General features: G+C 38.2%; 1 protein-coding gene across 4 annotated transcripts; it reads left to right on the top strand.

The window, feature by feature from the left end:
- The first annotated feature begins 86741 nt into the window (after positions 1–86741).
- On the top strand, positions 86742–121056 carry ZBTB10 (zinc finger and BTB domain containing 10). 4 transcript variants are annotated; one of them, XM_032869133.1, is made up of 6 exons: positions 86742–86858; positions 98404–99289; positions 112919–113017; positions 117606–117782; positions 117987–118159; positions 118433–121056. In XM_032869133.1, exons 1-6 carry the CDS (start codon positions 86760–86762, stop codon positions 118736–118738), a joined length of 1740 nt encoding a protein of 579 aa, XP_032725024.1. In that variant the 5' UTR covers positions 86742–86759; the 3' UTR covers positions 118739–121056. The 4 variants fall into 4 exon arrangements, with proteins under 4 accessions (XP_032725024.1, XP_032725023.1, XP_032725022.1 ...); XM_032869131.1 differs by lacking the exon at positions 86742–86858 and adding an exon at positions 87718–88764 and having other exon boundaries at positions 117678–117782; XM_032869130.1 differs by lacking the exon at positions 86742–86858 and adding an exon at positions 87720–88764.
- Positions 121057–144179: the final 23123 nt, after the last annotated feature.

Raw genomic sequence — 144179 nt, 5'->3', positions numbered from 1 at the left:
GGTACTTTGATCTTGCCATCATAGATCTGCTTGTCTAGGCATTTAGGAGAGGCAAATAATTTTGACCATGTGCAGCTAGCTGCAGATAACAGAAAAATAAGGAAGAAGAAATTCCAAGCTAGGTAAGAAGGGAGAAAACAATTTCCGTGGCCACCTACCCATCCAAATACCATTTTGGGTGACTATATCTATAGAAATTGAGGCTCATTGGAGATTTAATTTTTTTTTTTTTTTTTAATTTTTAAAGTAGGCTCCATGCCCAGCCCGGAGCCCAACACAGGGCTTGAACTCACAATCTTGAGATTAAGACCTGAACTGAGATCAAGAGTTGTACAGTTAACCATCTGAGTCACCCAGGTGCCCTGGAGATTTTTTTTTTAGCACAATGTTTAACAATATTTGTAGTCACCTTTCTTTTACTATGATTCCAGTCTATCCCTCCCTATTATTCTTGATCTTTCTTCCTTTGCTTATAAAACTAGAGGAGAACACACATGAAAACACACACACACACACACACACTCACTCTAGGCCAGTGCCTTGTGTTACAACCCACTTTATCTATCATGAATTGTCAGTTGTCATAATTGAACCTTGAATTGTCCTTTTTCGAGTCAGAACTTGGCAATACACATTGTCTGGAACCTAGATGTGTGTGGTGGCAGCTGTGATAGAATTGCTGTGGAAGACAGAGGGCTTGCCCATCAATGTAAGAAATTCCATTTAGCTGTCTTTCCCTATTTTTTCATCCTTCCATCCAGTCCTTTAGTTCTCTCTTCCAAAGATATTAAGCCTATGCTACTACTTACTGGGTACACAAAGAGAGTTAGAAGTAAGACATGGCTCCAGTTATTAAAGAGTTAAGTGGTGGAGTTGTGATTCCAACCCAGTTGTGGCTTGCTGTAGTACTGGGAGGCAGAAATGCAAGGGCGCCTGGGTGGCTCAGTGAGTTAAAGCCTCAGCCTTCTGCTCCAGTTATAATCTTGGGTGCTGGGATCGGCCAGCATCCGGCTCTCTGCTCAGCAGGGAGCCTGCTTCCCACCCCCCACCCTGCCTGCCTCTCTGCCTACTTGTGATCTCTGTCTGTCAAATACATAAAATCTTAAAAAAGAATAAATAAATAGAATAAAAAAGGAAATGCAAAGGAGAGTATTCATGTTTTGAAAGTAGTTTGCCCAATCCACATATATGGTAATGATGGAGGCACCGAGACGATAACATTCTGGCAGGGAGATGGGTGAAGTGAGATCAGGGAAGGCTTCAGGAGGGAAGCACCACGTGATTTAATTTAACTTTATTACTTCAGCTAGAACTCAGTCTTGTTCCCTTTTTGAGGATGTGAGGTGCTTTTTTTTCTTTTCTTTTTTAACTTTTGGCCAAATAATTCTGCTTCCTCTCATGGATACTATGAGATCCCTTTTAGTGCCCCTTGGCATAATAATAATAATCTTGGTCCTTCTAATTTCCTGGTTCTTCATTCTATAGCATGAGAGATGTAGGATCTGTTGACAGTCCAAGAACTAGCTTCTTCCAACACAACAAAAACTTTAACTCTGGTTCTTTGCAAACCTCTCTATTTTACAGCCTGCCCTAAATCTGTGACAAAATTAGTTTATAACATAAGGAGGGTTCTTAAAGGAAATGATCCTCTTTTCTTTCTACATGCTTTTAAAACATTCCAATAAAGCTAAATAACTTTGAAAGTTATACATTACTCACAGAAATGGAAGTAGAATCACACAGAGATCTAACTCTTAGATAAAGATGATATTGGTGTAAGAAAATCTACGTAGATTTAGTACTCAGAAGCTGAAGTTTGTGTGTGGTAGTGCACATATGTTTTTACCAGTTTGCTCTTAAAATCAAACATTTTCAGAGGAGAAAAGAGAGAAGAAATCTAGTTTTATTACCAGCCTTCTTTATGCTTAGAATGTTCATTCTCTATTTTATTTAATCCTCATCACAATCTTTTGGTGTAAATGATGTTCTGCTGTACTTTCTCTCTGATCCTGAAAACTTCCAATCCCTCTCAGGACAATTTCTAGCTAATCACTTAAAAGCAAAACAAAACAACATGTTGTTTTTATGTGATTCAGGAAAGAGTGAAGTAACAGATTTGCAGGCTTTTATATATTTTTTCTGGACTCAGCTCTGCAATAGCAAAATCGCACAAAGTACAGCTACTGAACCACAAAACATCCAGCAGGTGACAACTTAGCAGCATCTTAGAAAATGACATCAGGAAGATATAAAGAGGAGGAGCATTCCACTGGGAAAGATTCAGTATGCGCAAAGGCACAGCAGCATGGAATGATGGGGGGAAAAGATAAGGAAGAGTGTAAGTGATTCAGGATTACTATAGAGCAGGGGTTGGCAAAATACGACCCACAGGCCAAATAGTGCCAATGGCCTGTGAACTAAAACCAATTTTTACAACACTTGGAAGAGTTTGAAAGATAATCAAAGGAAGAATAGTTTGTAACACACAAAAACTATATGAGATTCAAATTTCCGTATTCACAAATCAAGTCTTATTGGAACACAGACACACTCGTTTGTTTGCATATTGTATATGGCTGCTTTTTAAAAAAATTTTTTTTTAAGATTTTATTTATTTATTTGACAGAGAGAGATCACAAGTAGATGGAGAGGCAGGCAGAGAGAGAGAGAGAGAGGGAAGCAGGCTCCCTGCTGAGCAGAGAGCCCGATGTGGGACTCGATCCCAGGACCCTGAGATCATGACCTGAGCCGAAGGCAGCGGCTTAACCCACTGAGCCACCCAGGCGCCCTATGGCTGCTTTTGTGCCTCAGCTGCAGAGCTGAGTACTTGAAACAGAGAATGTACGTGGCCTTCTCACTGCTTCTTCATGTACAATAAATCACATGGATGCAATTTTAACTGTAGCTTTTTGAGTACAACACACACCACTATACCAAAGCATTTAGGTTTATTACCAGTGCATATCTATCATGTCAAAACAAGAAAAGAAGAGAAAAGTAGGTTTCAAATGTTATGTTTTAAAGCAAAATGGAGTGCAGATTATTCTGTTACTATGTGGCAAAGCACTGCATTTATCGTGGGACCACACAATGAAAGAATACAATATACGTTGATGTCATCAGGCTAAACCCTCCTCTCAGCATTCCAACTTGTAGGAAAGTAACAGGAAAAAGAATAGATAATTTTAATTTAAAACAGAATATCTCATCACAGCAAAATTTCTGCACAAAATAAAAAATGAAAATGAGACTGGAATCAAAGTAACTTTCCAAGTGATTTGTTATTCAAGCAGAAAGCCATTTACCAATACCAGTTAATTAAATTGTGCTTGATTCCAACATTTGAAGAAATGTGTACATACAAAAAAAAAAAACGTGTTTAAGATGGCATTTCTGTGAGAGCAGTTGCTTGTGGAGTTGAGGACTTGGAGAGCAAGGTCAGTAATCAATTTAAAAATAAGGCAAATGATTTTGAATTGTTTCCCTTGGCTCTTGATGAGTTGACAGATGTTACTCATACTCCTTCATGATTGGTTATTCGAGGAGCCAGGCCAAGTTTGAAGTGACTGAAGAATTAGCTTCTCTGAAAAGTATGCATAGAAAAAGGATAGGCAAGGTAGAAGTTGAGAAAATGCTAATTTAGTACAACCTGAAGTGGAATCTACCATGATGTGTTACAGCTGAGGGTGGTAAAAATATGTGTGCAGCATGAAAAGGTTTAGTTGGAAAAATTTACGAAGTTTGTAAAAACGGTAAGGCTCTTCACTGTATTGTTCATCGGCAGCAGCTTCGCAGAAATTCTGTGAATCTATCTTGTGTCATTGAAGCAGTAATGTCAGTGGTGAACTTCATTTGCTTTCAAGGACTTAACAATTGTCGGTTTCATGAATTTTTGCCAGAAAAAGAAGCCGAACATCTTGACTTGCTTAATTACAAAGCAGTTCAACAGCTTAAAAGTGAAGTTTTATTGGGATTTTTTAAAGTTTAGGGCTAAGACTGATTTTTTTTTCTTTTTTTCTGAATGAGAACCACCATCAACTACTATTATTGAATACCAAATGGCTTTGGAATAGCTTTTGCTTCAAATCCGATAATGTTGCTTAATAAACTGAACCAAAGCTACTAGTTAAAACAGTTATCTTATGTGAAACTTATACTGTGGAAGAATCATTTTGAAGACAATGTTGTTTAAATCATGAATAATGTCAAGTTGCTTTATATACTTCCCATGTTATAAAAAATGAAACAAGAAGGAAGATCTCCATTTCTACAGAAATTTGCATAGAGTATATCTTCCAAGTTCTAAAACCAGCATCATTCTTTGCATCTCAATGCAAGTTCCAAAGGAAATTTTCATATTTCAAAAATCAATTTTACTGTGCAATTGAGGAGCTTCTACCTAGCTTTCAATTAGAAGTGATTAATTTGCAAAGTAATGGCATGTTAAAAGGCAAATATTAAAAAAGGAATCTAATAGAACTCTGTAAATGCCTTCTAAGCATTCACTGTATTGTTCAACTGAAGTTTTGTGCTAATAGATTAATAACAGTATTTGGCAGTATCCATCTCTGTAAGAAGACATTTCAAAGATAAAATCCATAAAATCTCATTACAGAGTAGCATCAACAGATGAAAAAATTATAATCAACTTTAATAATAGGGAATGCTAATATTGAACCCCATTCAAGCAAAATGTTAGTAGCCCCCCAAATTCCATTCTTTTCATTAGTAGACAAAATTGTACTCAATTAGTACTATATTTTAAAATTTCATTGAAAAATTGGGTGGAAATTTGTTTTATCTTTCATAAATATGTATATAATATCTTCAATTTTTGTCTCTTGGATTACAGAGCCTAAAATAGTTATTAACCTGCCTTTTACAAAAAAAAAAGTTTGCTGACACCTACTATAGAGTAGTAAGTGAATGGTAAGTTCCTCTAATGGCAAAGTAGCTTGTATTAAACTAGTCTTCCCATAGATAACATTTATAAACTCTCCACAAAATGTTATTTTTTAAAAATATTATTTATTTTTTTTTTATTTGAGAGACACAGGGAGAGAGAAGATGAGTGAGGGGGAAGGGCAGAAGGAGAGAGAAAAGCAGACTCCTTGCTGGGCAGGGAGCCCGATGTGGTGCTCCATCCCAGGACGTTGAGATCATGACCTGAGCCAAAGGCGGATGCTTAACTGAATGAACAACACAGGCGCCCCTCCGCAAAATATTAAAACCAACTATTAGAAGACACTGGAGAACAACTGAAAGTGGGCAGACCCTGAAAGGGATTAAACCATTGAAAGGTGGGACGTACTGGGTGAGACTCAAGTTTATACAGCATTTCTGTTAGGATATTTCCCAAGTCTACTTGACTTGAGGTGTCAGCTGACAGAATTCAAAGGTGCTGGAATATTTGGAAACTGTAGAGGTTATCTCAGGGATGAGGGAGCTACAGAGGAAAGAAGTCCCCACATCTGTTTCATCTGTTTGTGGAAAATGTATTAAACATATTAAAATTTACTAAAATGTAAAATGTAAATTTTAAATGTAAAATTTTTGTAAAGTGTACTAAAAAATGTCTAAAAACACAGGTTGAAAGTAAAGGTAGAAAAATATACTTCATTAACCTGGGAACATAAGAAATGGTATGGCTATATTAATACCAGACAAAGTAGACTATAAGACAAGGAGTAACACTAGGAATGAGGAAGGACATTTCAAAATGATAAAAGGATCAATTTATTAAGAACACATAACAACCATAGGTATGGATTACCTAATGGTAAACCTTCAGTATATATAAACTAAAAGAAGAAACAGACAAATAATGACAGTTGGAAATTCAGCATCACGCTCTTAGTAATTGACAAAGCAATAAACAAAAATATTAGTAAGGATATAGAAAAGCTTAACAACAGCATCCCCACCTTAGCCTGATTGCCATTTGTAGATCACTGTCTCCAACAAGCCCTGGACACATGCTTTGTCTGGAGAGTACATACACACAGAGCACACACTGGAACAGACCATATGCTAGGCCATAAAACAAGTCTCAGTTAATTTCAAAAGACCGAAATCTTACATAGTATCTTATGACCCCCCCCCCCGAAAACTAATTAGAAATCAGTGACGATAAGAAGTCCAAGAGAATCCCAAATATGTGGAAATTAAACAGCACACTTCTGAATAACACCTGGGTCAGAAAAGGAATCACAGAGAATGTTAAAAACTATTCTGAATGATGAAGACACAAACTAACAAAATGTATTACATAGTTAAAACAGTGTTTAGAACAAAATCTGTAGCTTCAAATGCTTATATTAGATGATAATAGATGATAATAAAAATTTTAAATTGGTGATCTGAGTTTCTACCTTAAGAAATAAGGAAAACCAAAGGAAATTCAATTTATGATAGAAAAAAGAGGAAATAATTGATATTAAAGCAGAAATTTAAAAAATGATAAACAAAAATAATATTACAAAAGCCAAAGTTGATTCTTTGAAAAAATTAACAAAATTGATAAATACCTAGAAAATTTGACCATGAAAGAAAATAAAAATTTCTAATGTCAGATACAAGAGAGGGAATATTACTGTAGTTCCAACAAATTAACAATTTATATGAAAGGAACAAATTTATTAAAAAACACAATTTATTAAAAGTGATACAAGGAGGAATTTTGAAAAGCAGCATAATTCTATATCAAGGATATTTAATATATTATTAAAAACCTTCCCACAGGAATTTCAATAAAATTTTTATAAAGAAACCCCCCTTCCTCAAAAAAAAAAAAAAAACCACTCCAGGTCCCAGTGATTTCTGGTTAATTTTATCAAGTATTTGGGAAAAAACCAATCCCAAACCACACAAACTCAGAACATAGAGAATGAGGGATCACTTCCCAACTCCATTTCTGAGGCCACTATTAACCTATAAAGCCAAAGACTTTACGAAAGAAAAGAAAATCACAAGCAAATACTCCCCAGGAATCCAGATGCAACAATTCTTAAGAAAAAACACACAAATCACATCTAGAAATATACTGAAAAGATAAGACATGATGACCAACTTAGCTGGGTTTGCTATAGGAAAATGCATTTTAAAAATCAATATAATCTATGTTAGCAGAATAAAAGAGAAAAACTACATGCATATCTCAGTAAGTGCAGAAAAGTGTTTTATAAAATCAAACATCGATTCATGATAAAAATTCCTAGCAAACTAATAGAAAGGAATTTCCTGAGTTTGATCAAGGGTATCTTTCGTTACTATTATACTTATTACTGAAACCCTGAATTCTTTTCCCTTAAGATGGAGAGCAAAGCAAAGAAGGATGTTCAGTCTTATTGCTTTTATTCAACGTTCCATGAGAGAGCCTCGTCAGTAAAATAATATAAGAAAAAGAAATAAGAGACATATAGATAGAAATGAAAGAAAAAAAAACTGTCTTTATTCATATATAACATAATCATGCACATAGAAAAACCTAAGGAGTTTACCAAAAGCTACTAGAACTAGTAAATAAATTAATAGGATACTACATGGTCAATATGTAAAAATCAATTGTGCGTTTCTATGCACTATGTGGTTAACTGGATATTTAAAATATTATTTATAGTAGCATTAACTTATGTAATAGCATCAAAGTATATTAAATACTTAAGGATAAAATTAACAAAGTATATATAAGACTCATACAATGAAAACCATAAAACACTGCTGAAAGAAGTTAAAGAACGAAATACATAGATACATTTTATTATTGAATTAAATGACTCAATATGGTTAAAAATGTCAATTCTCCCCAAACTGCTCTATAAAATCTATGCATTCCCAGTCAGAATTCCAAAAGGTTTTATCGTAAAATTGACAGGTTTGTTCTACAGTTTAAATGGATATGCAAAAGATCTAAAAAGCTAAAATAATCTTGAAAGAACAGTGTTGGAAGACTCACACAATTGTATTTCAAGACTTCAATATAAGAATATAATATACGGCAGAAATCAAGACAGTGTGGTATTGGCATAGACAAGGACAGTTCGACAGATCAGCAAAACAGAATAGAGTCCAGAAATAGACTCAAACTTACATGGTCAAAAGATTTTTATAAATGCACTTTTTCAATGGGAAATACTATCTTCTTAACAAATGATGCTGGGGCTAACTGAATAAATATGTAAAAAAAAAATTGGGCTATGGTCCCTATGTCACACTATATACTATAATGCAAGGTGAATCTTAGACCTAAATGTTGAAACTATAGAGTTTCCAGAAGAAAATATAGGAGAATATTTTTAGAAACTTCAGCAGGCAGATTTTTAAAGAAAAAGTAGCAAAAAAGCACTAAACATAAAAGTAAATGGATTTTTACACAAAATTTAAATTTTAAAATTTTGCTTATCATAAAATGCCATTAGTAAATGAAAAGGCAACCAGCTAAAGACTAACAAAAGTCTTGTATCCAGAACATATGAAGAATTACAAATCAATAATAAGACAACCAACCCTATTAACACTCAATACTTGAACAGGCATTTCACAGAAGAAGGTTACAAACCATTAGGCAAATGAAGATGCTCAAATTATTAGTCACCAGAGAAAGGCAAAATAAAACACGAACAGGTTCCATTGAATCCTTTAGGGTAAATAAAATTTTAAAAACTGATACCACCAAGTACGGGTGAGGATATAGACTAACTAGAACTCTCACATGTTGTGGATAAGCATTAAAATGGTACTAACATTTTGAAAAACTATTTGGCAATTCCTTATAAAAGAAACCCAGGAATTCTACTCCTAGGTGTTTGTTTATCCAAGGGAAGTAAAAACAAATGTCCACTAAAAGACTTGCGTAAGAATGTCCCTAGTAGCTGTGTCCATGAGAGCCAAAACATGGTAACAACTCCAATGCCCATCTAAAGAAGAAAGGATAAACACATTGTGATACATTTATACAACATGACAGTTACTTCTGAACAACTTAAAAAAAAATGAACTATTGATACCCAGAAGAAAATGGAAGTGAGGTACAAGAGAGTACACAGTGTATGATTCCACTGAAAGGAAGTGGAAGAAGAGGTAAAACTAATCTATGGAGACGGAAACCAGAGAATGTGGAGTGGACACCAACCAGAAGGTTACACAAGGGAAACTTGTGGTGTGATGGAATATTCTACGTTTTGACAGGGAGTCTGGTTACTCAGGTATGTATGTTTTTCAGAACTCTTTGTACACTTAAGTTATCATTATGCATAAGTGTTGGCTCAGCTAGATAAGTGCAGATAAATAAGAATAACAAAGATGAGACTGGGAAGATACTTATACATAAAGGGCCTTGAACACTGTGCTGATGAGGTCAGACTCAGCTCTGTAAAGCAACGGGGAGCTGTAGATGGGCAACTATGGACAGGCAACAAGTGGGACAGTGCCTTAAAGACTGCATTTCAGAAAGTTTACTAGTTTCAGAAAGTTTCAGAAAGTTTACCATTTCAGAAAGGTGCTTTATATTTAGAAAGAAGGTAACTTTCCTAATAGCCATTTTTAAAAAAACATTCTATTGATTTATTTCAGAGAGAGAGAGAGAGCTGAGGTGGGGAGGGTCAGAGGAAGAAGCAGGCTTCCTGCCAAGCAGAGAGTCCGATGCGGGGCTCGATCCCAGGACCCTGGGATCATGACCTGAGCTGAAGACAGACACTTAACCAACTGAGCCACCCAGGCTCCCCTTAATAGCTTTTTTTTTTTTTTTTTAAATATCATCAGTGGAAATGTTTGAGTTCCTTGGCTATTAAGCTTAGGAAAATACACACATGAGGACTTTGCTTACCCTCCCTCCACTACTCTACCTCCAAGAGATCCCTTCTATATTTTATTTTGGTTTCCAGAAAATGAAAAAGTATAATTCCTGTATCAGAAGTATTTTCCTAAGTGTATTCTATAGGCTGATATGGAAGAGACCCAGAATTTCATTTAATTACAAAATGGAGGAGACTCTGGACTCCAGAAGGCGAAGGCTTTGGCTTTAGAAATGTAGCTTTACTTGAAGTCCAGGAGCCTTGGGGTGGGGGTGGGGGGCGGCGGGAAGAGTCAAAAACATGAGGATTTTACATAAAAATGCAGACCTGTGGTAAGTTATGGCCTGTACTCTCCGTTTTGTAGCAGCTCCCTCTCTGCTCCACTCTGTCCTTGTTCTGCCTAGACGCTGCAGCTTTTAACGGTTACGGCATTGCCTGGAGCAGTCTCCACAAAGTCTCTGAGGAGTTATTTTATTTTTGTTGGTATCCTCTCTCTCATTTATGTTTGTAGAGAATGTAAATTAGGATTAAAGTTGAGAGGGAGGAGGCCTTGGGCACATATGGCTCACAGAGCATGGCCTGGTTAGGTCTGCTTTGTTTTATAAATAAGTCATCAAACTGGATTTCTGGTCACTGGTGTGCTTCCTCCAGAATTTTCTTGAGCCGCCCATTACCTTTCCATCCTCTCCTCTGATAATTTTTCAGAAGCCAAGCCCAGCAGGCCACCAGTTCTCAATGAAGCAGTTATTTCTAAGAGGCTAAGCAAAATTTCTGGTTAAAATGAAACACTTAAGTCTGCTCACTCAGCTGTATCACTTCAAAGAGAAAAAACAAATAAAACCCAGCTTCCTGTCATCTCCCAGCATTAAAGGAAGACAAAGTACAATTGCTTTCCATTTTGACTAGAAGCAAACTACAGATGAGTAACATGATAGATCAAAAAGCCAAACAAACTGAAGTAACCTCTTCATCAGCGAAAGTCAACTAGCTGAAGAGTGAAAACCTCCCACATGGATACCTTCTCCATCTCCCAAAAAGGTAAGCACAAAAAAGGAAGAGAAACTCCTTTCTAAACATAACGTAAATGAAAACTTGTAAATTATAACACAGTACTATACCTATACTACTGAAATCCGCATATACTTTTCAACTATCTATGAGGAATAAAAAGGAAACAACTAAAAGAATAGAATTGTACTCATCATGGAAACTTTTCCTTTTCTAGAGGTGAAGCCTCCTCCTGCCACCTGACAGAGGTTTTGACTATTAGTGACCAAAATGGGGACTTTTCAGGTACCCTGTGACAGTCATCACTCTACTGAACCTTTTCCATCCTGTTTTTGGGCAGGACTCATTGGCTCACTCATTCATTAATTCACCATGTACTCATTCATTCATGCAGTGTCTACACTCTGTCCACAACTATTGTTAAAGGGCCACATGAAAACATTAGACATTACGGCTTTTATGGCTGTTGCTTTAAAAAGAAAAAATCTTATTTATTTATTTGACAGAGAGAGAACACAAGTAGACACAGAGGCAGGCAGAGAGAGAGAGGGAAGCAGGCTCCCTGCTGAGCAGAGAGCCTGATGTGGGACTCGATCCCAGGACCCTGAGATCATGACCTGAGCCGAAGGCAGTGGCTTAACCCACTGAGCCACCCAGGCGCCCTGGTCGTTGCTTTAAAAAGAAAAAATCTGATTTATTTATTTGAGTGAGAGCATGTAAGAGCAGGGGGAGGGGCAAAGGGAGGGAGAGACTCGCCACTGAGCAGGGAGCCTGATGTGAGGCTGGATCCCAGGACCCTGAGATCATGACCTGAACCAAAGGCAGATGCTTAACCTACTGAGCCACCCAAGTGCCCCATATGGTTGTTGCTTTTTGACGATGCCAACATTTGATCATTTTGTAGAGCAATAGCATTCTTTCAAAAATTTCCAACCCCACCCTCACTCCTTAAGGCAAGAATAGAAGCTTTTCATAAGAAGGCAACCACGTTCTGATTCCTGTTCTTTTAGAATATAAGTAGAAGGATGTCTACAAGAGCTGTGGAAACACTGTGATGACAATTATGTTAATTAGATCACCAAAGATTGTGGGCAAGCCATACCTTCTACCCTCAGTGTCCTTACATATAGAAGAGTTTGGAGTAGAGGTGTTTGGGTGGCTCAGTCAGTTAAACACCTGCCTTTGGCTCAGGTCATGACTGTGGGGTCCTGGGATCAAGCCCCTTGTCAGGTTCCCTGCTCTGTGGGGAATCTGCTTCTCTCTCTCCCTCTGCACTACCCCTCTTCTCATGTTCGTGCACACACACACACACACACACACACACTCCCTCTAATACATAAATAATTTTAAAAAGAAGAAAAGAAGAGTTTAGAATAGTTGAATGTTTTTAAATGTGTGATCTATGGGCTCGAAACTATTTGGGGTACTTTTTAATAAACTGTACATTCCTGTACTCTATCACTAGAGCTGCTCAATAAGAATTTCTGGAACTGAAAGTCTGCTCTTAAAACTGGCACCCCAAGGAGATTTTCATATGTTGCAAAGTTGATAACCATTGAAACAATGATCTCTAAGGTCACTTCCAGTTCTGAAGGTCATGATCAGGTCCGCCATGTAGCAGAAACACTGCCACTGAGAAGATGAGATTTTTTTTTTTTTTTTTTGTAATTGAGATGGGGGTATGTTGGGGTAGGGAGAAAAGTTTGGAAAACAGAAGTTTAGAAATTATACAGTTGAGTATACATAGGAAAACTACAAAAACTACAAAAAGTAGTGTGATATTTACCCCTCTGATTTTGAAATGAATACTTCTAGTATGGTTTGTAATGGCAAAGGCTACTAAGAATAACCATTATAAAAATGTGCGGTTGATAAATTAAGCTATAATTAGAACGAGAATAAGAGAATAAATTCCAGATGCCTCTATTTCATGAAGCAGCACAATGACACTTAAGCAAGGGCTGTTCAACTTAAGTTGGAGATGACAAGTGTTTGCCGCAGAATGGAGTAAATATTTCTGGTAGAATGCCTTTAATCATCGTTCGGTGGTGGATTATACTTCATTGGTGAGAGAAGAAAAACAAACTGAAGAATCTTAGCATAACTGAGGAAACATAACATTTGGATTTACAGTTAACGGTGATTGTTTGGAAACTGTCATTTATTCAGCTGTTTTTGAAAGCTACTGAAATAAAAAGCATATTTCTGGGTCAGAAAAATCACAAAAAGGAAAACATTTTCGAATCCAATAAATCCTGTCAGTAAGTAAACCAACCTCTCCAGGCTGGAAGTAGCCGTACGCATTCACTGGAGTTTTCAGTCTCTCCCAGGAATATGATTAATTATTGAAGGAGCCGGGTTGGATGGGTTGGATGATGTCCTTAAAACAGACACAGGGAATTCCGGCCATAGTGACACTTCGGGCCACGCCCATTATCTCTAGCTGTGACCCAAAAATTAATTTTGAAAATGTAGGTGTCCTTCCAAGTTTCTGGGAGGGGTCTAATGTCATTATATCTGCAAATTTGTGAGTCTCTAGAAGCTCCCAGGGCCTCCTGACAAATGCAGAGTTTATATAAGTATTGTCCACCTACATATAGCTCAGGGAACACTGCAGCCTATTTCAGGGCACAACAGCTATAGCCTGTGGGATGCGCTGTATGGGACTTTGGTAAATAATGCTATCATCCCAATCTGTATTGTTCCAGAAAAACCATGTGCAGCCCAGATTTCAAACACTTTGTCTCACTGTCTGCTTAAGAATTACATCATCCGCTTGTAGCACCATTAAAAGTAACAAGAAGAAAAAAAAAATAACAAGAAGAATACAGGTCTCATTCAGTTATTTCAAACTGATCTTTAGGCAACTTCCTCGCCATTTCCCCTTTGCATAGGTCATTCTGCATTTCCGCTGCTCTCCTCAATCTCATCCCCTCCTTGAATCAGATCAGCAGCTATCTTCAACCAGTTGGGGGTAATAAAAAAGACTACTAATTATAAACACCTTTTTAAAGCTTGTCTACCTTTCCTTCTCTTGCCTATAAACTTAGGTATGGCCCCAATATCCTTTTGTTTCTTCTCAGAACACTTAAGTTTTCCACCTAGTGTTTAAGAGAATTGGAAATGATGTCTTTAAATTTGTATATAAATTTGTATATCTGTATAAAGATATATATTTTATTACACATTCACCATAGAAAAATAAGAAAATCAGACAGTATAGGTACTCAGGAAAGGACTTTCATCTTCTCACTCTACTTTGACTCTAATCCATCTGACCCTTTCACTTATTGATTCCGTACTATCACTGGCTCCCAAATGCACACCCAGACTTCTGAGCTCCAGACCCACATATCCCTATAACTACAGACTATCCACACGTGGATGTCCCACAGACACCTTAATTCACTATCACCTTAAATGCAAACTCTATCTTTTCTCCAAAATCAATTCTTCCTTCCAGTTATCTCTTCACTGGGGTCATGATTAAAGTCATCCCTGATCCCACCTGCTTATCATGTCTTCATATAATCAGGGATCAAGATCTGCCAATGCTATGTAAATAACATTGAATACCACCCCCAGCCCACCATTTCCCCATCTCCTTATACCATCATTATATCCTGCCGGGATGACGGTGCTAACCTCCCATTTGGTCTTCTTGTATCCAGTCTGGCCTACCCTGCAATCTCTCCTCCTTATTATACTCCCAGGCACACATTTCTGTTCACATCTGTCTCTCTCCTTAAAATTACTCTCTGGAACCCCATCCTAGTTTAGAGCATCATGTCCAACGTCCCTAAAACAAAGCCCCTAATGATCTGACCCCCATCTGTCTTTTTCCGTCACCTTCCACACTATCCATCCCTTCATTCAAATTCTGACTATGAGCTACAGTTCCAGCATGTGCTGGTCTCATTCTCATCTTTGGGCATTTGACATTCCTTCTCTCTGTCAGACATGCCCTCAACTCCCTTTGTTCTGCTGGGGACCACACAGGCACCTTTCAGTTCTAATTCTCTCTCTTCTTGGCACCCTTCCCTGACATTTTGGGCATAGTTAAGGGCAACTTCTGTGTTCTCATAATAGCTGTATCTGCCCCTCCTTTCACATGCTCTGTCCAGCCATACCTGGCTTTTGTCAGGTCCTCAGATATGCCACACTCTTTATGGCTCCTGGTCCCTCCCACACACTATTACCTCTGCCTGGAACTTTCTTTCCCACTCTCTCTTTCTCTGCTTGCCTAACTGCTACCTGTCTTCCAGTTCACAGCTTAAACCTCACTTCTTTCAGGACATCTGCTTTATTATACATTACACACTAGCTTAGTCCCTTTTGAAATCACTCACAGATCTCCATACTTCCCCTATTAGAACGCTTTATGGTTACCACGTGAGTAATTGTCTCTCTTCCCCAATAAATTACAAACTCGAGGTGCCTGGATGGCCCAGCTGGTTAAGCCTCTGCCTTTGGCTCAGGTCATGATCTCTGGATCTTGGGATTGAACCCTGTGTAGGGCTCCCGGCTCAGCAAGAAGTCTGCTTCTCCCTCTCCCTCTGCTCATGTGCGCTCTCCCTCTGTATCTCTGTCTCAGATGAATTAATAAAATCTTTAAAAATCAATCAATCAATCCATCAATCAATCATAAACTCGATGGAGTCAAGGACTCAATCTCTCTTCTTTCCTATTGTATCCAAGGCACTTAGAAGGGTGCCCAGTATTCCATGGGAACTCAACAAATACTTCTTAAATAAATAAATGGATTATACTACATATCACATTGCTATAATAATATGTCTAATAGGCCTTTCTTGGAGAGGACTGTTCTATTCACAGTTGCATGACTAGCCCTTAGTACCATGCCTATACGTAGTAGGGAGTTAATACAAGTTGAAAGAATGAGCTGCAATCAGCAAATCAGAACAGCTGTATCTTTTTACTGAGCTCATCTTTGACTCATTCACATTACAGTCCTCAGTCCATCTGCCTAGGACTGTAGACCCACAGGTAATACAGATATGTTACCATCAATATAAATATATTTCTCCCACTGGAAACATAAGCAAGAACCTAAATTGGTCTAAGTTTGGTTTCCTCACTTTCTTCAAACATTATGAGAGTGATATTAAATTATATGTTGGTCTCTGTCCAAAAAGGAGTGGGCAGAGAATATGCTATAAAAAGAGTAGTAAAAGAGAAGGAAGAAAAAGGGAACTAAGATCTATTATATACCACACCTTGAGCCTAACTATACTACAATAGCTCCATGAGGCAGTATAATCATGCCAATTTTCACAGAAAAGAAAAATAGTGCTCAGTGGATTGGGAAATCTGATGAAGACTGGTTGGGCATTAAGTCCCATACTTTTCCAATCATAACATACTACATAGGTGCAAAAGGTGCTTTATTACTTCAATATTCTCTTTTGTGTTGTACTTCCTTCACTTATAATTATTTTTTAAAAAAATTAGCTGACATTTATTCAGAGCCTATTATGAGTCAGGTATTAAAGCTTTAGATATATTTCTCTTTGAAAAATTGTATGAGCTTAGTATCGTCCCCCTACTATAGCTGTTACAACCGAGTCTCGGCGTTACTCTGAATATAGTTCATAAACAGTAAGCAGCAGAACAGGAATTCAAACCCTGATTAGTAGGACTATAAAACCCATGGTCTTTCCATCTTACCATGGTGAGCATTATATTTTTGTTGAACTAAGTAAGGATGAAACTTCACATAATCACTGAGAATGTCTCTGGATCTTGCCCTTGTTTTAGAAGAGAAGGGAAAGTTGGGAAAAACATTCTAGCCCATCATCTGGCACCTTCAACCTCTTTAGTATACGTATATAACATGTGATTGTAATAAGCCCCCGGCCTTTAGGGAAGAAAAAGGATAAATGGAATGGAGAAACTTTGTGCAAGTCAGTTTATGTAGAATAAGTAGGAAAAGCTAAACTATTCAGGCCACCTTCCCATAATTTGTAAGAATGGAATTTACTTTTCTTAGGATAATTTTTAAAATTAATGCAATATTTTTAAAAACAACTTCTTTGATCCTGGAAAATATTAAATGTACCTAAAAACAAGAGTGGACTTTTAAAGATATATTTTAAAGACATATTGTCCAAACCTGAATGCAGTTTGATAAAGAGGAGTGTAATTAAAGGATAACAAGATAGAATCTTTGCAACTGGGATTGTTCCGAAAAATCTTGGACACAGAGTGACCATGACAATCATATGGCACTTTTCACCTTTCATTATCCTTTAAACAAGGAGTCTGCAGTTCCTAAATGTTGGCAATGCAGTGTTATAAATTTAAACAGATTGCAGTAAATCATCAAAATCTGTTCTGTATGTCTGAAAAAGAATTAAGTCATGCAGGAAATGCCTTATGGTGTCTTTTGAGTACTCATGCATCAGTACACTCTATTGCCCTGAAAAACTTCTTGGACAAGAAGCAGTGACAGATTCATATGTGCTTCTTAGGAGAGTCATAAATGTGCATCCTCTCCTTTCAAGTTTATTTCCATTTGCTCAATCGATGATTCTGCTTCATTCATGAGAATCTGAGTGTTAGGAAATCAGAAGAGATGAATCTATAAGCTGTTTGCTGCCACTTACTGGATAACCACTCTGCTCGCCTCAACAAATGGAGAAGAATTTTTAACTATTTGCTGACAATCATAAATACGAACCATCTAATTTCTACAAGTGTCAGAAAAATGTTAGGAACAAAACTGATAAGAAAATTACTTTTCAAAGGCTACATGTCTTCTTAATAAAATCCACACTCCTTCCTACTACCTGGCTTATTTTTATTCTTATTTATTTATTTATTTGCCCAGGAGAAGAAAAGTATAGTTTTATATCTAAAGCAGAATATCCTGGAAAAAAAGAGAGGACGAGTGTAAGACCACATAGCGTGAGTAAGGAATTGAGAAGAACATTAGTAGTTAATTATAACTCATAAAAGTGTTCCACTAGTGCAAAGCTACAAGATGGAAAGCTTTACTCAGAATGAGTATCATCTGTTGCCTCCACAAATGTTTGCACAGTTTACTTGCTTTAGTGCAGAATATTCCAATTGGGTAGTCATGTCATCTAATGCAGCTCATTTCCCCCATTCATGTAGTACCACAAATCTATTAGAAAGAAGCCTTTGAACACTGTCACAGTCAAACAGGTGTCTAATCTTTCTACTACTACATTGTTCACTCTTGATTGTGTCTCAGCTGTTACTGGAGTTTGCATCCTTCAAGCTAGAAATATCAGCTCATCCAAACATCCTCCTTGGGGGGTGATTTTGGCTTGTGAAATAACTGTAGCCTTCTGTGGACCTCTGTATAAATGTAGTCAGAATGTCTACAGTTCTAATCCCAAGTAAAGTTCTGTCAAACAATACTACCAGAAAAAATATAACTGAGTTAAATTAGCCGTCTGTGACAGAATGTTATGTATTTGAGCTGGAACCACCATTAAAGGCAATTCATAGCCCGTAGATAATGGAGTAGGCTAGTCGTTTCTTTCTCTGTTTTAGAAGTAAAGGGGCACGTGATATTGATGATAACTTTGGACTCGGCATGTGCCAAACATCTTGTGTAGACTGCTGCATTTATTCTGTAGGTAGAAGAGCATTTGACAGGTAAAGAAACTGACACCCCAAAAGGCAGAGCAACTTTCAGAGGGCATATGGCCAAGTAGCGTGGAGCTGGGACTCGGACTGACTTTGACAACAGAGCACACCTCTTACCCACGATGCTTTCTTACATCCCCAGTTAACTGAGATAGGTATTCATATTCTTGGCATAATATTCTTTTGGCTGCCATTTGTTGATTTACAATTAATAAAAATTTTAGTTTAGGTATTTTAGAAGATGTGTCTAGAATAAGCATCTATAGCTCTAAGCCAGATATATCTGGGGGGGTGGATTCTGGCTCTCAGTGGGCTACCTCCACTCTCCCCTCTCTCCTCACTCTCAGTACATCCCAAGAAGACTGCACCGACCCAAGAGTGCTCCTCATTCTGTGTCTCCACGGCAGCAAAGGCAACATCATCCATCCACTCAGTTGCCCAAACCAGAATCCTGGGCACCATCTGGATTTTTCCTTCTCCCTTTCTCTCTACATAAAATCACTAAGTCTGTGATGCAGTATGCTAAATATCTCTTAAACCCATCTACCTCTCTCCACCCTCAGTGCTCAGTGACTAGTTCATATTGCCACCATTCCCAGCTTAGGGTACCTTGGTAGTACCCTGATGTGTCTCCCCTCTCTTGCGACCCTCCAAACTTCTTCACTCTTCAAACTGTTCTGCTCCAGAGGTACTGAGAGTATAATTTTCATTCTTCATTCTCTCCCTTGTTTAAAACTTTTGACTGGTTCTGCATTTCTCTTGGGGGTCAAGTCTCTTCTCAATATGACCTTTATGCAAGGAGTCCTGTTTACCACTCTAGTAGGGAAGACAGATAAAAGCAACCCAATGAACACATACAGGTATTTACAAGTTGCTCTAAATGGTGTGAAGGAGGGATGCCTTGTGGTTTAGTCGGTCAGGCGTCAGACTCTTGATTTCCGCTCAGGTCGTGATCTCAGGGTCATGGGATTGAGCCCTGTGTCAGGCTCCATGCTCAATGAGGGAGTCTGCTGGAGATTCTCTCTCTCCTTTTGCACCCCCCCCCCCCCCCCCCGCTGCTCACACATTCTTTCTAAAATAAATAAATAAACCTTTAAAGAAAATGAATGGTGTGAAAGAAATAGGTAACTGAGAAAGACACAAGAGGTGGCTGGAGGCTATGGCCACGGGGGCTCGTTTTAGTAAAGGGAAACTGATCAAATAAAGGCTATAGTTAGGAGAGAATAAAGTACCATCAAGAACTTAAAAAGTGTCTGCATGGCTGGGGCATGATCATCAGAGGAATAGCGGCATGAGCTGAGGTTCACAGCCTTGGACGCTGGGATGGAGTCTGGATTCTATCCAAAGAGAAATGACAAACCTTTGCCAATTAAGCAGATATCCCTGTCTGCTTTGTGGAGGGTGGGGCGCTGAGCATACAATACCAGGAGCCAGTAAGGAAGAGACTGCAGAGGTTTAACAAAAAGAAATGGAACCAGACTAGAGTGGTGGCAGAGGAAGGGAAGGCTGCTGAGAGATCTGCCACATTTTTCAGCAGGGACTGGAGGGACCTGCCAATGATTTGAACATGGATGTTATGGAAAGGAAGGAATAAAGGCTGTCTCTAGGTTCTTGGCCAAAAGTCCTAAGTGGGCCATGTCATGGAAAGGGAAGCTTGGGTGAAGAGCAAACTAGAATCAGAAGACTTTTTCTTGAACATGTTAAGTTTGAGATGCTCCTGAAACACTGAAGTGGAACAGTCAAAGAGGCTATTGGTTTGGGGCATGAATCAGAAGATAGGTCTGGATCAGAAATGAAGAGTGGGACTACGTACCCTTATGGATAGCACATGTAAACGCCTCCAGCAAACTTCTCCTGACTTCCAATCTGGGTCGGGACCCCGTTGTGTCTAGCATCACATCCTCAACTTCCTCCTCTACTGTAAGGATGATTTCGTCCTTTGCTGTACTGATACCACCCCACAACTAACACGTGTTCTCCATCCAATGTTGAGCTAGTTTCATGCGGCCAGTGACTGGTCTCTGTTCACTACTGTGTTCCCAGTCTGGTCCTGTGAATGCTCTCCACCCAAAAAGAAAGTGGATATTCAATACTGACCCACACTCAATGGAAGAGGAATAAGCTCCACCTCTTGAAGGGAGGAATTTCAAAGAATCTCTAGACACGTCTTTTAAGATTTTATTTATTTCAGAGAGAGATCATGAGCAGGGGGAGGAGTAGAGGGAAAAGGAGAAAGAGAATCTGAGGCAGACTCTGTGCTAAGCATGTGACACGATATGGGGCTTGATCCCATGACCCTGAGATCACAACCTGAGCCAAAATCAAGAGTTGGATATTCAACCAACTGAGCCATCCAGACACCCCTAGACAGGTCTTTAAACCACCAGACTTAGCAAAATATACTTTTTATTTTTATTTATTTATTTTTAAAGACTTTTCTTTATTTATTTGACAGACAGAGATCACAAGTAGGCAGAGAGGCAGTCAGAGAGAGAGGGGGAAGCAGGCTCCCTGCTGTGTAGAGAGCCCAATGCAGGGCTCGATCCCAGAACCCTGAGATCATGACCTGAGCTGAAGGCAGACGGTTAACCAACAACTGAGCCACCCAGGTGCCCTTTCACAAAATATATTTTTTAAAGATTTTATTTATTTGACAGAGAAAGAGAGAGAAAGAGAGATTGTGTGCACAATCAGGGGAAGTGGTAGGCAGAGGGAGAGGGAGGCTCCTTGCTGAGCAGGGAGCCCAGTGTGGGGCTTGATCCCAGAACCCTGGGATGATGACCTGAGCCAAAGGCAGATGGTTAACCAACAACTGAGCCACCCAGGTGCCCTTTCACAAAATATTCTTTGGTTTATTGTTTGTTTTGAGTTTATAAAAGCAATCTCTGAGTGTGTTGAACTATGAAATTTCATTCTTAGAAAATTTTAAGATGACTAGTTACAAACTAAATTCTCACTCTTCTCATATCTGACTGCAAGGTTATCTTTGCTTTGAGCCCAAACTTGGAATTACAAAAAACTTTATAACAGAACTGTTCTTACTTCTAAGTGAATATATACAAAAGAATACTCGAGTGATTAATTTCATTATTAGTTTACATTGATAAAATAATACTACCTGTCTGCTGTCAGACTTCTAGGATAATGAAAAAAGAACTCTACCACTTAAAAAAAGAATGCTTGTCAACCCTGCAATGGATAATTCTGAGTTTTAATTGCTCATTTACTTTTGTTAATTTACAATGGGCAGTAAAGTGGTTAAGTGCTCTTCTTATCAATATCTATTCTCTCAAGAAAGTTTGGTGAGAAGTGGAAATACTACCTCTAGTCATGAGGTTTTTATTTGCTCTGGGATTAGTAAGGTAAAGAGAGCCAAAGGCCACCTGTAGAATCAGTGTGACATTACAGGTTATCCTAATACATCATTAAATGAAGGCTCTGCTAAATCTTTTCAAGAAAAGCTGGGAGAAGTCCCCTATTTAACTTTGCTTTTAAGAAACTCTTTTACAGGGCACCTGGGTGGCTCAGTGGGTTAAGCAACTGCCTTCAGCTCAGGTCATGATCCCGGAGTTTCAGGATCAAGTCCTGCACTGGGCTCCCAGCTCCACCGGGAGTCTGCTTCTCCCTCTGACCTTCTCTCCTTTCATGCTCTCTCTCACTGTTACTCTCTCAAGTAAATAAAAACTTAAAATAAAAGAAAGAAACTATTTTACAATGTCACACAACAAATTTGTTATGTTTTAATCAAGGCATTTTTATCGAATCAACAATGAAGATATAAGAACTTCATTTCAATGCTATAAATCAGGTGTTGACTTCCAGTTTTCTTCTGAAAAGAAATTATTCTTTGCTCTCCATTTTCTCTGCCATCACTGAATTTTCCTATACTCAACTATTACTAGGATTTCCTGCTGCTGAAGACCTGACCTGAGCTGTTCTCTTCACTGGATAAAGTGCCACATTACAGAATATTGTCACGTAGACATATTTTCATGTTTAAAAAAAAAAACGATGCTCTGTGAAGGCCACAGAAAAGAGCAAATGCAGACCCTCAGCTGCTTTTGTATTGAGGGTCCGGGGGCCTCTTTCCCATTAGATGACTGCTTGCTTCCTGCTGGAGGCCCTAGGAGATGGGTTCTCGGTGCCTCAGAAGGCAGCCTGGTCCATTTTTAGACACCCATAATTATTTTATATAGAAAATTCCTCTTTAGATAGACCGATTCACCTCCCTGTTCTTTCACATCGCGCTTCTGTTCCGTCTCCCGGGGTCCGGATGCATGACCTCCCCCCTCTTCTCTGACTCCAGTACCTCACCTGTTTCTCTGTTTCTCACTGCGCCCTGTTTGTTCTTCTAGCCTTTTCCCACGTGTTAGATTTCCTAGATCCTCCCAACCCAGCTTCAGGCCGGCTGTTTTTCAGATGAGATAGGAAGCATTCGGGGGTGGTACGGCCGAAGACTTGCTGCTGTTTTTCAATAGTGCGCTTTCAAGAATCTGCTCCCGGCTGAGTTTGGGCGGACAGACCTGAATCTGCCGCAAGCCTGGTCACATATGGGCCCGACTCCGTGGAGGGATGATGTCCTTATCTACACACATGCTGGGTGGGAGGGAGGCAGCAACCGGACGTGACCCAAGGCTTGTTGTGTGTAGTAAGAGGGTCACGCGAAACATTTAGCCCATAACCTGATAGACGGGAAGCACTGAGTACATGTTAGCCATGTATGTAATTTTAAACATAGAATTCCACTTTCATCAACCTACTGTGGGAAAGAACTGTCACCTCCTGAATTCTGAACACCAGAACCCTCTGAATGGAGCTCGAATCTGTACTATCTTTCTCAGCACCCTCGCTGCACACGGCTGACTCATACTGAGATCATCAAAACTCCTCAGTCTTTCTTACATGCGATTCTAGTTGACCACATCTTTCTCATCGGCCCTTGCACAGTTTTTTGTTTTGCTGTTGTTTTTTGTAGTGTGGTTTTTAAAAATGACGTCATCAGTTCTACTATGCTAAGTGCGACCGATCGTCCCAAGCCACAGGAATCATGTGGGACTCTGCGTCATCACTGTGCTTCCCAGCCGAGCGGAACTAGTAGAGAGTCCAGTCGCTGTCTGCATCCCTGCCACTGAGACTTGACAAGATACAGTGTATTCTTTGCCGAAAAGAAGAGCTTTATTCCTCACAGCTCTCTGCCCTGCTGACCTCGGAGCAGCAGCGAGTTCCCAGTTAGCTTCAGGTTTTCTGTGGTGATCTAGGCTTCGGTGAATCCTCTGATGGTTCTTCTTCCTTATGAATGCCAAACAGCAGCCCATGTGTGTTCTGGCCACTTTTCACATATTATTAGCTCAGTAAAACTGTGGGTCACGTCAATGCCAATGAACTCTCATGCTCGAGGTTACAATATCAGTTACCACGTCCTGCACGCTAGGCTCATGGGAGGTCATGGGATTGCTAGGGAAAATCTGTATGGGTTTACACAAACCCCCACACCCCCACCCAGCATTAAACTTAGACTTTCAAAACACATGCTTTCTCCCTTTTGAGAGGACAAAATACTTACAAGTCTAAGTTTCTATCTAATTGGGTTATCTTGGACAAATTAGTGAACATTTCTGGCCACAAAAAAAAAATGAGGGGTTTAAATTGCCCAAGGTGCAGAATTCTATAGTTCATTTTAATGCTATTTTCATTGAAAAATTAGTCTTGTACTAGGGTCTGCCTAGATCATATGGGATTATAGTATAGTATCAGTATTTTCCAGCTTTATTGTTTGTCCATAGCATTGAACCAAGGATGCGAAGTGGTCCACGATAATCATAATTTCCAACACGGGCCTGCAGCAGAAGTATCTTGGGTGTCTTGACATTTTCAATTTTCTGATGCTCGGTGTCATTGAGTGCTGCTGAAACACGTTACCCTACATCAGTCAAAACTGCCTCTTCCTCCTCTCTCCCCTGCCATTGCCTGAGTTTATGCCTCTCTCTGTAATAGCCTCCTGGCTCACAGTCGTCCTGTCTGTCCTCCACAGTGCTGCCGATGCAGTCAATGAAAAATACAAATCTGGTCGCGAGGTTCCCCAGACCCTCCAAACCTCCTTTTGCACTTGACAAAGACACTGAAGGTGTATGGATTATCCTAATTAAATCGTAAAGTACCCTCCACTTAGGGACACAAGGTGGAAAATTGGGGGTTATACATTTGTATAACAAACTTCTGTTTGTTTATTCTGTTAATTCTCTTAACCTCTTCCTGCCTCCACCATCCACACTGAAGTATGTAATTGGATTATTTTAATAGCTACCAGGTCTTTCTATTCCTAAATCCATGTAATCCAGAGCCCGCAGCCCCATGTCCTGAAGTTCTACCACCTTGAAAGTACAGGTTGAACTGTAGGAAGAGAGGCTGGGACAGTGCACAAGGGCTGACTACCTCACGTTAGAACTTAGAAGATGATCAAAACCATTACCAACCTGGGAGATGTAAATTGAAACTATAAGGAGGTGTCACTACACATCCATCACAATGGCTAAAATAAAAAATAGTGACAACTCTAAATGTCAGCGAGGATGTGGAGAAACTAGATCCCCCATCCACTGTTGAAGGGTATGTGCAATGGCACAGCCACTCCGGAAAAGAGTTCGGCAGCTTTTAAAAAAACGATACCTGCAACCATATGACAGCAATTTTCGTCTTGGGCATTTATCCCAGAGAAATGAAAACTGAGGCTCACATAAAACCTATGCAGGAATGTTCATAGCAGCTTCGTCTGTAGTAGCCCCAAACTGGAAACACCTCAGATGTTCTTGAGTGGGATACTGGTTAAGCAAATTGGGGTACATCCATCATAACTACATAATATCACTCAACAGTGAAGAGGAATAAACTACAGACAGACACCAAAACTTGGATGAATCTTTGGAGAATTATGCCAAGGAAAAAAAGCCAAAAGGTTCCATGTTATATGATTCTCTTTATGTAATATTCTTGAAATAAAAAAATTTTGGGAATAAAGAGCAGACTAGTGGTTGCCCTGAGTTAGGGAAGAAGGATGGAGGGAAGAAGGGAGGTGGGTGTGGTTAATAAAAGGGCAACGAGGGATCCTTGTGATGGAATCTTCTCGATCTTGACTGTGATGGTGGACACATGTAAGATGAAATTATATAGAACTACACACACACACACACACGCACACACATGCACACACACGTGAATACAAGTAAAACTGGGGAAATCTGAATAAGGCTGGAAGATTATATCAATGTCAATATCCTGGTTGTAATATCACACTATAATTTTGTATGATGCTACCACTGGATGAAATTGGGCAAAAAGTATATAGGATCTCTTTGTATTCTTTCTTCCAACTGCATGTGAATCTACAATTATCTCAATAAAAATTTCAATTAAAAAACAAAGATCTCTGAAGAGAATGGACTGGAATTGAGGGCAGGAGCTGTTAGAGTGGATGCAGGGAGACTGGTTATGAGGTGACTAGCACGAAGATAATGACGATTTGGGCTGTGTTCATTGCTGGGAGAGTGGCAATGGATAGGAAGATAACTGGGTTTGATGTGGAATCCAGAGTCTAGACCTCTGACTTTTGAAAGGAATTTTCCCAGAAAGCTTCCCGAATCCCCAAACTTATAAAAACCATAAATGTATAACAATGATATCAATTTCAATAACATATACTTAAAATTCATTAATATTCTTTACTTCTCTTGGCTGCAATAATTCAAAAACAAGAACAAAGCCAAATTATGAGTGGAGACGGGGCACCTCACCCCAACTCCTTGTGAGTGGAATCTGGTGCCAAGCCTTCCTGCTGTCCCTACCCTCACCAACGTAAACATCTACAAACCTAGAGTTGGCCTCAGAACCCCACCCCGCTCTATCTTTATCTTGAACAACAAAGGGATAAGGAAGATGGCAAGGTCAAGTTTGCTTCCTATTTCCCCAGGCATCCCCAAAATGCACCATCTCACATACCAAACCTTTTTCTCGTTATGTCTTCTTCCCATCCTGTGACTCAGATTAAACTCGGAGATTAAACTCCATTCCTTCAAATTTATATGCTTTCTCTACAGGCCTCTGAGGTACTTTTACAAGAAATGTTAAATTTCTGAATATCAAAGGCCTACTCTGCTATTGTTTCCACGTGGAGGGAACAGTGTTTTTCCTCTGGTGAGATAAAATGACTTTTTTTTTTTTTTTTTAAGATTTTATGTATTCATTTGACAGAGTGAGATCACAAGTATGCAGAGAGGCAGGCAGAGAGAGAGACAGGAGGAATCGGCCTCCCTGCCAAGCTGAGAGCCCGACTCAGGACTTGATTCCAGGACCCCCAAGACCATGACCCCAGATGAAGGCAGAGGTCCAACCCACTGAGCCACCCAGGCGCCCGATAAAATGACTTTTATCCAAAAAAGTCTTCAGAGCCATGAATAATAATTTAAGATCTAAACAAGATCCTGGCCCCAGGGCTCCTGGGTGGCTCAGTGGGTTAAAGCCTCTGCCTTCAGCTTCGGTCATGGTCCCAGGGTCCTGAGATCGAGCCCCACATCGGGCTCTCTGCTCCGTGGGGAGCCTGCTTCCTCCTTTCTCTCTCTGCCTACTTATGATCTTTGTCTGTCAAATGAATAAATAAAATCTTAAAAAAAAAAAAAAAAGAACCTGGCCCCAAAAGAGAGAAAACAACTCAAAGAAAGTGAAGTACAATTCTAAACCAAATGTTTAAGAAAAAAATAAATAAAATAAAAAATAAAAAATCATTTTAGAAAAGCACTAGACATCTGGCCCTTGGTAACTCCACTGTGGCTTTCAACTATCAGGCCAGAGGGGAAGGAAGTGATGAAGTCCAGAATGTTCCTGGGGAAACTAAAGAGGACAGTTCCAACTACTGGAGAGTCCAAGAGGCCCCTAGTCCACTGTACTCCCAAGTGGTCAGGCACGGAGAACATCAGCGATAGGATGGCTGAGTCCCTAGGAAATCACTGGGAAAGTTTCAAGGGTGTCGAACGATCCATGTCCACAGGCTGACAGCTGAGTTACAGCTTTGGGAGATTTGAAACTGAAAAGAAAGTTTAGAAATGAGTCAAGTGCCTGGGTTCTTCAGAATGGCATTGAATATCACCTCTGAAATGGAGCGGGAGGTGACAGAGCTACCAGGAATGAGAATCCCGTGCAGAACGATTAGAGCTAAAAAATAAAAATAAAAATAAACAAAATCATACTTGGGAACCTGAGAACACAAGATAAAGCTCTAAACGATTACACCTATTTGTTTTATGACAACTCACTATTTTATTTACTTCTTTACCTCTTGAAAGATGTACTTTTAAATTTTATTTTATTTTAGAGAGCACAAACGCCCCAGTGGTGTGGAGTGGGTTGGGGGGATGCAGAGGGAGAGGGAGAGATAATTCCAAGCACAGAGCCCAATGCAGGCGGCTCCATTTCACTACCCTGAGATCATGACCTACGCCAAAACCAAAAGTCAGATGCCCAACCGATGAGCCATGCAGGTCCCCCCAAAATGTGCTTTTAAAAAGATTTATTTTGTAGCATAAAGTAGGTGAAGATACATACATAATGTTTTCACTGTTGAGGTATTTTCCTTAAAACTGCTGTTTCTTTCCCATCTCCCTCCTGACCCCCTTTTTTCTTTTATATTTTTGTCCACATACAAAAAGTCATTTAAATATCACTTAAATTTCTAAACATTTGGTAAAATTTGAAGTAAGCTTATCCTTTAACTTCAAGCTCATAGTCTTTTTGGTGAAGCCTTCCTAAGAGACAGTCATTAGAGACATTAGATAGTAAAGATTTGCTTCCTCATCTGACCCCCTCTTTTGTTCATATGGAAACTGCAAGGGCCTTTTTTTCACCTTTGTGTTTCTCAGATTACTACAGGACCTGTAAAATAGTAGGGCTCAATAAAAATCTGTTGAATAAAAGAGAAACCAAACAAAAGAGGACCTGGTAGGACTGATATTAAATCATTAAAATCATTAGTTCTTCTGATCACATGATTTGCAAGGCCTGTGACAAAGTTCCAGAGGAAGAAGGCATCACTGGTGTCTCTCATCATATCATCATTTGCATACCTAGAAGCTTCTAGAAAATGCTGTAGAATGGCCTTTAATGAGGGCGACAGTGCTGAGCCTCTGTGTGACTAGGGCATGGTGACCTGCCAAAGATAACCATCCCATCAAGCTTCTTGAGCAGTTGTATGCATTGTTCTAAAAAGAAAAATAAGCTCTTCTCATTGTAGCATGGCAAAAATCATCACCTACCCCAAGGTCACTGCTTATAGCTGATAAGTCCCACTAAAATCTGCTTTGGGGAAACTTGGCTGGGTATGGATATTCAAAACACAAAACACACAAAAGCAATGAAATACATAAATAAATATACATATAAACAATCTCAAACTCAGAGAAAATGTACACATACAGTATAAAAAACCATTTTCCCTACCCATTTGAGAGTAGATGGCTGACATTATGCTCCATTACTCTCTAACACTTTTTTGTGTGTATTTCCTATAAATGAAAACATTCTCCTATATAACCACAATATAACCACTAAAATCAGGAAATTAATATTGATACTTTACTATAATTCTCAGGCTCTAGTCAAGTTCCTCCAATTATCCTCAAGCATGCACTTTGTAAGAAAAAGAGGCAGTCCTAAATCCAGATCTTGCAAAACAGGTACCACCTTATCATGTCTCCTTAGTTTCATTCTATCTGGAATAGTTCTTGGTCTTTCTCTAGCATAAGCATGACACTTTCAATGTTTATAGGCCATTTATTTTGCATAATATTCTTCAGTTTAGGTTTGTGTGATGCTTCTTCATGATTAAGTACCCATTATACATCTTAGGCAGGAATATCACAGAAGTGATGATGCATTCTCATTTTATCCTATTCAAGGGACACATGATTTGTATTTGTGCCATTACTGGTGATGCTAACTTCAAACACTTGTTTAAGTTCCTGTCTGCTTGACTTCCGTACTGTGAAATTACTTTTAATAAATATTTTCTGAGGAGGCTCCGAGATAATGTATCACTCCTCATCAAACTATTAATTTATTCAACACTTTTTAAAATACCTGCTTGAACTCATGGTTTCCTACTTTATTGAATACCTTACAGTCTACACTTCATTTTCTTGCTGAAATTGCCCCACTTTTTTCCAGTAGGAGCTGCAACAAGGTGGTGTCTGTGTCCCCATCATTCTTTGAGCACTTCTTTATTTCAGGCTCTATAAGAGGTTCTGGGCTCATCTTGTATTTTCCCTACCTCACTACTGAAGTCAACCAATTCTCCAAGGACCTCAGAAGAAGGGTACTTAGAAACTAAGATCTGAATGCTAGATGTACTCAGTGTTTTTGGGATGCCACTGCTCCCAGACCCTCTCAGCGGACAAAACTAGTAATATATGTATTTGAGTATCTCTCCTTCCCTTTTTCTCTTTCATCCGTTCATTGAAAATCTTGAGTTCACACTCCAATCTTCGATTCCAGCCCAACACCATCATCCTTAGTATTTTCTTCCTTGATCAATCAATGTAATGATTCCTCCACAGCTGACATAACTACCTCCATCTGTGTGGATGCCCTCGTCACCACACCCATCTGTGTGGATGCCTTCCTCACCACCCCCATGCCAGACAGCTCCTTCACATGAACATACTCCTCACCTCGTGGAGGCTCTGACACCCCACCAGGCCACCGCGAATCTACTCATGCACCCACGCCATGCACAGCCTTGCTCAATCCCACCTAATAGCTTTTGGAAACCATTTGAACAGGGCTCAATTCCTCATCTCTGGCCCGTGTCTGTGACCTCTTGCTTTCTAGGTGTACATCTTAATATAAACTGGGGCTCCATGCTACAGATTTTGTCAGCCTCTTCTAAAGCACAATGAGCTCTATTACAGCCATGCATTTAAAAGCTGTGAATCTAACACTCTCCCACTACCTCAGATGGGGCACCCTTATTCTCTGTTACCATGTAAGAACCACAGGCTTGGCCTAGTCAGCTTCCTAGCAGACCTAGAGCATGTCAGACGACAGCTTCATCATACCCACTGCTCTAAGTTTCTTTTCTTTCTGGCCCATGGACATTTAAAGCCTGTTTGGGGCATTGTTATATCCTCACAGATTTCTCTTTTTGTGCTGTATGTAACATTGCTATCTCTTTGGAATATAGAAAACAAGACAGAATCTGGGAAGAGTTTCTATATCTTTGAACAGGATAGTAATCTAGGTAGAAAGGGTCATAAAAAAGGTAAAGTGCCAAAATCCTTTTAAGAAGCAGTATAGAGGGGTGCCTGGGTGGCTCAGTGGGTTAAGCCTCTGCCTTTGGCTCAAGTCATGATCTCAGGGTCCTGGGATAGAGCTCTGCATTGGGCTCTCTGCACAGCAGGAAGCCTGTTACCCTCTCTCTCTCTCTCTATGCCTGCCTCTCTGCCTACTTGTGATCTCTCTGTCAAATAAATAAGTAAAATCTTTAAAGAAAAAAAAAGAAAAAGAAGCAGTATGGAATTTGACTCCTTTGTGGTAATTTTTATTATTAAGATTATAGGGTCTGGGCACCTGGGTGGCTCATTAGGTTAAGCGACTGTTTTTGGCTCAGGTCATGATCCCAGGGTCCTGGGATCAAGCCCTGCATCTGGCTCCCAGCTCAGTGGGAAGCCTGCTTCTCCCTCTCCCACTCTCTTACTTGTGTTCTGTCTCTCTCTCTGTCAAATAAATAAATGAAATCTTAAAAAAAAAAAAAAGATTATAGGGTCAATGGGAGAGAGAGAGTTACTGCTGAGGGTCTGGCCCTCACCTTTGCAGGGTGGTGCACCCAGAGCTGATGGGCTCTCAGGACCTGCACTGATTCAACTTCAACAGCTTCACTGTGATGCTAAGGTAAAGCTTCAGGCCCGCTTGCCTGTGCTTGTCTACCCTAGCAGCAATTTCATATTTGCCATTTTGTATTCTTTTTCTCAAAGAGAATCCCCCTAATTCTAAAAAAATGTTTACAATTCTGGATCTGTCCCTCACAAATTCTGGTTCTGTCCCTGCAAGGAACTTATGGTTAAATCACAATGCAAATCTCCAAGAAAGGAAGATAATTTTCTAGAGAGCATTCTAGTTATCAGTGGAGAGAGGTGTCAGGAGGCTGAATAAATCTTCAGAAGGTTGCTTAGGTTGCTTAGGGAGCCAAGAGAGATGGGTGGTCTAGGAGGTTAATTTATGTAGACCACGTAAATTTCAAAGCCATTCTCACCCACCTACTGAGTGTGTCTGTAATTCCTTCGTGGTCAGGGGTGCCTGGGCGGCTCAGTCGGTTAAGCATCAGACTCTTGATGTCAGCTCAGGTTATGATGTCAAAGTGGTGAGACAGAGTCTTGCATCAGGCTCCGTACTGGGCCCAGTGGAGCCTGCTTGAAATTCTCTCTTTCCCTTTCCCCCAGCTCTGCTCTCTTCTCTCGCACACGCACTTTCTCTTTCTCTCTCTTATTTATTAATAAATAAATAAAAATAAAATGAAAAAAATAAAATTTCTGTGTGGTTAGTTCAGTATCTCTTGGCTATCTCTTTCCAAAAAGAATATTTGATTAACTCTGTCCAAAATCTTACTTAATGACTTTTTCTTTCTTGAGGAGTTCATATCTGCCACCTCCTGCCAGTTCTTAATTAACATATTCTTTCTTTGTTAGGGTGTAATATAATTGATTCAGTAACAGCTTTCAAGACTCCTCTACACTGCTTGCCCCTTGAAAAAAACCTGACTATTCCTAATCCTTTCCACTTCGTATAATATCATCTCCAGGGTGGATTAATTCTACCACCCACTCTATGGACACTCTGCTTCCAGTTTAGTTCTCTGAAGGCACCTTGTTTCCAGGTCATAGGGTCATTTATCATCCTCATGCATTAAGTCTTGAAACTCTAATTCCAATTTGAAATTAAAAATAGTAAATGATTTAAAAATTGGGGAAGAGTCGTATAGGAAGTGGACATGTAAAAAGTTTCTCCCTTTATTATCTTTAAAGTTCACAAATCTAGAAGAAGCACCTAAATTGTATTATCCAGGCAGCAAAAGCAGAATATCCACAAATAAGCAGAAGATACATTTTATACTTTCTTTAGGTGCAATATCAAATGTTGTGGATTAATTCCATTGGCGACAACCATTGGTTTAGTTCCACAGCACACAGAGCAGTGTACATCAAGCAGTTAACAGTAGATTTCCTTTCAAAGAGCTTAAATCTAACTCAAGAGTAAAACATACATATAATTCTGAAGTTATTTTCAAATTATCAGTAATGATAAACAACGACTGAAGAGAAGCTAAAGAAGTGAAGCCTGAAGGACATTAACAATAAAAACAACAATGATGATGATGATGGTTGTCATTTGCTGAAGTCTTACCATGAGACACCACTTACGGTGGAACTCTTAATATCTACATTTTACAGATGAAGAAACTGAGGTTCAGAGAGGTCTGTCCAAGATCACCTGGCTAATCAAAAGGAAAATTATGGTTCAAATCTTTCTTCCACATGGGCTGAGCAAGGGTTGGGGTGGAAAGCAATTCAGAGGAAATGAAGTGAACAGAGGCACTCAAGGAACACCAGGGTGATTTAGTTAGCAGGCAGTGAAAGGGAAAGGGAAGGAGTCAGCTGGCAGCTGAGAGGAAGATGGGGCTGAAAGGTTCTCATAAATTTAGCCCTTTGGAGCTGATGTGAGAAGCACACAAGGATCAACCTAGGGAATCTCATACATCATTTGACATACATCAGACTCTCATACAGCCATTTTGTAGACCTGGAATCTAAAGGCCTAGTGGGAAATGGAACAGTCTTTGCAACCAGCAGTGTCATTAAAGAACAGTTGACACTGATTTACCCATCATCTAGGAGGTGCCTAGACAAACAATAAACAAACATATGAGCAAGATAGTAACAGTTTGGTGTAAGTGCTATGAATGCAGCAGACAGGGTGACAAGAGAGTAGCTGTGGTAGGGGAACCAGCTTTAGATAGGGAGATGTTGGCCAATGTACCTTTCAGATGTCCTTCCTCACATAAATAGCAAATATTAATGAATCTCAGTAACTTTTTCCGAAATGTTTGAGTAAAATACATACATATGAAATGTATTTCATATGTACACAAATATTTTTAATAACATGAAACTACAAAGGTGTCTCATATTTTTATAAGAAGTGTCCCTTCTTGTAAAACTAGCTAAAAGAAATGTACCCTTGAAAGGCATCAAAAAGAATATAAACTGAATTCAAAGTCTGTGATTTCAAAGGGAAGTTTCCAATTAGAAGGAAATATTTGGAACACATTTTGAAAGACTTAGAGAATGGTGGTGTTACAAGGCAATGTTTTCATTTCAAAATATAAACAGAGTCTGAAAACTGGCTTCATTAGAACATTTGTTAGTGAAGGTTGTGCTGTTGAAGAATAATGATCCCAGGGGTATCTGAAATTCCTAAAAACACCAGGAAATACAAGTGCCCTTGCAGGAGGTTGGTTTCCTAGAAGTGGAACACCCTCAGATGCCACCTGCCCCACACTCAGAGAGGAGGACATGAAAGGTCACGGATGTGAAAATTACAACCGAATCAGTAAGACTCACTCAATATTTATAGTCAGACACCCAGCACTCCAAGACGGTGTCATACCATTGAAGGAGAAGCAGCTCGTGGTGGTCAGAGTAGGAGAGCTGCCAAGCTGGATACTGATGCGGGATTTCATCCTAAAGGCACTGCTGGAGCATTTCAAAGAGGTTACTACTGGTATTACATTAAGTATTTCAGTGTAAAGGAAGGGCAGGTGTCACTGGGACCTCTACGATGCTGGCAGCTTATGTGAGTTTTCAAGTACTGTCGTTGTTACAAGGAACTCAAACATGAGTGGCTGGGCAAGTGCCCCGAAGAGGGCCCAGTGTGAAGGCACATTCTGCATTCCTGTCCGTGACCTTTGCCTGGCACCTTTGAGTCCTTTCATAGTCTATTTTAGAATTAACACTCGATAAAAGATGACTTGTACACTGAGTGGGGGTAAGAGTCACTCAATCTTTCTTTCATTAAAATAATAATAATAACTCAACAGCAACAGAAAAAAATTAAGGATCAGAGGAAGCTATACCACTGGGTTAAAGAAGTTTAAACTTTGGGATCTACTGCCCTGTCCCCAATCCCCACATTTGCATGGCCCCTTTCCAAGATCCTACAAGGGGCCCTAGCAATGTGTTTTCTCAAGGTCATAAGTTTTTGAAAATTTAGAGAAAATTTCCAATTCTATTTCTAAAGAGGGGCTCCTATATTGTATAAATGTCAGGCTCTAAACCCTGGATCCTCCTGACTGAATGCCTGTCTTGTACCACACACTACACTCAATGCTGGAGGTACAAGACATGAACAAGGCACACTCCCTCCTGGGGAGAAGTTGGGTATATAACAGAAACAAGGAAAATAATTGCAATGGGATACCTGTTTGGTTGTTGACTGTGCAATGGGGAACAGAAGCCCAAGGGATGCTCTTTTGTTGTTGTTATTAATCTATTCATTAAAAATTTAGACTTACTGAATTTCTTTTTTTAATGACAAATGTCCATTAAGTAAGTCCAACAATACAGAAATGTAGAAAGAAACAGTTAATCTATCTCTGTAGAAATCCTTATTACCCTCAAGGCTGAGGCCCAATGAAATGCCACTTGGGTCATAAAGCTGTTCACACCAGGCTCTTTTAGGTGCTTATGATATCTTGTGGCATGCTTGTGACACTTAAAGTAACACAGGAACATGGGACAGTCGGGAGAACTGAAAGCCCCCAATGTATTCAGGTAATCCATAAGGTTTGTATGTAAGAACATACAGAAGATGATAAGGATGGAAAAAAAGAGGCAGAAAGTGGGGCCTGGAGTCCAGGTAAGGTCCTCCAAACTCTCTCCAGATGGTTTTCAGCAGAATATTACTATAAATAAGCATTGCTTTTTAGAATGGCAGTTGTGAAGGGAGAAGAGTTGGCCAAGTGGAGATGGGAAGAGCTGGCAGAGCAGTTAGGAATGAGAGGTCCTAGAGTCTGACCCAGTAATAGCGGCAGAACGAAAAGTAAGGAATGGGCTTAATAGACAGGGAGGAAGAATCAGAACTTCAAAACTGACTTGGATGTGATAGTGGGAGGCCAAAGGAGGAGGTTGGCATTACTCTGAGGTTTGGCAGAGAATTAGTAATGGTAAAAATCAGTAAGAACTCAAGAGGAAGACTGGTTTTGGGAGGAAGAAGGTGAGTTTGAGCTTGGTCTCATTACCTCTGAGATACGAGTAGGTCAAAAAAGTAGAAACATCTCGTTCTTTGCTACTCAGAGTAAAGTGTGGTCCATTGAGCAACAGTATCAGGACCCCTGTGAATTTCTTACACATACAACGCTCCAGGCCACAGACCTGCTGCATCTAATCTGCATTGTAAATCTGCACCTGCCAAGTCCTGGGATCTGACTTGGCTCCAAACTACTGAGGAAATCACCACACTTCCTCGCCTCGGTAGGTTAAAACGTCTAAACTGTAGGGCCTGTTCTGTAGATGCGGTTGGTACAAAGAAACTGCAGAAAATATAGATTTGTAAAGCGGTGTGGGACCTTTTAAAAAACTTCTGCCCATAAAGTATACCAAAGCCAAGGGAACACCTGTGGGCCATGTGCACGGCTGTCATGGCCAGCTGACTCATTGACCCATCTGCCTGTGGCATCACATGTTTTCCTCTGTATTTGAGAGCATGGATGGCAACACAAAGGAGGAAATAATGTACAGGGGTTTTAGTAAACTTGTCAAATTATAAGAATTTGGGTATAGACAATAAATGAGAATTGGAGTATAACACCATAATTACAAAATCAGTATCTCACTCTTCAAAACTCTTCATAAATGGTGACGTTTCCTTGTTAATCACATAAGTCAATTCCTCAAGTTCACCACAGGACATCTGTGTGTAAGAAATCACCTCCCAGTCTCACCAGAAAAAAAAATCAATGTAACTATGACATTTCCTAATATCCACTTTATACAAATGCATTAAAAATCCTTTTCAACTTCTCTGCTAACTAGAACAGTATTTATATAATAATGCGATACTGCCTTTTAAACCTGGAATATGATTTGACATGTCAGATGAATGTGTTAGAAGTTGACTCTGAGTAAAATAATGCTTGTAATAATAGCATTGTGTAACCAGTAAAGACATATCACAGTATGCTACTATATTACCACTAGATATACTCAGACTAGTGACCTAAAGACTCAATTATTCTGAGCACCTATCACATGCCAGAAATTTGGTTAGACACTTTACATGTATAAATCCTTTAGAAACACCTTAAAATCTCAATTGCACAGATTTCTTGGATGTTTGTATTTGTCTGAAATCCTCAACAAAAGGGGAAGAAAATTAAAAGTGACCCTCATTTGTCAAATGGGCAAAGGCGGTATGTTTACCAATGGTGTGAATTTTACAAGAGGCTGTAAATGAATGGCACTGTTCCATGGGCATGGACTGCTTCAGTCAGTATCGGAACTATTGGGACAAACCATATGACATTGCTGTCTGATGTCAAATCGAAATTTGGAAATCAATAATTGGCCAAATATTGGACTTCCATATGGTTCAGCTTATACAATAATTAGGTAATTTCTTTTGGTCCAACCCATACTGTAAGTAGACAACAAAGTAGAGTGAAGTACAGACCATACATCTAAGATTATTTTCTTTCCTGTGGTTGATTTTCGAAGTAGAGACATCTCTCCAATGCTGTTGCTACAAGGACTCTTACTGACAACTCTGAAACTTGATTGCCAAGAAAGAACTGAAATTTCGTGATGAGCCACTGGTTAGAGTGTCCTTTGTCTGATAACTGTTCCATCATCAGAGAAAAACTGACAGATCGTGTGACAGGGTAGAAATCATCCCCACAGGAAAAATATGTTTTTGTTTCTTTAGCTGACTGAAAATGTACATGGGATTTTTCAGCTTACTGATTATACCTTCTTTGAACTGAAAATCTAAAAACCTGAAATGCAAAGACCTGAGGGTAAATGGTTATCTCATGGTTTAAAATCTGTTGCCAAAAATGCTGACCTGACACAAATAAGAAGCTAACTATGTTTATTTTCAAGATGTCTTATTTCATGTAATCAAATCCTGAATGCATGGCCAATTCATGCCTCTGGCCTCAGGGCTAATTTTGTATCATGGCAGGATAATGGGATGAACACGTTCTTCAATAGTTGTAAGCAAAAAATATATTGTTATCTGGCAGGTTTGTGTGGGTTTTTGTTTTGTTTTGGAGATATGTTCTACATCACATTTTAAGTGATTTTATAAAACTTTAAATGGTCAGACAAGGACCAGCAGTCAGGTAAAATTTATTTAACTCACCAATTACAAAATCCTCCAAGTGGATTATTTCTAAGTTTAAAAAAAATGAAAGAAAAACAGGAAATAAAAAATGGGTGATATGGGGGGAAGGGAATGGGCAAAATAGGTAAAAGGGAGTGAGAGATACAGGTTTCCACTTATAGAATGAGTAAGTTATGAGAATAAAAGGTGCAGCATAGGGAAAACAGTCAATGATACTGTAATAGCGTTGTATGGCGACAGATGCAGCTACACTTGGGGAGAGCATAGCGTAACACACCTGAAACTAACATAACATTGTGTGTCAACTATATTCAAATTAAAAAAAAAAAGGTGACATAGATTAGTGGTTTTATTAGTACAAGACATGAAAACAGCATAGTACTAGACATTATATAAACATTCAAAAATTTTAACAACTATTGCTATTACTACTAATATCACCATTACGATTACTATAACTATTATTATATGTGCACAATTGTCCTGGAAATAATAGTTCATTTTATTTTATTTTTATACATAAGGCCTTAATTTGGTTTCAGATTTCGTTACTCAGGTCCAGAGACTAAATAAGGATTTTTTTTTTCTAAAAGCAAGGAATTATCAAATTAATTAGGTATGCAACACATCACCACCTACGTTGGGATAGTTTTCATAGCAGAATTTGTACCAAACTGGAATCTGAGAACTTGGATTTGAGTGTGGGCTCTGTCACTAGTGCCAACCAGGGAAAATTTGCTTATTAAAGACCATGAGCCTTAGTTTCCTTATCCACAAAACAGTGCCTGGCTGTAGCAACAATAGCTAACTTCCTGAGTACGATGCTGCTTCATTGTCAGTGACTTTTCTAAGAATTTTACATACATTAACTCAGCTACTAATCCATCATCTAACGTCTAACATTAACTTAGTAGAAAGGGAGATTGTGTTGGTCAGTCTCCATTTGGCCTCTGCCACTTGCCCTGCCCTGCCAGGAAGCTGACCCCTGCAGATGGGTCACTGGGGCTCCACTGACACCAGATTTTCAGTTCAGACAGGGGGAGGCAGCAGGAAGAGATCAGAGGCTGGGAGGACAGAATGGCTGGGGTATGTCTTCTCCATTTCCCTCTTGATTTAGCAGCCCTATCCTAATTCGTGTATGTGGGGTATGAGGGTGGGGGTGGGGATGGGGCGTTCCCTAGGACTAAATCTTCTGCCTGACAGCCTCTTTTCCATGGCTCTTCTCATTGGGTTCAGTAAAGGCCATGTTCTTCTTCAGGTTCTGAGACCCCCCTGGTAATGACTTTCTGCTGTTGCCAGTCTTCTTCCCCAACATCTCTTTTTTGTTTCTTTAAATCCCTTCCCCCATCACTGTAAGGAGTTCCTTCATTAAAGTGTCTTGATTTGAACCTGATGAGTGGACTGTTCTTTCTAGCTGGGACCCAGACTCTTAGAGGGATTTACTATTTTAGTATTTCAATCAACTACTTGTTACTTAGTATAGGGGTATCTTTTTTTTTTTTTTAAAGATTTTATTTATTTATTTGACACAGAGAGACTGCAAGTAGGCAGAGAGGTAGGTGGTGAGAGAGAGGGAAGCAGGCTCCCCGCTGAGCAGAGAGCCCAATGTAGGGCTTGATCCCAGGACCCCGAGATCATGACCTGTGCCGGAGGCAGGGGCTTAACCCACTGAGTCACCCAGGCACCCCAGTACAGGGGTATCTTAAACAGCATTTTGTTTCATTTCACTTTTAATGAATTAGTATGATAGGAAATATGATCTTAGATTTCAATTGTTTTAAAAAACTAAAAGGTTTGTTTTTAATTTGAACTAGTTCACTTTTTTTTTTTTAAACATCTCTTTCATTTGGCTCACACTTGAGGGAAAGGGCATAAGGGTATCTGGGATTTAATTAACGAATTCATTTATTTTTAAAGATTATAACTTTTTTTGTCAGAGAGAGAGAGAGCAAGCACAAGTGTGCGGGGTGCAGCAGGCAGAGGGAGAAGCAGGCTCATCACTGAGCAAAGAGTCGCATGTGGGTCTTGATCCCAGCACTCTGGGATCATAACCTGAGCTGAAGGCAAACACTTAACCAACTGACTGAGCCACCCGGCGTCTCTGGGATTTAATTGAGTTCTGGAGTTCAACAAATTAGGTTGGTATACCAAGTTAATTGTTCATGGTTTGGTCTGGTTCGGGTTCAGCATAAAACCCTGAAATACTGGAAAAGGTAAGCTGAATTAATTGGTGTCTCTGAGTGGGGATAATGCACGCTCTTTGGGGATCCATTCCTACAATGGTAGAAACTCAAGGTCATCCTAGTAATAAAACAAAGTTAGTGATTCTCACTTAAACGAATGGTTCATCAGCCACTGGATTTCCCAGCATCTACGGTCTAGCTTCCTAAACAAAATCGTGACAGACTGCCTACTCACGCTTTCTAAGTACTATTATGCCTCTCTTCCTTTTTTCTGAAGAACTCCCTTTTCAATTACATCAATATTTCTCAAAGTACGGGCCCCAGACCATCACCTGGAACTTGTTAGATGTACAAATACTTGATCCCCACCCTAGACTTAGTAAATTAGAACACCGTGGATGTGTGCCCAGCAAACTGTGTCTTAACAAGCACTCTAGGTGATTCTAATGCACAATAACGTTTGAGAACCACTGAATTAGATCATTTATTTCTTGAAGTCCTATTATTTCTATGTTGGCATTGGGCTCTACCCAAAGATTATGTTGGTATTATTCATTTCGTGTGTGTGTGTGTGTGTGTGTGTGACAAGATAACAGGGGCAAGTGATGAAGTGCCCAAAGGCAGAAGTGACAGAGCCCGTGTCTGACTGGGGTCAATCTAACTCCCGAGCTTAGCTTCCCAACCACGACGCCAGAGTGCCTCCCTAATGGCCACACAGAGGCAAGATATGGAGCAGTAGGACACTCTGAGTAAATTCTGAGAAATAACAGTCCTCTAAACTTTTTAACCCTCTAACATCCTTAATATGAGAATGCAATACCTATTTAGAATAACATATATTTGCATCATTATTTTTATCCAGTAGGAAAAGTCAAGACAGAATTTGGTTAATATACATCTAAACCTTTAAACACAAGTCTCTGGTTATCCTGTAACTTGATAAGTTTTTACATTTTTGCCTTTGAAAGCCACTGTCTCTGCTTAATGAAAACCAGGCAGAGCTGTATATGCACGGCACAGCTACAGTCTGTGATAAAGCCATGGACACTTAGTTCTAAGCATTCCAAATCTGTTTAATTGTATCTTCTGGCTTTCATATTTCTTTCTCTAGGACAATAGGTCTGTTTTAGTTATACGTGTTTTTTGTTTTTGTTTTTCCCCTGGAGCCAGAGCTCATAGCTTCCTGAGAAAAGCACAAAATGGACAGGAAAAGCCTGGATGGGAGTAGGTGGGGTTGATTTCTAATCTAGGGATTCCCTTAGTCGGAAATGAATGATGTTTCACTACACAGGCTCATCTTCAATCTCACAATGAATAATGTATAATGGTTTAGAGAAAGATAAAATAAAACATCCCTATGTTCCAAAGCCAGTAATTTGGGCGTTATGCTAGTTCCTCCCTCTCTCGCCCCCAAACACAATCTGTCACAAAGCCCTACTGATACTAGCTGCCAAACCATTCTCAAACCTGCTTTTTCTTTTTCAGCCTCATTACAACTGCCTTAACTAGGACCTACACTCTTCGCTGGTCTTCCTCTCTGCTGCTCACCTTTGCCTTTTTGTCACGATAGCTATACTTTTCTCAATGTCATGTTGTTTCCCTATTTTTAGTGTCACCAACAACCTCTCCAACACCCACTTGATTAAGCCATTAACAGGGATGCCTTCTACCTCTTCCCATTGCCTGGATAATATTCCAGCAATGTGCTATATAAAACAAACTGTTTCGTACTTTCCAGGCTTTGCTTCCCAGCCATTTCCTCTACCTGGAATTCCCTTTCTTCTCCTTGGCCAAGAGAGCAATACATGGCATTTCTTTTAAACCATGGCTGAGGGAGTTGTCTTAGCCCAAAGAGCAGGGACTTCTCTGCCCTTTGCCATCACTACGCCTTGTACATGATCTCACAATCCATCACTGATTATTTTAGTTATTTATTTGTATGCCCTGTTCAGTTAGGATTTCAAGACATTGTATACAGTGCCTAAAGCAGAATAGGACATATAATTTAAGGATTGGTTGCTTTCCTCAATATTGTACAACAGTCTTTAGCTATGTTAAATGATATTGGACATGCATACAACTTGAAGAATTTTTAACTCTCATGCAGAAGTTTTCAAAAGACAGATGCTTGGAGTTGAAACAGTGTTAACTGCCTCTGTCACCTGTAGCATCTACTTATTCTTTGTCTTCAGTCATAAAGTGCAAAAAATAATTTTATCTACCACAACAATCTTCTTCCTATTGTGGGAGTTACAGTAGTGTGGCATAACGTAATAATAGAGAAAAGCTCACTGGCCAAATTATTTGGCTTATTCTGTTTTCATCATGTGTTTTAGGTTTTAGTCCAGATATGTCGAGGCATGTCCAAGAAATTTGACTTTGAAAATGAACTTCAACTGACTCAATTATTAGGTGTAGCTATTAACCTCAACAGTCATAAAAGCTTGAGATATAAAACAAAATGCAAATGTATTAGTTAATAATAAAAGATACAGACATGTTTGCAATCTTGCTATTCCTATCCATTCCTACCTTAAATAGGTGGTAAAATTAGAAATCAGAGGGCCACTTGTTGAGTATGGACTCATAGCAAAGGGAAATTGGCCAGTCTTATGAGACATTTCTTCCAGACTAAGGGGAAAAAAAAAAAAAAAGCCTGATGAGGTATCTCTGACTTCACTGGAACAGAGGACACTTATTCTCCAGGACGTGGACACACTGTCTGGTACAGTAAATGACTTTCTTCTGATGAGAGCAGGAGAAACACTAACAACTCTTCTGTTTGGGGAGGTTGGTTTGGTCTTTCGCACCGCCTAGTTTCTGCAGTCTGCTAGCAATTTTGACTTGTTTTGTTTGTTTTAATAGGGCATAATAAACAGAGACCTCAGAACTGTCCCCTCTCATCCTTGATGTTCCCTAGTTGGCCTTTTGTCCTGGCCTGGCCTTGTTACCCTCGTCATGATTTTTCACTTTGCTTCAATGACCTTACAGGTAGATCGTGGAATGAGGCAGTCACCCTGATAAAACGTGGATGGTCGCAGTTTTCTCAGGCATTCAGTTACAACCTGTCTTATCTATAGAAGACAAGTCTTACCCTCCATATTCTTACGCTTTCTGATTTTCACTCTTAGGCAATAGCATTCTAGAAGTACCTAACAGTAGTTCCCTAGATAGTGACAATACTTGACACATGATGGTCTTGGCAACTATAGTCCCAATGTAATGTTTTGAAAAGGAAGAGGCAAAATTAAACACAAAGAGCTGAATCTTTCTCATACTGAGCCTACAAAATATTTCTCTTTCTGCCTCGACTCAAAAGCAGAAGATGGGAGGTGACCTTCATAAAGTTATATTGGGTAGAAGAATTACTCACTGCCAGAGGCTGGAGAGAGAGGCTCTCTGTTCACACCATCTCCCCCGTGGTTTTCCGCAGTCGCAGAGGCTCAGAAGAGTGTGTGTGCGTACAGGTATTCTCTGTGTAGCTCAGGAGTTGACTTCACTTTTTTTTTTTTTTTTTAAATTCCACTCTCTTGACCAAGGTTGGCCACAATTATTCATGGCCTTGAAGGGCATAACCTGTGCCTTATCTGCATTACAGTTCGCACCTGTATAACAGAGATTAAAAAAAAAAATACTTGGTTTTGATATACTATATAGATAGAAGCCAGTGTCAGCTTGTAAGAAAAAAAATTTATTCAATGTATTTTTTTTTTAAAGGTTTTAATCCTAGTTGCTCTATTTTGGGCACTTTTCTGAAATGTGATTCCAATTATTTATATAATACAAAAAAGAAAAAGCTAAGCCTCTTTCAGTATATGACTCACAACTCACTACCCACACACAACTTTTAAAATTATCTTTACACAATATTAGCATATTTTGGTGCTTAACTCTACTACAGCTGACCACTTAAGAATATGAACGCTCTCCGCTGTTTCTGTGAGGAGCATTTGCTTTGTGGACCCTTTTCAGAAGATTCATTCACCCTCCCCCAGCCCAGATTCTTGATTCTTCCTCCTTCTCCTCATAAAATACTTAGAAAGGTTGCTGATACGTCTGCGTTAAGAACCATATAAAGAACACTAGAGAAAATGGGCCTTAAGGAAGTTTATGGATTTTACAGAGCACATGGACATGTAACACGTGAACAGCAAAATAAGTAGAATAAGTCATTATAAAATTAGAAGATTGGGGGGCGCCTGGGTGGCTCAGTGGGTTAAAGCCTCTGCCTTCGGCTCAGGTCATGATCCCAGGGTCCTGGGATCGAGCCCCGTGTCAGGCTCTCTACTCGGCAGGAAGCCTGCTTCCTCCTCTCTCTCTGCCTGCCTCTCTGCCTACTTGTGATCTCTGTCTGTCAAATTAAAAAAAAAAAAAAATCTTTAGAAGATTGGGTTGAGAATGTACGTTTTAGGGATAATAATCCAGGTGAAGGGACAGAAGGGAGTGGGACCCAGGTAGGCCTGGGCTCGCAGTCCGGCTCTCCCACCCACGTTCCATTGGACGAGAGAGCTGACCACATCCTTTGGACTGTTGGCATTTAACCAGTCTAAGCCTCCATTTCCTCCTCTGCAAAATGGGGTTACTAATACCTTCTTGTTTGTTGATTAAATGATATAGAGCACAAAGAAGTACTGGGCACAGTGCCTGGACATAGTGAGAGCTCAACAAATAGCTGTGTTTTAAAATACAGTGCTTTCTATTTATTCAAAGAGTTTTCAGATAAATCATCTCACTTGAGTGGGACATCAGTTTGGTAGAGAAGATGAGCAAGTATTATAGATCCCCTTACAGCCCCCTGTACACACAGATCCCATCTTCCAGTTAGATGAGGAAACAGACACATAAAATGGAAATGACTTGCTGAAGCTTAGTGACAGCATCCTCACAAAACCTGATCTAGAACTCTTTTCTACCCTCTCAGGAGGCATAGACATAGGTGTTCTCAGCTCCAGGCAAAGGGGCACCATCTATGCAATTATTGTTCTCTGACAAGCCTAGGAAAACATGAAAGATTTCAAGAACTATTTGAGTGGAGGGGAAAAGGTGAATCTTGGAGGAGTGAAGGATTAGTACACAGCCCTGCTTGGGGGGAAACCTCACCAGTGGTATAGTCTAAAGGGATGGATCCTTGATACTGGGTTGAGAAGAGTGAGATATATTGATTTCTTCTGCAACTAGGACATTACCCACTCAGAGAACTGTAGTAAAAACTAACTCAGTTAAAATGCATGCAGGAATTTGCACATGGAGCTGTTACAGAAGCTGACACTCTGGAAGTAAAGAAAGTAGGAAAAATTACACAGCTCCATTCTTTTCCCCTTTAATATATGCTATCCCAGATTGTGTAAAAGCCCTTTTACTTTATTAGGTTACCTGAATTTAGGTTAGGGATTCACTCAAGTTAATAGGCATCCATTTTTAAGGTATACATAGTTCTGAAGTTTACTTACTGACCAGATATTTATAGATTAATATGTTGTTTAGTCAGATTGCTTTCCTAACTTTTAAATGACACTGAAGGAAAACCAGAATAATTTTGGCAAGGAGAGGGAGCAGATAATTGGAGGGTAAAGAGCAATTTGGGGAGTATACAAAATTGGGTTTAATTAACTAGTAGGTGCCCAGGTAACCTAAGAGCCAGGACTTTTAGGGCAGGGAGCTGTACAGAAGGAGACAGTAGAATCTCAAAATTATTGTACAGCAAAATAATTTTCCAGAGTTATGCCTATATCTAGAGAAAGCATGAAAATACTTTTATTCTTTATATTTCTCTTGCATAAAAGGGCCCTTATGTTTCCTATAACCTTAAGGTATGGTACCACTCACTAATATTTGACTATATAATATTGACTATATATAATAAACAGGTATTTTCGGGCTGGCCTGGAAGGTTATATTATTTCTAAGGAAAAATTCTTCCCAAGTTTTAAGTGCACAGCCTACAAATGACAATTTTTAATTAACTTCCTAAAACATAGGAAGTATCTATGTTTACATTATACATATTGATATAGAATGCTAGTATCGTTAAATAAGAAACAGGCGATTATAACACCCTTTATTCCTTAGCGCTCTCTGAATTGAGTACATGTCTTGATTTTCTATTGTTATTGGCCAGTGTATTTTTCTATATTGCCTTATAAATGTAATGAAACCGCAGTAGAAACTGGCATGTTTTACATTTTTTTAAGGATAGTTCCAATTGTTTAATTGTGCCAAATTGGTTTAGAGGAATTGTTCACAGTAAGGAGACCATCCTTTGAAAGTATCTACTCTAATGTTTCACAAAATAGATAACTGAATAAATTAATGTATTTTTAAAAATATAATTAGACAGGAGTATCTATTGGAATCCATGCCCGGTCATCAAACTATTGTAAAGATACATGGTTTCTTTTTATAAATACCCCATTTTTCCTTATTTGCAAACCTGAGTGAAAATCCCCAAATATGCATGGCACCAAATTCAGTACAGAAATTTTCAGAGCAAATGACATTTATTTGGCATTACTCTCATCCTCGCTGACCTTCTTCATTTTTCATTGAATTTAAATCAAGGTTATAAAATTTATGATTTAATCTGAGCCAGCTTCTAAAGTATCACATTAACACCAAAGACATTTAAATACAAGGATTTAGACCAATACATCACTACTCAGCACGTTTCAGGCCTCTCCCTGTTCATCTTAGTCCAAGTTACCATTATGTCTTATCCGGCACTTTACAATAGCCTCTGAAATTGGTTTCTTTGCTTTCCCTGTGCCATCTGCAATCAAGCTCCAACACAGTGGCCAAAGCAATATTTTTAAATAAATTAGATCATGTCAATTTCCAGCTTAAATTCCTCCTGGTGCTGCCCATTACACTTAAAATAAAATTCAAACTTCCTACCACAGCCTATCAGGATCTACGTGACTTAATTGTCCTTTTTTCTTGTCCTTCCTCCACTCATTTGTATATTCCAACTCCACTGGTTTCTCTGTGGTTCTCAGGGAAGTCTAGCGTGTTCCCTACCCAGGCCTTTGGCCCTATGACTTCCATCAGGAATGTCTTGGCTCTTGGATTTCACAAATCTGGATTCTTTTCTTTCTTTAGGTCTTAGCCATTCCCTGCTTGTCTCTGTACTGTTGCGCCAGACCACCCAGTTCCTCTTTAGAATACGATCCTGTCTTATTTTCTTCATAGTTCCTGCTACTGGCTACGATTATATTTTATTTATAGCTCTTTCTCTGTTTGTCTTTCCTCCCCACTAGAATTTAAGCTCTATGAGAACCGGGATCTTGCCTAGTTCTTAGACACTGTCACTGAGAACTGTTCCTGGTGCATATAGTAGTTATTTAACAGTAGTTGAACTCATGGTATTTTAAACTATTTTAAACTAGGAGACCTTAAATACTACAAAGTATCACCTTTTCATGGTACGGATAATAAATTAGAGCACAGAGAGAGGAAAAGACCTATTTGATAAGTTATAAGACCCATACTAGAATCCAGTTCTCCTGACTCCATGACAGCACGTGGCCTCTCCATTATAGCCAGGTGCCCTGAATTCTCCTAGTTGCCTACTTCTTCAACTAGTTTGATCATATTTCTTCCTCTTCCTTTCTTAGACAATTTTTTTCTAAGCTATTGTTTTGTCTATTCATCACTGCTAACATAATTCATTTGTTTCTGAGGCTTACTAGCTTTATTATTAACTCCATGAAGTCCTTTGTGATGCTAGTTATGTGAAATATCTTATGAAAATAAACCATAATGTGAAAAGAGCCACAGTCTATAGCAGTACTGTACACAGTGCCTATAACAAAGGCTCGGTTGTGTTGTTGCAGGAAAGAGTCAATAATTAGTAACACATTTCTAAAGGTCTCTCTTGCATAATTTTTGTGTCCAGATGTCTATGACATTTGGGTTCTAAAATAGAGTTCCAAATACCACACATTCATGCACATTTTCCAAGAATAATTGGATGATTTTTGAATCTTTCTATTTAATAAACATCAGGACTAAAGATAGACTACTTCACAATATCAAATTTATTCATTTTAAACATCCGTTTTGATGTGGAAAGTGTTTGGAATAAACACAATTAAGAGTGCCCAATTGTAAATCTTTTGAAGTTTTTGTTCATGATATGTCTCTTCCAACTGCTAGTAGTGTAAAAATGGAAAGTAATTTACATAAAATTTTTCAATTCACATGTTCTTGGAGATTAACTATTTTTTCCCCAGTCTTATTGAGAAATAATTGATATACATCACTGTATACATTTAAGGCACACAATATGATAGTCTGATTTACATGCATTTGAAATGATTAGCAGAATACACGTTCAGATAACATAAATATATATCTGATATATATTTATATAATATATATCTCATGTAAATACAGTAAAAAGAAAGAAAAATAAGAAAACTCTTGGGATTTACTCTCTTAGCAACTTGTCTATCTATCACATGACAGTGTTAGCTATAGTCATCAGGTTGTACATTACATCCCTCGTACCTATTTATCTTATAACTGTAAGTTCATACCTTTTGACCATCTTTCTCCAATTCTCTCTTTCTCCTCTATCCTCCTCCTCCTCTGATAACCACAGTCTAATTTCTTTCTATGAGTTTTTTAAAATTTTTAGATTCTACATATAAGTGAGTATACAGTATTTGTCTTTCTAGGTCTTATTATTTTTTTTTAAAGATTTTATTTATTTATTTGAGAGAGAGACGGTGAGAGAGAACATGAGTGAGGAGAAGGTCAGAGGGAGAAGCAGACTCCCCATGGAGCTGGGCGCCCGATGCGGGACTCGATGCCGGGACTCCGGGATCATGACCTGAGCTGAAGGCAGTCGTCCAACCAACTGAGCCACCCAGGCGTCCCTCTAGGTCTTATTTTACTTAGTATATAGTGCCTTCAAATTCTATCCATGTTGTCACAAATGGTAGAATTTCGTTTTTTTAATAGCTGCATAATATTCCATTGTGTGTGTCTGTATATCTGTCTGTACATATATATAGATACATATACATGATACAATATCTGTATCCATTCATCTATTGGTAGACACTTAGGCTGTCTCCATGCCTTGGCTATTGTAAATAATATCACTGTGAACATGGGGGTGCAGATATCTTTTCGAGTTAGTGTTTTCACTTCCATTGGATATATTCCCAGAGAGATTAACTATTAACAATTCCCATGAAACCCTTTGGTGGATCCCCATGGCCTGGAGTATAAAGTCCAAGCACCCTAATACGCTATGAGCTCCCTTTCTTGCACCTGGCCCTGACTACCTCTCAAGCTTCAACAGTTTCCATCCCTCCAAATTTTAATGCTCTAGGAACACTGAGCTGCTTATAATGCCTGGAACACAGTGAAATACTTCTTGTTTCAATGCTTCTCGTCTTTCTGCATGCTGTGCTCTGTCTCTCCACTTCTCCCAGTGTAGCTCTATGCACCCTTTAAGTTCCAGTTCGTGTGCCACCTCCTATAGGAAACTGTCTCTGATGCCCACTTGAGAGCATAAGTTCCTCACTGCACTACACTGAATTATAACTAACTTTATTCGTGTTTCATGTTGGGTCATGGACTACGACGGGGAGCTCATCTTTGCCTCTTCAGCATTTAGTAGGAGTTAAAGAGAGTTAAATAAGGCTTTTACGTAAGTACAGAAAAGCAATGGCTAGACTTCAGTGATAGGTGCATGAAAAACCTCAGTTAATTAGAACCAACTAACTACTTGAATTTACTGGACTTTTTGAAGAGAAAAGATTTACACTGCTTGTGGCGCCTGGGTGGCTCAGTGGGTTGGTTAAGCCCCTGTCTTCGGCTCAGGTCGTGATCCCAGGGTCCTGGGATCAAGTCCTGACATCGGACTCTCTGCTCAGTGGGGAGCCTGCTTCCCCACCTTCCCCACCCCACATCCCCGCCTGCCTCTCTGCCTACTTGTGATCTCTCTGTCAAATAAATAAATAAAATCTAAAAAAAAAAAAAAAAAGATTCACACCACTTATGCTTTAAAGAAGCCTCACGAAGATGTTTTTACCAAGGATCTCTTAAAAATGAAGGAAAGAATGAAAAGATAATTTCCAGGGTACATCCTAGCATAAGCAAGATTTAGCACAATCTTCTCAACCTCCCACATCTGTTCCAGTGGCCACCAGTCCTTGGAGAACTGGTGTTTCTCAAAACTATTTAAAATAATCTTTAATCCACTACTGTAATCTGACTATCTTTGTAGGTATGATTCAATAGTGATGCTATATGAATATTTCTAAAAGTGTGTTGAGATTAATAAAATATAAACCCATGCAAAGCAATACCTAATTCACAGAGCCAACATTGTATATATTTTTCTAAACCAGTATTCACACATTCATTCAATAAATACATATTGAGAGCCTGGTATGTGCCAGGCCATGTACAAGGGATTCAATAAGGAACAAGTTAGATGTGGCTCCTGCCCTCAAGGAGTTTACCGTCTAGCAGGAAAGAGACAACACACAAACAAATAATAAACTGGGTGAGCCTTATGAAAGGAAGAACTAGGGGCTATGTTAGAGAAAAACAGGAGAAAAGGAAACAGATATTCAAAGAAGGCTTTTCTAGAAAAGTGACTTTTAGACTAAGATCTAAGGTCTCTGAAGCAGCCTGCCAGGAAAGAGGTGAGAGAACAGCATTCCAGACGGATCAGCATGTGCGAAGGCCCAGCCAACTAAGATTCTCCAGTGTCTGACCACCTGAAGTAAGGCCAGTGTGGATACAACATACTGGGCAAGGTGGAGCTGGAGAAGTAGGCAAGACCAGGTCGTGCAGTATGGGACATTTTAAGCATGGAATTTCCTTCTTCTTCTTCTTTTTTTTTTTTTTTAGATTTTATTTATTTATTTGACAGAGAGAGAGATCCCAAGTAGGCAGAGAGGCAGGCAGAGAGAGAGGGAAGCAGGCTCCCTGCTGAGCAGAGAGCCTGACTCGGGCGGGGCTCCATCCCAGGACCCAGAGATCATAACCTGAGCTGAAGGCAGAGGCTTTAACCCACTGAGCCACCCAGGCACCCCAGCATGGGATTTCCTTCTAATCGCAGTAGGAAAAAGGTGGATGGGGTAGGTTACTCACTGTCTATCTAAATTACTAGATACAATGAGTGCTAACTTACGCTGCATGTAAATAAGCACTCAGTGGCTCAGTCGGTTAAGTACTTGCCTTTGGCTCAGGTAGTGATCCCAGGGTCCTGGGATCAAGCCCCACATTGGGTTCCCCGCTCAGCAGGGAGTCTGCTTCTCCCTTTGCCCCTCCCTCTGCTCCTTTTCCCAATCTCTCTCTCCCACAAATAAATAAATAATACAGAAAGAATACTGGCATCCTAAACAGTTTCCTAAAATATGCTCAATTTATTCTAACAGATCTAGTCCATAATGTATTCATAGAAGCTTGGACCATCACAGCACCCTTCTCAACCAACCTTAAATAAATATCCACAGAAAAAAGGAGTTATTGAAATTAGGATCGAAAGGAAAAAAAAATTTTCCCCTTTAACTCTGGGCACACTGGTTCCAAATAGCAACATTTTATTCAGTTTGTTACTATCTGGCCATGAGATTTCAAAAGGGGTATGACCTGAGACAGAGCTCATAGAGGAAGGGGATGCGTTTAGCCAGGGATGGATGCTGCTGTCTTTCTACGTGAATTCCGAAGATCACCATACTGTTTGCTCTAAGCTTATCCTTGTTGTTTATTTTCACATAGCTGAAATTGTGTTTCCAAGGTATTCACCCAAATGAGGGGGAGGCTATGCTTCTACATCTTTTTGTGTTTGAAGGACAGTCTTAAATGTGAGATAAGAATACAGTGATCGTAAACATATCTTAATGAGTCTCTATATAGTATTTCATGATTTTTAAGCACCTTCACCAATCCCTGAAAGCACAGATCCTGAAACTGGAGGCATTTACCCTCTACAGTACTTTGAGGAGAGATTGAGAAATCAGCTGTCAGTGACTTCCCTGGGGGTCTCTCAAGCTTTGGTGATGTAAGCACTTTTCTTCATTGAGTTAAATTTAGGAGGAAAGAAAAATCTGCTGAGTTTGTGTTTTTTATGGCAATAAGCCAACTTTCCTTTCCATATGTTGTTTGCCCTCAGGCACTCATAAGGTACATAGGATTCATTTCCACTGAAGGAGAAGCCTTAGAGCATGGGAGAAAATGAATGAGACAAGATGGTATGATTAGCTATTTACTGTGATCTGCAAAAAATAAAAATTGGGGCCGAAGCCTGGGGATTAGGAATGGGCACAAAGTCAGGCTGGCATTCATGAAAGCAAGCAGATTTTCTTGATCTGTTATGCAAAACAGGTTGCCGAAAAGTCAAGGCCAGGAAACCCTGACGTGCAGGCCCTCACAGTCACAGTCCAGTGGGATTTCAGACAAAGAAACAACCCACAGTTTGATTAAGGGCTCTGAATAGAGAAGTAGAGATTATCGTGATGGTAGTCCATGGGAAGGACTTGGGGCCTGCGGGGAGGCAGGCTTCCTGGAAGCCCTTGCTAAGCCGAGATCTAAGTAACGAAGATGGAATTTCAGGCACTGGAGTGGAATGGGGTAGGCTAGAATGGAGAGCCTGGAGGAGGAAGTGTTCACGCAAAATACTGTTAAATGGGAGGTGCACTCCAGGGACTGGGTGTAACTCAATACACTGAAGCACAGTGTGGCTGGTGGAGACAGCGGGGTGGGGGATGGGGCTTATGAGGGGTAGCCGGAGAGAAGAATCCAATTATGCAGAGTCTTAGAGGACAGGGTAAAGATTGATCTGGGGATAATGGGGACCCAAAAAGGATTTTTAAAAGAAGAAAGATCAACTGAGAAAAAGCAGTTATGCATCCGCGTGAAAAATGGATTGGAGGGGTCAAGAGGTAGAACGGAAAGCCAATAGCAAGCTGCTGCTATCACACAGGTGACAGACACGATGACCTGAACCAAGGTAGTGATAGTGGAGTGGGTAGAAGGGGATGGATTAGGAAGTGAAAATAGCGAGATTTGATCATTGGTTGGAAGAAGGAGGTAAAGGAAACCTTTCTCTAGTTTCCTGTTTTGAAGAGCTGATGGACGAGGAGTCTCTTCTCTAGCCGGGAACCTGAGTCAGTTGGGTAGGTGAGTTCTTTGCACGAAGTCATGCTACTTCCCTCTACCGCAGATCATGCTGTGTTCAGAGGGAAATTTCGGCAGCCAAACACAGCTATGCATCGGGGACCACAGTCATGATTTCCCACGTTTGTCCTGTTTCAAGCCTATTGTCCTGATACCTCGTCTGGTTTAGCATTTTCCCAGAGAAGGGTGTCCTGGTTTGGACCCTCCTCATGGGTGACTACCCTTAGAAAGAAAAAAATAAGTTAGCTCTTCTCTTGAACATAAATTTCACTAGGGTTGCAGTCATAAGCTAATGTGTAAAAGGAATGAGTAGGCTGGAATAATTCAGTAATGAATAATTCATTATTCATATCATTTATCTCAGTAAAATTACTGTAGAAGAAATTCTAAGTTATAACTATCCTGATTGAAAAAAAGTTCAAGTACTTGTTGAACTTTGGAAATTATCTCACCCCAAACTGCTTTAATTTTTAAATTATAAGTGATGCTACATTCTCCAGAGAGGGCTAATAAACAAACCATGGGCCTGGCTATACAGTATTGCATGTTTTACAGAGTTTTTTTTTTCCACATAGCTATGATTTATTATAATGAGATTATTCTTAGGATATATTTAAGGAAGCCCTGTAATATCCTAAAGTAAATAGGTGATTTCATGGGTATGGGGGGAAAACAATAAAAGATCTCCAGGATGTCTGAATATGGCGAAACTATTCTATGGCTGTCTTAAAAATCTTGAAATCTACCTAAATGTTTTAATGTCTCACCTCATTTATATATTTATAGCCCATTTCCTTCCAGAAAGTATATAAGATAGCTACAAAAGACTCAGCCCCCATTAGAAAACAGTTTTTCACAGAAGCTGATATGTTTCTCACTGCAAACTCTTTCAAAAGAGAACTCATCCAGGCTGCCTGGTTATTTCACTTTCAAACAGATTGCATTCCAAAAATGCATTTGAGGGTTGGCTCTTTGGAAGTTGGAATACATTTTTCTTTCAGAAACACTGTGATGGTTGAGTTCCTAGGCAAATGCACAAAAACCTGCTTGATCTTATATATATATACCACTTGCTTGCATTCTGGGTCCTAGAAGCATTACTGAGGACAGAGGAATAAAGAAGAGCTTTCCCCCATTTCCTCCATAAAGAGGAAAATTCTAGAAGATGTGAAGTCTGTCCTGTTATCGCCACCCTTCTCTCCCTGTTTCTCTCTCCTGCTGGTGATTCTCCAAGGTCCCAGTGCTTCCCTCCATTTGGGCCTGATCCAATTCCTTGAAAATGCCATATTCCCTAATGATTGTTCTATTCTTCCTTAATAAAACTCCTATGCTCTCAGTGTAGTTGTCTTAACTTCCCATTAAAACATTCTAATTGTGAATGACTAATGAATTCAGGATATTTGCAGAGCTCTTTAAAAACACAACAGGCAATTTATATTGTTTCAAACATTTTTGGTTTTGGAGCAAGAATGTAATGTAATTTAACAACAGAAAGGTGGGAAACTCAGATGAGGACAAGGATTTATGGGCCAGGGCCTCCAAAGTTTGATTCTTTACATTCCTACTCTTATTTATTTGTTGCCTTTACTTTTAAATGAATAATAGCATCAATTAACATATCACTTTATAAAGTACACTGATATGCTTTTGAACCTATAAGGTATTATTCTTATTTAACATAAAGGGAAGGTGGGGCTCAGAGAAGTACGTGTCTTGCTGAGAATCTCCAGCTCAGACTGGAAAGAATCCAATTTCTGAGACTCTGCTTCAGGGCCAGTTCTGCCTTCAACTGCCTCTCCAGTTTCGAAAGTCCACAATTCCCATCGTCTCCATGCTGACAGTGAAGGTTGTGGCACTACAGGGGAGGTGAAAGACTTGGGATATAGTTTAGAATTGCCATCCTAGAAGACCATTTTTGCCTGAAGGTAGATGTGTTTCCTTGTGTAAGAAATGGTCATGTTGCTAATAGCTGATGTGAACTTGAGACGTGGTCAGAAGAGACGGAGGAGGGGAGACAGGAATAAATGGAAACTTTGCCTATCAGGGGGATGTATTTTTATATAATTTTATATATTATATGTATAAAATGACTTTACATTGCATATCAGAGAACATAGATCAATATCTACCATAATTGTTTTTCATTTTGCCGTTGGTGATGAGACAATGAAATTATGTAAGCTATAAATGTTAGTTTTTAGGAAACATTCAGAGATAGAGAACATACACTTGACCAAATCATGAAGAAAAGGGGAAAAAGAAAAGGAGATATCAATCCAAGAGGCCATAATTTTCATTGTTGTAATCAGAATTAAAAGAAAGACTGTCAAAACAAAATAAAATAAGAGTCTGTACCTGTGGAGGAAAGAAAGTACCTTGATGACAAGGTCGATCACGGCATGGAAATTCTCTTCCTCTTCCCCCCAAAAATGTATAGACCTGTTAGAAGGACTTGGGGTTACTTTCTCCTTTGGCGTTGAAGCAGTTTAAAATAATACATTGGAAAACAGACATGTTCAGAAGTCCCAACCACAACTTTTGGCATGAAGCCCCAAGGAGACCATCAAGGCACCTTTTGTGGTGGTTGGAAGGATGAACTCCTGAAAATTTTATTTTGGTCCAATACTACAAGTGCTCTGAAAAAGTGACAAGGAAAGAACAGAAATCATTAACACTCACCATATGAAAAAATGCAAAGAGACACCTGAACTTAATAATATGAGGCAAACATTTATCAAAAGCGTCTCAGGGGCGCCTGGGTGGCTCAGTGGGTTAAGCCTCTGCCTTCAGCCCAGGTCATGACCTCAGGGTCCTGGGATTGAGACCTGCATCGGGCTCTCTGCTTGGCAGGGAGCCTGCTTCCTCCTCTCTCTCTGCCTGCCTCTCTGCCTACTTGTGATCTCTGTCAAACAAACAAACAAACAAACAAAAAAAAGCATCTCAACAAGGAAAAACTTAAGCAACTGTGATTAAAGGAAGGTATTAGACAATTGCCTGCACTTAGAAAAAAAAAATAGTCATGATCTTTTGGGAAAGAAAGGGGTTTTAGGAATGGGGGGAGTAAACTGAGGAGAGTGAGCTAAGGAGGGCTGTGGTGGTGGTGGCTTTTTTTTTTTTTTTTTAATTGCTGATAACCTATCAAACCTAGATTGGAGAAAATTCCAACAATGAAAATGTTAATCCATTTACTTTAAACAAAGGCTAGAACTTGAAGTAGGCAGATAGGTTAGACTTTATCATTATTTTGGAATGACTGGATCTATCTGAAATCCAGAGCCTCCTCAAAAACATTGAGGTTACTGCAGCAAAAGAAGCATTTTTCATTATGTTTTGGCAGGTAGGGGGACTTGTTGTTTGTCTAGAAGCATTTTGGGGCTAAGGTATTGGGAAATTCACTAAGATTAATTTACTATACTATACTGGTAAAATAAAGATCATAAAATCAAAGACCTATTTCTATGCAATGTTATTTTTTATAATCTTGACTTAGCTAATGCATCGTTCCTTAGTTAGACATAAAAATCTGCAACCTTGGGGCCCCTGGGTGGCTCAGTGGGTTGGGCCTCTGCCTTTGGCTCAGGTCACAATCTCGGGGTCCTGGGATCAAGCCCTGCATCGGGCTCTCAGGGAGCCTGCTTCCCCCCACTCTCTGCCTGCCTCTCTACCTACTTGTGATCTCTGTCAAATAAATAAATAATCTTTTAAAAAAAATCTGCAACCTTAAATTCTAGTGCAAATTATGATTCTTTTCTGATACTCTCCATCAATGTACTTTGCTTATGCTAGCAAGTAATTTTCATAGTTTGAGAAAGGAGCTTCTTTTGTATTTAAAGGATATCTTTGAATGGAAACAGTATATGTCATGTTTTGGATACATTTATATTCAAGTCTTTTGTCTTTAGATGAATGCTAAGAGCTCAGTAGTTTTTGAATAAATTAGTTTAAGAAGAAGGTAAATTTTTTAGACGAGCAGATTTAGTTGGACGGACAGGTGACCCAGTACATACACAAAGAGCAGATACCAGGAAGCCTGACTGGCCCCAGAGCAGCTCCTCACAAGCCCTCTCAGTTCAACAAGGCCCAGTGGGACGGGAGTAAAACTTGAAGTATTGACAGTATTTTGTGGTCCACTGAATTTGCCCAGTTCATTATTCTGTAACGTCTTCACAACTTCTACCTCCAAAGTATGTCTTCAATAGGTCTACTTTTCTCTCTCTCTCAACCTATACTGCCACTCCTTAGTCTAGACCTTCAAAGTCACTGCCTTGGGTTACAATTGATGGTTTTTACTTCATTCCATTCTCCACACAATTGGTAGGACAATTTAAATCAGATATGTCACTCCCTGGTTTAAGGCCCTCCTGCTACCCAATAACCCTTGGAATAATATCCATGTGTTTTTTTTTTTTTAAGATTTTATTTATTTATTTGACAGACAGGGATCATAGGCAGAGAGGCAGGTGGGGGGATGGGGAGCAGGCTCCCCGCTGAGCAGAGAGCCCGATGTGGGGCTCGATCCCAGGACCCTGAGATCATGACCTGAGCCAAAGGCAGAGGCTTTATTTAACCCACTGAGTCACCCAGGTGCCCCAATATCCATGTGTTTTATTGTAGCCTGTGAGGCCCTAAAGATGTGGCCCCTGCCCATCTCCAACATAATCTCATGGCATTCTCCTTTCCACTTGGCTCCTGGCAAGTGTCTTCTTTTAGTTCTTCCAATATAATAAAGCCTTTTCCAACTCAGGGTTTCTGTATATATGGTTCTACTTAAAAAACTTACTTGCTACCATTAACTAAGCTCCTTCCCTCTCATTGTTTTACTAAAATATTATCATACTCATCCTTTCCTACTTTCTCCTTCTTGCTCTTATTTGTTTTCTTCATATTTATCACAATTTGTAGTAACTTTGTTTACTTCTATTTTACTTGGTGTTTTTGTCATTTCCCTCTAGATCCAGGACCACAGGGACTCTGCCCATTTTGTTCTGATGAATGCCCAGTACCCAACACAGAGCTTGGTGAATAGGAAATATGTAATAAAAAACTCATTACATGAGAATTCATAAATGAAGAGATGAACAATAATCCTATAATGTGCACAGGCTTTTCAAAGAAGCCAAAATTATTTAGCGATGATCATACACCTGTTAAGTAGAGACCCAAACAGAAGTTAAACCTTTATGATTGGTAGTTTAAGGTTCAATCCTATTCCTTGACTGGCCACGGGCTGTCTCTTCCTCTTGCCACACACCTCTGTTGAGAAAACTACTTAATAATAAGAGGAAAGCTGGGAATAATCATGGAGAGGAAGACCACACGATAAATTTGTTATTTAGCAATGAGCAGACCAAATATAGTATCTGAAAAGTATGCAAAAACCAGACTGGAAAGGGCGCAAATGTCAGGTAGAAAAGTCCCATATTTGGGGGTAAAGAGCAGCCTGTTAAGTTTCAGAATAGAGAAATGGTATTTACAAAACGGAACTTTGAATGCAGAATGGGAGGTTAGTGTATCAAAGGGATATGGAGGGATATCCACTAAGGGACATACTGCTATTTGATTCCGTGGTTGGCCAAATCAAATCACGTCCTTCCTGCACATAGTATTAAGATGATAAAAGGAGGAAAGTCCAGAAGCAGAGGAGAGTGATCCCTGTTCAAGTCCCATCACTACCTACCTACCTACCCAGGTAAAGTTGTCATATATACTAAGTCTTTTTTTTAAGATTTATTTATTTGTTCGAGAGTGTGAGAGAACCCAGTGGGGATAGGGGCAGAGGGAGAAGGAGACAAGCAGACTCCCTGCTGAGCAGGGAGCTGATGCAGGGCTTGATCCCAGGACCTCGGGATTAATGACCTGAGCCGAAATCAAGAGTTGGTCATTTAACTGACTGAACCACCCAAGTACCCCTCTGTGAGTCTAATGACTCAAACAAATGGCTTGTATTAAATAACCTCCAAACTTCTAATTCTAGCACTGAGGAAAGTGCTAAGCACATAGTAAGCACTAAACATACACTTATTTGTTAAACAAGTTAGTAAGTAAATGGAATCTATATTTTTCATATTTCCTTTATAGTTCCTTGTAGAGACCTTGACATTTCAGAAGAGCATGAAAAAGGAAGCAAAAATCACATATAACCCCACATCCTGAGACAGCTATGATTAATATTCTTATATACCTCCCTCTTCCACCTCTTTATTTTCCAATTTTATTTCTTCCACTTTATTTCTTTTACTCTACCCTGGTAAACATGTTGGTTATGAATTGGGGAAGAGACTGATTAATATATTCCTTTTATGAGACATTTGGAAACTCCAAAAGAAGAAAATCTTTAGAATCCAGCTGTGTGTGCAATTTTATATTCTACTTTTAAAAAACTGTCTTAGTAAAAACATTTTCTCATATTACTAAAAATTCTTTGGAAGTATGGTTTCTAATATCAGCTAATAGACAATGATATGGATTTTCTCTTTTTAAAATTTATTTTTTAAAAGATTTTTATATATTCGAGAGAGAAGGAAAGAGAGAATGAGGCGGGCAGTGCCAGAGAGAGAAGCTCCCTCTTCTGCAGGGAGCCCAACACAGGACTGGATCCCAGGACCCTGGGATCATGATCTAAGCTGAAGGCAGACATTTAACCGACTGAGCCACCCAGGTGCCCTGGATTTTCTCTTTTTAAATGACCCAGTACCTCGATTCATACCCACTGATCGCCTGCAATGATTGGTCAAGCACACACTGTGTGCTGTACATGAATACTACATATAGCTCAGGGCGTTTGCCCCGGTTTTCTTTTCCTTCAATTTAGTGCTGATCTCTTCACCCTGGGAAGACATCCTGGACTTCCACAGTGTCAGCAGAATTATAGAGTCCCTCCTTTGTGTTCCCATTTCACTGTGTCTATCATTTTATCACTACAACTTTTATTTTATATCATAACCGGTTATCTATTCCTTTCTGTTCATTATGTATGGGCTCCCAAAGGGTAGAGACGGTTGTTCATCCTTGCGTGTTTATGGCCTAGGACGGGGCCTGGAACAAAAGAAGGTTCTGTTTTCTTTTATTTATTTATTTTTAAACTGTCCTTTTAAAAAAATTAATCTTACTTATCTGACAGAGAGAAAGAAAGAAAGAAGAAAAAAGAAAGAGAACACAAGCAGGAGGAGCGGCAGGCAGAGTGAGAGGGAGAAGCAGGCTTCCCTGGGATCATGACCTCAGCTGAAGGCAGCCACTTAACCGACTCGCCACCTATATGCCCCCATTATTTGTTTTGTTTAAATCTCATTTTTAAAACGTGTCCTGAGTATAAAGAGCCATCAGTCATAAATTTCCACCTTTCATGATTTCTCACCATTGCAACTCAAAATATCTACAACTATTAAAATTCATCTCAGGACACCTCAGTGTGCAGTCAGTTAAGTGTCTGCCTTTGGCTCAGGTCATGATCCCAGTGTCCTGGGATCTAGTTCTGCATCAAGCTCTCTGCTAAGCAGGGAGCCTGCTTCTTCCTCTGCCTGCTGCTCCCCCTGCTTGTGCTCTCTCTCTCTCTGACAATAAATAATCTAAAAAAATATTTATTTAAAAAAAAAAAAAACCTCATCTCCTCCTACAAGAAAACAAAGTGAAACAAATACCTTCCTATTCCTTTTATAAGAATATTTCTCTTTGTTATTGGTACGTTATTATCTTGGTCAAGCATTAAACCTTGAAATTATTTTGACTATACTTGGTTGCTTCTTGTTTCCAGCAACAACTTCTTCAATCCACCAATATATACCGAGTATTATTTTATGGCATGCTTGGTTCTGGGTGCTAGGTCTCTAATAGCAAACAGGACATGCATGGTTCCTTATTTTTTGGAGCTTACATTCTAGTGGATGGAGACAACTAATAAACAAAGAAGTAAACAAGGAAAATATCAGATAATGATAAGTGCTTCATGGAAAATTAGAACAAAATGGTAAGTAGAGAGTAGCTTCTTTAGGTTAACCATCAGAAAAGGCCTCCCTTTAGGATATATCTCCTGTCTTTCCCCTTTCTTTCTCGTTCTGCCAACAGGCCCTCCTCACCTCATGCCTGCATTAGCATAACAGCTTAATGGATGGGCTTCCAGGCTCCAGAATTAACTCCGTATCTCACCACTAAATTGATCTTCTATTTGATTGTTGTGGGAAAGACGGGATAAGATCCGTGGAAAACTGTGATTTTCTCCTTTGTTAAGCACACGGATAATAGCCTAAATTACAGAACTCAGGTCCAATTTTTACTCACAAACAAAAAAACTTAATTACTCATTAAGTTAATAAGGGATTAAAACTAGAGAGATCTCTTTGAATTTTGGCTCAGAGACCTATCTGATGAGTGCTTAGGGAAAAGGGATTCAAGAGTTATACCCTGGAGGGAGCGAGGACTGAGTACTTTTTCTTTAACCACTGAGGCCAGACAGAAAAGAACATTCATGGAGCTCCAACCAGGTGCTATGAACTATACTTGTTTCATTATCCTTCTATTACTTAAAGCTCATGAAAATCATCTAATATAGCTATAACTAGGTAACTTGCCTTAAATCCCCCGAATTAGTAAGTGGTAGGTAGTATAGTGACTAGCACTTAAGTTTGGGTAGAAACCTTAACCTTTACAAATTGTTTGGTTAAAAATGATATCCGGAGAAACACAAACAAAACTACAAATCAGTTGAAAGAACGTGGCACCTAGAACATTTATAGAATAAATGAAAAAACAAATGAAAAAGGAAAATGTACACCTAAAGCAGTCATTTAGGGAAATGTGCAGGTACGGAATTTACTACCACTAAAGATACCTGTTTATTCATTAATGCAACAAATAGTCTGATGCTGGGGGCACTGGACCTTGGCATTGGGGGCATTGTTCCTGTTCTCTTGGGCCTTATGAGATAATGGGGCAGCAGATATTAATTTCTATGTGCTTTGAAGGAAAAGCACAAGCTACAATGAGAGTTGGGGACCTGACCTACTCTCGAGGGTCCTTAACAACTGACACTTAAGTTAGAACCTGAAAAATAAAGAGGAGTTTGTCAGGCAAGTTAGTAGGCTTCGAGCACTCAAGGCAGATTGAACATTACATTCAACATTATACGATTACATCTTAAGGCAGAAAGCAGCATGGTATTTGAAAACTGGAAAGGGACCACTTTGAATGGAACAGAGAAAAGAGAGTGGGAGGTGGAGTGAGAGAGATCATGCAGGGACTGAAAGATTTGGGGTTTTATCCTAAGAGCAATGAGGAGACATTAAAGGGTTTGAAACCACAGGACAACATCAGATCTGTATTTTAAAGAGATCACTATGTCTGCTTGGCAGAAAACAAACTGGAGAGAAATTAATTTGGATGCAGAAAGACTACTAGGGACAAGGGGGTGAGGGGAAGGGTCGTTAAGACAGCACAGGTGAGACTTGGTAATATATCTCATTGGGTGGGGAGAATAGGATGGATTCAAGAAGTATTTAGAAGATAGAATAGATAGGATTTGATGACTGATTGCATTAGCACATGAGAGATAGGAAGTTTCCTGGAATGACTGGCCATATTTCCAAAGTGGTAGTAAGAAAGTGGTATTAATTAGTGGCATTGAGACCGCAGATGGAAGGAGAATTGTGTGGGGAGCGAATACCATAAATTCAATTTGCAGAAGTAAGCAGCTGAAGAATGAGGTTTGGAATGGGCTGTAGAAGCCCACCGTGATAAAGGAAGGTTTGAAACTCATTGGCTGAAAACATTGATTGCTGTTAATTTTTTGTTTTTTTGGAGGGGACCCTGAAGCTATGGGACCCTGTCCCTCCCAGTGATAGTGGGGTGGGGCCAGATTGTTCCTAGTTGCAGGTCATTGATCTAAACATTTTTTGGTTTTTCATGTGTATGAGTAAAAACAAATTTTTAGTAAGTAGTCCCATAAATTATATTTGTAAATCATAAAATATTGCTAATCTCTCCATTAATTGATTGTATAGATAAAATAGAGATAAAAATGGTCTCAATTTCTTCATATACCCCAATAAATCATGATACTCTGGAAGTTAACTGGCTCTAGAGAATTTTGAAAAACAAAGTATTATCATTTCAGACATAAAACTCCTGAAAGAACCAAAGCCATTTTAAATCTTTTAATTTAAATGAAATTGTAGCTCATGACATGCAGTGAAGTTTGAATCTTAAGCTTTGAAATTTGTCTCTGAACCTATCCTCTCAATAAATAACCTTTGGACACCTTCCTCCCCCCCAATAACAGTAAACCATTATTCATCTTGATTACCAAGTGCTTTGGCAGCCCCTCAAATTTTGCACCTGAAGTAAGTGCCTCCACTCATTTCAACCTAATTCTGGCCCTGCTCTGCCTGCCCCTGTGAACCTCACTCTGTGTGAGACCGGGAGCTATCTCCATGCTCAGGAAAATTTTCTGCTAGCGTAGTCAGATGCACTCCTAAATCATACCCTCCTTAGGTGTAAGATGTGTGAAGGACAGACCATCTGATCTTCACTGCTATCTAGCGCTAGAAAACCCTCAACAAACATCTGTTGAATGAAGGAAACATTAAAAAATGGATGACAGACAGGTGGATAGATAGACAGACAAACATACAGACAGATATCATTTTAGAGCAGTCAAATGAACTTTCTTAAGATTAACACTCAGTCAAACAAACTAGATAACAAAGGAAGCTCTCAACTAAACACCAAATACCTTACCCAAACTGAGAGGCTACTATCCTGGAGCCCAAGTAGAGACTCCAGAAAAGTAACCCATCAAAGACAGGCTGCTCCCAGCCCACACAAAACAAACTTCAAATTCATAGGATATTAGAGCAAAAATGTATGTTTATCTATTAGCTGGCACTATTTTAGCTGCAAGAGACAGAGACACACATTTGAACCTGTTTGAGCAAAAAGGGGAGTTGATTAGAAGGATTCTGGAGTGTTTTACGGGACCTAACGAGAGTAACATGGGCTTGGGGAATTGGACACTGGGACTTCAATCACATCAGTTTCCACTGTCTCAAGTCCCTGTGCCTTTACACGTCTACTTCCTCCCTTTCTTTTATATTAATTAATTTTCATAACCTTTGAAGTAGATACAAGTAACATTTTCATTTGATGGATAAGGATGATGACCCTCATTGTTTAGGGTCATAACCTTAAGCAGTGGTACAGCCAGGATTCAAACCTAAGCGGTCTATTGCCAGAGCCCATTAACTTATTATTATTGTGGAATAGCTTAAAGATACACAAAGGTGGAAAGACTAGCACAATTGATCCCATGCATGGACTAATCTAGCTGCTAGGATACACATGGCTATAACAATCATCAACTTATGCTCACTTTGGTTTCATATATACCCCTGCCAATAACTCCCCATTGGCACTGGATTATTTTGAAGCAAATCCCATGATTTCATTTCATTCATAATTATATTAGTGCATATCTCTGAAAGAGAATTTTTACCATAACAGCAACATCAATACTAGACTTAACAATTAGCAACACTTCCTTAACATCATCAAATATCCAGCCAATGTTAACGTATCTAGTTGTTTCGCAACTTGTTTTTTTCTATAGGTGATTAATTTGCTTTGGGATCCAAATGGTACCCAAACCTTACATTTGATTGCCATATCTCTTAAGTCTCTCTCTCTCTTTTGAAGAGCCGACACTTTATTAGGTTAGATAAGACCTACATAGTTACATTTGAAGTAGAAATTGACATATGACAAAAGACATGGAGACCTAAAGTAAAATAGGAATTCAGAAATAACTTTTGGTGAGAGTCACCAAGAATAATATTGTTCTGAAAAGAAAATACAGTGGAATAGTACATGATACCTATTACATCCCTTGTAAATGACAAAGGATTCTTAAACTTCTTTTTTTTTTTTAAGATTTTATTCATGTATTTGACAGACAGAGATCACAAGTAGGCAGAGAGGCAGGCAGAGAGAGAGGAGGAAGCAGGCTCCCTGCTGAGCAGAGAGCCCGATGCGGGGCTCGATCCCAGGACCCTGGGATCATAACCTGAGCCGAAGGCAGAGGCTTTAACCCACTGAGCCACCCAGGCGCCCCAATTCTTAAACTTCTAAGCACTCAAATACCTTCCTGTATCTAGGAGATCCAATGCCCAAATATACACAAAAAGATGAAAATATATTTATACCTACCTTGTTTACAAATTCCTAAAAACTTGATTATGGTAAATTTTAAACCTATAACAGTAAACATAGTACCCTTGATAAGCTTCAACAATAACCATGACTAATCTTGTTTCATATATAGCCCCACTCATTTATCCTCTCCTGTATTATTTTGAAGCAATTCCAGACATGCTATCATTTGATCTGTAAATATTTTAGTATTCATCTCTAAAAAAGATAAAGATTTTTAAAAAATACAACAAAAATCCTATTATCACACCTAAACTATTAAAAACAAAACCTACGTATTATTAACTATCTAGTGTTCAAATTTCCAGTTGTCATAAAAGGGCTTCTTTCATACAGTATGTTTGTTTGACTGAAGACCCCAGTAAGGCCTACAAATTATAAACAGTTGATAGTTTCTTAAGCCTCTTTTTTTTTTTTTTTTTTTTAATTTATTTGACAGATCACAAGTAGGCAGAGAGGCAGGCAGAGAGAGAGAGGAGGAGGCAGGCTCCCTGCCGAGCAGAGAGCCCGATGCGGGGCTCGATCCCAGGACCCTGAGATCATGACCCGAGCCGAAAGCAGAGGCTTTAACCACTGAGCCACCCAGGCGCCCCTCTTAAGCCTCTTTTACCGCATAGGTTCTCCCTCCATTTCTCTTTCCCTCCCTTGTAATGTACATATTTATTGAAGAAACTGGATCCTATAGTATATCCTTGATATATCGGACTTCGCTGACTATAGCCCTATGATGTCATGTAACATGTTCTTCTGCCTTCTGTATTTCCTATTAACCCAGTAATTACCCTAACGAATTGATCTTGTACAAGGGTGGTTCTTTAAAAAGATTGATTCATAGGTGGTGTTATATACTTCCACCAGGAGTCACATAATAACTGATTACCTATTTACCTGATATGTAGGCACTTAGTGATGATCACTGTCCACAGCAGCACTGCCCAAGATGAATATAACATGAGCTACACATGTAATTTAAAATGTTCTAGTACCCCTATTTTTAAAAAGTGAAAATAATTTAATAATATATTTTATTTAACTCAACATATCCAAAATATTATCATTTCAACACTTTCTAAAAATGATTGGGATATTTTATAGTCTTATTTTCATACTAATTTTTCAAAGTCCTATGCATTTTTTCCACTCATAGCTGGTAGGTGTTGGAAGCTGCTTGCACCAGCCCATGAAGGCTGAGCATCTCATTCCAGCTTTATGGGATGGGATTCATGACATCCCATTGGGTAGCTAAAAACTGGCCACAGTGGTAGTATTTATATCACAGCAAATATCACAAAGCAGATTTTTTTTTCTCCATCTCAGAGAGCCAGTTATTAGATGTTTACCAGCACAACACTGCTTATAACTCATATCACCCTGGACCAGCCTCATTTTAAGTGCTCAAAAACCATGGATAGCTAGTGGATATTGTACTGCATAGCTCATTATGGCGCCTGCAGCTGAGTGTAATGTGTTCTATCATTCCTTCTCTGTTTATTAGCTGGAATAATTCTATAGATTAAAATTTTCCTCATAAACTATTTAACTATCTTTATGTATTGTAAATTTAAAAACAACATATAGCTTCAATTCTTTTCCTCTATTAATTACTGTTCAAAATAATGAGTTGATTCCCTAGCAAAAGTACCCAATTAGTATTTTTTGGTAGTGTTATGAACTCATAGATTCTAACATATTTGACTGTTTCAATCTGTTGCATTTACTATTTTTGTTGATGCCCATATTGTCCCACCTTTGGCCACTGGAAGCTTCCTGAAGTTCAGAGCCCACATTTCAGACTGCTAAGCTACCACTAACACCAGTCAAACTGTACATCTCATAATTTCAACCACTAGAAAGCGACTGACCTTATTTTCTAGACAAAAAGTTCAAAAAGCCTGGGATTTATCAGTCCCGCTTGTTTCAAGTGCGTACCACTACATCCAGCAGTGTCACATGGGAACTTGACAGCTCTGTTAGGAATCAAGGGAGGGGCTATCCAAGAACCATCGCTTGGTAGACAAAACAGTAGATGTCCACAATCACATATTTTAAAAATGACACAGAAAATTTTAAAGCACATCATCCTTTCCATGTGCACTGACTGGTTGCCTTGTTTACTCATTCAACACGTATCTACTAAGAACCTTTGACAGGCCTGGAACTATTATTCCAACTGTAAAAGTTAATTTTAAAAAACATACACCTATATGAAATTCTTGAATCCCTAAAGATTTTTGACTTTATCTAACTAAAAGAGAATGAGTGTTAAAAACACTGAAATGTTTCAGAAAGTAGGCATAGGTCCTTTGGAAAGTAGCAAAGAAGGCATAATTGCACATAGTTAAGACAAAGAGCATCCTTTTTGTTTCATATGAGTCAAGGAAAAGGGCATTTTTGACTCAGATTGCCCCTTGGACATGAAAACTAAATTTTACATTAAATGATCTCATTTTAAATTTATCTATGGTAAAAATTAAATGGGACAATAAAACAGCTCTAATGGAGCAACTGTGGCCCCTCAGACTTCTTAGTATCCTCCCACTAAAATCTCTGAAGGCACTAACGTTCATCCAACATCTCTACTAATCAACTGAAGATTGGGCAGTTGGGTATTTTAGTCATGGTCATATGCTTGTGTAATTTTCTGAGAGCAAAATATGAAGAACTTATTTTCTAGTAAAAACAGAATGCACAATAACCAAAACATTCAAAGAATGAATTGTTAAAATTCACCAGGTACTCCAAAATAAGCAAAGAAGTATTTTCATGATTTCCTTTTTAAAAACAAAAATATCAGTAAGGTTTCAAAACTTAAACTTAACTGACCTTAAAGTTGCAGTTGTCTTTAAAACAAAATTATAGTTGTCTTGTAATATTTAAGGTTTTTCAATAAACTTGTTGCACAAGTACATTTGTAGACGATTTAACAAACACACACAACCTAAAACATGCTGGCAGGGAAAATAATTACCCAGGGGGAATAAACAGGGAAAATTAACCAGGCAAGGGAAGGCCTAGATTCCAAGACCTCCATAAACAAGAAATTGTTCATAAAATAAAATAAAATAGTTCATTTTATTCTAGAAACTTGGTTCTTTTTTGTGGTTGAGGGGAGGCCTAGGAGATAATGTAGGGAGCATAAAAATATTATGACTATATTTATAATTTTTCATTCAAAATGGAAATACTATTATTGGGAAATATATATATATATATACTTTTAGAACTCAAATGATGTATTTTATTGAAGACTAGCAATGAAGGAAAGAATAGGGCATAACTAGCCATTCTTTCTAATTTTGTAATACTGATGATTCTAATTATCTTGTGTTTTGAATAACAGTAATACATGTGTATGCAAATAAAATTTCTTAGGTTTTCTCAAAAAATTAATTGATAAACAGTAATACATTTTTGCAGATTTCCCTTGTAAGAGGGGCTTGTACTTCTACAGGAAAATTGTTTCTTTTTTTTTTTCTTTTGGTCTAAATACTTTGATTTAGAAATGTGTTATTTAATAGTTCTGATTTGGTTAGCAACCTTTAAATATCCTACTTAGTCATTTATGATAATTTGGCATTAATGATGAATAATTATTCATATTTGCTATATTCATTTGAATTATAAGTTTCAGTGGTTTCTAGGGGATTTAAAAGTACAAATAAGAGTTATTATCCTTGCTTAGTCACTATATTTTATACTCTCCATATCAATATAATCTGTTGCAAATTCAAGTTAATGATATTACTGCTTCTAATTGTGTTCTACTGCATGAACTAATAATGATACACTGTTATTTTTTCAATCAACATCTACAGAAAGACTGCCAATATAAGACACTACGTTAGTCTGTTATGGATCCAAAAGTAAATATGACATGATGTTCCTTTAGAGAATTCATAGTGTGGTGGTATAGGCAAATCATAGGTAGGCATGTTAATCTAATATGGGAAGGGCAAAGATAAGTAGGGGTCCTGGGTATTACAAAGGCACAAAGGGATGTGTGTGTGTGTGGGTGGGTATGTGTGTGGGTAGGTAGGTAGGTAGGCAGAAAAGACTTTTTAGAAAGAGATAAGTTTTATCAAAGAATAATTAGTAATTAATCAAATGATGAGAAAGAGGGTAGAAAGGAAGGTGTTCCAATAGCACCACTGTTAGAGAGCAAAGTGAAAGATAAGAAGTGGAGGGAGATGGTAAGAGATTAAAACAGAAAGTCTGAGAGAGGCCAGATCACAGAATTATTGAATTCCATGGTAAGGAGCTTGAACTTTATCTCACAATGATGATGATTCACTAGAATGCTTAAATAGGGAGACAAAAGTGTAAGATGACAGGGCCAGACCAGAGACTTAGAAGACTAGTTAAGAGGATGTTAGTATCCAGGATGAGAGAGGATGAGAGAAGATGAGAGCCTAAACTAGGACAGTGACAGCAGAAGTGGGGAGTAGGAAAAGGATTCAAGAACTCATTAGGAAGTAAAATGCATTAACAGCTGAGGATTGATTGAATGTGGGAAATACAGAAAATGGAAGAGTCAAAGACAATTGTGAAACATGGCACCAAACCCAGTACAACAGAGAATACAGGAGAAGGAGTAGTCCTCAGAGGAAGTGAGGACTTCAATAATTTTAGATTTGTTGAGTCTGAGGTGTAACTGAAACACTGATGTAGCAGCCAATCAGCAGCTCTGCAGAAAGTTTTGAGGTACAGCTGTAGACTTGGTGCCATTACCAAGTGATAGCTAAAGTCATGTCAATGCGTCAAGCAACTCAGAAAGATTGTAGAGAATTTTTCCCTCTCAACTCACGGTGAAGTTATACTTTTAGAGTGCTTGTCTCCACAATTAACTACAGACTTTAGCTTCAATACCTACCATGACTGGATCAACCTACTTGATATATCTTGGAGGCTATCTTCTGAGTCCAGACATGGAGGCTCATGTTAAGTGAAGAACCACAGAACAACAGAGACAAGCAAACAAAATATCTAAAATTAAATGTATTGACAGTTCTTCATGACTATTTCTTACATTCCAAAGGCTCAACAATACTCCCCAACATACTAATTCCTCAGTTTGTTCTACCTCTTAGTCCAGTTTTCTCACCAAACTCTATCTGGCAAAGATACCACTAAATTTTTAGTGAGTCAATCCTTTGTCTATTAATATGTCATTGGACAATATGCTATCAAAGTAACAAATAGGAATAGTACCATAAAATTTCTTGTGGAACTTTCAAAGTAGCAGCTGAATTCTTTGATTAGTTAAAAAAAAACCACACTATTATTTTTGTTGACTTTTAAGTTAAATCAAAACTATTTCCTGAGCAGCTTCAAGGAAAGAACCATGAATAAAACTCTTATAATGACATTTCATAATCATGTGTGGCAATCATGCAGATTAACACTGACACAATTTCCAAGAGCTACTAAAGATAGACCTTATGCAATTGGGCAAAATAAGTGGGTGGATAATTTTTTTTAAGTAGGGCCATGACCTCTGAGATCTTCTGTTGTCTTCACTATGATCTATAAACTGAACAAAGTGCTATTTTCTTTCTCAGAGAAGGAGTCCATTACTTGTCTGGGACCAAGGCATTGTATAGGAATGAAGGCATAACTTCTGTTGTTTTTAGTGGCAAATATGGACTACCTATGCCTCCTCTCCTATGCCTCATGTCCAGCCAAGGTCAACAATTGCTATGGCAATTCATATTTCTAATTTTGGACAATTCTAATTTGCCACAACATTTTTTGATGATCTAAGACTCTGTTGCATAATCCTTTTAATCACATTGCTCAGCAATAATTAAATTGCTACCAATCAATTGAACTGACAAGCAAGGTGGAACTTGACTGCCACTGCTGGTCAAGACCTTCCCTTTTCACACTTGATTTAAGGCAGGCATCAAATGTGATTTCCCTTGAGATAAAAAAGTGAACTGAGAATATAAAGATAACCAGAATTGCGTTCTTCCTTTAAGGAGCTCACAAGGGAGTGGGGGTACAGACATGCAGAATAAGTGAGGTTCTTTCACATTCATGTTTTAATCTAATTCCACAATTTAAACAAGAAAGGGTAAATGGAAAAGAACACATGCTTAATCTATGTCATCCTATGCAAGTACATGGGAGTACAAAGCTTTTACCTCCCACCCAAAACCGAGACCAGGGCAGATAAATGTATTTCATTCAGTCACGGTATTGAGAATGTTCTCTACGAAATGTCACAATCAAAAGGGATTTAATGTTAACAATAAATAAGAAAAAATAGTTAGTTAGGCATAAATAGCCAAAATAACAGTTTACTAGAGATCTGTATTTGACATGGAGCAAATCTAAGCACAACACTGAGATGTGTGAAGTTACTACACAAAATATTTAAGAAAAGTCTTCCATGATCCTCAAAGTGAATCTGAAAAGTATAACGTCCAGCAATGGACTCTGTAAGTTAAAGAGAGATGTGGAGAAAGTGGAAAGGATTCAACAGAGAGTCACAGAGATGATTAAAGGGTTGGGGAAATGGGAGCTAGAAATTATTTAGCCTAAGTTAGAGAAGACTACCAGGTTTCTTAATAACAGTATTCAAGCCTAGGAAGGGTTGTTATATACAAGATGATGAACAGTTGCTTTCTATCTCAACTGAAGAGTGGACAGAAGAAACAGACTTTGATTACAGCATGAAATATCTAAGTTAGACATAAGGAAGAACTTTCAAGAATGAGGGTTATTGGATAAGAGACCTTAGGGTCCTCTTATTACACCTGTTCCTTAAATGATGCTATTTCACAGGGTCCTTTTTAAATTCTTCTTTTCACTTTGTCCTTCATTTATTTCACTTACACTGATTTAAATTACCTATTATAACTGATAATCTCCAAACACATATATGTTTGGGGGTATTTATATATAATATATATTAGTGTATATATAGTATATACACAGTATAGAATATATTATAGTACATAGTATATACAATATACACTGTGGTATAGTATAGTTTATATATAGTATACTACAGTAAAACTTAGTATAGCATATATACTATATATTTCTCCAATCCAGATTACTTTCCAAATGCCTCCTGGACATCAGGTTTCTATCCTTTACCTGTTCTACTGCAATAACATCATAACTGATAACTGTCTCTCCAGTGTTCAATTCCACCCTCTGGTCTATATAATGGTCTCAACCTTCCTATTTACAAGCAAACCCAATCATTTCCTGACTTATAATTTTCTGATAGATCCCATCATTTACTTGTTTTCCATCATTTGGTCCCTTAACCTTTCCAATATCAACCCTGTCTTTCCCCCAAATGTTATTACTTACAAGATAATTTCACTCTTTTATCCCATTGTGCTTTTATAGGTCTGTACTTTTTTTTTTAATATTTTTTTATTTATTTGACAGAGACCACAAGTAGGCAGAGAGGTGGGCAGAGAGAGAGGAGGAAGCAGGCTCCCTGCTGAGCAGAGAGCTGGATGCAGGGCTCGATCCCAGGACCCTGAGATCATGACCTGAGCCCAAGGCAGAGGCTCAACCCTCTGAGCCACCCAGGCGCCCCTAGGTCTGTACTTTTTAAGGTCTTGGTATGCTTTACTCCTCCTAAACACACCTTCCCCCTTACTTCTGTGTCCAACTTCTACTCTTCTGTTCCAGAAATTCTCCAATGTGAGGATCACATTGGATTAGTGATGCTCAATAAATGCTCATGAATTTCCATGAAAACTTGCCTTGAATACTTTAAGGTCATAGTTAGTATTAGCAGGAGCCTTTCCAGACTTCAGATTCAGTAACTGCTCATTTAGAAAACATCTAGGGAGCTTGCTGACAGAATCTAGTGATCAACCTTCAAAAGTGGCATATATATCAGAGTCTTGTGTTTATCACACCTGATTCCGACTGCTGCTTATCTGACACTCCTTGCACCATTTCCTTGGGCATTTCCACATCACTGCCACTACTGGACCCAGTGCCTTTTCTTCCATCTCTTGGCCTGGTACAATTATGGATACATGCTTAGGCACTTTATGTGCATCCCCTCCAACTCATTTCTTACAACAGTCCTATGAGGCAGGATTGGTATTGCCCATTTTACAGGTGAAAAAGTCACCACCTACCCACAGATGACATATATATATATATATATATATATATATATATATATATATATTTATGAGACATATGTATCCTATGAGCTGTAGCCTACTTAATATGCCTCATAAAGATCTCAAAAGAAACTCAAAATGAAATTTCCAAACATGAATGCATAACTTTATTCCCAAACTTTGCTCTTCTGATGTTACCTGTTTTAGTGACTGGTGCCGGACACTTAAGAGTCATCCTCTGCACTTCACTCTTTTTTTTTTTTAAAGATTTTATTTATTTATTTGACAGAGAGAGATCACAAGTAGATGGAGAGGCAGGCAGAGAGAGAGAGGGAAGCAGGCTCCCTGCTGAGCAGAGAGCCCGATGCGGGACTCGATCCCAGGGACCTGAGATCATGACCTGAGCCGAAGGCAGCGGCTTAACCCACTGAGCCACCCAGGCACCCCTGCACTTCACTCTTTTTAATCCCCACATCCAATCCATCACCAACTTATATAACTTTCCCTCCCAGATAGCTCTTAAATTTGTGCAGTTCTCTCCACCTTTACCCTTCTTAATCTGGCTGAAGTTTTCATCATCTCTTATAATAGCCTCTATTTCCTTTGTCCTCATCTTATCTGTTATCAGCAGCCAAGATGATCTGAAAATCCAAATCTGATCATGCTACTTTATGCTGTCCTTTCTTCCTACTGCATTCAAAAGCCCCTTAGCAGCTTCCCATTGCTCTTATCAAAAAGACAAACTTAAAACTGCTTTCAATGGATACATCCACTTCATCTTAAACCCGCTTTTTCTTACATCTTGCTCCCACCCCCTCAACTACTCTGGCCATCGGTGCTTGCCTTTTATCCTTCAAACCTGTGATGGCCCATGCTTCTGCGGGCCTCTGCACAGGCTGGAAAGCCATCTCTCTCGTCTCTACTTCACCAAGTTAACTCTTAATCATCCTTCAGATGCCACTTTCCTGGAGAAATCTTCTCTGATCACCCTCAAAAGCCAAGTCTTACCTATTACAAGCTCCAAAACCATGTTTTTCTCCTTCTCTCTCTTCCTCCTTCTTTACATTTGTTTTTGTGATATTTGATTGTCAACCTCCTTTTAAGTGTTATGAGAGCAAGAACTGTCTATTCTTGCTTTTATCTCCAGTCCTTCTCTCTGCTACCTGGCATGTAGTGTTTGAAGAATTGAATAAATTAACCTGTTGGTTTGTACTTGCTAGGCACTGAGCTAAGTGCTTTTTGTGTATAATTTCATTAAATTTTCACAACAGACTTAGAAGGTTACTGCCTTTCTATTATTAGCTCTATTTTAGAAATGAGAAAACCAGGGTCTAGAGATACTCGGTAATTTCCCCAAGTGTCGCAGGTTGAAAACTGAAGTCTTCTACGGTAAAACCATAAACCCATCCCTCGTGGATACCTTTGTAGACGTAAGTATATTAACTAATGTGACATTCAGCACATGAACAGGAAGAAGTCTTTGAATTACAAATTGATCATTTGTGTCTCTTCAGCAAACCTGAAAATCCTGAAATATTTTAAGAGTCAACAACAGAATCCCATAGTTGTTAGGTCAGGTTACTTAAACAGAAGAAAAAAGTAGGCTGGACCTGAATTGTACTTGTTCAGTGAGCCTAACTGTTCCACTGACCAGTGAGGCATAATAACTGAGCACAGTACAACACTGACTGTGACTGGCCTGGGGGAATGGATCTCAAAGCAGCCAAAAAACTTACAAAGCCAAAATGATTGAATTTTCATTTCACCAAAAGGAAAACAACTCACCTTACTCATGTCAACTATCCTTGTTCATGCAGAAGACTCTGGGGAGCCCTCCTGAGGAGTGCAACTCCTTTGCGCAGTTTATCCAAAGGTGATTATGAATTTTTCCTTTCCACCCACACTGTCTGGTCCACTCATTTTGAGAAGAGAGGCATGATGGCACAGCCATTCTTTATGACTCTTGTTGCAGGAGGATTATCTCAAAGGTTGAGGCAAATTTATGTTGGTTGATCACGAATGCTTGGAAGAGCTTTATCTTCATTTCTGGAAGTTGTGTTACGGATCTCTAAACTATCATTATCATCTTTTATGAAATTACTTTCATCATTGACTACTGAATTCTCAATAGACCTGAGAAGGTGATGGATATGTAATCTTTAGGTTAGGATGGAGAAAATCTTTAGACATCCCACTAGCTTTTTCAGCAGAACTTTGAGAAGTAGAAATAATTTGTTGATCTCAATAATACTGTCTTAGATCTGCAACTCACTTGGAGCATCGCCAAACTGGGGTGGTTCACTATGTTTAAAACATGGTACATTTTGGACATGATCTCAAACCAATTTAGAAGAGATTGCCAATTCATTATTTTTCAGTAGAACATTTACCTGGCAGGGTAACCTACTTTGTTTATGTTTACTAAAAGAATTTCTTCCTATGGGTGAATCTATATAGGAGGCCAAGTTAAAGATCAAATTGTTGAATGAGCATAGAATTAGGAATTAGATGTTATTAAGAAGTGTCTGATTTACTTATTTCCTTGCTTAAAATGTCTTTTAGTCTTCCCACCACTTTCAGGATAAAAAAACCCAACTCTTTATTCACGTCTCCTTGTTCTTTCTTTACAAATCTCACCTTGAACAGTTCTAGAGTCTAAACATTCTGAACTACTTAAAATGGCCTTACTTTTAGGATAAATGTACTTTTATTTTGGCTAAATTCTTATGTTCATCTATATTCCCTAGCAATTCAATTTTTAAAACCAGCAACAATCATTCTATCCTCCATGTTTCCACAGCAATTTTATGTATCTCTATCAACACTTAACCATTATAATTATTAATTCACTTATTCCTCTCCCTCACTGAAAGATAAGTTTCTTGGAGGTTGGGACAATCTTATTAATCTGCTAAATCCAGATGTTTAGTACACAGTAGAAACTCAATGTCTTTAAAGGGCTTGTTGGCTATGTCCACCACACCAGGTAGTAAACTGGCTATCTCCATTCCTCATTAATTCCAGAATATTCTGTTTTATAAAATAAACATTCCTCTTTACATTCTATTAGACCAGTGATTCTCTCAGGGTTTTGAATTTTGTGCATTAGTAAAAATAACTTTTTAAAAAACATTTTAGGGAGTAATGAAGAAAAGAACATTAAAAATAAAGCTACTGTCCATTAACACCATAATTTCAAAATATATCTTAAGTCTAAGCCATAACAAAGGATATCATTTAAAATAATAATCTTTTAGGGTGCCTGGGTGGCTCAGTGGGTTAAGCCCCTGCCTTCGGCTCAGGTCATGATCTCAGGGGTCCTGGGATCGAGTCCCGCGTTGGGCTCTCTGCTTGGCAGGGAGCCTGCTTCCCTCTCTCTCTCTCTCTCTCTGCCTGCGTCTCTGCCTACTTGTGATCTCTGTCAAATAAATAAATAAAATCTTTAAAAAAAATAATCTTTTAAACTGAACAAATTTAACTTTATGAAAATTTTTCCTTATGAAAGTTTTTTTCTCATTTCACTATCAGCTTATGAAAAATAGGTCATGTCTTCCCCAAAATAATTTTGAAATACTATGTATTTTACACATTTTTAAGGTAGCATCTGAGATATTTTCATAGTAAGTTCAAATTGTTGTAATGAACGTCATTTCTGGCATGTTACAAATACTGATACTACAAAATATCTTAGAAAACCTATCCATTGGAATCTATATACCATAGTTATTTAATACCCACCATTATTCATTTAAAAATATGAACAAGGGCACCTGGGTGGCTCAGTGGGTTAAAGCCTCTGCCTTCGGCTCGGGTCATGGTCCCAGGGTCCTGGGAGGTCCTGGGATGGAGCCCCACATCGGGGTCTCTGCTCGGCAGGGAGCCTGCTTCCCCCTCTCTCTCTGCCTGCCTCTCTGCCTACTTGTGATCTCTGTCTATCAAATGAATGGATAGAATCTTAAAATATATATATATATATATATGAACAAGCAGTTGAAAAATTTACATAATTCCTTTTTATTTCCATTCCACTTCCAGAGTTTTATAATATGAAATTTATACTTAGAAGTCAATTATCAACTGAAATTTAATTTAAAAAATTTCTGTAACCTTAAATGTTATAAAATATCCTGAAATGAGTTAGCATTATAATTACTAGCACACATTTGGTCAAAGCAACATAAATATATTGATATTAAACATGATATAAACATTTACTGAAAATACATTTCTTAGTTAGCTAAGTTTCCTCAACTAATTAATGTGGTCAGAATTTGTTTGCTAGGCTCAGAAAGGGTTTGTACAATAAAATACATTTTATTCCTTTTTTTCCTCTTTTGGAAGATGTGCTGAGACTACTTGTTCATGAAAAATTATGAATGATGGAAATAGAAGGGGTTTTGTTTTAGTTAGGTCCCAAAATTCTTTAAACGCCTTCCGAGTTATATGCAAAAAAGCCTTAGTGATTTATTGTTGAAAACTATTTTTAATGATTAACTGATACTTTGGTTAAGTCCTTCTTCAGTTTCATTGAAAGGAAAAGCTGAAAACCATTTGCAAAAGGGTTGCTAGGAAGTAATCAGGGACATTTTACTTCTGTCTCTGGTGCCCCTTTTCCATCCTGGGGCAATGTTAACACAGTAAGATTAGGAGTGGGTGAAATGTGTGCCTCTTTTTGTTGAAAAGAAAAAAGTATGGTTGGGCAAGGTGAGGCAGGTTCTTTAGCAGCTCAGTTTTAGAAAAACAGTGCATATGAAAGTTGAAAGCCTAACCACTAATTCTCTTAAAACTATCTATACACAGCTTACACATCTCTTAGAAATTCCTGGTATACCTCCTGAGCTGAGTATACCCCATTTTGAGGAGCACTGGACTAGAACTGAAAGAATACTAATTCCATTAGCTTTAGTTTCAAAGTGTGGTATTTTCTTTTTCCTTCTTTCTTTTATTTTTTTTTTAGATTTATTTGAGAGCGGCAGCACAAGCAGGGGGAGCTGGCAGAGGGAAAGGGAGAAGCAGATTCCCTGCTGAACAGGGAGTCTGACATGGATCTCAAGACCCTGAGATCATGACCTGAGCGGAAGGCAGATGCTTAAAGACTGAGCCACCTATGTGCCCCCAAAGTGTGGTATTATCGGACTTTGACATTACCTCCAAATTCTGGGGGAAGTTAACTTATTTGGAATTTAAGCCTCCTATGAAATTATTGCATGAAGTTGTATAGAAAGTCCCACTTCAGGACATTTCTTCATAGCACTGTACCTTTATGTCCCTGACTTCTTTCTCCCATGTTTTCTCACATGGTCCTTCTGAAGGTAAATGGTTTGTATTTGTAAACTTATAAAAGAGGATTGGCATGAAATCTGTGGCTACGGATCAGAGCCTAGTTCATCAACCGATCAGGAAAATGAATGTGTGAGCCAAACAGTATCTGTAAGCTAAATATTGATCTCCTATAAAAATTGATATTGTATACGTGGTTTTAGTAATTGAGTTTTCAATAAAAATAAATATTAAACCTCTACCCCTACTTCATTGTTCTCATTCTTTACAGCCAATATAAAAAATTCATATTGTAAAAATAGGCTACTTTTTTACAACTCACATACATGAAGAAGGCATTTTAGTTTTTACTTCAACTTTCTCAGAGAACAGAGCGCTTGTGATTAATTAAAATGCAGAGATCACCTGAACTTAAAAAAAAGAAGACATTCTAAAAAATTAAAATGAAAAATAAAATGCAAACTGCAAACACAACATGGTTAGCTATCATTAAATTCTTAATTTTCAAATATTTTTTAAATGCTACTCACCTAATTTTTAATTTTTAAAAAAATGTTTAAATTTTAAGTAGGCTCCACACTCAACATGGGGCTTGAACTTATAACCATGAGATCAAGAGTCACATGCTCTACCAACTAAGCCAGTCAAAGCACCCCTGGATTTTCAAATACTTTTGATTAAAACCATAACTTCACAGGGACGCCTGGGTGATTCAGTTGATTAAACGTCTGCCTTAGGCTTAGGTCAGGACCCTGGGATCCATCTGGCATTGGACTCCCTGCTTGGTGGGGAGCCTGCTTCTCCCTCTGCCTGCTGCTCCCCCTGCTTATGCTCTCTCTCTGACAATACATAAAATCTTTAAAAATAAACAAAACCATAACTTCACAGATAAAGTAACATTTCATTTTTGTATATTTTTAATGACCTAGTATAGTAGCTATAATTCAATTATTTTTTTCACTAGCTTTAGTTCTTAAAAACTTTGAAACAATCTTCCTACAACTATATGCTTTATAGAAATGCCTTACATTGTACAGCATGCAAATATTATCAATACCTAACCCCTACAGCATTTCTGCTCTACTAGTTTATTCTGTTCTGATCAATTTACTCTGTTTTAGCCTTTTGTTGAAAGTCCAAGGTTGTGTATACCTAGTATTTGCAAATTTGCTCATTCATATATTGATTCATTTGACCAATCCTTACTGATTGCCTGTGATGTCACAGTCCCTGTTTCTTGATGATGGAAATACAAATATTGAGCAAAACCATAAATAGTCCTTACCCTCATGGAATTTTGGTTTATCGGGGGAGCATGCAATAATCAAATAATTATATATGTTTAAAAACTACAATAATGAGAAGTCTGTAAAAGAGAATTTAAAAAATGCTAGGAGAATCTGCAACAGGATATTTGAATAATGGTGGGTATGAGTGGTTAGGAAAATTCATCTAAAGATGAATGTGAATTAATTAGGAGAAAGGAGGGGAAAAGGCCAGGAAGGTAGGTAACAAAGCAAACACAAAGGAAAGAAAAAGGCTAGCTTTAGGAGGAGAGTGTCAGAGGCAGGGAGAAACCAGACATGAGATGGAGCTTGAGTAAGAAAGTCAGCCAGACCTTGCTGGACTGTACAGGCTGGCGAATAGAAAGTGTTTTGGGGGTGCCTGGGGGTGCTCAGTGGGTTAAAGCCTCTGCCTTCGGCTCAGGTCAGGATCCCTGGGTCCTTGGATGGAGCCCTGCATCGGGCTCTCTGCTCAGCGGGGAGCCTGCTTCCTCCTCTCTCTCTCTCTGCCTGCCTCTCTGCCTACTTGTGATCTCTGTCAAATAAATAAATAAAATCTTTAAAAAAAGTGTTTTGATGTGCACACCAACAGAAAATAATTGAGATCTTTGCAGGGTTTTAAGCATGAGTGTGGGTGGGGAGATAGGATCAGATTTGCATTTTGAAAAGATTACTGGCTTTGCTGTAGGAATGGATTAGAGGGCAGGGCCAGAATGTATGGTTTACTGAGATAGATGCTTCTCTGAACAAATGCATGTAAACTTGAGACTCTGAAACATCGGGTTTTAAGGAAATTGAGATTTTCTAAGAAAAGAAACCCTGGTTTTTGTCTTTTAAATCTTTTATGTTTATTTTTTAGGGGCAAGGCAAAATTAGTTCACAGTGAGTAGAGAAAAGGAAGAATGAATAAAATTCCTTCCCAGAAGTCCTGGGAAAAAGCATGTCATTGATTATCAAAGTTAACTTTTCCTCCCAAAATGAAAATTGCTTTTTTTTTTGGAGCATATATCTAATATAAATTATATTCTCAATAAACAGCAGTATAGAAAATGTGTCAAGAAATTTTTTTAAAAACTGAAATTCAACTACTGAGCAAATTAACAGCCCCATTCTGGTGATTATCCTTTTAAACTACTTCCATGCTAGTATTCACATATGAACTTATGTATATATTCTAGGGACCATAGCTATCAATAAACATTAATAGGATGAATTAATTATTCTTATTATATATATTAATACATTGCTTTTTTTTCACTCAACGATAAGCCTTGGACTCATAAAATGCCACATCGTCCTTCTTAATGGTTGGTCAGTAATTCATTATAAACACGTACCACAATATAAGTAAATAACCCCACATTGATAGAAGCTCAAGTTTTTTAGGCATATAAACAGTGCTCAATGAACATCCTTGCGCAGACATCTTAATATACCTGTCTAGGATAAATTTCTAGATAGGAAATTGCTGGGTAAAAAAATATATACATACATACATATATATATGTATATATATATATTTTTTTTCCCCCTATTTGGATACATATAGCCAAACAGCCTACCAGATAAGTTATTCTACATTCCCAATTATATTTATTTTACTATACCTCTGGTGGATTAAAAATTTACTTATCCACTGGTGTTTTTTATGCAACAGTCCTCTGGTTACTGGCCAACATATCTTCCCATATGTAGTCATTTGTATTCCTTCTTATATAGTTTACTATGTCTTTTGCACATTTTTTTCTTCTACTAGATATGTGGTTGACCTACTGATTTACAAGAGACATCTGTATATTAGTGATATTGAACCTTTCTCATATATACCCCAGATTTCTTTTTCCCAGTACACCTAAAAAAAATCTTTATTAGGTCTCTGAAAAACAAGTTTTATAATTTTATATAGTCAATTATGTCAGAGTTTTTTCTTTAAAGCTCTTGTTTATGTGTTCTACTTAGAACTAGGTCTTTCACAGTAGAAATACTTCTCTAATTGTATTTTCTTTCTGTACTTCTTACACTTTTTTTTTTTTAGATTTTATTTATTTATTTACTTGACAGACAGAAATCACAAGTAGGCAGAGAAGCAGGCAGAGAGAGAGGGGGGAAGCAGACTCCCTGCTGAGCAGAGAGCCCGATGCGGGGCTTGATCCCAGGACCCTGGGATCATGACCTGAGCCGAAGGCAGAGGCTTTAACCCACTGAGCCACCCAGGCGCCCCACTTCTTACACTTTGGAGAGCATTTCTGGAGGGCAACAAATAATACTAATGACTTTATTAAAATGTTTATAACTTTTGCAAGAAATTCCCCCTTTTGGATTTATCCAAAAGAAATAATAGAGACAAAGTTTTAGTTTCAAGAATATTCACTAAAGAATTATTTATAATGACCAAAAAATCTATAAACAATGATAAGTCCAACAATAGAAGACTGGTTAATCAATCATGGTATTATCCATAGCCATTAAAATGACACAAAAATATTAATAACTATAAGCACAAATATCCTAAGACCCAATTCATAAATACCAAAAAAAAATTTCAGCTAGGTACAGAAAAAATGACTGTATTTACACAACAGTGGTTAGTTTTGTTGCCAGAAAAAATGAGTGATCTTTTTTTCTTATTTTTTTCCCTTATGAGCATGTTTAAAGTATGAAAAAAGTTTAAAATTTAGCGTAGCCTATAATTATGCAGATAAAGTGTAGCACGTGTGTTTTAGTAGGGAAGGGTGCCTTAGACTAGAGGTTGTCTTCAACCTTACAAACACAGCTTCTGCCTCATCCGATAATCTTGAGCAAGTTGGTTAACCCTTTTGTACTTGAGTTTCCTCATCTGTTAAATGAGGATAATAATACCTACCTTGATTTAACTTACAAGGCAGGGTGTAAACTGTAATTCACTGTAAGCTACATAGAAAATGGTGCTCATAATATGATATTATTTATATTCAACTACATGATTATCATTGCTTTTTTGGCTTAAACCCCTTTCTTGAGGTAGGACTGACTACAAAAAAATATACAAACCTTTTATTTCTTTTATCATTTCTTCAAGGGTTTTTTTTTTTCTTTTTTCTTTTTTAGTAATCTCTACACCCAACATGGGGTTCAAACTCACAACCCCGAGATCAAGAGTAGCATGCTCTTCTGGCTGAGCCAGCCAGGACCCCTGCTGCACCCATTTAATGTACACGAACTAATGAATATGGAAATAAGTACACATCTGTGAAACCATCATCACTTCCTATGCCATGAACACACCCATTGTCTTCAAAAGTTTTCTACTACCCACTTTATTTTTACTTTTTTGTGAAGGACACTTAATACCCACATCCTTAGCAAAATTTTATACAGTACAGTATCCTTAAATATAGGCATGATGCTATACAGTAGATGTCTAAGACTATTTACAGGGCATAGCTGAAGCTTTGTACCCTTTGACTAACAGCTCTCATTTCCCTCTCCCCACCCTCAACCCCTAGCAACCATTACTCCACTTTCTGCTTCTAGGAGTTTGACTAAATACCTCATAAAATAGTATCATGCAGTATTTTTCCTTCTGTGTCTGGCTTATTTCAGTTACCATAATGTTCCCCAGTTTTATCCATGTTGTTGCAAATGGCAAGATTTCCTTCCTTTTTTTTTTTTTAGGACAGAATAATATTCCATTGTATATGTATGTTTTTTTTTTAACATAAATTCAGTGGAAACATTAGCTCAGTACTTTAAAAAATAACATCTCTTACTTAATAAGGAAAGAAAAAGGAAGAAACAGAAGAAAAAAGTTGCCTACCAAAACACATTGCAAGGAAAGATAAATTATTCAACAAACATTTCCTAATTGCCTAATATGTGCTAAGCTGGGATAGGGGTAGGGGATTACAAGAGTGAGTAACACACAGTTAACATTCTCACGTACTTCATTCTGGCAGATGACACATGTCAATCCCACAGACAGAATCATACGCCATTGTTCCTAGAACCTAAAGAGTCAAAGTGTCTCTACCAAGGCAGTAAATGACAGTCATGTTTGGCCATCAAATATCAGCTGACCAGAGTATAAGATCTCCGCCTCAGAGCAATTCTAGTGGGCCAGTATCAAAATAACCTACAGCACTTTTACAGAGCCTCAAGTGAATTTAGGGGATAAAGTGGTTGGGGAATGCCCCATTCTCGAGGGGTTCCCCTGGTAAGCATAAGGGGGAATCCCCTTAAATATGGTAGAACCCCCAACTGCAAATATAGGGGCTAAGGGGAGAACAGATCCCTGCTTGCTAGCAGGAGACTGGAAGGGGTGGGGGAATTCTTAAAAACTCCATTTACACAACAGGAGATCCCCTGTTACTCAAAGTTCCCTCGTAGGGCTGTTTTTGAGACATTTGTAAGCACTATCTTCTACTTTGCTTCTGATCCACCCTCCCTAGGGTTCAGAGAAAGACAACTGAATGTATATTCATACAGAAAAAATGATAAAAATATAAACACATACAAACACCACACAGTCACACTATTTGGCTCTTAGAGGAGTTCAGTAGTCCTAGAATTTAAGTCATTCATTTGTACCATTTTAATCTAGTGTTCATTCCTAATTAGTTCATGTTTAAATATAATTCCAGACAGAAAACAAGATGGATTTCACAAAATATAAGGTAAGATATACGTCTGAGAAAAACACAGTCCTGACGCAATTCACACCATTAGGGATTCAAACACTTTCGGTGACTCTGGTGCTGCCTGAAAGCAAAAATAATAATACTAGCATAAACTTTCAGAGCGCCTATTAGGTACTAGACATATAAAATGAATAAAAGCAAAGACATGCATTTTACAGTTTGGGAATGAAAACAATTTGTAAAGTTGAAATAAAAATTCATAAGTCCATTTTCACTTACCATTACCTTAATCCTAGATAAGCAATTAACTTCAATAATTCTTCTCTCTTTTTATAGTGGAGGCAGTGGTGGTCAAAATGCAATAAATAATGCATTTATTTGCAAAGTACCTGGAATTGAAAAAATGCATTAAGGACAAAGTACAATATTATTATAACATTCTCCTATATATTAATATGGAAGCACATATTTATATGTGCCCAAGCAGGCAGAATCATTTTTCTTCAATGTACAAATTAGGTCAGTGTCATGATTCTACTGTCTTAGATTTCCCAACTACTAAAACAAAGCAGGACAAAATGAAGAAAAAAAAAAAACCCACAAACAGTAACAATCTGAGGATTTATATCAGAATTTCAAGCTGTTGATCACTGGTAGGCAGATGACAATATGATTATTACTGGAAAAATAACTCAAAGCCAATACCTTTTTGTGGCAGGTTTATCAGCAGCATTCTTTACATTAAAACTGTATTTCATCTATAAGATAAAACTAACATTTTTTTGATATATAATGTTTATTTCTATAGATACTAAAATTATAATGAATAAAGCGGAAGTTGCTTTGTATAAATCTGTACAATCAACAGTATATATGAGTCTCGATGTGCATGAATGTGCTTATCCATTGAAAAATATTAATACTAATGGTACTTTACGTCTGAGAAAAATCTGTTTGTTAAAATTAATCTTGAGAAACATACCATAGTCCACACTCCACATTATATACTCAAAGCTGTAATTTCTATCTCATTTTAGAAATGGAAATTTCAAGAGAACAGAATCATAAAACTAGAGGGCCTAAAAATTGTAACACATGCTCTTTATTAAACATATTACTTTCCTTTAATACGTAATGCAGCCTCTAACAATAATCTGTAAGTGTAAAAAGTTTGTGCATATTTTTAGTTTTTTTCTTTGCACATCCCAAAGTATTTAATGTAAAAAGTATACCCTGTCATATAAACGTCCTTTCCCCCTTTTTCAACAGTAATTATCTTGAATATATTTCATATTAGTTTGATTAAAAAAATTAACATATTTCTTTAAAAAGTTAAAAAGCCTCGCCATAGGTTGAAAACAACTTTTTAAAACCTGAAATAGGTTTGAATAAAAAGAACTTAAGATTATTTCACATTTTAAAATAGTAAAACGAGTCCAAACACATTAGAATTTTCTAAATTTATCCTATTGAAATTTCAGGAATAGGAGTGTAAGGGCTCTAAGTTGGAAAACCTTTTTTCTGAAAAACTCGGCCAAGATTATGAATTTCATTTCTAGCTCAGTCTGTTCTTCTAATCATTCTGAATTCCATATGCAATTAAACAATTAAAAAAATAAATCTCAATAACTAATTCTTGTTTTTAGATACACAATCCTCGGAGTCGCACACAACGTCCGTAGAAACAGACTCCTCCCCGCTCCTGGGGAAAACCCTGCCTAATATTTATAACGTTATGACATACTGTAATACTCACAAGGTGGTTGTAGAAGTATAAACACGACTGGAGTTATCTGATTGGCTGGTGGTGATGTAACACCCATGTCAATACTTCCCAGTGAACGCACGTGTTCGACCTTTTATTTAAATTTCCATTTCATCACAGCAATAAGACACTCGGGGCGGTGCATTTTCTGTGAAATGATTATTGCCTTGGGCCCGAGGTGCTGCCTCGCACACACAATGCTGCAGACGAGGAGGTGTCGGTGGCTGTAACCTCCTCGCGTGAAAGGCACCGCCTGGTCCAGTCTTTGTGAAGGAACAAAATAAGTTCACTTCCTTGGGCACCGCCACCCACCCCTAGCAAATGACAAGGCTGGAGCGCAGCAGCTCCCACCGCACAGTTATTTCCAAAGTCCCAGGTGAACTCGTGGCGAGAGAAGGAAAATGTGCGTCCCGGGCGCGGGTAGGTGCTTGTGGGCAGCGGGGAGGCGGCCAGAACCTGACACTCGCCAGCTGTTTGTCCTCTGCGTAGCCCAGCCCCGGCCGCACACGCCCGCCCCCTCCCCGAGACCCCCAGCCAGACGCTCGGCCTTTTGTCCCCCGCCCCTAGGCCGACTTCCTTCCCCCCTGGCCGCACCCCCGCCCCCAGGCCGGAGGCGCGGCCCAGCCCCTTTCCTGGTCCCCTGGCGCCCCCACCCCACCCCAGCCCAGCCCCAAGCCCAGCCCCCCTCCCCCAGCCCGGCCCCCACCCTTTCCCCCTCCAGCGGTTACTGCTACCCCGGTGCATTGTGGGCGCACGGTCCGTTGTTCATTTGCCATTCGACCTCCGCCAGGGCCTGGTCGGACGGAAACGCTCCGCCGGCTTTATTGTCGGCTCGTTATGTGGCGGAGCCCAGCAGTTTAACGTGCCTCTCGCCCTCAGTGCCTGGGAAGCGGGCGACCGCGTCGGGACTCCTCGGCGCACCGGAGGAAGGATATCTGTTTGGAGGGTCGGTGTGTGCGCGCGGCTTTAAAGAGGGGCAGCGGAGGGTCTCCCCGCACTCCGCCTCTTAACTTCGAAGGCCCCACGCGCCCCCGGCTCGCTGCTCACCTCTCCGCCGCCCGCCCCCTTCTCCGCGCGGGACGCTGCCCGGAGCACAGCGGGGCGGGGGTGGAGGACGAGGAGGCGGCCGGAGGCGGCGGCCCGGCGGGCGGCGGTGGACGCGTGAGGCAGCCCCGGGAGCGAGCACGAGCCGGGCGGCCAGGCGGGAGGGCGAGGCCGAGCCCCGCGAGACCGGAACGCCGGGGGTGGGGGCGGGGGCGAAGCCGAGGGGGAGCGGCGGGGAGCGCGCGGGACGCGGCCCGAGGCCGGGCGCGAGCCGGGGCACCGGGCGGCGGCGGCGGCGCGCGCCATGTCGTTCAGTGAAATGAACCGCAGGACGCTGGCGTTCCGAGGAGGCGGGTTGGTCACCGCCAGTGGCGGCGGCGGCGGCAGCAGCTCCACGAACAATAACGCTGGCGGGGAGGCCTCGGCTTGGCCTCAGCAGCCCCAGCCAAGACAGCCCCAGCCGCTAGCGCCTCAGCAGCTCAATGGGCGGGGGGCCGACGAGGAAGTGGAATTGGAGGGCCTGGAGCCCCAAGACCTGGAGGCCTCCGCTGGGGCGGCCGCCGCCGCCGAGGAAACCAAGGAGTTGCTGCTCCCCCAAGACGCGGGCGGCCCCACCTCGCTGGGCGGCGGTGGCGCGGGGGGCCCCCTGCTAGCGGAAAGGAACCGTCGGACTCTGGCCTTCCGAGGAGGCGGCGGCGGCGGGGGTCTCGGCAACAATGGCAGTAGCCGCGGCCGCCCCGAGACCTCGGCGTGGCCCCTGAGGCATTTCAATGGGCGAGGGCCAGCGGCTGTGGATCTGGAGCTGGACGCGCTGGAGGGGAAGGAGTTGATGCAGGACGGCGCGTCCCTGAGCGACAGCACCGAGGACGAGGAGGAGGGGGCGAGCCTGGGCGACGGCAGCGGGGCGGAAGGCGGCAGCTGCAGCAGCAGCAGGCGGTCGGGCGGCGATGGCGGGGACGAAGTGGAGGGCAGCGGTGTGGGAGCTGGCGAAGGAGAGACTGTCCAGCACTTCCCGCTCGCGCGGCCCAAGTCCCTAATGCAGAAGCTACAGTGCTCCTTCCAGACCTCTTGGCTCAAAGATTTTCCCTGGCTGCGGTATTCCAAGGATACTGGCCTTATGTCTTGCGGCTGGTGCCAAAAGACCCCTGAGGACGGGGGAAGCGGGGACCTTCCTCAAGTGGGGCACGATGAGCTTTCGCGAGGGACCCGAAACTACAAGAAAACCCTTCTTCTGAGACACCACGTCTCTAACGAGCACAAACTCCACGAAGCCAACGCCCAGGTACAGTATATCCTGCTCCTACTTTTTCAGATCTTTCAGGGAGAGGTTTATCAGCCAAAAAGCGACACACTCTTGGGTGAAGGCATCGTTCCAGTTGTGGAATTGCAGGGAGCTGTTGCGTGGGGGTTTAGAAAGCCTGGGAACAAGTTTTCAAAAGTAATCTGTGTTGGGGGGGTGGGAAATGGAATGACAATTTTCCAATCGTAGCGCTGAATTTATTTATTATGAGTCCGTCCTTTGCCCATCAGAATTTTTAAGAAGTTTAAGAAGGCGAGGTTGAAGGTTTTAACTCCAAAAAGTTGACTTTGCGGTCGAAAATTTTATTAGCTGTGATTTTAGAAAAGCTGCCTTGTGTTTCATAGACTTTCAGCATGCTGATGGAAGTCAAATCTGGCATTTAAAGAATGAGTTAAACAATTTCCTTAACCTTTGATGCAAACCCTTTCAGGAAAACATTCAGCTGAGAAAATTCTATATATCAGGTCTGGATAATGTGAAATGTGAGCGCAGTATGTAAATGTAGAGGAAGCTATTTGGATAACACTCCTTGTGAATAATATTACTAAATTCATCTCCCTTGAACTTTCTGTTGAACTTTCTCTTACCAAAGGCATGGCTTTGGTAAACTATTGGAGTTTTTACTTGTTTCCTTCTACCCAGATTTTTGCGCTGAGATTTTCTGTAATTCTCCCTTTGAAGAAAAGTTTCTTGTAAATGCAGTTTACTTTAAACTTTGCATATTAAGGATGTTTCGTGTGATTTTACTTATATCAGGTAGTAGGCTGGTAGAGAATGTATTTCCTAAACTCCTTGAAAACATAAGCCCTTAGTTAGAAAACAGATAAGCTATATTTCAGTCCTTATTTCTTGATTTAGTATTTCCAGTTTAAAGATAGTAGGCTTACCATTTTGGTAAATCCTTTTTTGAGCTGAAAGAGATGTTGAGCCAGGTCTTGTTTTAAGTCTTTTCAGACAACCTGTATGGTAGATGGAATTCATTCTTTTGTATTGGTAACAAGTCACTGATTTTAGAATGTCAACTTTCAGATGTGATACCCTCTGCGTGTTTATTGGAGTGATCTTGCTGTTCAAAACACTTACGCTGGAGTTAATTAGGTGCTATCCAATAACCCCATTGCACAGTAGTTTCTCAGAAGTTAACTTTAAAGCATAAGGTTATTTTTCCCATGGGAGAATGGTAATAGTTTTTGCACAAATTTGAGTTGCCTAAGCTCTAGAAGGAAGGTCACTTAAAGATGTACAATCCCAAAAGGTTAAGTAAATTGTCCTAAGTCTTAAATTCCCTAATGACAACTGAGACTAGAGCCTATAGGGAATGTTGTAATGGAAAAAGAATGGCTTTTGGAGTAAATCTGGGTTCAGATCTCAAGCTTTTCTGCAATTACTAGCTTTGTGAGCTTGGCTAATGGAGTGAAATATAACTAACATTTCCTTTTGTTCTGTATGCCGGGCACAACATTACCTTACTCTGCAAAGTAATTATTTTATTTTATAGGTGTAGAGTTGGGGACTTTGTAGGATGATGGAGGTGGGAGACTTGTGAAAATGAAAGTGTACTTTCCTAAATAATTAGGTTGGTTATTCAGAAAATTCTAAAAAGAAATATTCTTAATATACAGTGGACTAATATACAGTGGACAGACAGCATAGTCTGTCCCTGTAGGCAAATCTGAGTGGGAATGCAAAATATAATTAGCTGCTTAGTGAACCTGAAATCAGAGGAAGGGGAATTAGTTGGATAACCTTATGATAGACTTAGAGTGGTGTATCCTTCTCCCCTAGGCATTATCTGGATCAGGGAATTCAGTCCCTAGGTAAAACGTTTTCTAAACTTGATCTCTGAATTATTCCTCCTTTTCTCTTGGCCCCCCCTCAGAAGTCCCCCTTTTAAGATAGCATGTGCATGTCATCTTTCTCTTAGGACATTCTCTCATTGGGCTGAAGACAATACAATTTAGTAAGTCGTGTGTCTAAGGTTATATATTGGTTTCCTTAATTAGATTCTGGATGTTTCTACCCTGAATTGATCCTACCTTCTCTGTTTTCCTTGCAACGTCGGTTTGGGGTGTTAACCTTGCTGTTGACCCCAGGTACTACCAGCATATCTTTGTCTTGTTGATTAGAGTGACCTTTTCAAGAATTGACTTATTCATATGGGCAGAATTCAATTAGGTGTTGTTTTTTTTTTTTTTTTCCCCCTTTGCCCTGTAGCCTTTGACTACCTGTAGGAGGCAGTATAACACAGTCTGTAAGAGCATTCTGGGGTTGGTTTAAGTTAGGGGGACTGAATCCTAATCCTCTACTTTCTGGGCAGGCAAATGAGTTTAACTTCTAGTTCCTCTGTGTATGCAAAGTATATGTGCCAGCATGTAATCACTTAAATGCTAGCCATTATTATTTATCACCAATAACTACAAGTTTTTGGTAGCCTGGTACTTCGTGTGTCTCAGTGTTAAACCAATTTTGACAGTTTGGAAACCACTTCATCTTATGGGATCAATCCTTATTTTAGAGAATCCTAAGTTTTCTTTTTTCATACCTTCAGAGACTTTGGCCATCCTGTTCTTTAAACATTCTGAGACTTTCTCATACATGCAAATTTTTTCACTACTTCGTAAGAATATCTTGCATTAGCTTTGTCCTATCTTAAAAATGAAGTGAGAGTTCTGTAGTTCTTCAGGCAAGAATTCAGTTTGACGCGAAGGGTCGTACACACCCTTTATTCCCCTCAACAACTCTTGGCTTTTTTAAAAGAGGGATGCTTTTTGAGAGGAGGTTGGCCAAATCTTAGAATGTCACAAGTGTTACTTTTCTTTCTTACGCGTTCTGAAAGTAAGAAAAGTTCTTTTTCATTAAGTCCGGGTGGCCAAAGAATTAAAACACATTTCTAAAAAGTTTGCTGTTCTGTAATATTGCTCATGGGAGAGTCAAAATAGTCTCTCAAGAATCTGTTCTGAGCCTTCTTTCAGAGAGATCCTTATATTCTTCATAAGGACGTAAGGGGTAACATACAGTTTTCATTTTAAGTAGTAACGGTCTTCATCAAGGAAAGTTAAGTGATTAGGTTATACAGGATTTGACCATTTAGCCTAGAGGACTTCAAAATTGCTTTAACAGTGGTTACCACTGTATCTCGGTTCAGATCACTTTCTACCTAACTGTGAAATTTTCATAACCTAAATTACATTCTGTCAACTCTTTCCAGTTTACTAAGTCTAAAACACACGGTCAGATGTATTGCTACAATTTCATTAATCTTTCTAAAAAGTAAATACTGAATTTAGGTCAGTGATCTGATAGACATTACCAATGAGAGTACGTTGAGGTGCTCAACTAAAGCAAAACTGACATGGTCTGTCTGTAACAGCCTTCTTTGCATTTGACAAAGATAAGGCTTAAAGGTTTTTTTGTTTTTAACAGCGTAGGAAGAAAGGCTGAAGAACCTTTCATTAAATACTAAAGATGAGGGGCACCTGGGTGGCTCATTAGGTTAAATGTCAGGCTCTTGATCTCAGGGTTATAAGTTCAAAGCCCCCATTGGACTCTATGCTAGGTGTGAAGTCTACTTTAAACAACCAACTTCTGACCCATTAAATATGCATTTTGTATAATATATAGGGTCTAACATTCATTATGTTTGATTTATTAAGCTGGTTCATTTCCCTTGTGTTTTTGTTTTTTTTTTTAACTTTTTAGTAGTCTTTGACAGTACCCTACAGTGTATGTAGGATTGGTTTCTTTCTCCCTCTTCAATTTACTTACGTGAGGTAGATCCAAAGCACTGGAGCTAAAACCTATAAATCAGACATTTTCTCTGCCCTCAAGGAACTTGTAGTCTAGTGAGAAGAGGCAGACATAATAAAATGAATAGGTATCTTTTTAGAAGTATGTTCAGGTTACAGTGAAAAAGCAAAAGGAAGTCATCAATTCTGCTTGTGAAAAGTTGGGAGAAGCTTGTATAATTGGCTCTTGAACTTCATTATGTTAAATGAATAGGTGTTGAACAGGGAGGGGTGAGCATTCCAAGCACTGCGATTGGAAGCAGCATTAACAAAATAAAATTGAGAAGTGGATAATTGGTTACTGAGCAGGAAGAAAAATCGAGTTTGAATAGGTAATAGACTATGGAGGGTCTTTTGTCATGCTAAAATGTTTGTATTTTGTTCTGTTAACAAATGGGCAAACTATTTAGCAGTGTTAAATGGGAGGATCATGAAGAAATACGTTGCTGTCATAGACACTTGCTTAGTGTGTGTGTTTTGAGAAGAGTGCTGGTAATAAAGCCTATCTTTGGGATCTAAAATTGGCTGAAGGGTAAAATCACCTGAAGATTTCCATTCCACCACTGATGTATAGAATTAGAATTTCCATTTTCTTCAAAAATTCGGATTCAGAAGTGGAATGTTTTTATTCTTTAAATAAAGTGTTCCAGTGGGCAGCTGCAACAGAAGTAGTAAAGATTTCTTTAAGATTGTATTTTTTTATTTGAGAAGAGAGATAGCACGAGTGGGGAGGAGAGGGAGAACAGGGAACCCAGTGCCAGGGTCTATCCATGACCCCGGGACCATGACCTGAGCGGGAAGCCAACGCTTAACTGATTGAACCACCCAGGCGCCCCAAGATTTTTGTTTTTAATGCTTTCAGTTTACACTTCCATGTTTCATATTGGAAATGCCTTTTTTCTGCTAATCCATTTATTGAAAGGATTATAATTTTGAGTAAAGTAAAATAGTAGTTGTTGATTTTTTAGCTAAATAGTATTTTCTTATCCTTTTTGGATTGACTACACATGAACTCAACTGTCAGCAATTGAAATTTCTCTCTTCAACTCTCCTTTCATAAGGGTGGGGGAGATTAGGTGATGGTCTTGGGTTCTCTGCCGGTTGGGGCATTATCTACCTGCCCAAGCTAGAGTGCTGAAGACTGAGCCTACAATACCCCCACAATATCTAGTATGTTCTGTTGATTTTTATCTTCCAGATATTTTTCCAGATTCTGACCCATTACCCCTCCCTCCATTAACATTTTAGGTCTTAGGTTAGTTAAGGTCCTGGTTTCTTGCAAATATGTTGCACTATTAACAGTACCTTCACCTGGGTCACAGTATCTCTAGTTTTAGTTCCCTGATACTAGTTCCCTACTTAGCTGTCAAAACCATCTCTTACATTACATAATCCAATCAGATGTAAGGCACCTGTCACAGTCATTTTTAATCTGGGGGGGAATATGATTCTCTTGATAACGGATGGAAGCTATAGCCTCCAAAAATACTCATAAGGGCATTAATTGCATTTCTTGGGCTTTGTGGGGGATCACCTTGAAGTTCTTTCATAAATCCGGAATTGTGAGGGTGCTGTAAGACCATCTTGTTACTTTTTAATGCTGTTATATTTGTTTGGAATGCTCATCCTCCTATCCCATTTTTTCATATTCTGAGGCTCTGCCCAGGTACATCTTCGAACCTCCCCACCGCGCCCACCACCACCACAAATAACTGGGCTAGGTAGACTTTCTCTCTGCTCTCTTAAGAATTTGTTACACTTTTTAGTACCTTAAGAGTCTTGCCCTCTAGTGGTCTGAACTCATTTTGGGTCTACAGTTGTAGAACCTGCTTAAAGTAGGCATTCACTTTATGTTTATTAAATAATTGAGTCAAGTCATGATTTTTCAAACTTTCAGCAACATTTTCCTCTGTAAGTAAAATATTTACTTTTTTTTTTTTTTAGTTTCTCTGGAAGTAAGTTTAAAGATGCATATTATGTATGCATTTTCTTTTTTATATTAATTTTAGAAGAGTTGATTCTAAGGTCTCCTCCAGATCTGAAATTACAATTTTACTTATGGGCATCTTCACAAATAAAAAACTTGAAGACTTTTCAGATTTATAGAATCTTTGATGTAACAGTTTGTCTGATTTCTGAAGTCTGAATATCCCTTTTTTTTTTTTTTTTTTTAATTTTTAAAGATTTTACTTACTTGTCAGAGCATGCATGTGCACATACAAGCAGGGGGAGAAGCAGGCTCCCAACTGAACAGGGAGCCCAGTGCAGGACCCAATCCCAGGATCATGACCTGGGATCATGAGCTGAGCCTAAGCAGATAATTAACCCATTGAACCACGGAGGCGTCACTGAATGTCCATTTTCTTAAAATCTTGATTAGCCAGTTTAGATGAATGTTTTCCATTTTGGGAAAAGGAACAGAAAAGTTTCCCAGCATCTGAAAAGACCAGTTCTAGAAATACTGAAAGCTTTTCATCAGTGTATTTTTTATATCTTCAGTGAATTCATCAGTATTCTCAGTGGGCATTTAGAATGTTAAAGAAGGAACCAGAGGCAGAGATGGCGTGAGTTCCTTTGGAAACTACTTTAAGATTTTTATGTTTATTACTAAGATTTCCTTAATATATTTAGTTCAGCAAATAATACCAGCTGTTTGTTTTAATGTTATGCCCTTATTTAAGCTCTGATTTACCCATGTGCCCAAATAATACTCCCCTTTGAGAGTACACATACTCTTGACTTGGAAAGCCTTCATTTTAAAGAGTATATTTAATAGGTGCTGTAGAAACGAGGCACAGTCCTCTAATCAGTAGCGAAAAAGAAATTGGTGGTGGTGCTTATTATAAAAGCAGGAACATTATTCTTTTAAAACATTAACAAGAAATAGTGGTTGAATAGTTGTGTTTGATTTGTATATTTTGTGTTAAAATAGAATGGGCAAATATTTTGGTGGATAGGCTATTGTCTGAGTTATTTTTAAAAATTAGGACATTTGGTCTGATAATGGCTGAGAACTTCAGACTGGCCCAAAAAATGCAGAACACAGTGACCATCGCCTAAAATGACTGTATAGTTAGACACAGCCTCCTCCTTAAAGGTTTGAACTGCCAGATTTATAAACTTTAGGTGGCTTCTTGATTTGCAAATGCTAACTCACTGCTAATCACAAATTCTTCGTGATGTGCTGCCAAATTTTGATCAGTGTTTAAAATTTTGCTTCTTCCAAGTGTATATACTGTTATTGCAACATCAGAACTTTGAACCAAATGAGCTTTTTGCTGGACATGCATGGCATGCATATAGCAATGCTTAGTTTCAGGCCTGCATTAACGGAAGGTTCTCAACTTGGGATGTTTCTTTATTGAGTGGAAAGCATAAGCAAGTTAGTAAAAAGTCTTATTTAAAGGGACATCAAGTAAATAGTACTCTTTTACAGAAATTGATACTGTAGCATTAATTGTAGTTTTTAGTATTGATTTAGATCTTTATATATTCATACATTTTCATTCCCTTTTGGTAAATAGTTTAAAATTTCACATTCACAACATACTGGTTTATGTACAAGCTCCAAGGTTAAAACTGTGTCTTTTTTTTAATCTCACTTCCTTCACTTCACACCTTCAAAAGCAAAAATTTGGGACTTGTGAATTAATTTGTTTTGCTTACTTCCCTTAAACCTGCCAGTTGTTCATGAAGATTGGGTGTTTGGTAGGAGGTAAAAAGAGCTAATTTAGACCTTGAGACTTCATAGATAAGCATGGGGGGAGTAGGATGTTAACATACTAGGGCATTATGTCTGCGAGGCACTGGGAACTAGTAGACTGCTAAGGGTCATTTGGAAATGAAAAGAAAAATCTCTACCTCCCATTCATCCTTCTATAATGATCATATACCCCAGACTTCCGGCGTTATCTGTACTATTCCATTACCCCTGTGGGATACTGAAGTGGCCTGGAATTCTAATATTTGGTTTTTCAGTTGACTTCTCATACTTGAAAGCAACACAAAAATTCTTAAATGGATCATTGACCTGGTTTAGTTTCAAGGAAATTGATCTTATTTTATGTATGGCCTCCTGTGTTAAGTACGCAGACTTAACCTACTGTTTTTGTAATTTAGCCATACCCGTGTGGGGTTAAATGGAGTTGTAGGATTGTTTGGGAATCTCACCACCAATTAAAATATTATCCCCATGAAAATTCTTTTGCAGTCTTAACTGTGTTCCCAACACCTTTCATTTTTTTTTTAATTCTTCCTCTCTCCTCTTCTCCAAGCCTGTTTTCTCAGCATGTTTTACAATCTAGTATGTATTTTCCCATGTTTTTTTCCCATAGTCATGGATGTTTGTCATTTACAGAAATGGCCTGTATTTAAATTATTATTTTATGCAAAGAAAATACGAATTTTTAATACTTTAGGGCCAGGAGTTTCAACCATCTTTTCTACCAGAAATATCTAAGAACATTTTTGAGTGGAAAAAATGATTACTTCATTTCTCTAACAGCCATTATTGTTTTTTGTTCTTTGTTTAAAGATATTTATTTATTTATTTGACAGAGAGAGCGAGAGCGAGACCGTGAGAGAGGGAACACAAGCACGAGTGGGTGGGAGAGGGAGAAGTAGGCTTCCCGCCAAGCAGGGAGCTGGATGAGGGGCTTGATCCCAGGACTCTGGGATCATGACCTGAGCAGAAGGCAGACGCCTAACAGCTGAGCCACCCAGGTGCCCCTCTAACAACCATTATTAAAGTGTGCTGTTGTTTTATGGGAATTACCATAACTTAAGAGATGCTAAACAGAACTATAGTGAATACTTGTCAGATTGATAAGAAAATTTTTAAACTTTTAGGAGTTTTGAGTTCCAGGGTGCCTAGCTGGCTCCCGTGGTAGAGCATGTGGCTGTTCATCTGGATGTAGCAATATTTAAAAAAAAAATAAAATCTTTAAAAAAACAAAATACATAAGAGAATTTTGAGTTCAGGAATTTTACTTTACATTTACTATTTATGCCCCTAAAAAGACAAGGCATTTTGAAAGTTAATTGGGAAATTATATGTCTGGGTATTCCTATAGTTGAAACACATTTTCTTACCCTTTATCTTTAGATTTAATTTCATTGACCTATTTGATTGGATGTTTGCCAAGACTAAAAATTTACCTTTTTAGTAGTGTTAAATGGGATGAAGTACCCAATATTATAACTTAGATATTTTATAATTCAATAGAGGGACTGTTGCATTCTTATCAGTTAGAGATAAGGCAAGCTAATTTGATTCCTATATATGAAAGTTTCTTTTCATAGGAAAGTAATTGCTATTTTAATTTTACATAATTCTGGATCCATGTCCTTGGCTTATATATGATACATGCTTTTTTTTTTTTTTAGATTTATTTGTTTGTTTGTTTATTTGAGAGAGAGAGAGGAGAATTAAAGAGCATGAGAGGGGAGAGGTCAGAGTGAGAAGCAGATTCCCCACTGAGCAGGGAGCCCAATGTGGGACTCAATTCCAGGACTCCCAGGATCATGACCTGAGATGAATGAAGGCAGTTGCCGAGGCACCCTGATACATGTTATTCTTTAAATCAAATCCTGCTGATCCTTAATTCAGATGTGTTTGATTTTTCTTAAAATAGAAGTGGCTGGCACTAAGCTTTTTGCACTTTTCTCCTCTCAGTATTTGGAATTGTGAACACTGCAGTGTCAATAAATCATGACTGCTAACCAAGTAGTGCATTTGATTAACGCTTTTTAAAAAGTTAAATTGATACTTTCCTTCATTTGGGGATTTGTAAAAAGTAAATAAAATTTAATACTAATGTTTTCCATCCAATTACAGGAGACAGAAATACCATCAGAGGAGGGGTACTGTGACTTTAATAGTAGGCCAAATGAGAACTCTTATTGCTATCAACTTCTTCGACAACTAAATGAACAAAGAAAGAAAGGTATTCTTTGTGATGTCAGCATTGTGGTGAGCGGAAAAATCTTTAAAGCTCATAAGAACATCCTGGTTGCAGGCAGCCGTTTCTTTAAGACTTTATATTGCTTTTCAAACAAAGAAAGCCCTAACCAAAACAATACTACCCATTTAGATATTGCTGCAGTTCAAGGTTTTTCAGTCATCTTGGACTTCTTGTATTCTGGTAACCTGGTGCTCACAAGCCAAAATGCCATTGAAGTGATGACAGTGGCCAGCTATCTTCAAATGAGTGAAGTTGTTCAAACTTGCCGAAATTTCATTAAAGATGCCTTAAATATAAGCATTAAATCAGAAGCTCCAGAGTCTGTAGTTGTGGACTATAATAATAGAAAACCTGTTAATAGAGATGGTCTGTCTTCATCACGGGATCAAAAAATTGCCAGTTTTTGGGCAACTCGGAATCTTACCAATTTGGCAAGTAATGTAAAAATTGAAAATGATGGTTGTAACGTCGACGAGGGCCAAATAGAAAACTACCAAATGAATGACAGTAGTTGGGTCCAGGATGGTTCACCTGAATTGGCTGAAAATGAATCTCAAGGTCAAACAAAAGTGTTTATTTGGAATAATATGGGCTCCCAGGGAATTCAAGAGACTGGCAAAACAAGGAGGAAAAACCAAACTACAAAGAGATTTATTTATAATATACCACCTAATGAAACAAATTTAGAAGATTGCTCAGTGATGCAGCCACCTGTTGCCTATCCAGAAGAAGATTTATCCTTCATCAAGGAAGAACCAGGTAAATATTTTATATACAAAGGTATCTCAGTTTTCATGCTAATTAACTATGATTAATTGGATATAATTGGTTGGATATAATAATCGAGGTATATTTGTAAAGTATTTCTTAAATTATAGAAGTAATACACAGGTACTGAATTTTGAGTGTTTATAATAGAAGGGAGAAGATAACTCAGACAAGAATGTAATTTTTGTATGTTTTTTCTCTCCACATGTGTATGTGAGTTTTTCAAAGTTGGTGCTAATAATCAGGTATTTGCTTATATTACTTATGGCACGTGGACTCTTCTTCATTTGTAGTTCTTTGACTTCTCTGATTTTTGGTCTCTGATCACTTTTTTTGTACCCAGTGCTGCAAAAGATATAATGTAATCTTAGTTAAAATCTTAGTTGTAATATATAATCAGTTTGTCATTTCAGAATATTTTTAAGACCTAATGAACATTTTTCCCAGTTTGGGGTGTTTTTTTTGGGTAATTAAACATTTAAGTGTTTTTTAGAATTTTGCAAATGACAGTGGGATTATTCCAATTTGTTTAGACCTACTGTTCTTACCATAAATCTTACAGAAGCTGAAATGTTTAAATTTGTCCCACTGTCCCCTCATTTTCATTCTCATTAATGAAGACAGGACTCTGAGATATTTCTCCTCACTATGTAACTAAAAGAATATATACAAAATCTGCATGTCACAATTGTACTGTGGACTTTTTTTTAACGGGTTTTAATGGGGTGGGAGACCATTGTTACAGTGTATAAATAGAAGCATTTGAAACTTAATTGCCTTTGCTTAACTTAATTATACTTGAAGAAGCAGCCCTGTGGATTTGAGGTTTTCCTATGCAGACCCCAGACTTATGGTATATGTGTACCACTGTCACATATGATTCAGTGTTTGTTTGGCTGCCTCAGAGCTCTGTAACTATTCAGTGTGTCTGATTTACATCATGGTGATTATCTAGGGATGGAATACTTTGTTAAAAAGAATCACTGTTTTTAGTTCTACAGGACAGAATGCCATAGTAATCCTATGAAATGGTTTCTCTGGCCTTTTAGGTGTGGATTTCGTTTCCATTGGTTTTTGGATTTACTTGGGTGAAAATCAGCATATTTGCATAATGAATATGATTTAGTGATCTTTTCCCTCATACTTGTTGACTGTTACATAATTAAATCCTCAGAGGCAGTTTCTTTCAAGTATTAAGGTAGATTTTCATAGCATCGCTTTATTTTGGCTTAATTTTTAATATAGAAGACCTTGAAATTCTCAAAGATGAGCTACATTGTTTTTCTGCTGCAGAGATGAATCACTTTATGGTGGGAACCTTGTGTTTTTTTAAAATACACACATGCACGTGGGCACACACAAGATTTAAGGGATAAGCAGGTTTTGGGGGTAGTATTGGCAAAATCGATCAGAGCTAACCCTTTCTTAATGCCACATACAATTGAAATAATTCAAAGGAAAGCACTACTATTGAGTCACAGTGCATAATTTACAAACTGCTTTTTTAAAAAAAAGATATTTATTAAAGCACAAGCAGGGGGAGCAGCAGGCAGAGCGAGGAGAAGTGGGCTCCCCGCTGAACAGGTAGCTTGACATGGGGCTTGATCCCAGGACCCTACTGAGCCACCCAGGTGCCCCTACAATGCATACTTTTAAAAAACAGCATTACTAGCTATTGTTTTGGCAAGCACCCCGTCAGCTGAGTTTGTATCAATGGAATAGATGTATCATAAATTTTTGGCAGTATAATATGCTTTCAACATCTCTTACATCTTACAACTTATAAAAATTCTGTCACGTTAGGGGTATCACTTTGGTGTCTGAACCTTGCCTGACATTTTATCAGTGATAACGCTATATTCCAGCTGTTAAACTTAATGCAACTTCTCAGTGCCTCTAAATCCAATGTCATTGAGTACAAGGAAATGGGGTGTCTTATAAGGATATTATGATTAGGACATAATATGATACAGAGCCAGGGTTTGGCAAATTTTTACTGTAAAGAACCAAACAGTAAATATTTCTGGTTTTGCTGGTCATAAAGTTACTTAATTCTGTACCATTGCAGCCCGAAAAGTGGTCACAGACATTAAGTATACACAGAAGATCATGAATATGCTTCAGTAAAGCTTTATTGCCAACCCTTGGTATAGAGCAGTGGGTCTTTATCTTTCTTGACTGCATATTGACATTACTTGGGAACTTTGAAGACCATGATGCTTGGGTCTTTGCAGTAGAGATTGAGTTAACTGGTTCTGGGATGTTGCCTGGTTGTTGGAATATCTATAAGCTCTGTAGGTGGTTACACTGTGAATGAAGTTTGAGATCCACTGACAAAGAGGAATGAGCCAAAATTGAGTCATGATTTGAAGGATGAGCTCTGTACTTAACTGTGTGACTGTGACCAAATTAAATTAACTCCAGTATTCAGTTTCCTCATCTTTAAAGTGTGGTACTTATTTTAAGGAATTAATTAAGAAAATTAAATGACAAAAGCACAACTGTCAAGGTCATTATAGATCCCCTTAAAATGGGAGATTTGAGATTATTTAAAATGAGTTTTCCAGTGCAGTATGCTTTCTACTAGATTGTAGAAGTTACTTTATTTTGAGCCAAAATTTGTTCTTTTAAACTTCATGATTCTGCCATTTTGAGTAGTATAATCTGAGCCTAACCTATTGACCTGATAACCAACCCTTCAGATATTATAGATAATTTATTAAACTAAGTGAATTCCTTATGAATTCCAAGCCCCTTTACCATCTTTCTTACAATCCACCAGTTGTTTTTTTTTTCACCCAGAAATTTTGTTGTACAAAATTAACTACAACTCTGGAGGCAAATTCTAACCGATATAGAACACAGTGGGTCTGTGTTGATCAAGGTTAAGGCCTGTCTCAAGGTCATTCAGCTAGTAAAAATAGAGGCAGATTTCATGTTTAAGACCAGCTTACATTAAAACCTTGCAATTAATGAACTGGTAGACTGTCTTTAAAAAAAAAAAATTGGTCCCTTTTAAAACCACAGACATTTTTATGAACTGCACCATCATTGGTTATACTTTGATTTCCACTTAACTGAGAAAATACTGATAATGTTCAGTGATATAAATGCTTTTAATAAATTTAAAGTTCTGTAGGCAAATATCTGAAAAGACATAGTAAATTATTTATATGGCCTATGAGCAATGCTTGGCATATTTGGACTTGCAGATCCCCTTAAGAACTGTGACTTCCCCAGACTCTTAAGCCTAGAGTCTGGGGTTCCTGGGTGGCTCAGTTGGTTGAGCAACTGCCTGACTGCCTTTGGCTCAGGTCATGATCCTGGAGTCCCTGGATGAGTCCACATTGGGCTACCTGCTCCGCGGGGAGACTGCTTCTCTCTCTGACCCTCCCCCTTCTCATTCTCTCTCTCTCTCAAATAAATAAAATCTTAAAAAAAAAGTCTAGAGACTGTAAACCACAGCTCTAAATAATATCTTCTTGCCACATACTACTGAAGCTCATTTTTGGATGCCTCATAGAGAAATGTTTTAAGATACCAAGATAAGATGGTATACCCAGAAATATCAGGGATTTTAATTTTTTTTTAAATTTTAAACTAGTATATTCATTATTTGACTCACTACTGCAGTTTGCTTCAAATCATTTTTTATATATAAGGGTATTTGAAAGTATAACTTAGAAAAGGTTAGAAACTTCTGTCCTTTTTACTGTTTTATTGGAGTTTATGGGAAAATTAAAACTGTCAGAAAAAAAAATTCTAGGTAATAAAATAGGAAAAGAGGTGTTATTAATGGGTTTCTCTGGTAGTATAAAAATTTCAAATCCTTGTTTTACTGATACACAACCAGAAAACGAATGTCTGCCAAATAAAGTATTTAAAGATACGAGACGAGATTAGGAATTATAGGAGTAAACATAATACCTATGTTGTTTTACAGAGTGTGTTCCCACATGCTGTTGCCTTTAATCAGAGCAAGTCACGTGTTAATCTTACTGTTGATCTTTTGATGCTCTGGGATTATTTTCTGAATCTAGATTTTTCAATTATGTCAGCCACACAAGTTGCACCCATTGTAAATAACTGCTCTGCATGTGTACACATAGATTTAATTTTTGCGTGCATATATAATTCATTTTGAACAGACATTTTTTAAATGACAAGAAACATCAGGAAAACAAATAACATAACAGCAATAAAGAAGTTAAGTGTGCTAGTAGAGAGTGTTAATATAGTTGTCCTAATTAAGCTTTTAATTGGCTCTAAGATGCTAAGCAGCCTCTCAAAGGAGGAAACATGCCAGTTCTGGAAGATGATAAACTTTTCTGGTACTGAATTTTGGGTTTTTATATAGTTGATACCATGTAGCATAATAAATAATATCCTCAAAAACGTTTTTAGTAAACGAAGCAGTAGATTATATAATTGATTTTTTTTATCTTTAATAATACAAGCTGATAAAATTCTGTATAGATGATTTTTTTTCTTAATGTCATACAATATTCAGATGCAAGGTGATTTTACTTGAGCAAAGAATTTAGAGTTGTTATTATTTTTTTAAATAGACTATTTTTTTAAGATTTTATTTATTTATTTGACAGATCACAAGTAGGCAGAGAGGCAAGCAGAGAGAGGGGGAAGCAGGCTCCCTGCTGAGCAGAGAGCCTAACATGGGGCTTGATTCCAGACCCGGAGATCATGACCTGAGCCGAAGGCAGAGGCTTTAACCCACTGAGCCACCCAGGCGCCCCTAAAAGTTCCTTGCTTTCATCTATACTTCTGGGGAAAACAGTATTAAAACATTAGCAAATTTTTATTAATCCTTACAAGTAGAGTTGAAATCAGGTTTCATTTTACAGTTTCAGTTTATATATTTGCCTTTTGGTTAAAAAGCACATAATTTGAATATTTAGAAGACAACCTTGAACAGAAAGCCCGAGCTGAATATCTTTAAGATATTCTAATGAGTCATATTTGAAGCAATGAATTATTCTATTTATAGTCAACTCTTTAGAGTTCTATCCAGCACTTACGCTCTTCTATGTTTTGGATGATAATTGATACTTGACATTACTTTCAGATGTTGCAGAATCCTAAAATGCTTTCTAAATGATTAAATTTTTATAATTTTGAAAACTGGCCATTACATTTGACACTAATACTTTGACCATGTCCTATAAATTTACTGTATAAACTATTTAAAATATGTTTAAAAACCATGGAACTTGGCTTTGTTTAAGGAGATGTGGGCTTTCAACTCAGTTTTACTTGACTGTAACTAGCCTTGAGTGTATCCCACATTATGACACTAATGGGCAGAAAGAAAAATTTCATAATTCTGGCATCTTGAAATGAGTAAAAACTATCCAGAGCTTTTTCTTAATCATTTTGGCAACAAAACCCAATCCTCAGCAGCAAAACCAGCTATTTATATCTTTTACTCATTTCTTTAAATGTGAATATTCATGTTTTGTGCAGAAATACTGTTCTGATTATAGGATGCTACCCTAGACCCCACTGGGAGTATTGTAGTTACTATTTTCTAAAATCTGAAAATTACTGCATCCTACATCTTACTCTAAGCATTTCAGATAAATTTATGGATCTGGATTAGTTTTTCTTTGTTCTTTTATCTTAGGGGGTTCCAGATGTTCTCCTCTACCTTTCAGGCATCCTTTTGGTTGGATGTATGAAGGATGCGCTACAAATGGCAATGTTAAATCACTTTCCTTCAGAAACTGTTAGAATTGGGTATTAAATGGTAGTTTGAAAGCCTGATGTTCATTTTAAAAAATAAAGGTCCAGCAGTACTTTATGGGCTATAAAATATACATAAGAATTTTCCAATGTTTAATCTTAAGAGGATGACCGTAGGTAGTAGGAATATTCTTTTTTTTTTTTTTTTTTTTTAAGATTTTATTTATTTGACAGAGATCACAAGTAGAGAGGCAGTTAGAGAGAGAGAGAGAAGCAGGCTCCCTGCTGAGCAGAGAGCCCGATGCGGGGCTCAATCCCAGGACCTGAGATCATGACCTGAGCCGAAGACAGAGGCTAACCCACCGAGGCACCCAGGCACCCCGGTAGTAGGAATATTCTGACATCTTTTTACCCTTCTTTACTTTTCTTCTGCCAAGTGTTCCTTTCCTTCCCTATCTGCCATATTTATCCCAAGAGATGAAGGTACTCATTATTACCTACAGGTTACAAACACTAAAGAAATAATCTGTGTGGCCAGACCTGGTGTTGAAGAAGCCTGTGGACTAGTTTTACAAAAGCATTTTTTGAGTTCTGCCTGCTCACAATATCAAGTTATCTAAACCCTTTAAGTGTAGATTGTTGAGAGATCTGTAAAACTGAAATTTTAATTTCTGACATCATCTTAATATTCTGGGGGTGTCTTAAGTCTTCATTCATCATTTTACATTTCCAGAAAAGTTACATTATAATCAAATGCTACTTTCCTGGGATACCAGAATATCTTTCCACATCATAATAGGAAATTTAGTGATTAAATTTTTTTTAAATCCCCCCAAAAGTAAGCATCTTGCCACATGTCAAGATTGAGGAGTTCCTTACCTGGAACTTGTTCATAATAGGATTGCTGTGGGGTAGAAACATACCCAGTGTCATGTGACCAATGTTAAAATAGTAAGTACGGCAAGGGGTGCAATGGGAGACTTGGTGAAAGCTATATAGAGACGGCAGTGATAAGAATTGGATCTTGTGTAGGAGTTTCCCAGGAGAGGGAGGGAGAAGGGCATTCACTGACTACAAGGTGGCAGGAAGTCAGGGCAAGCAGGTTAAAGAATAGAAAGAATGTAATAGGGAATGAGGTTGCATAGATACATAAGAGCCAAGTTGTGATTCTCTTTGTTCTGCATGGTAAATTTGTGGATTTTTACATACTGAGGCCATGGGAGATTTTTAACTAGAGATTAGGTCTGTTTATACTTGCCTTTGGGAAAAAACATTTGGAGGGTGTTCGTGGATTAAAGTTGGGGGAGTGATCTGGATAGACCTTTTAAGGACTAATGAGAGCAGAAATAACAGCCTTGTTTGGGTAGTGCAAAGAAGAAACAGAGCTTAGTCTGAGATGGGGCAGTCACTTGAGTCAGTGGGGTGTGAATGGAAACTACTATATGTTGAGTCTCTAGGCTGCTGTAGGAACTGTCAGGGATGCTTTATATAATGTATGTATTTGCAAGTGAAGTTAGTCCAGTGAAAAGTAGAAAAAAACAGATCACAGTGAGTAAAGAAGAAAAATTATACCTGTTTATGAAAAACAAAATAGTTCTGAAACTGTCTTCAGAGAAGAGAAACTTGATGTTGGTATATATTTAAGTGAAAATGAAAGTGGGGAAAGATCTTACTGAGTCTCTTGAGCTTTGTGCAATGGAGTTATTTCTAAAACCTTGATTTCTTTCTTCTCTCATTTCATTCTTAAGAATATTTGTCTTTTAAGAAAAAAAAATTTTTAAATGATTTTTTAAAAAGATTTTATTTATTTGACAGACAGCGAGAGAGGGAACACAGTGCTGGGGGCGGGGGGTGTCGGGCAGGGAGGGATGTAGAAGCAGGCTGATGGCAAGCAGGGCTCGATCCCAGGACCCTGGGATCATGACCTGAGCTGAAGGCAGCCGCTTAATGACTGACCCACCCAATCACCCTTAAGAAAATCTAAGTTGGTCTGCACCTGCCTCATGTTTGGAATTTTGAGAACCAAAAGAAAATCAGGGAAACCTTCTTCCCAACTTAGTTCTGTTAGCACTTCGAGTCAGGTGCTGTGCTACTCCCTACCAGATGATCTGGAAGCACTGCTAACCTGTGATCCCAGGGAAACCTGTAACCACAGGCACCAAGATTAACCTCACTTAATGACACCTATATTTATATTCTACTTTACATTTTACTCAGTATACTGATGTCACTTTTCATAGCAGCTTTGTGAAGTGTGCAAACTCTTTTTTATGTGAGGAAAATAAAGTCGATAGTTAAAATTTTGAGGAGTAGGAACTGAGATTTGCTTTATCATTCCTTTTCTTTCCATCACATGTTAATCTGGTTTTTTAAAAATCCATGAATAAGAAGTCTTTTTAAAAAACGTGCAAAATATGGTTAATCTGAATTCTTTTAAAATGAACCTGAAGAGAAGACTGCTTTCAAGGATAAACAAAAATGTATGAACTATAAAGAACAAGAATAGCTGATATCTTCGTACACTTAAGATTTTGGAAATGGTTTTATTAAATAAAGAAGTTAGTAAAGTGAGTGTTGGTTTATCCCAGAGTGTAAGGTTTATTTTTTCATTTAGCAAAAAAGTATATGAAATATCACTAGGAAACTAAATTAAAGATGGGTGTACTTGACTTCTTCGCTTTTATTTCTAGCATTGCAGATTGTGGGGTTTTGTTGTTGTTTCGGGTTTATTACTCGGTATGTGCCAGGTCCATAGCTTTGGTAGATCATTGTTACCTCCTGAAACTGTTTTAATAGCTCTTCAGAAAGGTCTTTTGTTGTTAGCAGAGATATCTTAGGCCTTTTTGCTAAGTTTAAATGAAGTGAAGGATTTCCATAGAAAGGTCACGAACGTCAAAAACCAAGTATAGAAGAATTTATTATTTAATCCTATAATTTGGAGAAAAAGATGATGACCAAGAGTTACTGCTTTCACTTCCTAGGGAAGCAAAATTCATTTCTATTTCAAGTGAATGGTTAGTTGCCTTACTTCTATCCCACTTAACATCAGCTGATTAAAATGAGTTTCTATGCAGTTTGGCTGATTTCAAATAAGCTACAACCGTGATAGGATGTATTGATTCCTGAGTTAAGTGTGCTCTTTATGAAAGTTACTGTCAACCTAGAAGAGCTCACCTGTTCTGAGATTTGTTTTTGATACCAATAACTGATACCTTTCAAAAGAGTTTGAGAAAAAAACACGGTACAAAGGAAGAATATATTTGTCATCTGTTAAGCTTTCAGGTTGAGGTGTTCCGTGCTTAGTATAGGATTAAAGATCACAAGTTAAATTCTGATACTAAAGGGGTAGGGTTAGGAGACAGGAAATGTCTATTTTAAGAACTAGCTGAGGAAGCCTTCAACAAATCACTATAGAATATTACATAAATAGAAGCAGCCTGCCTGTATTTACAAATCCACTTGGCAGAATTTTAAGAAGTGCCCTCTGAACAGACAGTACACTCTAGAATAGTGACTTTTTTTTTCCCCCTAAGATTTTACTTGAGAGAGAGAGCATGAGCTGGAAGAGATGCAGAAGGAGAAGCAGGCTCCTGGCTGAGCAGAGAGCCTGATGTGGGGCTCGATCCCAGGACTCAGATTAGTGACCTGAGCCAAAGGCAGATTCTTAACCAGCTCAGCCACCCAGGTGCACCTGGAATAATGAGTTTTTAAAAAGATACTGGGAGGGGCGCCTGGGTGGCTCAGTGGGTTAAGCCTCTGCCTTAGGCTCGGGTCATAATCTCAGGGTCCTGGGATCGAGCCCCGCTTCGGGCTCTCTGCTCGGCGAGGAGCCTGCTTCCCCCTCTCTCTGCCTGCCTCTCTGCCTACTTGTGATCTCTCTCTCTCTCTCTGTCGAATAAATAAATAAAATATTTAAAAAGATACTGGGAAACCTAGTACAGTTGTTGAATATTGATTTAAATTTATTTTGGAAATATATTCAGCTTTTCATAGGAAAATAAAGCCACTAAATTTCAGTTAATCATTTTCAGTTTGTGGTTATGTTTTAGTGTTACTATAGACCAGAAAACTGAAAAAGTATTCTTTAAATACCATTAATTAAAACGAAACTACTAATAGAGGTTGCAGAGAGAAGAATATTCAAACCAACATTTATTTGAAAAGCATTTTGTCAGGGTGCCTGGGTGGCTCAGTTGATTAAGCTCTGCCTTCATTTTCAGGTCATGATCTCAGGGTCCTGGGATCAAGGCTAGAGTCAGGCTCTCTGCTCAGCAGGGCATCTGTTTCTTCCTCTGTGCTCTTCCTCCTTCTGTCTCTTTTTATCAAATAAATAAAAATCTTAGAAAAAAAGTATCTTGTCATGATGAGTGCTGGGAAAATAAAACCTAATGAGTACCCCTCCTCTCAGGGGACAGGTAAGGGAGTCTCTCTGCTGTTGCTCTTCTCCACCTGAAGTACTTTTTCATTCTCCTGACTTCCAAGCCATTTACTCTAGGCAATAATCTCACTTTTTACTCTTCAGCTTTTATTTTCCCTGTATGGTGGTGGTAGATGCTGTCCTTAAGTAACTTGTCTTCAAACTTCTCTCTATATGTTGATTGTCTTTGCTGTCTCCTAAAGACCCACACATTTGCTTCAGGATTCCAGAATCCTTCTCTTTGAATTTCTTCAGTACTTTTAACTTGTCCCTTTCTTAGTGATTTCATTTCAGCATTTAAATGTTTATTACTTCACCTTTTAAAAAAACACTCTTACTCTGTGTCTCCCCCTTTGCAACCAAATTTCTCAGTTTATATTATGTAATTCTTCATCTTTATTCACAATATAGGCCACTCTTAGTTTTTTCACCTTGCCCCACTGATATACCAGTGTCACTTGCTCTGAGATCACCAGTGACCTCCTAGGTGTTCAGCATTTGTTGAATGAAAGTATTGCATGTTTCAGTCCCTAGCTTAAATTTTTGGCAGCATTGTTATGATGGGCTACTTCTTGAAATAACTCCTTCCTTAAAATCTGTATCATTTTCTGGTTTCTTAAATGCTAGGATTCCTCAGCATACTGGTCATAGTTTTTTTTCTCATAGTCTCATCTGTTTAATTCCATGGCCTTATTTACCACACACATTCTGACAACTCATTTTTATTACCAGTTTAAGCATTATATCTGTATAGCCTTTGGTGCTAATTTCTCCACTTAGGAGCTTAAACGAAAAAAAAAATTAAAATTTTGAGTGTTTGTTACATACCAGGTAGAGCTGAGTGCTTTTCTTTATTATCATTTGGATAATAATAAAGTGCATAGATCTTTCCCTGATAATTTCCCTACTCTTACAATAAAACAGTTCTCAATCTTTAGTAAGCATCAGAATCACCTAGAAGGCTTTATAAAGTGCAGATTTCTAGGCCCCACTTCCACAGTATCTGATTCTGTAGGTTGGGATGGGGCCTGAAATTTTACATTTCTAGCAAGTTCCTGGGTAATGCCCATGGTGCAGATTTGGGAACTACACTTTGAGGACCACTGCATTTAAAAAGCAAAATAACCTGCTTCACAACTGTCACATAGCTGGGATATGACAGAGCTGAGACTTGGTCCCAGGTAGTATCTAGTGTTTACCCATTTAACCTACTATTCCTACTCCAAACATATAAATTCCTCTTTGTTAGGTGTGTCAGACTGTGTCTTCATAACTACCTAAAACTGGTCCTCTTTTATAATTTTTTTTCTTCTTCTTTTTTTTAAGATTTTATTTATTTATTTGACAGAGATCACAAGTAGGCAGAGAGGCAGGCAGAGAGAGAGAGGAGGAAGCAGACTCCCTGCTGAACAGAGAGCCTGATGCGGGGCTCTATCCCAGGATCCTGGGATCATGACCTGAGCTGAAGGCAGAGGCTTTAACCCACTGAGCCACCCAGGCGCCCTACTGGTCCTCTTTCATTAGTATTAGTATAGGATGGAAGCTTCCCACATTACTTTCAAACCCTGCCTCTCCCATATTCAGTCTCACCAAGCACTGTCAGTTCTTCTTCCACAACTACTTTCTTCCATTTGCTGTTGCCATCAACCAAGTCAAGGCCACTACTGGTTCTCATCTGGATTTCTAAAATAGCTTCCTAACTAGTCTCCCTGCTTCTCCTTTTGATCTCCTTTAATCATTCATACAATACCAGCCATAGTCTTTAAAAGGTAAATGAGATTAATACTTTGTTTAAAATCCTTTCACTGGTTTTAGATTAAAGGCCAAAATCTTTACCATGGCCTTTAGTGCTCTTAATTATGCCTGCTTGAGGATCATTTATACTGTTCTTTCTCTCCTTCATTATGCAATTATGTAATCCTACTGGCCCATTAGAATATAAGAGCTAGAACTATTTAGTGTTTTGGGGTTTTGTAACTATGCACTAGAACCATTATTGGGTGGTATTCTGTTGTATAAATGTACCACGGTTTTATTTGCCCACCATCAATTGTTTTTTGAATCAAGTACCTGCTGTATACGTAAAAAGGAATTCGTGTGTTTTTTCTTCTTTGGGTTTTTTTTTTTTTTTTTGAGACTTATGACAGAGGACAGATTGTTCATAAAAAGTGGCATTTTAAAAATGTCTCCATATACTTTTTTAAAGATTCTATTTATATATTTGAGAGGTCGAGTGGGAGGAGGGGCGGAGGGAGAAGAGTACTCGCTGTGGAGCAGGGAGCCCAACCTGGTACTGACCCCAACATCCTGGGTTCATAACCTGATTTGAAGGCAGACGCTTAACCAACTGAGCCGCCCAGGCGCCCTGTCTTCAGATACTTTCAATTTGGGGGAGTAGATAGTACCAGTGGGATGATGCTAGGTGCACTAGTAGGAGCCCGACGAATATTAGGACCCTGTATTCTAAACTACGGAGTTTGAAGGTAAACCTAAACGCTGTGGTGAACCATTGAAGATTTTAAATTAAGGGAGCAACTTAGGATTTATGTTTTAGGAGAATCTTTCTGGCATGATGAATATAAGTACTAGCACTGTATTTTGAAGCAAGGAGAACAAGAAACTATTTCAGTATTCATTAATCCAAGAGAATGGTGATGGGTACCTGAATTAAGGCAGTGGTGGAGAAACAGAAGGAATGGAACAGATTCAAAAGAAAACAGATTGTAACCAAAAGTATTCGTCTCATTAGTGTATCTTTTCTTTTAAGCTGCCTCTCACATCCTTTCCATACTTCAAGATTAAGGAATTAGTTCTTCTCTTAAGTCTACTCTTCTAGCTTTAATTTGTCTTTTTCACTTCTGAATCAATACAGAAACAGTAATGTTTTACACATCTAGTACTTAATACCAACAGTAGCAGCTGTCATTGGGTGCCAAACTCCTTAATTTGTAACACTTGACTTGCATTATCTAATCTCTTTTTTTAAAGATTTTATTTACTTATTTGAGAGCAAGAGAGCACTAGCAGGGGGGGTACAGCAGAGGGAGAAGAGAAGCAAACTCCCCTCTGAGCAGGGAGCCTAATGTGGGAGTCGATCCCAGGAGCCTGAGATCATGACCTGTGGCAAAGGCAGCGGGCAGCCTCAGCCGACTGAGCCACCCAGATGCCCCTAATTTAATTTCTGTATCAAATCTATGATGTGGTTGGAAGCATATACCAGGAAGCTGAGGCATATCCTCACATAGCCAGTAACCTAATTCACCCTGCCTCTTAAAGCTTATTCTTACCCAGTATACTCTTCTTACTGTTGAGTGTATTTGTTCTTGTGGTTGAAACCATGTCTTAGGGTTTTGTGCCTTAATAGCATTAAGCACATAGTAGATACTATAACGTGCAGATATTTTTCTATTTAGTCTCCATAAGAAACGGTACCAAGAAAGGAGTGGTTGATGATGGCTGTAGTGTGGTTGTAAATAACAGATTATTCTACATCTCCTTTTCAGATCTGGATGGTGCTCTACTCTCAGGGCCAGATTGTGATAGGAATGTGAACACAAATTTATTGGCTGAAGCCGGCTCCAGTCAGGATGGAGGTGATGCTGGTAGGTACAGTAGGATTTTAGTAAGAGTATATTATAAGAGGATTTGAAGATGGGGAAGTGTTTGTGTGCATGATTAAGGACCTGTTGCAATTTCTTTCCCCTAAAGGAGAGTATTAAATGTAAATACCTTAAACCTGTGTTAGCTGTGTTTATGATAAGACTTTGGAAGCCTGATAATACAAATGGAAGGGTGTTCATTATTGTTTGAGGGAGCCACTTATTTAGGGCTTTAAAAATTCTTAAATATCAAGTAATTAATAGAGCTGGTGACTTTCTGCTAGTACATACGTAGCATGAAAATGGTCATCATCCAAATAGTTGATTAATGTATTTGACTGACATTGATGTAAAATAAAAGTATGGTTGGTAATGGAGATAGAAAATGTTAATTCTAAATAGCAATATTTCTATCAGTTGTACTTTGGGGGGAGTATCCTACACATACAGGCAGAGAGTCCGTAGATATTCCAGAGAACAACATGAGTATAAATAAATTGGGAACAGAAAAAGCTTTCTTTAGAGAAGAATGCCAAGCTAATAAGTACAGAATGACAATTGAAAAAAATACCCCACAGGAGATAATTCAAGATCATCTGTGGATGTTAAGCCACTATTGATGGGCTTATCACAATGATTGGGCAAAAAGGCTGTTGTAATAGCATATTCACATGGTCTCCATATAATTTCATAGATTACTTCAGTTACAAAGAGGGAAAGATTGCTTTATAATAAAAAAAATTGGAAATACCATGCCTCTTGTCATAATGCACTAGCCACCACACATCATCACTCATGTAATATTCTTGCCAAAAGGTTTAACCCAAATCTAATCATGAGGGGGGAGAACATCAGACTGGTCTACACAAATCCAGCTACTCTGGATTTTAAAATGTTAATGTCATGAAAAACAAGCAGAGGAACCACTAGATTGGAGCAAACCAACTAAATGCCTTGTCAGTCTTGATGACATCAGGGTTCTAAAATGACTAGGGGGCATTTGGGGAAAAGTTGGGAATTTGAATGAATAGTATGGATTAAATGATGGACAATTTTAAATTTCTCAGATGTGATAAAGATACTGTGGTTATGTAGGAGAAAGTTCTAGAAGATACTTGCTATATTGAGGGGTGAAGCAATGATGTAAAGATTTTCAAATAATACATAAAAGGTGTGTGGATTCATAGAAAGCCCATGTGGCAAAACTAACATTTGTCAAAGATACACAAAGGGATATAGATGTTCATAGATTAAACTTCTCATAGCCTTGGAATTCTTTAAAAAATTGATGGGGAGGGGGGCAGCTTAGGGGTACTCCATTTTCACAGGCTTCTGAATATAGTATGCACTGACCACAGTTAAGCCATGTAATTTTGAAGGAAAGAAATTGCCTTAAGGTGGTTTCTCTTAATTGTGGAAACTAATTTACAGAAAGTTTTGAAATGAGCCATTTACAGATCCATATAGGTTGAATTTTGAAGACTTTTTCCTGGTACAAAAAATCATGAGTAGTACAAGGTATTTTATTTTTGGTTTAGAAATCTGGTTGAAGAATGGGTTTAGACAGGGTATGTGAATTCATACACAGCTTTCATTTCCCCACATAAATATTTTCAGTGGCGCGGGGTCCATAAAATTCATCTCCTTTTCAAAAAAAGTAAACTCGATTTAGAGTCATTTCTGTTTAGGGGACATTTTGATCCATTTTTGTTTTTGCAACTGAGACCAGCCTTTGTCTTCTGATTCTGACTTCAAAAGAACGCTGCTTTCTTTTTAGTTTGCCGTTATGGAAGAACGTACCCTGAAGGATACTACTGAGCAGTGAGCACAGTTTTCAAGTAGAACTTGAATGACCTTAATGGTCTTTCAGTGATTGAATTACAAAAGCAATACCTTTGTCAATCTGCTTATATACTTCTAAATAAGTAACCTCTACTGTATAAAGAATTTGGCCAGATGAAAGAAGTTTGGGATGAGGTTTTTTGAGTTACCATTTTGTATTCTAGATGCGCTGTCTCCTGTTACCATGGATGCTTTTTATTAATCTGTGCTTTAGGTTATCCAGAGAAACATAGAATTTCAAGTATTAGGAACTTCTAATTCTGAATTTTGGGTGATCAGTTTTTAATTTTTTTAAAGATTTTTTTTATCTGAGTGCAATCATGAGTAGGGGGAGTGGTAGGGGGTGAGGGAGAAGCAGACTCCCCACTGAGAAGGGAGTCTTATGTGTGGGGCTTGATCCCAGGACCCTGACATGGACCTGAGCTAAAGGTAGATGTTTAACTGACTTAGCCACTCAGGTGCCCCCTATAAATTATTTTAGGGCTATTCTGTTCTTAAATGTAATGATAATACTAACTTGAGGGTCTTAACATATCCAACTTAATTTCTGGCAGTAGTTTTTCACAAGTATCTTGAGCAAGTCAAAAAAACATATGTGTTAGTATTTGCTAGATAACAGTTACTCAACAAATAACTGAAGGGGTGTATACTTTGAATTGGACATTAGAAATACAAAGGTGAGTAAAACAGGCACAGCCCTTGCTCTCAGAGCTTAACTTTTTTGCACTGATTTGATCAAGAGCTATGAGTCAAAGCTCAAGCTTTGTTTAAAAATGTAAAGCTGAAAATTGATAGATTCGTGTTCACAGGCTACTACCCCTGTCCTAATTTCCATCCCCTGTCCGCCCCCCACTCCACAGATACGGTGTCTCACTTGAGGATTCCGAAAACTTTCCCTCAAACAAAAACAGATTGTAGTTTAATTATATAATTACAAAGTCAGAAGGCTTTCCTAACATTTAAAAAATGGGTGAAGGTATTCTAAGTATAAAACAATTTACATTATTAGTAATGAAATTTTTAAATAACTTAGGGACCTGTTTGCATTGTTGGGTATTGATACTTTTCACCAAAGAGGAAATATTAAGTTATTTTAATTTTTTTTTTTTTTAGATTTTTTTTTTTAATTTATTTATTTGACAGAGAGAGATCACAAGTAGGCAGAGAGGCAGGCAGAGAGAGAGGGTGAAGCAGGCTCCCTGCTAAGCAGAGAGCCCGATGCGGGACTCGATCCCAGGACCCTGAGATCATGACCTGAGCCGAAGGCAGCGGCTTAACCCACTGAGCCACCCAGGCGCCCAAGTTATTTTAATTTTTAAGAGAAGTAGGGCATCTGGCAGATAGATGGAGGAAAATGAATTTTTAGAAAACCTATTTTGGCAAGCATTCTTTATAAAATCCATAGTTTTCATGGAAGGAAAATTAGTAAATTACTGCACAAATAATCTAGCATATAGCCTGGAAAGCAGTGTTCAGGCAGAGGAAAGTACAAAGGTCTTGCAGAGGGAGCCATTTTTCCATGAAGGAACAGTACAGAGGCCAGTATGCCTGAAGCAGAGTGACCCAAGGGGGTGGTTAGATAGAGGGCTAGATTTAGGTAAGTCTGTATAACATACTGTCAGTCTTTGGGGGTTTTATGTTTGAGATGGGTAGTCCTTGAAGGCTTTTAAGTGCCAGGTTCTCACTTAAAAGTTCTGAAACAATTTCTAATTGGTGTGTTGAGAGCAAACTGTAAGAGGGCAACAGTTACGAACTGGGATGGCTCTGATGGCTATTGAAAATAATCCACAGGCAAGAGTTCATGGTTGATTGGATCAGGGTGGCAATAGCTAGCTATGGAGAATTCTGAATGTTTACATTGCCAAGAGGATTCCTGGATCCAGGTAAAGACCTATATATTCCAGAAGGAATCCTATCCAGGGGGCGCCTGGCTGGCTCATCCTGGAGCATGCGACTCTTGATCTCAGGGCTGTAAGTTGGATCCTCACTTTTGGGTGTAGAGATTACTGAAACATAAAATCTTTTAAAAAGGGGGGGAGGTGAGGGAATGCTATGCAGAGGAGGTAATTTTTATCTTCGCTAGTCTGAAGATCCTCAGGTACAGATTCCTTAAGGGACATTGATTATTTTAATTCTACCTTTTCAATTTTCATTTATTTAAGGATGGAGTTAGAAAGAGGTTTTGGTGAACCCCACGAGGGTCCAGTGTGTCTGAAACAACAAGCAAGGGTATAATACAACAAGAACCTTGCATTTGTAATTCCTAGTATTTATATTTTTCATTCTTAGTCCATTTTTCTATACTATTAAGTTTTAAAACAAGATTATGTGATTATTTTGGTGACAGTAAGGGGACTACCCTCCTGTTCCAAAGCTCTGCTATAGGGCGACAATTAAGAGAGCGTTCGGCTTGAATATGTTTGAAATTCAGTATAAAAGAGTAGTTTCATGTGGTCCACACACTGTTAAATATTATTGAAATATATTTTACCGAATTTTTCTCTCCCTATGGTTGTATTTTAAATTTTAGTTCTATTTAAGATGCTTGCCAATTAGGGTATTATGATAATGAAGTATGAAGACATTTCTGTTTCAGACTATAATGTAGAGATTTTTTATCTAGCTATTTATAATAAGCTGTCATAATCATAATATACAATAAAGTTATTTTCTGGGTTTCTTCAAATTTTGGTAATAGACAGATCTTCATTACCATCATTACATCAGAATCACTTTTCAATTGTATTAGGTACCTCACATGATTTCAAGTACGGCCTGATGCCTGGCCCTTCAAGTGATTTCAAGTATGGATTGCTGCCAGGTACTTCAAATGATTTCAAGTATGGATTGATACCAGGTGCTTCAAACGATTTCAAGTATGGATTATTGCCGGAATCTTGGCCAAAACAAGAAACTTGGGAAAATGGCAAGTATTAGTCAACTAAACATCTACTGGAATTTTAAAATGATTTTTCACAATTAAAAGCTTCCATGTCCTGGGTTTTAAAAAATCAAGATACTGGCAGTCCTATGATAATCCCTATTCTTAGGTATAGACAAGCTTTTGATAGCAAATTTTGTTTACTATATAATTGCTTTTGTGTGTGTGTGTTCTTTTTAATTCTTAAAGGTGAATCATCTCTAATCATGAACAAGTTAAAATGCCCTCATTGTAGCTATGTAGCCAAATACAGACGAACACTAAAAAGGCATTTGCTCATTCATACGGGAGTCAGATCATTTAGCTGTGATATTTGTGGAAAACTGTTTACTCGCAGAGAACATGTGAAAAGACATTCCCTGGTAAGTAACTTTAATATATATAACTGGTCTTTGAGATAAAATGTATTTATGTCAGTGAAGTTTAAGGTATTTTATTAACATGGTTACCTGAAATTTAGGGAAGGTTGGTTGTTAAATAAATTGCTTTAAACAAAGATTGATTTATGAACGAACTTCGTACAGAAAAACAAAAGCATACATTCACTTACTGTTAAATGGGTGGTTTAATTGAATGGTTCAAACGCATTATTGTCTATATTGTCCTTATATTGGATTTTTCCCCCCTTTAATTAGGTGCATAAAAAGGATAAAAAATACAAATGTATGGTGTGTAAGAAGATCTTCATGTTAGCAGCCAGTGTTGGAATAAGACATGGATCTCGACGCTATGGTGTTTGTGTAGACTGTGCAGATAAATCACAGCCAGGAGGGCAAGAAGGTGTAGATCAGGGACAGGATACAGATTTCCCTCGGGATGAAGAATATGAAGAGAATGAAGTAGGAGAAGCTGATGAAGAGCTGGTTGATGATGGAGAAGATCAGAATGATCCATCTCGGTGGGATGAATCAGGAGATGTTTGTATGTCTCTAGATGATTAACTGACCTATACTCCTCAAGGATGCTGCATTTGGACATAATATGAATCGACAATTTGAATTGTTGAACTTGAAGGCTTGCAAAATATGGTACATGCTGGATGGTAGTTATGTTGCTGTGAAAACTGTAGGGTCAAAAAGCCTTATAGCAAAAAAAGAAATTTTTTTTTTATATTTGCACAGGACTGTACAGCAAACAACCTTGTGGTTGGATTACATGGAGTCCCCACATCTTCAGTCAGTTATCAAAGTAAAAATATTTTTTATTTATAGGATATACAGTAACTATTTGGGTCCTACGAATATATTGTACCTATCTTTAAAGAGCTTACATTCATGTGTCCTTTAACATGAATGAAGAAAATCCATTTATAAGACTACAGTGACAGCTGACCCAATTACTCTGTCCATCAAACCACTCAGGCTAGTTTGTACTAGTAGAGTTTTGTTTCTATTTTTATTTTTATTAATTTTATTTTTTTTTTAATACAGATTTTCAGTGAGGGGCCTTTTCAACCCCATTGGTTCTACTTTCCTGTATTTTTCCATTTTAATTTGCTACATAACTTAAACCAAGTCTCTTCTAGTTTAGGTATTATTTCTCAATTTTGTGCTGATGGGCATGTTTATAAGAACTGGAGAGGTAATTTATTGGAATGAACTAACTGACTTCCTCCATTCCCCCTTTCCTTTTTGACATGAATTTTACTACTTCACAAATGAAGAAATGATGTTGCAAAGTTAATGTGGCGAAGTTGACAAATACCACTAAAATGATTATGATTTAGAAGTAACTTTCTCCTGCTGCTCTAATCTGATAAATGGTTATTACATGACGTTTTCTGACATGGTATTCGGTTTTGGGTATCTGTTACTTTGGCACTATTCTTGTTTGCCTCTTTATATTTTTGCCAGTGTACTATACCTCAGTCCTATTCGAAAAGACAGAAATCTAATCAAAAGAAAAGTCATAGAAACAATAAGTAAAATGATTTGTTTCCTAATTTGACCTCCATGTCCAGTTTGGTTAGCTTGTTATGCAATATAAGTGAAACATCAGGTTTTTACTCCTGTGCCCTTTTTATCATTAAAAATAACATAAAAAGTGCATTCTCTTTTGTTTGATACTTACTGGGATATTGAGCGTTTTGAAATTATGATAGATAAATATTTTTTCAGTTCCTCAAAGTTTTACTACATCTTCATAGATAGTCTTTCTGGTAGTCACCATGATTCAACTGTCTGCAAAAGTCTTAACAAATAAAATATTGAGAGGCTTTACAATTATTCTGTTAATTAAATTCTTTAGGGTACAAGGAGTGATATATTAAATTGAAATGGTCAGATTTATTGAGTCTGATGACGGATGAATTAGCTGATTGTTAAACTGACAGCAGCATTTCACATAATATTAACATGCATGACATTTATCAGGAACATACTGTATATTATATAAGATGGAGGGATATCCTATTTTCAGCTTTCTTTTAATAGAAATTGAGTATATTTTCCTATTTTATATCAGGTTACTAAATTATGCTATTTGTGTGGAAAAAATTGCAAGGTACACTTTGACAGACATAATCATTTGGTGCTCCATCTGATCAAAGTTGCAAAGTTCATACTTTTTTTTAAGAGACAAACTTTCTCATTGTCTCAGATTTCGGTAGTGTAATGATTTCATGTTAGACATGGATGTTTCTGCTAGGATGAATCAAGATAAAAGTACGGTTACAGGCTTAGATACATCTTCTGTCATCCAAACTTGATTGTAGTTTCTACGTAACTGTAAAATTGACGGGAATAGTTTGGTTTGATTTTTGTTTAAGACTGAAGAGTACATCTTATTCTCCGTGTTCTAGACAAACGAGTATAATGTCATTCTGGTGGGGTCCAAAGTAGGCGTTAGTTGGGCAAAGATACTATGAATGAAAAAGTATTTTAAACTTAAAATGTTCTGCTTTGTGAATATGTAAGTATAGTATAAAGATTTCTTTCATCCCATTTATCCCCCTCCTTTAAAATAAACCATAGTTTACAATTGGTAGATCTGTCTATATATAAATATATATTAAAGAGAAAAGATATATATCTGAAAATCACCTAAATCTGCTTTATTAGACTACAGTTCACTTATTACATAGAAACTGGACTTGGCTTTACATTCTTAATGTACTTTTACTTTTCCTCAAGATATGAACTTACACTCTTTAAACTGAATTTTCTTTTACTACTTAAATCATTTATGTATATCTGGTAAATTATGACCAAATTTTTGTTAGACTGCATACAGTAAATTGAAATACACACTTGGTACACTACGGGATTGTTGTGATTTTGTTTTGGTTTTAGTTGGAAACAAAGTTTGATGTAGATGGCTTATTACTGTTAATTTAAAATATTCTATAATTGTCCATTACCTTTTATGTTGTGTTGTGACAGATTTGGCTATATTTTTAGTCAACTGAAATATACTTTAAAAGTTTGTTTTTAGAAAGGTAATCCAAAGGAATGTTTATACTCGAATATATTAGCCTCAGCCTATATAAAAATTTCTTCTTTAAAGTAAACATTTTACCAGAAACAGAATTGACAGATTTTTCTACTTGCTGACTGCCTAACTTATTTGTTTCATGATCTCGAGGGACTGCCTTTTCCCTTCTAGGTCTTTTTAAAAAATAGTTTTAGTACTAAGGTATACTACTGGACGTTTCTATTTTTTTTTTTTTAAAGTATATTCTTTTTCTGACTTACAGTACAATTTCAGGAAGTTGATAGATACTAAGAACTTACGATTGGTCTCAGAGGTGACAATGGAATACTCATAATTTTGTCTGTGGAGCCCTGGCAGAATTATGTGTTACACATTTGCTGAATTTTTCTCTTGTAACTTATATTTTAAATGAAACCTATTTTAGAGCTTGTAATTTTAATGAAGAGGAAAAATATAAACTGTTTTCTTTGCTATTTACTCTAGTAACAGACCCTCTCATATAAATTAAGATCATGTAATCTTTCTTAGGATTCTCAGAGACAGTTACTTCCATATGGTCCCTGCTTTGTCGTTCTTACTGGCCCTCATTTTTCATATTCACTAGATATGTTGCTAATTGTAGCACCCTAGCAACTAAGAGCTTAAAAAACTGTAGGAAGGGGAAACTGAACACTAATAAATAGCTTTGAAATTTGGTGGGGAAAACACTAGCTGGTTTTGGTAGAGCCATCCTGATGGAGAAGAGGGAGATAGAACGAGCGAATTCACAAAGTGCTGCAAACACCAGTACACATAGTAGAGGCCTACTACATCTTCGTTCAATAACAGATGCAAACCAGGAGGAAAGGGGGAGGAGACAAGATGAAAGGATCAGGGTTGGGAAACTATATTCATACAACGAAGTGTAAAAGGCCTGAAGATGACTGGAGTAGTATGTTATGGGGGAAAGTGTGATGGAAGAGGAGTTTTAAAAAGTCATAAATTTCAAAACTGCAGTAAGCTTTATGTGTATTTTTAGGATTTTGTTGACATAAGAATTTATTTTTCTGAAAATTCCAAAAGCTACTTTTTTTTTTTTTAGTGCCTACATGTGCCATTGAGCTTTACATTATTTTCTCTAATTCCCGATAAGGTAGGTGCTACAGTCTCCATTTCATGGAAGAGAAAGTCTCCAAGAAATCTGCATAATATAACTTGCCCAATATAACACAGCTATTAAGTTGTAGAGCTAGCTGGGTTTTGACCAGATTTGATTCTGAATGAAGCCCATGCTCTTTTTAGGGGGCTCTATTAACTGCCTCATTAAACAACTTTTGTAGAATTTCAGTGCTTTAAAGAAGTTTCTCTATGGAGACCTATTTTCCCTGTAAACTATCTACATTAGGAATTTGAGTGTCTAATCTTTCCTTCCTCAAATACCCTTATCACTCTTTTCCTCTTAATTGAGCAGTTTTGTCACTTGACTATAAATAAGATACCTGACCTCAGTGTAGCACATGCTATTAATTGGCTGTGGCATTTTTATTTTTAAAAGGATGGTTTTAAAGTGAAGAACTAGATGTGAACCCCAGTTTTTGTGCCGTTCAGTCACCCAGATCCTTAAAACTTAACTATGGTACATAATATATGTGCTTAGAACTAACAGGTGTTTTTTTGTAGTCACTTCAGGATTTAAAGTGGAAAAATTTTTTTCCTGCTGTATCCCTGCTTTCAAGTGAAGTTGAACTGTTCTAGATAGTTTAAAATGTGTTAGGAATAAGCACACTAGATGTTTTCTAGCCCTGAATTTTAGGACATTGGGTACTTATTTGGAGTACACTGGCTATTGAGAACAAGATTTTGGGTTGAAGAGAGAGGGATGGTTGAGGCCAAGATGAAATGGGAGAATCAGCATTTTAAACACTGTAAACATAACGCTTTCTTCTGCCTGCTGTTTGTAAAAGCTCTTTGGGAAGATCTTTTACGAAGACCAATTTTTTTAAATGTAATTTACCTACCTAGTATAAGTGTCCTAAGACATGTATGTAAACTTCCAAAACTGTTTGTCTGTGTATTTAGAAAATACACAAGAATCTTTATCAAACCTAAAAATATAAACTTGTGAGCACTAAACTTGCTTCTGGCTTCGTGAATTTTGTTGACTCTGACATTTAATTCAGATTTCTTTGCATTAAAAGTGTACTAATTTAGACTAATAGGGGTAGCGGAACACCTTTGTAAACTTATAATTCAGATTATCTTTGTACTTCAGGTTTACAAGTTTGAATTACAGAATATTAGGGTTTTTTGGGTTTTATGTCTTTATATGAAGTGCATAAAATGACTCAGACTACCTCCTAGTGATGCCCGGAGAGCTGCTCTAATAGGTAATAGTGATTTGTAATCAACATTTCATCTGTTTTTTCATCTTTATTACTTGTGGGAATTCTCTGCAGGTCTTAGAAGACATTAAGATATTTCCCCTCTAATTTACATGTGTGCATAATTTTGGAAGTGGTTTAAAAAAAGAAATGTAAATTACTTCATCCCATCTTTATTGCATATTAGCAGACTAATGAATTATTAGTAAATACATGTTTCAAGTCTTTGAAACTTTAATAATAATAGAGAAAACACTTACCTGGGTGTGTTTAGGTTTTTGTGGTGGTGGTAGTACTAGAACAAAGGAAATCAGAAATGACTAGATAGACTTTACTAAGGAAATGAGAGTTTTGTTTGGAGAAGGCTGTCCATGTAACACATAAGGCTTGGTGTATTAAAATTGTAAAAGAGCTGTCATGTGGCAGAATGATTAGGTATACTCTGTATGGTTCTGAGAGGTTAAGACTGGGACCACTTGGCTCAAGATTAAAAAGCAGATTTAATAATCAGCAAAAGAGTAAATGTAATTGCTTCAGAAAGAAACCAAATCTATTGTTTGAGATGTTCTAGAGCATTTTGGCTAAGGTAATATTGACCAAACATTTCTATCTATAGGTTTTCGGTTTTTTGCTTAAAAGTTTATGGACCATTGTAGTTAACCAGTTTTTTGTTTTGCTTAGCAAAAGCACTGATAAAGTTATGCATAAATATCTCATGATATTTAGAAAAATTAAAAATTTAGAATTCATGCTTAACTGTATAGAAAAAATTGCTATTTGAGCTTTTTTCTTTTTCACTTTGCAGATCATCACAACCAATATTTGGAAGCTGGTGTAGGAAATTAAATTACTGGATCCATGGTTAAATGAGAAAATTAAAGGTCCTTTGGGTCGTAGCCCTTTGTCATAAGTTTTTTTTGAGTTTTGAACTAAAGAAAAAAAAATGAACCACAAATCTATTCTGTTAAAGTGAATAAGAAAATAGGTTGTGTGACAGCATGTTGCCTTTACATGCTAGTGATACTACCTTCTGTCTGCCAGCCAGATTCTTTTTCCCAACACAACCAAAGTTTGGCAATAAGAAATTACTAATCTTCTAAGCATAATTAAGTATGTTTTAGAATATTAGTGGAAGATAAGCAAAAGACTGTTTTCTTGGCACATGTCTCAACACTCAGTAAAACACACAAAATATTGCAAGATAATTGTAGAATGTTTCAGGTTAAAACTTTGAGAGCAAAAAGGAACTGATGCCCAGAGAGGTTACTACAGTAATTTTACAGTCAGTTTTGGGATCCAGGATTTCTGAACTTCATTTCAGTATTCAAACCCGTTTGATAAACGATTTAAGATTGGGGAAAACTGAAATTCGGAACTACAAAATATATTCAGATGTAATTCCTGGCACATAAATCTGAGCTCAAAGTTAAGTGATTATTAAAAGATGTCATCAACTTTTTTATGATTTTGCTTGTTAGTACCTAATGGCCTATAGTTAACAAGTTAGTTTGGTTTACAAGCAGTTTGTGTTGCCAAGCACAGGGAACGTGGTGGCATCCCTTGGGACTTCCCGCTCGCCCTCTGCTACGCCCCTAGGTGACCTTACCTGAAGACATAATGACCAAAACCAACCTATAGCAAATATGACTATAGAAATCTCAGTGCAAGTAGCCTTTAGGTTTTTTTAACTTAAATCATCTGCTTAACTTGGAGTACTTAGTGACAAACTGCAAAATACTTGAAAATAATGGCTGGCTTGTCACCACTAGTATCTTAAGTGTCTTATAGTGTATATAAGGAAGATGGAAAACCTAGAGGAAACCCCATTAGAGTTTATACCTTGATGTGGAGTGCAACAGTGCATCAATAAAGATCATATAGATCTGATGCTTTTGTTGCTAATGATTTTTGTATGTGTTAGAGGCATGTTGAGTGGTGTATTGTATTTCACCATGTGCAACACAAATGTGTGTTCATGTGGAAGATGGAGCTGAGTATATAACTGTCACCCTCACCCTCTTCCTGCTCTTGCTGAGACCTGGATCCCTAAACTGGGATGCTGGCATTTACATAGACACGTGGGTAATTAATTCTCCAAAGTACATTTTACCACAGTAATTTTTAATTGTCACCTAAAGCGTTCAATCAATTCAGTCATTCCAAGGGAGAGCAAGTCTACAAACTGCGTCCTCTTCCAAGAGTACTACTCAGGGAATTACCGTCACCCATGGCAAGGGAGATTTGAAACAGATTTTTATGCATTGGTATGGATTCTCTTTTTTTGGGGGCAGTTTTAAATTTGTCTCTCTTAGGATTTTGTTGTTTCACAGACCTAAAGATGTTTGTTAGAATCCTACATCAGATTTCAGGCAGCGTTTTGGAGGCATTCTGAACTTTGGCCCTTATTTGTGCCTTCTGAAGGTAGCTGACTCTTACTGGCACCCCAAGTCTATTTTCTGGCCCTTTGTTACTGCTGGTGACTTACTCTGTATTCAAAATGTGAGCTCCCATTTTAGCCTATGGACTCTTCTCTCCGGCTATATATGTATTCAACAGATAAATACCGAAGACTCATTTGTGGAAAAAATGGTTATCTGTGATGGATAATGACCTCACGCTGTATTATGTTCTCAATTATCACATGCCATTTGCAACGGAAACATTGAAAAGCAAGCAGGGAACCAACAGGCCCTTTGTTTCAGTGGGTTTTGGAAAAGCAGGAATGATTGGGAATTGTGAATGGGCAGGATAACTGAAGGTACATAGTGGTGCAGATTAAGAAAATGCATCCATGGCACTTTGCATTGTCTCCCTTCAACATGATAGAAGGAGAGAATACTTTTATTGCCTTGAAAATATGTCTTAAAGTTACAGGGACAAAAGATTTGCTCCGCATACAATTTTTGCATGGACCTTAATATTATGGCAAACAAAAACGTTTGTATCAGCTATTTTATCTTTTTCTGGGATAGGACTATTATTACTTTCTAGGTGCTTCCTAGTTCTATAGGACAAGAACTACATTAGACAAGTGTGTGAGATCTTATGAGAAGATCCATTTATGTACTCAGGGAAACACGTTAACAGAGTCTACCTCCTATTCGGGGGTGGGGGGGTATGATGAAGTTACTGGGACCTAGAGAGGAGTTTTCCTGTCCAGTAAAGAAGTTCAATACAAATGCAGGCCTTTGGGGTTAATGTTCAGTCCACTTATTTTTGGCAGAGGGAAAGAACATCACCTTTTCTCAAAGGATGAAATCACGAGCTTCTATAGCCCCCCCCACCCAACTCCCAAGTTAATTTTTAAGGAAAGTAATAGCCTAAGTATCATATTCAATTTTGATGTGCCCTTTTTTTTTAAAAGCATACTATATTTACATCTCATTGAGTCTCAATATTAAATAGTCTTCAAAATTCCAATCTTACTCACTTCGCCCGTGTTTGCGCTGTATTTTACAGTTTGCTTTTTGGTCAGGATTCTAACTGTAGGGAGTCTGCAAGCTTTTTCCTTATAGGGCCAGATAGTAAATGTTTTTGGCTTTGTGGGCCATAGGGTCTCCATTACAACTAGTCAACTTTGCTGTTTGTATCATGAAAGCAGCCATAGACAGTATGTAAATGAGTAGTGTGGCTGTGTTCTGATAAAGCTTTCCTTCCAAGATAAGGCAGCAGGCTGCACTTTGCTGACCCCGATCTTTAACTTCCCACCGCGCTCCACATGTATTGATGCTTTCTCTCGCTCTTTCTGTTCTTGCAATACATACATTAAATAATGTTGTGCCTTCTTAGTATCAATTATTTTCCTTCCAGAATTACAGACCTGGAATTACAAGATTTTAACACTTTCATGGCCCCATTTTAGCAGAGAAGGATAAACACCTTACATCTTGGCTCTGATTAGACAGCAAGACCTGTTTAAGGAACCTGGTTAAGTACTGTATTTCAGTGTAGGGTGTCCTCCCCCAGCCCCATTTCCTGGTTCCTAAATAAGAGAATTAAAGAATACATCCAATTCAGAAATACATTCAGTGTTTAATAAAAAGGAAACCCTGCTTGTTGATAAAAATAACATACTTTTCTAATCTGGACCCTTTAATTGCCCCTTTACCAAATCATGTTAAAAGATTATTTCACATTAGGCTTCAACCTTAATTGAGCTCTACAGTATTGACTTTCCATAACTTTTAGAATGTAAACTACTTGGGAATCTTCAATATCTCCTTTCATAAAAGATGCCAATAAATTAGACTTGTCAGTCATCTTGGACATAGCTTGAAAATGCTAAGCTTGTGAGTAAATGAGCCAAAGAGTCTGACCTGAAAAATACCTTCCATTAAGCCCTTGAGCCCAAGACTAAAGACTACCAAACTGAACCAGAAATCTGTCCTTGTTTCAGACACACTAACTCCCCATCTTAAGCCCTACTGAGGATAATTGTGTGGTCTTGTGTTGCTGAGTTTCCTGCAATAGCAGGCCTTTGCTAAATACATGTCAACAAGTATTGAACACCACTCTTCATAGTCAAAATTTCTATTTAAAACACAGTTTCAGGGGCGCCTGGGTAGCTCAGTCAAGAGTCTGCCTTTGGCTCAGGTCATGATTCCGGAGTCCTGGGATCGAGTCCTGCATCTAGCTCAGCTGGGGGAGCCTGCTTCTCCCTCTGCTTGCCACTGCCCTCCACTTGTGCACAGTCTCCCTCCCTCTCTCCCTAGTAAAATCTTAAAAACAACAAAAAAGTTTCAACGACTTAAAACTTAATCTCAAGAATTTTTTCTTTTTAAGGCCCAAATTAATCAGAGGTCTCATTTAAGAAATTTAGAAAAGCTTTTGTCGCTCTTCTAATGGGATACTCTCCCATCAGGAGCATCAAATATATTCAGAAGGGACATATGATACAACTCTGAAAAGAACATAGTCATTTAAGAATGCAGCAGGGTTCTTTTCTGGGCAGAAGTTTCACTCAATCCACTGTAATCTCAATTGCAACTTCAATGATGGAGCGAAACTATCCTGATAAAGGCCACTGATGACTGGTTGCCAAATCCGCATCTCTGTAGCATTTGGTTCTGTTAATAACTAGTTCCCTTCATAACACCCTTCCTCTTACTTGACCCTGTAAGTATTGGTATTCTCTTAATTCTATGCCGGACACTCCTCTAGTGTTCTTTGCCTTGGTGTTCTTACTCAGCCCAAACGATCACAAGGACAAGCCTTGGTGACTCTCATAACTGACCTCTGTTCAGAGTTTACAAATATTTGCTTAAATGACAGCATGCATCGTTGTTTGAAACACAAAAGATTTTTAATCACAACCCTCATTTGGCTTACAGTTCTTTAATTTCTCTTGGATGACCTCAAGTTTTTAGGTTTATATTCTACTGTATGGGGTCTTACCATGAGCTGATACTCCATTGCAAAGGCACCTTTAGAAAAACTGTAATCCTGGTTTCTCTGGAGATATTTAATATATCCCGCCAGGTTAACCCTTGATTTGGTGAGGTGGTATTTAGCTTTTGTATCAACAAGTATGTACCTCTGTTAATTATACAGATCAATAGAATCTGTGAACTGAAGTAACCTTAGAAACATCCGCTCTTGATGTTTACCCAGCCTCTGCTTGATTTCATTCCATAAACTTTCTTCTCTAGCTCATTCCCTCACATTGCAGGTCATATTAGCCTGAGATGCTTCTCTATTCTCTAAACTGAGTAGAGCTGAAGTCCGCTTATTCCATCTCTTAATGCTACACAGATTCTAATCCTTCCATGTAATAGTCTCCATAACAGTAGAAATTGGAAGGTGGAGGGGTGAGTATACTATATTGGAGGAGTACTTAGGGACAAAATTTTTCCATTTCTAGGGGTGCCTGGAGGGCTCACTTGGTTGAGCCTCCCAACTCCCGATTTCAGCTAGGTCCTGACCTCAGGGTCGTTGGATCGAACCCCACGTAAGGCTCTTTGTGGAGTCTGCTGTCCCTCCCTCCCCACCCCTCTCTCTCTCTCTCAAATAAAAATAACTAAAATCTTTAAAACAATTTTTTTCCATTCCTAGAAAACAGTATTGTACGTTTTCTTTTTTTTTTTTTTTTAAGATTTTATTTATTTGTCAGAGAAAGAGAGAGCACACAAGCAGGCAGAGGCGGAGAGAGAAGTAGGTTCCCCGCCGAGCAAGGAGCCCAATGCGGGGCTCAATACCAGGACCCTGAGATCATGACCTGAGCCGAAGGCAGCGGCTTAACCGACTGAGCCACCCAGGCGCCCCTTATTGTATGTTTTCAATCCTGTACAGTACCAGACACGCTGTTCACCCTTTTTCAATTTAATTGTTTCACTCTTAAGGCTAAGAATGTAATATAAAAAAACAAAAATATTTTCAAGAAAAGCATTCAAAAATATTTCTTATAAAGTAGCATATTAATTTGCTGGCACTGGTATAGAACATTTAATATAAGATTAAACTTGCTTCTCCAAGATAAGATTAAGTTTGCAGCTTGATATAAAAATTTTAAATGTTGCTTAATCCTAAGCTTTTAAGAATTTCATAATTAACTGATTTTAAATGCAGTATAATTTAACACATATAAATTTAATGATTCAATTCCCTTTAGAAAATGTATTACAAGGAAGATTACTTTTTCCTTTAATTGCATTTTAGATCATAGAAAGAGGCGAGAAATTTTTCACTTTTATTAAATTCTTACAAAACTTCAGGTCCTTCAGGCCCAAACTATTCCTCTCCTTAAACAGCAGGACAGATTTATCATTATGGCTGTTTTTATTTTTATACTTATTTTGAAAAAATTTATGAAGACAGCCCTAATGCATTTATGTCACTAAAATGGAAGAATGGAATATTGTCCTTATTAGGGTAGCCATTAAGTCTTAAAAATTACTCAGTGGTCCTTAGCATAATATTTTTTTCTCAATGTGTGAACTTTAAAAATATGAATCAGGAAACTCCATAAAAATAGTTACCAAAAACACATTTTGTGAAGTTTATCACGAGCTCTTTGAAAGTTACATCATATCCTTCATCTTTGTCTCAGCAGAGATCCTAGCTCTGAGAATCTGAGGACGTTTTGCCTAGGTGTAGGTGATGAATGTCATTGCCATTTTCAGACATTTATGGATATGAGAGAAAAAGAGGGATGTTTTCACTCTTTAAGCATTTATCACGAATATGCCAATTTGTTACAACTTCAAGGTTTAATGTAAGCACTTTCTTTACAGTATCACTGTGACTCTAATCTAGACCTCCGAATGGCCATTTTGGGGAAACTAAGCATAAATGACGCCGTCATATTTTCTGCAAGCAGAAAATAAATGTGAGTTAGCTTGTTCTGCGCTCTAAGAGTCTGTGTTCTGCAAAAGGAAGTGACTTGAAAATCTGATTTGAGAATTTCCCCAATATATCATACTGCCATTAATGATCTGCTTTTTAATAGGATCTTTTTTCTTATATTCTCACCTTTATTAACATAATTCATTGTTGGAGATGATCAGTAAGACAATTGCATTTTGCATATCTAAGAAACTGTCAGTGTTATTTTTTAGCCACAGGTGTAAACAGAAAGCCAAACTTAAGCATGACAGTAAAGCAAAGTCTTAGGCAATTGAAACAAAAGATTAATGTACTATATAATTGCATTCTATTGTAATAATTGAAGTATGTTTAAAGTATTTTCCTTGTGGGTGAAAAATGAGAATATGGTATATATTTAAGCCCTTCAATATTTTAGTTTCAGAGTTGAAAGCTTTCCAAGGCTTCTAAGAGGTAAAGCTCTAACTCATTTCTGTGGCTCTCTTACTCATAGACATTGGAAAAGGGACTTATACAAGCCTCACAAAGTACACTGTATTAGAAAGAGGATTCCTCAAACAAAAGTTTTCATGATTTGTAGATGTGATTTAGAAAGTTTTTAGAATAAATGATTGAGCTTCATGGGAATTTTACATGCTTGAGCAGGTAAACTTGGTGAGTAATTAAAAAAATGTTTTCCTTTCATGTGTCCATTCGGTATATGAGATTGTTATTATCGGTCAGATCAGATACATTTCTTTAGCTCTGTTAGAGAGACCCTTTGTTTTTTCTTTACAGTGATCCAAATTACCATATTTGCTGTTGCATTCTATAGTGACTAATTAGCAGGAACTCTTCAAATCCATCAAGGCATTTTTTCTATTTTAAAAATCCATCCTTAAAAGAGAAAATACACTTCATAGGATAATTGCTAGTAACAATATTCATTTTTTTAAATAAATAATACAGTAAAATTATTTATAATGTGAACTTCTTGCAAACTGAATGTGTTGTGGGAACACTTTATGTTGCCTGTCTGCATTTGTGCTTAAATAGAGAGTTCCACATTCTCTACCCTCATTTCTGAGTTTCCTACTTGAGCTCCTTTCTTACCTTCATCTGATCTTTGGCCAACTTCTCTCAAATGTATCCAGCTGTATGTTAGATACAACACAGAGCTAAGAATCCACTTCATTCTCAAACTAACCTGAAGTCCATTTTAATCTTATTTGCCAAAAATAGTGTCAATTAAAGATTTTTTTATTCTAATGGTAACCATGTAAATTTACTGCCTAGTATGTTTCTCTCTACCTTAAATTTGACCTTTTTGCCCTGACTGTGACCTTTCTTAGTTAAGCCCAACTGGCTAACAAATGCAGAGCAAACCTCAAAAGACAAGCATTGTTTTCACTTCTAAATAACCTTCTTCAGGGATTTTCAAACTGTGCTCAAGGATTGTAGGGGTTCTTTGAAGATGCCTCTCGGTGTGGGGTTAGCTGGAGTAGAGCAGGCAGGGCCCTGGGCCTTCAGCCAAACCTCTGCACAGCTTCACTTCTATCTGAATCCTTATGCTTTCACAGCCTAGTGTTTTTTAAAAAATTTATAACTGCCAACTTAATTTTAAAATATTCATGGATGATAATAGTAATAGTAGCTTTTATTTATAGAGTGCTTATCATACGCCAGACCCTGCTTTAATTATTTTCTAACATTAATCCATTAATCTTTAAAACAGTCCCTAAGCTTAAGCATTTTATTATCCCTATTTACAGAAGAGGAAACTGAGGCTTAAGGATATTAACTTAGCCAAGGGGTCACGGCTACCTGGTGTGCTGATTAATGTCTTAGTTTAAGTCAAGAAAGGTGAACGTAAGGTCATTGTGCCATGTCCCACTCTCTCACACTGGAGGCTGACAGGGCGAATGGCTGAAACTCTCTTTCTCAAGGATCACCAACACAGCCTTAGAATCCCCCACAAGGGGCGATGGGTAGTCACTCCTGATCCATTGGTGTTGGCATTCAAGATAAGACCTATTTACTTCTCTCCACCTCCCCACTGTAAGGTGAGATACCTGTGACCTCACACTTGTGATTAGAAGGTCTCCTCCAAGTCCAAAAGTGTTGCCAATGGCAGCTCGAACATTGGTAGTAGAAAAACACCAAATTATCTTTGATCCAGATGTCATTTTTCATGATGAATCTATTCTATGAACAAATCCCTAGTTATATCATCCTCACTTTTACCAACTTCTAATAGAGGATTTTTATTTCTGTATTTTATATATTTATAATTTGTATAAATGTGTAAGTTGATCATTATAAACACTATACAATCCTCATAATTATGACAGGATTTTTAAGCTTCTCTTCGAGTGCCTACTGGAATAAGGACCTAAAGTAATTAATATTCTGAGAACTGTTTTAAGTGTGGGGTGGAGGTAGAGGCAGAGGGTGGGGAACTTACGCTTGGGATGAGTCTGCCAGTTTCCATACTGTAGAGAATTTAGTGGTTTGAACAACCTTCACTATTTCCACTACCAGCAGGCCCAGACCAGGAATGTCATAGCTACAGGACTGGGTGAATGCCCAAACATTTAAAAAAGCAACACACACACACACACACACACACACACACACACACACACCCCAGCCCCCAGCTGGACACTCTTGCCAGGAAGTAACCAATAGTTCCTGTGCTGTGCCCATTCTTACCAGGGAAAGCTGGGCTCAATTAAAATTTTTCCTGTTAGGTGCAAGACTTTTTAAATGACTCACAGTAGCTCCTGTGCTCAAGACAGAGTCACAAGAGGCCCAAGACTATATTTAGAAACTTCTCTCTGTTCTTACCTGTCAATCTCAACCAATTTTTTTCAATACAGTATATATGGAGAGTTAGTAGCAAGTAATTTATAACTTTCAATACATGAAGACATCTTAAGTCACTTTTTTGTTGCTGTAAACAGGTATTGAAATCCAGATTTTCTTAAATGGATAGAAATTTCTTTTGTGAAATTATTTAACATTCATTCAGCAAACACATTAGTATATTGGAATGATCTTCATATGACCATTATCATGAAACCCATTAAATTCTTGTTCATAAAAATGTTTGAGTATATGTCTTAAATGTTCTCTATATGAATAAAACGTTTCTTCCTAAAAGCTATTTCTGATGCTTTCTCTTTCCTGTTACTTGTAAAAGTAGAACTCGCTGAACAGTGGTCAGGGGAGTGAATCATAGTGACTGGCTCCCATGACACCGAGTCTACCAACTAGGAATTTCTTTGAAAGAGTTGAAAGGAGCACCTACTGCTGGTGAGGGTGCTGGAAAGTTCTATGGTTGCAGTGTACAGTGAGCTCCACGTGCCTCTTTTCTCCTGGCCTTTGCTTTTGTCAAATGAGAAATTAAAGCAGCCAACTGTAACTTGTCCTATTCGTAGCTGATCGGGGCTTGCAGGAAAAGTCAGCCAAAGCCAGTGATTCAGTTACACGAAGGAGCATTAATTAACATTGGTAGCACACGTGAAGTAGAGAGAGAAAAGCCAACTAAGGAACTGTGTGATTCTAAGAGAAGATTTTAGAAATGGAGAAAGAAACAGTATAAATTAAGACTGGAGAGGATACCAGGATTCTATTAAATGGTATTTGGTAGCATTTAAGGTTTGGTGAGAAAGGGTTAGTTATGTGTGTTTCAAAAGCTTGCTCTCCTTGATAATTCTGTCACTTTATTAATGCATCTAAGCCTAGTTTGTGTGTGTGTGTGTGTGTGTGTGTGTGTGTGTGTGTGTGAAGTAAGCAACCACACCTCTGCAGTTATCTGATGCTACCACATACTAACTGCATGAAAAATACTCCACAGAAAAAAGTCCTTTTGGATGTGAACTTACAAACATATATATCAATGGCAAATATCATGCTGGAAGTTGAATATAGTTCTTTTTATTCCTTAATAACTTACTAGAATAATTATGATCTAGTCCTAGTACCAATATCAAAAGTTCTTTCTCACTTAACAACTGAAATTAAAATACTGTAATATCAGAATATTACCATGTGGTGGACTAACAGAAGGCCATCACTTTTGGGGGGAAATAAGAGCTACAGATAAAGTTCTTCCTTAACCCTACTTTAAAAAAATTGTTTTAAACCTTCCCATAAATTTCTGGCCCATTATTTATCATATAACTGTCATCAAGATAGTGCTATGATAATAGCACTTGCCATCAAAATGCCATTTACGTAGCAAATAAGCATACAAAGATAATTCAGTGTAACTAGTCAAATATAAATTAAGCATTCTAGAAAATGGATGATGTTATTTTTTAGAATTGTAATACTCTAAATTGGCAAGTATGAGGTTAAGATTATCAGGACTCCTATAAGAGGTTTTCTGGGAACAATTTGGTAGTATTTTCAAGAGTCATTTAAAAATGTTTATGCTCCCCCAAATGCATTTCTAGAAAACTGTCCCACAGGAGAGATGATTTTGATACAAGGATGTTTTTCAAAATGTTACTTACAAGAAAAAAAAAATAGGGGTATCTGGCTGGCTCAGTTGGCAGAACATGCAACTCTTGATCTTGTGATTTTGAGTTCAAGCCCATGTTGAGTGTAGGAATTACTTAAAATGTTAAAAAAAAAAAAAGAAAAGTAACATTTCCAATCCCATAGGAATAAATAAATTATGGTAGCTTCTCATTATATATTAGGTACCATTAATAATATTTTCAAATATTTGATAATTTAGTGTTATCTAAATATTAAAATAAAGACAAGCTATAAATAAATACACAAAAATGTTAATTTTTAGGATTATTTATTTTTTATCCCTTACTGTATTTTCCAGATTTTCTTCAATAAACATTTATTTTAATCAGAAAATTATATGATAAATCATATACAAATCAAAGCAGTTCTTACTATTTTAGGAAACAAACATCATTTCCATTTCACAGTTTGTGGAAATTATGCTCTTTGAGTGATTAGTTGTTTGCTTTATCATTTTCCAAACAGACACAGATTTTTTCTTTTTCCTGATTATAAGGGTAATGATGCTGTTAGTTTAAAAAAAAAAGAAAATACAGAAAAGTATAAATAAATAAAAAAGAGACGTGAAAAATTACCCATAATCTCGCTACCCAGAAACAGCCATTGCTAGCCTTTCTTGTCTATTCTTCCAAATAACACTTATGCACATATGTCTACTTGCAGGGCTGGTTTCAGGGATATGCAGTGGTGAATAAGCGTATCAGCTATTTATAACTGGCAGCTTTCTGGTGGTTTCATGTCCATGCCTACCGGTAGCAAAATACAGTAATTATCACCCTTTCGCAATCAATCAGTTGGTTGATTAATCCACTGGCTGATCTGTTTTTATATTTTAAACAATGTGATCACATTATGTGCTCTGATTAAGCTGCACCTTTTTTCATGTAACCACATAGTAACATCTTTTTATATTACTAAACAGTGTGGGTCCACTTCATCATTTTAACAACTGCATTAGATTTGACTGTGTGTTTAGAAAGACCTTCTCCACTTCACAATTATTAAGACAGCATCAATATTACTTTTCAGCTAAGCTTATCTTGAGCCCAGTAGTCAGCAAACTTTTTCTGTTAGGGGTCAGATGGTAAATATTTTTGCTTTGGGGGCCATATGGTCTTTATCATACTGGTCAACTCTGCCACTGCACTGGGAATAAAGCCATAGACAATACTTAAGCAAATGAGTGTGGCTGTGTTCCACTAAAATTGTACTTAGGCACACCGAAGTTCAATTTCATATAATTTTCTCATGCCATGAAAAAATTTTTTCAACCATTTAAAAATGTAAAACCAGGGACGCCTGGGTAGCTCAGTCAGTTAGGCATTTGCCTTCAGCTAGGTCATGATCCCAAGGATCCTCGGATCGAGCCTGGCATCAGGCTCCCTGCTTAGCGGGGAACCTGCTGCTCCCTCTCCCTCTGCCCCTCTCCCTGCTTGTGCGCAGTATCACTCCGACAAATAAATAAATCTTTAAAAAAATTTTTTAAAAATAAAAATAAAAATGTAAAAATAAAAAATGTAAAAAAAAATAAAAATGTAAAACTCTCCCTCTCCTTAGCTTGCTAGTCATACAAAAACAAGAGGCAGGTCAGATTTGGGCTGGAGCTTGCCGACTTCCCTAGATGAATGCTTGCCTTCAAAGCTTTCATTTTCTGCCATGAAGTGTATCAGTGTCACACCTAAGTTTCCTGCAGTTAGAGGCTAACCTTCTTGGAAAATACCCTTTGGATGGCACAGAGACTCCCTAAGGAATGTCACATATTTCCAAACTAAGTTAGAGGCAGGCTGAACACCTTCATCCCTAGTCTAGAATCACAATGATCCACTTTTCCAGAAACTGAACATGTTCACTGACTGCAGTGGTGTATTTGATAAATTCCATTTCTTTCTTTACTTGTAAAATTTTCATTGCTTTTATACTTCTACTGAGACAAAACTGACTCAACACCGAGGACAAAGACCTTACCTTAGTGCGGTCCTGTGGAAGCCACATTCCCAAGCTTCATTATACATGCTTCCTTTTCATAGTCTGTACTAGTTAAGTATTGCTGATTTTTTTTCTTAAACGATTGCCACAAAGGAATACTGAACATTAATAGTGACCATGTATTCAGAAATGGTTTGTTGACCAACTCCTCTCCCAAAATTCTAATATACATTATCTCGTGTAATTATCATAGAAACCTTAATTGTGGGTATCTAAGTCCATTTCACAGATTAAAAAACTATGGGTCATGAAGGTTAAAAAAAAAATTAAAGCCAGCTAGTAAGTGTAGGGTCAAAATTTAAAGCTAGATCTGGGAGTCTTTCAAAGGCTGCGAGTGCTCTGGAGCAGTGCTAGCCTGCCTCTTTATAATTTGTCTGCCACCCCAATTAAGTATAATTTTTGGTAGTCAATAAAAACCTTGTTAGAAGTTATTCTGATGTAATTACAAAGGCCTGTTTCTACAAGATCTATATCCCACCCAAAACAAATTACAAATTGGCCAGCATGGTCAGAGGCACAGAATGAATTAAGCTCAACAAATTAATTACATTAAAAAAAAAACCCGCAGTGGATAGAGGTATGTTTTTCTGTGATACAATACATACAGTTAAAAAAAAACAAACAAACAACCTTTTAAACATTGTTTTGGGGCGCGTGGGTGGCCTAGCTGGTTAAGCAGCTGCCTTTGGCTGAGGTCATGATCTGGGTTCCTGGGATTGAGCCCTGTGTTGGGCTCCCTGCTCTGCAGGGAGTCTGCTTCTCCCTCTGCCCCTCCCCCTACTTGTTCTCTCAATGTCTCTCTTGCTCTCTCTCTCTCAAATAAATAAATACAATCTTTAAAAAAAACAAAACATTGTTTTGCTGTACAGATTTTTTTATGTAAAGGTACAGACCAGTTTTTTGACATTTTTATTCTCAATGGTTTCTGCCTTTGGTGTCTTGTATAGAAAGGCCTTCCTCAATTCAAAATTATTAAAATAGCCATGATTTTCCTTTCAGTATTTCTCTTAATGTAAGCAAATCCCCAAACTATTAGTAAGATTGCCTGATGATTTATTTAGAAGAAATCCATGTCAGAGGATCTGAGTCTAGTACGCTTGTGCCTTGGTTTCGGTCCCAACAAGCTAGGTAACAATTTTACTATCACATCCTCTTCTCCATTACAAGTCTTGCTATATGAATTTATCATGTTCAAATCTGACTTTGCTTTTTAACAGACTGTCACCTTTGAAACTGTGCTTCATGCTTATGAATTACAGAGAAACCCATGAACTGTAGAAAAGACAGTTCCTAGAGATTAATCTCAGATTACTCTCTAAATAGTTATCTCACATCTTAAATGATTTCTTAGATGGTCTCTTATTAATTTCCCGAGAGGTAAAATATAATTCAGAAACTGCTTGTTGGATAGCTCGTGTGTACTTATGACAACCTGTGGGGAAACTGGCTAAAATGTCAATCTCCCTAAAGCCCCACTAAGTTCTTTATCTGTTCTTGTTACTGAGATTTATTGGCTCGCAGATGAGATCTATGAGTTTGCAGGTGGAGTTGGCCATTATAACTTCTTGTTTTGTTTCTTCCCGGTCCCACAGAGATGCTCTAGTTCTACAGACTTCCTCTTCTGCTCATGGCAAATACTACTGTGTGACATGTGAATTTAATTTCACTTACATTTCTTGTGTGTTTTTCTGATGAGAAATACAAAGCCATAAAATTGTAAACGTGAGAAAAAAGTGGTATACAAAACTAGCAGAGGTTCTGAATTTTGTGCAAAAGAAAGAAAGTGTATGTTCACAGAAAAATAAAAACCTGGAAAGATCTTAGCATTTGCAGTGGTCATTCCTGAGTGATGGGATTATGGACACTTCCATTTTCTTTATAATTTCTTTGGTTATTTCCAAAATATTAACATTGAACATATATTATTTTTACATTAGAAAATGCTTACTTGGGTCTCCCCCTAAGTGAGGTAGAATCTGTGACTTGTTTTTAACCAACAAAATATGAGAGAGGTGAAAAAAATAAATAAAATAGTTGCCTGGGAAAAAAACATAGACCTAGTCCCTTTTGCTAAAACATACTGGAATGGATGTTATTTGTTACAATTATAGTAACTTTATTTCTAAGTAAAAACATAAAGATAAAAATACAGCAAAATACAAAAAATAATTATGAAGACATTGCTTATTCTATAGCACTGTAGAGGGTAAGTTGATGAAGAAAACCCAGAACACGGGGACAGAGCGCAGATGACTGATGGACAAATGGTGGGAGGACATTTAGGTTCTGAAAATTGTTTCACATCCATTTTTCTTTCTTCTATTTTTTTTAAAGGAGCATTTATTAGAATGAGAAAATATTCTTGAAAACCAAAGGATTTCTGTATTTATTATTTAGAAGACAGCATTAACTCTCTGATTACTAGCACCAGTGATTATAATTTTACCATTTTGAGGAAATTTATTTATTGAGGTAACATATACAGAAAACTGCCCCAAAAGGGTCCCAAAGGAAGCCAGTCAAGACCTAAAGCGTACTTTTCAAAAATTCAAATGTTCTGTTTCATTTCTTGATCTTGGTAATAGTTACAGGTTTCACTTTGTAAACATTCACCAAACTCTATACTTAAAATGTGTGTACTTTTATGTATGCATTACACTTCAATTAAAAAAAAAATTTGCCTGAAAAAAAAATTTCACCACAGTTTGTGTTTCTGCAATGCATCGTGGTAACTCTGGTGTTTGGTTCCCCAGAACATTCCTTTTTATCCCTCCAACTCAGGAAGGAGCCAGTTAGTGTCCTTACTTGGTCCCTTTTCTACGTGTTATGAGGGAAGGAGGGGGACAGAAATCTAGGTGGTTGAATTGGTGTTAATATGTTAATACTAACTAATACTAACTAAACTTGGTGTTAGTATATTAATCCCTGTATTGAAATATTGTCCTTGTGAGTGTAATCAGAACTCGGCTCCACTTGCTCCCTGGGTTTCTATCTGCCTCTAACTTGGAGCAAAGCTAGATTTTTTTTTTTAAAGTATGGTGATAGGGTTTGTGTATATTTTTATCTAAATTCAATTAGTCAACATATACTACATCATTAGTTTCAGATGTAATTTTCAATAATTCACCAGTTGCGTATGACACCCAGCGCTCATCACATCAAGGGCTGTGTATTTAAATATTTCCCTAGACTTTTTTCTTTTTTTGTATTTGGCCATTTACAAATTTGACAGTCCAGACAACCAGGAATTTATTCCTCGTTATCTCAATCCCTCCTCTTATCAGCTCTCTGTGTGATGGAAAGGAAAGCTGATATTCTTTCATACCCTTAAGTTATGCTTTTCTTGGCAAAACATCCGGTTCTTGAACCTGACAGTAAGGTAAATGTTCCCCATGATTCCTCCTCTGTTATGGAATCACGAGAGAATGAGTCTTAAGAGTTATACAAATAAAAAAGAACAATATTTAGTCTTCATTCGTATTTACCTTGTTCTGATAGTCTGAATAAACACAAGCCTGGAATATTTTGGTGATGTATTGTGCATTTGCTACTCCCCAGGAAAAATACATTTTATCATCTCTATTAATGAGTGTTTTGTTTAAATATTTAAATACCAAAATACCAGACACAAGTATGTAAAAAGTATATGCAAAATTTGAAATTATTAAAAAGGAATTGTATTGATTCATATACCTGTCTGAAATAAACAGTAAATATTTAGTTCTATGACTAAATGTATAAGAGTCACTACCTTCATTTCTGGCTTTACTCTTCTTTGTATATCTTCCTAGGATCCGCACATCTACACTCCATGGCTTGGGTCCAAAGTAATTCTGTATACATATAAAGGCACTTTCTCTAAAATAATTAGGATTGCACACCGTAATAATTCCAAGGAGCATCAGAAATTATTCAGTGCAAATAAACCTTAAACTTCTAAATATGAAAAACCATTGTGATTAAAAAAAATAAAAAGACAAAATATTTGCAAATTTATGGCAGATAGAAATTTACTGGAGCACCTGGCTGGCTCAGTGGGTAGAGCGTGCAACTCTTGATCTCAGGGCTGTGAGCCCTGAGCCCCATGTTGGGTGTAGACGTTACTTAAAAATAAAATCTAAAAAATTACTATTCAATTTTTAGAAAACAGTAAGGAAAATACAAATACAGAAACTGAAAAATAAGCATGGGTCACAAACTAGCAATTCACAAAAGAAGAAACAAGTGGCCAATGAATATGTAAAAATATCACATTTCATTAGTAATTACAGCACTGCCACTGAACACAACTCTGGGACGCATAAGGTTAGGTAAAATCTACAGAAATCAAGAGTTTCAAATTAACTATCCCGATAACCAGGATGCTGGGAAAGGAGCACTCTCATTTGCTGTCAATGTATGCAAAATGCTGGAAACTGTCAGGAAGGCAATTTGATCATATGCCTCGAATTCCTACCTTTGACCAAGGGACGCAGCTCGTAGGAGTCTTTTCTAGATAAGAACATATTAACTCAAGGATGTAGGTATAGCTATTGGTCACAGTATTGTACACAATTGCGAAAAAACAAAAAAATAAAAACCACCTCAACGTCCAACAATCACCAATAAGGAAAACTGAGATGAAGTATTTAAGAAATTTTCCAAATCAGCAAATAAAATGCAAGGCTGAACTGAAACCCAGGCCTGTGTGTCTTAAGCCCCTTTCTAAAGCTGGTGGTTTCCCTGGAAATTTCTTGAGGTGTCTCTCACATTCTGGAATTCCGAGTTTGTTTCTGGTTTTTGTTTTTGAGCTCAGTATTAGATGGTGGTTTTCTACCCCTCCTGTGGCCCAGCCTCAGCACTCTGGGTCCAAGTAAGATCCTGGGGACTGGAGGGGAGTAACGTTGCTACACAACAAAACCTTGGACACCCGCCATCCGGCTGTATGGAGCCTGCACTGTGCCCCCGTGAACCTGAGGCAGTCTCTGCCTCTTCAGACCATTCAGGAGCTGGGCCAAGGGCCGGCAGACTGGCACAAAAAAACCTTAACCTTAACCCAACCTTAACCCAACACCGCATCATCACGATGGCCTCTTGAACACGGACCACACTTAGATGCGGATTATCATCATCTCCAGGAAACAATGCCCCCCTGCCCCACCCGTTTTTCTGTTTATTCACAACAAACTATACTTTCTCACTAGAAATGGGTTACTTCTAAAAGCCTCTAGTGGGGGCACATGAGTGGCTCAGTCAGTTAAACGTCTGCCTTCGGCTCAGGTCGTGATCACAAGGTCCTGGGATCCCGAGGGGAGCCTGCTTCTCCCACTCTCCCTCTGCGTCTGCCTGCCGCTCCCCCTGCTTGTGCTCTAATACATAAATAAAATCTTTTAAAAAAATAAAAACAAAAGCCTCTACGGTAGTTCCTTTGCCAAACATTCTGACATGGATGGACAATGGTTGAGATGTTGCTCTCAGGAGAGAAAGCACAGGCAGAATTGTGATCTCTAAACTGGATTTCTGGGTGCCTTGACTATCTGAATCAGAGGCTCAGCTAGACAAGCCAAACATCTCCTCCACTCTGGTTCAAAAGCCAGCTGAACTTCATGCCCCTAAACTAGTGATTTTCAAAGAATGCATCATCACCTGAAGCTTGTTAGGTATGTGAATTTGGGGGCCCCTCCCAGAAGCCTCTGGGTCCCCTCTGGGGGCACGGAGGGTGTGGGAAGGCGCGGGAGGGTGGGGCCCCGAGGTCAGTGTTGTAAGAGTCCTGCCAAGGGATTCTGATGGGCTCAAGCCAGAAGGGCTTCCTGAAGCTTGCAGTCCCCATTCTGTCATACGGCCGCTCACATAGCATCTGCATCATAAATCGAACTACTGAGAAAGTTTCTTTTTTTAAGTTCTCTCTTATTGAGCCCCGACCAAGAGTCGTGTAGAATCCTAGATGGAGGGAGGACATACAAGAAGCCAAGTGAGAGTCTTCTTATTCTTAGGCGATGGCAAGAGTATCAGTATGGAATTTAGTTAGCTGAAGTTCTGCAAGACTGCAGTTAGTGATTAATGACCACAGGAGTGATGGTAAGGGAACGGGGGCCAAACAGGACTGGAGAATCCTTTGCCCCAGTCTCAGGCTTGCTGGGATCCACTCTACAAAGTTGGAGAAGTTTACTCGGTGTTTCTGCACCACCTCTGCCTCAGCTTGTCATGATGTAGACAAGCAGCTGATGTCCACAGACTCTCTGATAACTCGTCAGGGTGCATTTACTGTATTTCTACGGAGAACGTGCATCTGTGGACACAGTGCTTGCCACAGTAGAGCCAGGCCAGGAAGGATGGCATCTTGATACTGTTTTCCAGGGGACTGAAAAAAGTGAGAATCACTGTCATTGTCTTCTATACTTTGTTCCCCGATGCTGCTCTTCCTGGCCTGAGATGCCTCTGTTTTTTGGACCTGAATCTCTCTGGAGCAATGAGTGAGGAGGGTTCTCTGGCTCTGAGTAAAAACCCAAGGCTGTGGAGAAAGAAAGGGAAGGAGGTAGAGGGAATCTGGTCCCAGAGGAAGAGGAGTGGTGAGGCTTCAGGCAAAGGGATGGGAACTGGGCCTGGGTGCCACCTTCCCAGCTCGCTTCTCCTCTTTTCAACCAGGCCCTCTCCCGGTTTACCTTGGTGTTCCCAAAGATGTATGTGTGCACACGCAGGTCAATGAAATAGGACATAATGTAATATACAAAGCATTTCAAATGTCTGCTATAATGTCTGGAGCATGATAGGTCCTTAT

Source organism: Lontra canadensis, unplaced genomic scaffold (genome assembly GCF_010015895.1).
Source record: "Lontra canadensis isolate GAN:19392208 unplaced genomic scaffold, GSC_riverotter_1.0 scaffold37, whole genome shotgun sequence".
Classification (NCBI taxonomy): domain Eukaryota; kingdom Metazoa; phylum Chordata; class Mammalia; order Carnivora; family Mustelidae; genus Lontra; species Lontra canadensis.
Note: the sequence above shows the minus strand (reverse complement) of the source record. Positions and strands in the feature narration are given on the sequence as shown.

What these genes read in the sequence shown, in the direction of transcription:
- ZBTB10 (XM_032869130.1), top strand. Translation starts at nt 87,787, where the DNA reads ATGTCGTTCAGTGAAATGAACCGCAGGACGCTGGCGTTCCGAGGAGGC. An exon ending in TCCACGAAGCCAACGCCCAG is followed by an intron (nt 88,765 to 98,403) that starts GTACAGTATATC and finishes ATCCAATTACAG; the next exon opens with GAGACAGAAATACCATCAGA. An exon ending in CTTCATCAAGGAAGAACCAG is followed by an intron (nt 99,290 to 112,918) that starts GTAAATATTTTA and finishes TCTCCTTTTCAG; the next exon opens with ATCTGGATGGTGCTCTACTC.